This window comes from Macaca mulatta, chromosome 14 (genome assembly GCF_049350105.2).
Source record: "Macaca mulatta isolate MMU2019108-1 chromosome 14, T2T-MMU8v2.0, whole genome shotgun sequence".
Taxonomy (NCBI): Eukaryota; Metazoa; Chordata; class Mammalia; order Primates; family Cercopithecidae; genus Macaca; species Macaca mulatta.
The window spans coordinates 59,358,855-59,501,889 of NC_133419.1; the positions used below are offsets into that span (position 1 = coordinate 59,358,855).

General features: G+C 44.6%; 3 protein-coding genes, 1 long non-coding RNA gene and 1 pseudogene across 9 annotated transcripts; 2 read left to right on the plus strand and 3 right to left on the minus strand.

Moving 5' to 3' along the window:
- Positions 1-7,301: 7,301 nt before the first annotated feature.
- APBB1 (amyloid beta precursor protein binding family B member 1) lies at positions 7,302-31,022 on the plus strand. Of its 4 annotated transcripts, XM_028833767.2 has the most exons (14): positions 7,302-7,384; positions 15,363-16,097; positions 22,300-22,475; positions 22,575-22,631; positions 22,715-22,800; positions 22,911-22,974; positions 23,419-23,568; positions 23,932-24,059; positions 24,450-24,564; positions 24,709-24,793; positions 25,067-25,150; positions 29,940-30,055; positions 30,190-30,366; positions 30,448-31,022. In XM_028833767.2, exons 2-14 carry the CDS (start codon positions 15,377-15,379, stop codon positions 30,613-30,615), a joined length of 2,127 nt encoding a protein of 708 aa, XP_028689600.2. In that variant the 5' UTR covers positions 7,302-7,384; positions 15,363-15,376; the 3' UTR covers positions 30,616-31,022. The 4 variants fall into 4 exon arrangements, with proteins under 4 accessions (XP_028689600.2, XP_077819714.1, XP_014970469.2 ...); XM_077963588.1 differs by lacking the exon at positions 15,363-16,097; XM_015114983.3 differs by lacking the exons at positions 7,302-7,384; positions 15,363-16,097 and adding an exon at positions 20,660-21,377.
- A 127-nt stretch (positions 31,023-31,149) lies between these two features.
- Positions 31,150-35,658, minus strand: SMPD1 (sphingomyelin phosphodiesterase 1). Its single transcript, XM_001110212.5, has 6 exons — positions 35,222-35,658; positions 33,972-34,744; positions 32,754-32,925; positions 32,450-32,526; positions 32,104-32,249; positions 31,150-31,947 (listed from the first exon to the last, which is right to left on the minus strand). The coding sequence occupies exons 1-6, from the start codon at positions 35,531-35,533 to the stop codon at positions 31,538-31,540; spliced, it is 1,890 nt and encodes a 629-aa protein (XP_001110212.1). The 5' UTR covers positions 35,534-35,658; the 3' UTR covers positions 31,150-31,537.
- Positions 35,659-36,919: 1,261 nt separating this feature from the next.
- Positions 36,920-108,698, minus strand: LOC106993347 (uncharacterized). Of its 3 annotated transcripts, XR_013404053.1 has the most exons (6): positions 108,100-108,698; positions 103,767-103,873; positions 103,418-103,560; positions 40,996-48,799; positions 39,124-39,304; positions 36,920-37,502 (listed from the first exon to the last, which is right to left on the minus strand). It is a non-coding gene; the product is annotated as an uncharacterized LOC106993347 (long non-coding RNA). The 3 variants fall into 3 exon arrangements; XR_013404054.1 differs by lacking the exons at positions 36,920-37,502; positions 39,124-39,304; positions 40,996-48,799 and adding an exon at positions 69,157-70,547; XR_013404055.1 differs by lacking the exons at positions 36,920-37,502; positions 39,124-39,304; positions 40,996-48,799; positions 103,418-103,560 and adding an exon at positions 69,157-70,547.
- On the minus strand, positions 58,484-59,790 carry LOC712730 (V-type proton ATPase subunit E 1 pseudogene; annotated as a pseudogene).
- On the plus strand, positions 107,296-108,854 carry CAVIN3 (caveolae associated protein 3). Its single transcript, XM_002808078.4, has 2 exons — positions 107,296-107,704; positions 108,233-108,854. Exons 1-2 carry the CDS (start codon positions 107,321-107,323, stop codon positions 108,638-108,640), a joined length of 792 nt encoding a protein of 263 aa, XP_002808124.3. The 5' UTR covers positions 107,296-107,320; the 3' UTR covers positions 108,641-108,854.
- The last annotated feature ends 34,181 nt before the right edge of the window (positions 108,855-143,035 follow it).

Here is a 143,035-nt window from a genome sequence, read left to right on the forward strand (position 1 = left end):
CACAACCACCTCCACTTTTCGCTAGGCAGGAACCACTGCTGCTGATGGTGCCAGAGGCATTGCCAGAAACAGAAGGGCTTTTTCCTTTCTCTTCCCTTCAGACCTAATTGGAGCCAAGCTGACAAGGGAGTCTGAGAAATGTGTTTTTCAGATTTCCAGCCCTGGCGGTGCGGAGAAGATTATAGAAAATCTTCCGTGGGAATGAGCACCAATAGACAATATCTGCTATGTGTATTCACATGCATTATAACTCTTGGTTGCATGTAATAAAACCCAACTTAGGCCGGGCGCAGTGGCTCATGCCTGTAATCCCTGTACCTTGGGAGGCCAAGGCGGGTGGATCACTTGAGGTCAGGAGTTTGAGACCAACCTGGCCAACATGATGAAACCCTGTCTCTACTAAAAATACAAAAAATTAGCTGGGTGTAGTGCAGGCATCTGTAATCCCAGCTACTTGGGTGACTGAGGCAGGAGAATCAGTTGAACCTAGAAGGCAGAGGTTGCAGTGAGCCTAGATTGCACCACTGCATTCCAGCCTGGCCGACAAGGCGAGACGCTGTAAAAAAAAAAAAAAAAAAAAAAAAAATCCAACTTAAAGTAATGTAAGCAAAAATTGCTCTATTGATTTAAAGAGCTAAAAAAAATCTATGGGCAGATTTCGACTTCATGGAAAAGGTAAATCTACAGGTTAAATTGATATTGTTAGGCACCTGTCTCCATCCCTTGCTTTGCTTTCTTTGAGTTAGCTTCATTCTTAGGAAAGTTCATCCTTCCTTGTGACAAGTTGTCCCTCAGGCTTATGTTCTATCAGCACCTCTTGCCGAATAGTTCCAGGAAAATTCCTGGATCTGATTTTTCACTGGCTCAAATTTTGTCATGTGCCTATCTCTGAATTGATCACTTTAACTTAGATAGGCCAATCCTGGGTTAGGAATGTACCACTGAAGTGGGTTGTGGGACTGCAATGATTCCCATCTGAACCACATGGACAAAGAGTGGGGAGGGGATGGGTCTCCAAAGACAACAGATGTGCTATTACCAGTAAAAGGGGGAAGGGTTACTGGGCAGATAATAATGGCAACAACAGATGTTCATGATGGGATAATACTTACCTTGTGAAGGTTTTCTTGTTCCCCTTCCAACCCTCCTTTTCCTCCTCAGCTAAAGAGTTTAAAAGTATTGATATCAGCCTGGTGTGGTGGCTCACGCCTGTAATCCCAGCACTTTGGGAGGCCAAGGTGGGCGGATCACAAGGTCAGCAGTCTGAGACCAGCCTGATCAACACGGTGAAACCCTGTCTCTACTAAAAATACAAAAATTAGCCAGGCGTGCTGGCAGGCACCTGTAATCCCAGCTACTCAGGAGGCTGACAGGAGAATCGTTTGAACCTGGGAGGCAGAGATTGCAGTGAACCAGGGCTGTGCACTGCACTCCAACCTCGGTGAAAGAGCAAGACTCTGTCTCAAAAAAAAAAAAAAGAGATATCGCTAGGTATTAAATACCTCAACCTCTGCTACTCCCACCTTTTGCCCTACATGCACCCCTATGCTCACCCCCTCCCTTCAGTCTGTGAAGGTAAGGTGTCCAATTCTCCTACGTGAGCCCTTGATCCTACCCTCTCTCATCTCCTCCAGGATCCCCTGATCTCTCATCTTTTTCTTTTTTTTCAAATTCATCATATCTACTGATATCTTTTAGTAGTTTACACCCAATGTTCAAGTCTCTACTATCTTTTTATTAAAAAGACAAAACGGAATATTTTCTTTTACCTGAGAGATTCATTTTACTAGAAAATTTCATTTTATTTTTCAATTTCCTTTTTTTATTATTAATACTATTTTTGATTGGAAATCATAATATATATTTATGGGGTACAATGTGATGTTTTGATATATGTATGCAATGTGGAATGATTAATTAAGCTAATTAACATATCCTTCACCTCACCTACCTACAATATTTTATGGTGAGACATTCGAAATTTATTCTCTTGTTATTTTGAAATATACAATACATTGCTATTGACTTTAGCCTTTTTGTTGTTCAATAGATCTCGAAACTTATTCCTCCTGTCTACCTGGAACATTGTACCCTTTAATCAACAGCTCCCCATTCCCTTCCATCCCTGCCCCTCCCACACCCCCACGCCCCTGGCAACCACCATTCTACTGTCTACTTCTATGAGTTCAACTTCATTAGATTCCACATATAAATGAGATCATGTAGCATTTGTCTTTCTGTGTCTAGATTATTTCATTTAATATAGTGTCCTCCAAGTTTATCCATGTTGTCACAAATACAGGATATCCCCACTTTTAAAGGATGGAATAGTATTCCATTGTGTCTATAATCACATTTTCTTTATCCATTCATCCACTGATGGACACTTAAGTTGATACCATGTCTTGGATATTGTAAATAATGCTACAATAAACACGAGCATGCAGATATCCCTTCAACATACTGATTTCAGTTCCTTTGGATATATACCCACCAGTGGGATTGCTGGATCATATAGTAGCTCTATTTTTAGTTTTTTGAGGAACCTCCACACTGCAAAAACTGAATCTTTTTTTTGTTTCAAGGATTCATGTAGGAGAATCTCACATCCCTTTGCAACTACTGTCTATTCTTTCTTCCAAATTTCTCAAAAGGGGGCTCTGCACTTATTTGTTCTACTTTTTCATTTTCCATTTGCTCAATTCATTGCATTTTGGCTTCTGCCTCCATTTTCTGCTAATACAGATCAAATCATGGGGATCCATAACCTCCATGTTGCCAAATTCAAAGGATACCTTTTTTTTTTTTTTGCCTTGACCTTATTGGAAATATTTTCTGCATTTGATGTTGTTGACCACTTCTTCACCCTTGAAAATCTTTCCTCTCTTGGATTTCTCCCATGACATTACTCTTTCCTGATTCTTCTTTTACCCTTCTGCTAATTCTCAGGTTTCTTTTTGACTGTCTTTTTCTGTGCTGGCTCCTAAACACTGGCATTCCAGAATTCAGTTCTCAGTCCTTTTCTCTTCTCACTCTATACTCTTCTAGGTAGTTGTTGGAATAGTCCTGTTGAACCAGGCTTGGTTGCTCACCCCTGTAATCCCAGCACTTTGTGAGACCACAGTGGGAGGACTGCTTGAGTGCAGGAGTTCCTGACCTGCTGGGGCAACACAGTGAGACCTCCATCTCTTCATAACAAACAAACAAAAGAATAGTTCTGATGAAGAAGGGTATTGGATTGAGAAAATTTTTGCCAGGTCTTGAATTTGACTGAGGAATTCCACTTCATGTAGGATGTGGGAAGACTTTATTCCTTATACATGTTCCAAATGAAAACCACCATCAAGAAGAAAAGAGGTGTGTCAGATCAATCATAAGAAAAATTACAATACCAAAGCAGTATTTATATATAGTGGAGGATAACGCTGCCTTCATTCCAGAAGTGTCTTTACTTTTAATAGAGATGAAAGCTCTATACTTTCATATAGGTGACTTGGGTGCCAACTGTCTAGTAATGCTAATTAGCTAGACTACCAAACCAAATAGCATAAAGCCACTACTCTTGGTAAGTGACTCTAGATGGATTTGCTTATAATTCAATTTTTTCCTGATAGGTCCAAAGTAATAATTTTCAAAACTGCTGCCTCAGAGGAACCCACATTGGTCAGAACTATATGCAGCATCTGAAGTGGCTCACAGGCTATTCATTGGTTGCTCCCACACCATAGAAAGCATCAGAAGAGGGAAGAGATTATAGTAGAGAAAGGATGGGTGAAAGGCACAGGTTGATTCCCCATTGGTCAGGAGACTTTGAAGACCTCAGAGGAGATCAAGAATTCAGTAAGACTGCCTGTGGGTCAAATACATAAGGAAGAAGATGCCCATGTGAACTGCACATGGGCATCCCTAGCTAATTAGACTCCTCCCTTCAACCTCATCATGCAGTCTGTGTCCTTCTTACCTGAAGAGATTTCCCTGAATACTGCAGCCTTCCTGCTCAATGAGATTGGGAAGACAAATATTTTGGCATGCTATCTGTAAACGGGTGATACTTCTGGATTTTTTTTTATTTTATCAAAAATAAATCTGGATATCATTTTTTTCTCTACAATTCCATAGCTAATCAACCAATTGATCACTGATTTCTGGGAATTCTACCTCTTGAATATTTATTAAACCTATGCAATTTTCTCCATCCCTAGTCCCACCACTAGAGTCCAAGCCATCATCATCTTTAACCTGGTCTCTTGCTTCCTAACTGGTCTACATTCCTTCAATTTTGCTTTCCTCCTGTCTATTCTTCCTCAGGAGCTGAAAGCGATCTTCTAAAATGCAAGTGTGAACATGCCCCTCTCCTGCTTCAAACCCTTCCATGATTTTCCATTGCCCTTAAAATAAAGGTCAAACCCTTAGCCCAGCATACAAGGCCCTCCTTGATCTGGTACTTTCCCACCTTCCTATTTCATCTTATGCCATTCTCCACTATCACACCTGCGTTAGGCTGTTCTTGTGTTGCTATAAAGAAATACCTGAGACTGGGTAATTTATAAAGAAAAGAGGTTTTGTGCTCACAGTTCTGCAGGTTATACAGGAAACATGGCACCAGCATCTGCTCGGCTTCCAGGGGAGTTTTTACTCATGGCAGAAAGCAAAGTGGGAACAGGCATCCCACATGGGCTGATCAGAAGCAACAGTGTGTGAGGGTAGAGGTGCCATACACTATTCATTTATTTGAGATGCCCAGACTGGAGTGCAGCGGTGTGATCTCAGTTCACTGTAGCCTCCGCCTCCTGGGTTAAAGTAATTCTCCTGCCTCAGCCTCCCAAGTAGCTGGGACTACAGGTGCCCACCACCATGCCTGGCTAATTTTTTTGTGTTTTTAGTAGAGATGGGGTTTCACCATGTTGACCAGGATGGTCTCGAACTCCTGACCTCAGTTGATCCGCCCTCCTTGGCCTCCCAAAGTTCTGGGATTACAGGCCTGAGCCACCGCGCCTGGACATGCCACACACTTTTAGATAACAGATCTCACAGGAACTCACTCATCATGGGGAAGACAGCACCAAGCCATGAGTGGTCTGCCCCTATGACCCGAACACCACCCACCAGGCCCCACCTCCAGCACTGGGGATTATAATTCAACATGAGATTTGATCAGGGGCAAATATCCAAACTATATCAACACCCATACTGACCTTCCTGTACTTCTCCTGCTACTTGGAATACTTTTCTCTTCTCCTGGCTGACCCTTCATCCCTTTCCCTCACTGAATTGTCACTTCCTATGATAGCCTCCTAAACTTCCCAGGCCAAATTAAACCCACTCACATAGCTCCCTGTACATCTCCTTCAAGATACTCACCACATTCCTAATTACATGTTTAATGTCTCTTTCCCCTGTTAAATTTCAAGCTATATGAGAGACGGAACTATCTTGTTTCTTGACCGGTTGCTAGCACCAAGGACAGTACCTCACACATAGTAATTATTTGCTGGAAGAAAATGAATGAATGAAGACACCTTTGTTTTTCTGGGTAATTCTTCATCTTACAACAACTCAGGTCAGATGTCATCTCCAGGTGAGATGCAGTCAAATCTGATTCGTCTTTGGATCCCTAGCGCCTGGCTTGGGACCTGATACACAGTTCATATATCATAGGCATTTGTCAAATCATTATAAACTATTGGCTGTGAGTTGATAATTGTTGAAACTGAACGATAGGTATATGAGGGTTCATTATATTGTTCTGTCTACTTTAGTATACATTGGAAATTTTCCAGAATAAAAAGTTAAAACATTTATATTTACCTCAAGTAAAATAAAAGTATATTCAAAGATTACTTTGAAGCTTCCGGCTTGGGAAGCCACCAGTAGTTGGTGTCATTCATTGGAATGGATGGAACGGAGCTGTGTCCAGTGTGGGATGTGTGTTGTGTCGTGTGTGTGTGTGTTGAAGAGGGTTCTTTTTCACCCCAGTGAAACTCCTTAGAAGACTAATGAAGGGGGATGAAACAATGAATTCAGGCTAGGTACGGTGTCTGACGCCTGTAAACTCAGCATTTTGGGAGGCCGAGGTGGGAGGATCGCTTGAGCACAGGAGTTCCAGACCAGCCTGGGGAACATAGTGAGACCCCCATCTCTATTAAAATACAAAAAGCCAGGCGCGGTGGCACATGCCTGTGGTCCAGGTACTCTGGGGGCTGAGGTGGGAGGATCACCTGAACCCTGGAGGTTGAGGCTTCAGAGAGCCATGATCTTGCCACTGGGTGATAGAGTGAGACCCTGCCTTGAAAGAAAGAAAAAGAACGAATTCAGATTTGGACATCTTTAGTTTTAGGCACCTTAGAGGGATTAGCATGTAGGGCTTTCTGGATGGTAATATAACCTCTCATTATCCTTGATGGCCTCTGGGTCACTGATCTGACCACTGGGATGTATCCCACTATCCAGGGAGGGCCTGTAGTAAATATAGTACCCCACCATCTTTCCTTACATCTTTACACTTTTCATTCACAATATCCCCTTCCTTGTGAATTTCTACGGGGGAGCAATGTATTCTTGATATTTTCCAGGCCTTGATATCAGCTTTATGTTCAGCAGCAGAGGTATTTCAGTGTCAAGAAACATCGGAGTTACAGTCCAAATTCATCACTAATTGTGACTGCGGGCAAATCGCTTTACCTGTCTTAATCTTAGCATCAGCCTCTGAAAAATGAGGATAATAATTCTGGTGATTTTACAGGGCTGATGTGAAGATTAATGCGCGTCAACGGTTTAACACCGAGACCCCCACGGCGTAAGTGGTCAATAAATACGAGCTATTATTATCAGCAACGCTGTGTCCTCAGAGCCTCCCCACCAGGACGTCGGGTAGCGGTGCAGCAGGAGCGGAGCAGGCTGCCTCCCCGGAATCCCTCCCGGCGCGGCAGCGGCCCCGCACCGCCACCGCCACCGCCATTCGGGCTCCAGCCCAGTCTGCGCGTCTCCCGGCGGGGGTGCGGGGCCAGGGCCCTGCGGGGCGCGCAGGGTGAGTGTGTGGAATCGTAGTGGATGGCGCCGCGCTAGGCGGGGGTCCCAGGAAATCGGCTGCAGGGATGTCTGCTGGAAGGGCTGGAACGCGGGGCTCGCCGAGGTCCTAGGGTCTCCTACAGGGTGAGGCCCCCAGGAAGCTGCGGCAAGTGCCGCGCCCGCCGAGCTCGCTCCCGCGCCCGCCCCAAGATGGCGCCCCTCCCCATCCCCCCGCGCGCGCCTCCGCCGCTCGGGGCGCGGCCCCGCGGCCCGCGCGCTCCTGGGCGGGGGATGTTGTGATGGAGAAGCCGCGGCGGAGCCCGAACCCCGCAGCCTGAGCCACCTTCGTCATCTGGGCCGGGGCCTCGCCGCGCAGGTAGGAGCTGTCCCTGCCCCGGCCCAGCCCGGGTCGCTGCGTCCCCATCCCCAGCGGCCGGCGGATCGTGCAGCCCCTACCCCGCGGCAGCCCGGGTCCCCCGGCCGGCCGCATCCCCCATCCCCCAACCCCCATCCCCCATCCCCGGGCTGCCGTCTCACCGCGCGCCTGCGGAGCGTCCCCTCATACCCACCATCGCAGGGTCCGCTCGGGCCCTCACACTGCCCCCTCCGCTGCCCTTTACCTCCTGCCCCTCAGGGTGACTAGGGGCGGGTATGGAGGATGAGAAACCAGGGGCGGTGGGGATTGGGGGAGGGGAGGCCCAGGGCCGGGAAGGGGACGTGGAGTGGAGTGGGCTGGCAGGCCGCGCCGATTCCAGCAGGGGTCCCGGGCCCTGGATCTGTCAAGCCGCATTCTGTTGCCCTCGGCGACCGAGGGGTGTGCCCTGGGGCGGCTGTGTCCACAGCTCAGCCAGGAGGCCTAGCACTGGCAGGAATACTCAGTAGGAGGAGTTTTCCCACTGCCAATTCCTAACCTGTTTTGTATCCGCCTGTGTATCTCTTGCATTCTGAGCCCCTCCAGCTATAGTCCCAGCTCTCTCCACCCTTCAGAGTCTACGCTTGCTGTCTTCCTTACTTCCCATTCATTCTTAAAATCACTCCACTCTGTGTCCCTGACACCTACTGAAACTGTCCAGGACAAGGTCACCGGAGTCCTCCTTGTGGAGAACTCCAGTAGACACTGTTATCTCATTTACCTTTGAGTAGTATTCGGTGGGATATGTCAACTCACTCTCATTGAAGCGTTTTCCTGCTTTCTGCCCTACAGCATTGTCTGCTCTTCTCAATCTCATTTGCTTCCTCTCCTACTCTCTTTAGATGCTGGTGAGGCTCTTGGCTCTGTCCCGAGCTGTCTTCTCTCATTCTCTGTTCTTTCTCCCCAGATATTTTATTCACTCCCAAAGCTTCAAATTTCATATATATGCTAACGATTCTCAAATTTATATATCCAGCCCAGACTTCTTTCCTGATATCCAGACTCATATATTCAGCTGCTCTCTTGACATCTCCTTGAAAGACAAACAGGAATTCCAAACCTATAGATTCCAAGCTAAATTATCTTCCCTGGTTTTCTCTGTACCCTACTTCCAAATCTGTTCTTTCTTCATATCTCAGAAATGGCTATTTGCCAATGTGGAGTCATGAGCAAGACTTGAGATTAACCCCTCTCTCACCCTCTGCATCTCATTTCACCAAGTTCTGTCACCACTGCCTGAATATTTCTCAAATTCATTCATTTCACTCTTTCCCCACTGCCACCAAAGTTAATCTGGGCCACCACCTTTTTTTTTTCCTTGACTACTTTAATAGCATACCCTCTTGCCTACCTCCCTTTAACTATTCTCAACACAGCACCCAGAGTGATCCTTTAAAAAATGCTTCCACTCACTTATTCATGCAACACATATGATTTGGGCACCTAATATATGCCAGGCACTGTGTTACGTACGTCCTGAAGATACAACTGTGAGCAAAAGAGACTGAGTCCTTGGAGCTGACAATCTAGGAGAAAAATCAAATAAGAATAACATTATGAATGTAATATATACCATGAAGAAAAGCAGTATGGTGCCTTGAGAACGCACAAGAGCAGCAAATAAACTGGTCATGAGGATAAGGAGAGAGGGTCGAGGTCAGCTTCTCTGAGAATGTGACGTTTGAACTAAAATATAGTGGGTGAGTAGAAGTTGATTCAGCTTAGAGAGTAGGAGAAGAGGTCCCAGGCAGCATGGAAATCATGTGCAAACACCTTGTAGAAGGAAAACACATGACGTCTTTCAGGAATCAGAAGAAGGTTACTGAGGCTGCAGAGCAGAGTGACCAAAGCCAGGGGCAGGGAGGAGGAAGGCAGGCGCCAGACTGAGCAGGAAATTTAGGCCATTTAAGAATTTTGTCTTGGCTGGGTGCGGTGGCTCACGCCTGTAATCCCAGCACTTTGGGAGGCCAAGGCGGGCGGATCACAAGGTCAGGAGATCCAGACCACGGTGAAACCCCGTCTCTACTAAAAATACAAAAAATTAGCGGGGTGCGGTGGCGGGCGCCTGTAGTCCCAGCTACTCAGGAGGCTGAGGCAGGAGAATGGCGTGAACCCGCGAGGCGGAGCTTGCAGTGAGCCGAGATCGTGCCACTGCACTCCATCCTGGGGGACAGAGCGAGACTCTGTCTCAAAAAAAAAAAAAAAAAAATAGAATTTTGTCTTAAGGGCCAGGCACGATGGCTCACGCCTGTAATCCCAGCACTTTAGGAGGCCGGGGCGGGCGGATCACCTGAGGTCAGGTTCAAGACCAGCCTGGCCAACATGGCGAAACCCCATCTCTACTAAAAGTACACAAAAATTAGCTGGGCATAGTGGTGTGTGCCTGTAATCCCAGCTACTCAGGAGGCTGAGGCAGGAGAATCGCTTGAACCCGGGAGGCAGAGGTTGCAGTGAACTGAGATCTTGCCACTGCACTATAGCCTAGGTGACACAGCAGGATTCCACCTCAAAAAAAAAAAAAAAGAAGAATTTTGTCTTAAGGTCTTTGTCCTTGGTTGTAGTGGATGTGGAGAGTTGATGCAGTTCAGAAATTTTTCTCAGAGAGGCAATCATCAGTACTTAGGGATGGACTGAACATAGCAAGTGCTGGAGAAGGACATGTCAAGATGTACCCCTACTTCAGATTCACAGAATAGGATGGATTGTATCATTCCATGAGCCAGGATCCTGAAAGAGGACCAGTTAGTGTGTGGGAGTGGGAAACACGAGTGGGTATATTAGCTTGAGACATCCAAGTGGAGATGTTGAGTAGAAAGTTTAATGTACTTGTCTGGAGCTCAGGTGAGGGATCTGAAATGGCGATTTGACTTGGGAAATCATCAGTGTATAACTGAACCTGTGGGCATGAATGAATATTTATACTGATTATAGGATAAGAAAGAGGAAAGGGCATGAGAATAAGCCATAAGAAACTCCAGCATGTTATGGCCAATAGAGGAAGATGAGCCAGCAGAGGAGTCTAGGAACCCAGCAAACAATAACAAGAAGTGTAAAAGATGAGATGAGATGAGGAGTGCGGAGATGAGAGTGTGGAGGCCACGGATAGGGGCTGGATGAGAGATTCATGGGGTCAGATGCTGCTGGGAGGACAACTAAGATGAGGACTGTGTCTGTTGGATTGAATGACACAGGGGTCATGTTGACCTTGGTAGGAGCTGTTTCTGAGTCGTGTTGGGACTGGAAGCAGGTTTGGAAAGGGTTGAGGAGTGAGTGGGAGGTGAGGAAGTAGCAACAGTGAGTAGAGACAACTCTATCAGGAAGTTTGCCTGTATGAGGGAGGAAATAGCAGTGAGTGGCTCTGGAGGAACGTCAGGTCAAGTTGGGAGATAGTGGATCCTATTGAGAAGGAGAGGTTGATTATATAGAGGAGAAAATAGATAAACAGTGGTATAAAATTCCTGGAAAGGTATCATAGGAAGAATCCAAATGATAGGTGAAGCAGTTGGTTTTGGGAAGGAAAGAAAGGGATAGGTGCTGAAGTTTGGTTAGGTTTTTATGTTTGAGGATGTTCCCCAGTTGGATGGCTTCCCTTTCCTCTGTGAATTAGGAGGGGAGATCATCCTCTGAGAGGGGTGGCCCACAGAGAGTTATGTCCTAGTCTCAGGCAGGCCTTCGCTGATGTCTTGGCTATAGCAAGCCCCAGGTTCCTGTAATGCCCTCCTCTTCCTCCTTCGTGATATTCAGTCAACAAATAGGGAATGCTATGGGTGCCAGGCACTGTTCTAGATGTTGCCATTACACTGCGTTGTAACAAGTTGTTCAATGACTGTTTCCCCCTACACTGAGAACTCCTCCAGAGGAAGAACTATTTCTTTTTTATTCATCACTCTCCCCTGTGTCTAGCACAGTGCCTGGCATATGGTAAGCTGTCAGATTGAACAACTTCTGATTTGGAGCAAGACTTAACCCCAACCCCTGTGGTCTGATACCAGGATCTTCAGGCTTAGTGGCTACTTCTTTCAGTTCCTGCCCTGAGGCCCCTGCCCAGCTCCCTGCCTTGAGCCAGAACCCATTTGGCTCTTTGCATCCTTTGGTAACTCCAATGAGAGGGGAGAGATTAGGTTATGTTCCTTCTCTAAAAAAATTGGACTGAGGTCATCTTTTTGACCTCGAGCAGTGGGGTGTTGGTGACCACACCACCTCAGGCTAGATGCTAAAGCTTCAGCACTTAAACAGTTTCCCCGTTCCTCTTCTAATACTTCCTGGCCTGGTGACCAGATTGGCAGGGCTGCCCTGAAGTCAACTTGGCTCTTCACTGTTTCAGCCTTACAGCGCACGCACCCTTTTCAGATCATAACTCCTAATGCCAAGGAGGTCAGTCTCTGCCTGACCTTTGAGAAACCTGGCTCTGTACACCACTGCTTCAGAGAAGAGTTTGCCATCCTTAAGGTCCTCCGAGCATGGCAGAAGTCTTCTACTTCCTGAAACCCATGGAGATGCCACTCTTGAACAGTGTCTGAGCCAAGATGTTGGTTTAAGCTACCTGCCTCACTCCCTTTTCCTAAATCTCAGCCCTCACCTCTCCGGGATTCCTGTCCCATCTTACTTCCCTCTCAGGGACCCTTTGGCATTATCTGACACCCTCCCAAACGCTCCCTTTGCTCCTCTCCAGCCCATTGGGCCCCACAGCCTTTCTAGGTATTTATTCCCAGCCAGTTCTGAGCTTCCTAGATCCTCTCAGCCCCTGTGTCTGTCCCATTCATCCCTTCGTTCCTTCTGCGCGACAGCCCAGTCTGTGGCGGCACACAGCACACACTCTTTGATAATGGGAATGTGAAATAGAATAAGACACCGTCTCAGATATTCTGATCGAATGTGGTCCTGGATGTTGTGAGACACGAAGGAGAGAATAGTCACTTGATGGTGGGGAGAGAACAGGAAAGACTGCTTAGGAGCTGTGACTGCTGAGGTTAGCTTTGAAATACAAGCAGAGATTTTCACAAGGGGAGACAGAATTCCAGGCCGAGGGAGCAGTATAAACAAAGACCCAGGGCTTTAAGAGTGTGCGACATGTTCCAGAATCTGCCACACTGCTTGTGGCTGGAGTATAAGGTATAAAGGAGGTGGGAGGTGGGGAGAGGTCTGACAGGTTATAGAGGTTGGCTCAAGGGGGCTCTTGGGTGTTCTGCTAACGAGTGCAGACATTATCCGAAAGGCAGTGGTGAGCCCTCTAATTTTCTGAACCAGGGAGTGACACAATCTGGTTTCCATTTTTGGAAGATTACTGTGGTTCTGGGAGGAGGCAGAGCTGTCTATTTTTTTCTTCATTTATTCCAGTGGCCATGAGTTTTCTCATTGGCCAGGAGGAGTCACACTGAGCAGATCAACAGCTACACGTGAGGCAGACACATGCACATAAACCTTTTTCATTTTACAGATGTATGGGCAGCATCGCACTAGGGTCTGAGGAACTAGAGACATAGAAAGGTGAGCTGTGGGGCTGGGCTTAGTGTCTCAAGCCTGTAATCCTAGCACTTTGGGAGACTGAGGCGGGTGGATCACTTGAGGTCAGGAGTTCGAGACCAGCCTGGCCAACATGGTGAAACCCTATCTCTACTAAAAAAAAAAAAAAAAAAAAAAAAATACAGAAATTAGCTGGGCGTGGTGGTGGGCACCTGTAATCCCAGCTACCCAGGAGGCTGAGGCAGGAGAATCACTTGAACCCAGGAGGCAGAGGTTGCAGTGAGCTAAGACCATGCCATTGCACTCCAGCCTGGGCGCACTGCGCCTGGAGAGATGGGCAAGCCTTGCTCAGGCAGCTGCAAAGCAACACCTCTGCTCAGTGCTGAGGACACAGAGGGAAGGGAGGTAGTGGGGAGTCGGGGAAAGAAAGAACTCCTTAGTGGAGGAACAGAGAGATAGGGAACTCTCAGATAAGACATCAAGGAGAAAGGTCTGTACAGTGGGAATTAGAAAGAGCGCAGTGCAGTGTTTGTTGGGACAGTCAGTGAGGGAGAATTGTGTGTTGGTGGAAGGGTCGGGTAGGAAGAGAGAATCAGTGAGGCCATCGAAGGAGGAGAGAGTAATGTGGTAGGGGCTGTCTGAAGGACGGCTTGCATGGAGGGATAAGGATGAGAGAGAAGTGGGCAGTGGTTGGTTAGGGAGAAATAACTGAAATCGGGGGCCGGTAAGGTTCCAGGGAAAGAGCACTTTCTTGTGGGGGTCCGGGAAGGAGAGCAGCAGAGCAGCTGGAAGGTCAGGGAGAGTGGGGAGGATGGAATGGGGCCAAGGGTGGGTCCCTGGGTGGCAGGCTGGAAGGATAGTTGGGACTGAAACGGTTGCGAGAAGCTGAGCCACAAAGGGCTGTGAGGAGGCAGAGGGAGGTGTCGGGAGGGGAGCTGGCCTTGTAGAACAGGGCGTCCACTTCCCTGAAAGGCAGGTGGAGTTTGTGTGGGGCACCATGAGGCTCAGTAACATAACCAAAGTGTTTTCTGACACTGGCAGAGGAGAGGCCAAAGCGAAGCCTGGAGGAAATGGGGACTGATTCATACATTCATTCAACAAATATTAATAGAGGTCCTGCTCTGTGCCAAGACTACACTAGGCACTAGGCATACTGTATTTAACCAAAAAGGCAAAATCCTCACCAACACGGAGATTATAAATTGTAGTCTTGAGGAGACAATCATTAGACAAAGTAAATAACAAATTGGCTTGTCAGATGGTGACAGGCGCTGGGGAAGAGTTAGGGATTGCTGAGGAGGGACTGAGGTAGCCTGTGGTTTTAAAATGGGTGTTCAGGGAAGGCTTCACTGAGGCTGTGACATTTGGTCAAAGATCTGAAAGGCTGGGCCGGGCGCAGTGGTGCACGCGTGTAATCCCAGCACTTTGGGAGGCCGAGGTGGGCAGATCATGAGGTCAGAGTTTGAGATCAGCCTGACCAACATGGTGAAACCCCATCTCTACTGAAAATACCAAATTAGCTGGGCGTTGTGGTCGGCACCTGTAATCACAGCTACTCAGGAGGCTGAGGCAGGAGAATCACTTGAACCCGGGAGGCAGAGGTTGCAGTGAGCTGAGATCCTGCCATTGCACTCCAGCCTGGGTGACAAAAGCAAGACTCCATCTCAAAAACAAAAACAAACAAACAAAAACCCCAAAAAGCAAAGATCTGAAAGGCTGAAGGGCCCAGGGGAAAGGCTCCCATAGTGATCCAGGACAGGGCATTATAAGGGCTGGCAGAGGGACCGGTGCCCAAGGGGAGCTACTTCATGGAAATTGTCACCAAGATGTAGCTTCATCTGGCCAGCGGAGCCGTGAATTGCAACCGAGCACCCTCCCTCTGTGACCTGCCTTCCTGTGCCATGCCCTGTAGGGCTGGTTCTGCAGCTTATTTCCTCCTGTCCTCACAGTCCCTAGTATGGGGTGGGCTTGGGGGCTGGTTGAGCTGAGTGACTTATGGGAATAGGAACACAGCCGGAGGAGCTTACAGTGGTGGGGCTTGGGATGGAAGTGCAGCAGGAGAGGGGCAGTCAGTGATCAGTGTCCAAAACACACGAGCCAGTCCCACTCTAGTGGTGTTCCTGGCACAGTAAGCCCCGGGTGGATGAGCTGGGGGGTGGGGAGGCACAGAGAGCCATTGTGTGGAGGCCCTGCTGGTGGGATCGAGGGCGGAGCAGGCACCAGCTGTGCCATCCCAGAAAGCTCAGGGCAGGGGATATAGGGATGGGTTGAGCCTCAGACCTGGGCCTGGCCTGTGATGGGGACGATAGTGCTGGGACAGAAGATGAGCCCAGTCATTCTCATAGGATAGAGAGCCATGGGTGCTAGCCTGCTTAGTGCAGGGAGATGAGGAGGCACAGGGCGTAGCCCTGGGGCAGAAGCAGTGATGCTGCTGTTCTGGACCAGAGGCTCAACAGCATCTCCCTTCCCCACCCCACAGGAGCTGCCAAGGCCATGTCTGTTCCATCATCACTGAGCCAGTCGGCCATTAATGCCAACAGCCACGGAGGCCCCACACTGAGCCTACCCCTGCCTCTGCACGCTGCCCATAACCAGCTACTCAACGCCAAGCTGCAGGCCACAGCTGTGGGACCCAAGGACCTGCGTAGCGCCATGGGGGAGGGTGGTGGGCCTGAACCAGGCCCTGCCAATGCCAAGTGGCTAAAAGAGGGCCAGAACCAACTCCGGCGGGCCGCCACGGCCCACCGTGACCAGAACCGCAATGTGACCTTGACCTTGGCGGAGGAGGCCAGCCAGGAGCCTGAGATGGCACCCTTGGGCCCCAAAGGCCTGATACACCTGTACTCTGAGCTGGAGCTCTCAGCCCACAACGCGGCCAACCGAGGCCTACGAGGACCTGGCCTGATCATCAGCACTCAAGAGCAGGGGCCAGATGAGGGAGAGGAGAAGGCGGCAGGGGAGGCTGAGGAGGAGGAGGAGGAGGATGATGATGAAGAGGAGGAGGAGGACTTATCTTCTCCCCCAGGGCTGCCTGAGACCCTGGAGAGTGTGGAGGCCCCTCCCAGGCCCCAAGCCCTTACAGATGGCCCCCGGGAACACAGCAAGAGTGCCAGCCTGCTGTTTGGCATGCGGAACAGTGCAGCCAGTGACGAGGACTCAAGCTGGGCTACCTTATCCCAGGGCAGCCCCTCCTATGGCTCCCCAGAGGACACAGGTACCTTGTGGAGCTTGACATGGGCATGTGGGAGGGTGTGAGGGCAGAGGTTAGGCCTCTCATATAGAGGCCAGTGCCAGCCTGATGTGAGCTGAAAGCCCATGTCCTGAGGCCACAGCAGGCCATGTCCAGGCTTTCTCGTTCAGAGAGTGCTTGGACATTCTGGTAGATCTGACCATCATGCATGCCTGGATGGATAGATCTGTTCATTATGCATGCCACCATGGTTGGTAAGTGGACTAGTTTGTTTACTGGGCACTGACTAGGTAACTGGCCCTCTACTCAGCATTTTCAGGCTTTATCCTCACAGTAAAGCTGTGAGGTAAATACTATGATTATCCCCATATTACAGATAACAAAAAAGAGACCCAGAGAGGTTTAGTAGCTTTCTCAAGACCACAGACAGGCTGAGATTACAATAGAGCTGAGATCTAGACCAGGTCTGAGTCCAGGTCTGAGCTCTTGGCCCTGTGTTACACTGCCACCACAGCACAGAGCACAGTGCACTTAGGTGCACTTGGGACAGTCTGCCCCGTTTTAACAGGTCACGTCTGTGGGGAGCTGCTGTCAGGAGTAGGATATTGACTAAAAGTTAGAAAAGAAAACGCTTTGGGTAGGGGGAGGAGAGTAGATACTAGGATTCCAGGGCTTAATAATTAAATATGTCCCATTTAAATCAGCTGAGTCTCCACATTTTCTAATGTCATGTAGAGAATACAGGAAAAGCTGAGGAACAAAGGATGGAGATAATGGGCTATAGTCACAACCCTGGAGTTCTGTAGATGGGGGTCTAAGAAAGATTAGGAAAGATCCCCATCTTCACCAGGCAGCGAACACCATACCCATACCCCAAACTGTGCAATCTTTGTAGAGAACATGCAGTTCAAATGAGCCTAGGGCTGCACACCATCCCCGTTCGAAAAACTCATTCTGGACATTTTCAAACATATACAAAAGTAGAGAGAAAAGAATAATGAGCCTGATTTACCCATGACCCAGTTTTACCAATTATCAATACATAACTAATCTTGCTACCTACATGCTGTCTTCCATTCCTAGGCCCAGCGTAGGTTATTCTGAAGCAAATACTTTTATTTATAAATGTTTACAGCTGGGTGCAGTGGCTCACACCTGTAACCCAGCATATTGGAAGGCTAAAATGGTCAGATTGCTTAAGCCCAAGAGTTCAGGACCAACCTGGGCAACATGGCAAAACCCCGCCTCTATAAAAAATACAAAGAAGTTAGCTGGGAGTGGTGGCATCAGCAGCTGTGGTCTCAGCTCCTCAGGTGACTGACCTGAGAGGATCACCCGAGCCCGAGAAAGTCGAGGCTACAGTGAGCCATGGTTGTGCCACTGCACTCCAGCCTGGATGGCAGAGACCCTTTTTCAACAACAACAACAAAGTTTACTTTTGCATTTCTGAAAGATAAAACTCTTAAGAAAAACCCACCATAATATCAGTGTACCTACAGAAATTTAATAATAATCTCTTAGTATCATTAAATATCCAGTTGATATTTATGTTTTTAAAAAGGCTGGATTGAGGCTGGGCACAGTGGCTCACACCTGTAATCCCAGCACTTTGGAAGGCTCAGGTGGGCGGATTGCTTGAGCCCAGGAGTTCACAACCAGCCTGGCCAACATGGTGAAACCCCATCTCTACTAAAAATACAAAATTAGCTGGGCATGGTGGCAGGCGCCTGTAATCCCAGCTACTCGGGAGGCTGAGGCAGGAGAGTCACTTGAACATGGGAGGCGGAGGTCATGGTGAGCCGAGATTGAGCCATTACACTCCAGCCTGGGCAATAAGAGTGAGACTCCATCTCAAAAAAAAAAAAAAAAAAAAAAAAGTAGAGACAGTGTCTCACTATGTTGCCCAGGCTGGTTGTGAGCTCCTGTTCTCAAACAATCCTCCTACCTTGGCTTCCCAAAGCACGAGGCTTACAGGCGTGAGCCACCATGTCTGGCCTGATCCATCTCTTAAAGTTTCGTTTGATCAAGTTCCCCCTGTCTATTTGTTTTTTGCTTGCAGTTTTGCTTTTGTTTTTTAACTGAAGAATCATGTTGTTTGTCCTGGGTTTTCTATGGTCTGGATTTTTCAGACTCTCTCCTGTGGTGGTATTTACCATGCTCCTCTTCCCCTGGATTTCCTGTAAATTGGTAGTTAGTTCTAGAGCCTTGATCAGATTCAGATTTGAGCATTTTTGTGTTTTGCTTTTGCAAGCATATTTCATAGGTGGTATTTTAAATACTTCTACCAAAGGCAAAGTCTGATTGCCTCTCTTTTCATGATGTTAGTGGCCTTTGGCAGTCATTGCCTCAACTCCTTTTAAAAGGAACAGCCCCTCCTGCACTCCAGCTGATTACTTGTGGTATTGGGGTGAGGAAAAATGTAGTCTCAATGCAGCCAGTTAAAGGGAAACTGAAAACTAGATATTGGTGTAAAATAGCCCAATTTCTAAATGTTAACGACAAATTCTATTTTTTAAAAAGCACGGTGCAGGCCACACACAATCTATCTGAGGCTTGCATCAGTCTGCAGGTTGTAGGTTGCAAGTTTGCAAGACTAGGAGGTATGAGTCAGTGACCAGATAGAGGCCTAGTTGCTCAGTTGCCCCTGGGATGGTCACTGTAGTGGCTGCAACTATGAATAACCTATGAAGCTTCTAGGAATAGGAGGATAGTATTGCTGAAGAGCTGGGATGGGTTTGCTGGGCAGTGACCTCAGCAAGGATGTTGGAGGGGTGAGAGGATTCTCAAGGATCTTGCACTGGTGGAGACTTTGTGAATTGAGGATAGAGGTGGGGGCCAGCCCAGGAAAGGGGCCAAGTCACTGATTACTCTTTTATGACTGTGTTGCTATGACCAAGAGGGCTGCAGAGAAGGTTTGTGCTTCTGCAGAAATGAGGCTAGAATTGAGCAAAAATTATTTTCTCCTTCCTATTGTAGGATATTCATAGAGCTATGGATTGAATGCATAAATGCATGAATTCATGAATTAAATGAATGATAAATGAATAAACTTTACTACCTGTGTTGAATTCATACTCTGCTCCAGGCCTTGTCCTAAATGCTGGAAATGTATACTGTGAGGCAAAGATGTTTTTGCCCTCCTGGCCTTCACAGCCTGGTGAGGAGACAAAGAAAGAAACAGGAGGTTATGATCAGTGCGATGAGCTCTCTGGGGCTGGGGAAGTCCAGGAGGGGCCCCTGACCCTGCCTGTGAGAGTGGTGGGGGAGAGGGCAATGGGTCAGTTTTAAAGGGACCTGTATACTGATGTCTGAAGGAGAGGTAGGTGATAGCCAGGTGAAAATCGAGAGAAAGGGAGGTGGGCTGGGAGAGGACAAGGGGCGTGTCCCAAGCCAAGAGAGAGAAGGGGAGTGGCCAGAGGTAAGGCTGAGAGGCAGACAGGGGTTCATGACAACACATAAAACCTGGGGAGGAATTTGGACTTTATCCTGAGGGCAGTGCAAAACAATTAAGAGGATTAAGTTGGAAAATTACTTGATTAGTTTAGCATCTCAGAAGAATCATTTGGGCTGTAGTGTGCAGCTGAGATTGGAGGAGACCAGACAGGAAGAGAAAGACCAGTTAATGATGTTTTTGCAATGATCCAGGTAAAAAAATGCTAGTAGCCTGGGCTATGTTAGTTATGTGGGGTGGAGAGAAGGGGAGAGCATTAAGTCAATCACTGATTCCTGAGCAAGTGAGTACACCTGGCTTTGCCACTAAAGGCATTTGTGGATGAATGAATGAATGAAGGAAGGAATGATATGTGAACATTTAATATATTTTATGTGTAAGTGTCTGCATGAATCGATGCAGGAGTGAAGGTGTACGTTCTGGAATAAATGCATGTATGTGAAAGCAAAGGCCTGGGTGGGCTGTGCTTGAAGGGAGATGTGCCAAGCTCCAGAAGGGCCTCCCAGATGGCCAAGCGGGGAGAAGCTGCCCTTCCAGGACAGATCGGAAGGATGAAGCTCTCTGAAGCAGGAAGGTACAGGCTGTCAGGGATGGCAGATGGATTGGTGTGTGTCACTCAGTCAGGAGATGGTGAACTGGTCCCCAGATTCCAGAAGTGTCCAGCCCTCCTGAAGCAGACTGTGGCTGTGGAGGGCATGGAGGCCTTAGGTGTGGTGTTTCTGGAAGGTTTTAGCAGGAGAGTCCCGAGGCAATGGAGGGTCTCTGGGGAACAGCAGGTATTCCCTGAGCCTCAGTTAAGTTTCAGGTGCCTATTGAAAACCTTATTCCATAGGGTGTCAGTTAGGGGGAAGTGGGGGCGGGGAGAGGCGGTGATGGCTGCCTAGAAGGTGGATGGGCAAGAGCCACTCCTCTTTGGGTGTCTGTGGGCCCACGTCATTTGGAAGCTGAGGATGGTGAAGCACCCTGCCTGAATAACTCATCAGGTGTGCAGCCACCTTGGAGTAACCACGCCCACTTCCAGCCCTGCTGTGTCTGGTTGCCCAGCAGCTGGGGTCTTGGGACTGCCTGTCCCTTAGTGCTGCCTCTTGGACCAGTCAGGATTCCTGGTTTCCCTGGTAACGGGAAGCACGTCAGCAGTCTGGGCGCTCCCAGCCGGTCCTGGTGCTGCGGTTGCCGAGGAGACGCTGCAGCCTAGCTGGGCCCTGGCAGGTGAGGGGTGGGGGGTGGTGCTGGGAAGCCCCAAGCCCAGCCTCAAGCTTGCTGGGGCTCAGGAGCTCAAAGCCCACCCTTGGGTTCAAACGGCTGTGCAGGTTCTGGACAGGGGCAGGATCCCCAAAGGCCTTGAAACCACACCCTATTTATGCTGAGAGCTATAGGCTCTGCAGGGCCCCAGGCAGCTGGGGTATTCCTGAGGGGCCGAGTCTCCTGGTATCCCTAAGACTGGGCTTGGCTTAGGCACTGAGATAACCACTGGAGGGTGGGATGGAGGTTCAGGATTGGGGGAGGGGAGCCAGGGTGAGGAAGAAGAGGTGTGAGCAGGAGGGGCTGGGGTCTCATGAACCTCCCTTTCTCCTCCCTTCCCCACCCCCTCAAGGAGATTCCCTAGCATGGTGGTCCTGGCCCCTCCCTAGCAAGCTTCAAGCGGGGGAGGATCTTGCCTGGCAGACGCTCTGCCCTGGTGAGAAGGGGGCGGGATGAGTTTTTCTCTGCAGCCCAGCACCAGGCTGTGAGCCCCAGCTGGCTGGGCTGGAGGGGCTTTGAGGAGGGAGGGTGGAGGCGGGAGGGGCCGGGAATGAGCGCCACGTTCTCCCAGGACTTTTTCCTGGCCATCATCCTGCAGGACATTAGCCCAGGTGAGGGGCAGCACGAGGTTGGGCATCATGTGGGGTGGGGCTGACAGGGAAAGAAGAGTTAGAGGACGCATGAGCGGGTTACAGGGATGGAGTGGTGTGGCTCTGTCGGCAGACAAGGGTGTATGACACAGATGCGAGGTATGTGTGTATGTGCATGACATGTTTGCTTGCAACTGTGTGCAGCAAGGGTCAGGAAGTGAGCGTCTGTGGTGTCTGCACACATTTGGCAGGGTTTGATGTATGCCGTGTGTCTGAGTGTGGGTCCACCTGTATGTATGGTACCCACACATGTGTTAGGTGCCACTGTGGTATGGTATCTGCACACCTGTGTGGCAGGGGCTCATATGTTTAGCTGCATGTGCATGCCTCTGTGGTGTCTGCATAAGTGTATGGCTAAGGTTGGTGTGTATGTTTGCCCATGCACGTACATGTGCACCTGTGTGTGATACCTGCCATCTGTGCTGGCATTTTCTGTGTTGCATACCCTGGTGTTTGTGGCTGCACAGGTGTGTGGTAGGGCTTGTATGTGTTGTGTGTCTGTGTGTACATGTATGTGTGCAGGAGCTAAAAAGTGTTCCCCTTTGTGTTCACTGAGATAGAGATATGTATGAAAGGAGGTTAATTGGGGTCACCCAACCTTCCTTGCTCCGTTCCTTCCTCCTTCCCTGCCTTCCTCCTTTCCACAGTGTGGCCACATTAGCCACCAACAGGGCCCAGGAGGAGACCTGAGCCATGTCCCCTACTGGTGGCCCCACATGTGGTGACTCCAGACTATAGGCTCTAGGCAGAAGCAGGAATTGTGTTGTGGTATAGCTTTTCCTCCACCCCTTCTCAACCATGGGGTCTCAGAGGGGACCGGGCATAGGCACCAACTGTCTGCTCTTTAGGAAGGCTGACCCTCACCAAGCCTCCCACCTGGCAGATTCCTTCTGGAACCCTAACGCCTTCGAGACGGATTCCGACCTGCCGGCTGGATGGATGAGGGTCCAGGACACCTCAGGGACCTATTACTGGCACATCCCAACAGGGACCACCCAGTGGGAACCCCCCGGCCGGGCCTCCCCCTCACAAGGGAGCAGCCCCCAAGAGGAGTCCCAGGTGAGGCTCACAGGCCTGTTGGTTTTGGGCCAGAGGAGGGAGTATGTGCTGCTGGAGTAGGATAGGACACTCGCTCACTACTCCCTTCCCTCCTCCTAGCTCACCTGGACAGGTTTTGCTCACGGAGAAGGCTTTGAGGATGGAGAGTTTTGGAAGGTGAGTAAGGGGACCTGCTTTACCATGGGATAGCTGGAGGAGGTGCATCACTTTGATCCTGATTCCTCAATCCCCTTCCCAAGGATGAACCCAGTGATGAGGCCCCAATGGAGCTGGGACTGAAGGAACCTGAGGAGGGGACATTGACCTTCCCAGCTCAGAGCCTCAGGTGAGCTGCCAGATGCAGTGGGTTGGCAGTGGGATGGATCTGTCTGGAAGGGGCCTTGGGACAGCTCCATTTATGGGGGCCCTGTGCCAAGTATTACCATCTGCCTCCAGCCCAGAGCCATTGCCCCAAGAGGAGGAGAAGCTACCCCCACGGAATACCAACCCAGGGATAAAGGTTTGTTCAAGACTGACACCCATTCTGAGACCAGGGCCCTCTTGTGTGTAGGACAGCCCCTAATATTGTGCTCTGAGGGGTCTCAGTGCAGTCCCCCAGGTCCTGAGTTAGGAGTTCTTCCAGCCTCAGCAAAGAGCCCTGTGAGTGAGCTGGAGGCACTTCCAATTTTTAAATCAACCAGCCCAACAGACAGGTTGGGGGCCCTCGTAGTCTTGGTTCAGGTGCTTTTTTGTACTAGCCAGGGTCTCATATGACATCTCCCTCACCCTCACCACATCCCCCTCTCCCTAACCACATCCTGTTTGGGGAGCTTCTCCGTCTTAGTTCAGAACACCCTGCCTCCTGCCATACTCTGTATTCAGGAACTCTGCTGTGTCCTGTGCTGAGGGCTCTCCAGTTTTGACTCCGATCCTCTGCCTCCTGCCCCTCTTCTGTGTCTGGCAGTGTTTCGCCGTGCGATCCCTAGGCTGGGTAGAGATGACCGAGGAGGAGCTGGCCCCTGGACGCAGCAGTGTGGCAGTCAACAATTGCATCCGTCAGCTCTCTTACCACAAAAACAACCTGCATGACCCCATGTCTGGGGGCTGGGGGGAAGTAAGGACCTGAGCCAGCAGGGGTGGTACTATGAGAGAGTGTGAAGGGAATTATGAGAGATGGGAGGTCTGACCTGCCCACAAGCAGGCTGGGAAAGGGGCATATTGGCCCTCCGTAAGTGGCAGCCCTGTGGGATGGATGAGTGACCCCAGGCTAGGACCTTGCGAGATGGTAGCCTAACAACAGTGGAGTCGATGTGAGAGATGACACGTGACCTCCACTAGAGTGAGGCCTGCAGGGCGGGTGGTCTGACACCAAAGCAGGGGCCCCAGAGCTGTGGCTAACATCCCCTGAGCTGCAGGATCAGAGATCAGCTACCATCCCGGCTGGAGTCCCACTGAGTGCCTGCTTCTGGGCCTGCAGGGAAAGGATCTGCTACTACAGCTGGAGGACGAGACGCTAAAGCTAGTGGAGCCACAGAGCCAGGCACTGCTGCACGCCCAACCCATCATCAGCATCCGTGTGTGGGGCGTTGGGCGGGACAGTGGAAGGTGGGAACAGGGCCTGGGATTCCAGGGTGGGAGTTCATCCAGCGTCAGAGTCCTCCTCTCTAACTCTGTTCTTTGCCTCTCTTGTGCTGCTGGACCCAGAGAGAGGTACTATGCCTATTTTCCCCCTCCTGCACCTGGACCAGATGCCTGGAAGCACCCAAGCTTCCCTCTTCTGCCTTGCCCCTTCCAACCTGCTATGCTCCACCATTACCTTCCACCTCAGCATGCTTGCCTGTCTACCCTCCCTCCAGAAGACAGCACCTATGGGGAACCAGCTGTGGGCAGAAGCCCTGGAGGAGCTGTGACGGGCAGGGAGGACATGGGTGGGGTGGGGACCAGGCTTGGCACTGGATGGTACTGGGAGACACTGAGGTGCCCCTCCCCCAACAGGGACTTTGCCTACGTAGCTCGTGATAAGCTGACCCAGATGCTCAAGTGCCACGTGTTTCGCTGTGAGGCACCCGCCAAGAACATCGCCACCAGCCTGCATGAGATCTGCTCTAAGGCACGGCCCCCTCCACTCCCTGGACTAGCTGCCACCTTCACTCTACAAGGGTGTGGGTGGGGTTACTGAGTAGGGTGGGGGGGCCCCAGGGCAATGAGGCTCTAATAGATTCTCCCTGGCTCCTCGCCTCCCTTCCTTCCTCAGATCATGGCCGAACGGCGTAATGCCCGCTGCTTGGTGAATGGACTCTCCCTGGACCACTCTAAACTTGTGGATGTCCCTTTCCAAGGTCAGTGTCAAAACCCCTCCAGGTCCAGATCAGATTTGTTGGCAAAGGTGGGCGACTCAAGGAAAGGCATGAGCTCCTGGACAGCGCTGATAGAAAAATGAACACATGAAGACTGAATACTCCAATAAGTGGAGGGACTCCGGTTAAAGGGAGGCAAGGGACGAGATGGAAGTAGGACCTCGGCTGGGCAAGTGTCTAGCTTATGCCCTGCTGGTGGGGACTGGGGGTGAGCAAGGTCTCCCACCATGATCAACCTTCTGTTCTTTCCCATAGTGGAATTCCCAGCGCCTAAGAATGAGTTGGTCCAGAAGTTCCAAGTCTATTACCTGGGGAATGTACCTGTTGCTAAACCTGTTGGTATGTGTGTCCTTCTGTACCCAGGGGCTGCTACCTTGATCCTAAAGCTCTGCCCCTACCCTCTGCCTTCCAATACTTCTTCTACCAGACCTTCCTCATGCTTCATGTCTCCCTACCCTTTAAAATGCATCCCACCTCCCTGTACTTCTGTCCTAGCTATATTCACTGTCCTGCTTATAGCAGCAGTCAGCATGCCTTCGCTGAGCATCAGCCACGTGAGTCGTGCTGAACCAGGCACAGAGGGAAACCCCACTCCTTCATCCCATGGAAAAGCTTTGGTGGGATTGGGAGGCAGCTATTAGATGACTGGAAACACCAGACAGCAGCCTGTAGCTGGGTTAAGTGTTACAGCACGAGCTGTGGGCTGGAAGTATCAGGAGAAGGAAACAGTGAGCATAATTGTCACATATATTATTGTTGCAAATAATTTTTTTTTTTTAAAGACAAGTCTTGCTCTGTCCCCCAGGCTGGAGTGCAGTGGCATGATCTCAGCTCACTGCAACCTCCGCCTCCCGGGTTCAAGCAATTCTCCTGCCTCAGCCTCCTGAGTAGCTGGAATTACAGGCTCCCGCCACCAGGCCTGGTTAATTTTTGTATGTTTAGTGGAGATAGGGTTTCACTGTGTTGGCCAGGGCTGGTCTTGAACTCCTGACCTCAAGTGATCCGCCCACCTCGGCTTCTGAGAGTGCTGGGATTACAGACTTGAGCCACTGTGCCTGGCCTGATCTGGTTAACTCTTATATTTCAGTGCTGTCATAGTATCTGCTATTTATTTGTTCATTCACTTAACAAATACCTTTGAAGCTTACTATGTGGCAGGCCCTGGACTAGGCGCTGGGAGAACAGTGGCCACAGTCCCATTTTCATAGAGGTTATAGAAGGTTGTGGTAGAAAAAAACCAGGAATTAATAAAATAATCACACAAATTGTGAGTTATTCATTGAGAGAAAGTAGCAAGATAGAACAGAGGAATTTCATCTAGTCTGGGGTCATAAAAGACTTCCCTGTGAAAGTGACGTTTGAACTGAAATCCAAAAAATGAATAGAAGTGAATGCAGTCAAGTGGAATGGAGGTGGGGGTAGGATGGGGGAAGATCAGGATCTACAGTGGGTGGCACTTTGGCACTTCCAAGGTACTGAAAGAAAGCCAATGCAAGATGAGGCTGAGAGCCGGGCAGTGGCCAGGCTGCCAGGTCAGGGATCTCAGGGATTATGTTAATGATTTTTTCTTCATCCTAAGAGCAGCAAGGAGTTATTGAAGTCTCCAAGAGTGCACTTGCCTTAATCAGATTTGAATTTTGAAAGCTCACTTTGGCTATTTCATGGAGGGGACTGTTAGGCGGGTGGAGGTGGATGTGAGCAGCTCAGTTAGGAGGCCGTTGCAGTAGTCCTGGCCAATAATGAGGGTATCTTGGACAACAGTGGAGCTGAGGAGGAGTTCGTGGATTCCAGAGCTGTTTAGACAGGTATAGTCAACAGGCCTCGGTGATTGGTTCAGTGTGGGTGAGGGACAGAGGCATTAAGGGTGACTGCTAGGTTCCTGGCTGTTGGACCTTCTGGATAGTGGATTCTTTCTTTCAAGGTGGCAGATGTTAGAAGAGGCCAATTTGAGTGTGGAGATTGTAAGCTAACGTTTGGACATGCTGAGTTTGAGGTGCCTTTGGGGAAACTGAGAGGCAAAGTCAGGTTGGCAGCTAGATTCACAGATCTGGAGCTGAGAGGAGAGGTCTGGGCTGGAGATAGAAGTTTTGGCATTATTGGGTTGTAGAGGTAATCAAAGCCATGGATGTAGAGTAGCTTGACCCTGGAAAGTCGGCATCCTGAAGTGAGAAGGGAAATGAGGCTAGTCATAGCCTTGAGGCCCTCCAACATTCAGTGGATGGGTGGAGGATGAAACTGCCAATGATAGTGACAACAGGAGAGAGGCAGGAAGAAGAAAAGAGACTACTTGAAGAAGTGGTGGCGTATCATGTCAAAAGACACATAGGAGGAACTCAACAGATTTTTGATGAATGAATTTAAAAAATGAATTAATGAATAAATGAGACTAGCTTCAGATTACATGGCCAGGAAAGCTAGACCTAGGAGTCAAACCCCGGTCATCTTTAATTCTCTGCACTTTCCCTCATACCGTGCTGACTTTCATGTCCAAAATCTTACATTGAAAGAGGGGACCCTTCTTAGAAAAGGTGGGGATTGAACTGAGGTTTTGAAGGAAGGCTTGGATTTGCAGAGTGGAGTGGATATTTCATTTGGATTCAGTGGCACTGCCAAAGACTTGGAGCTAGAGTTGAGAAAAGCATGCTGACCCTTATGCCTTTGCTTTCCTCCTTCTCATCCTCAACTTCTAAACCCTTGTTGGCTCTTCCGGTTGTTACCCCCACTCCCATATGTGCTTCTTTGCATCTACCACTTGACTCAGGTCCTCCCTATGCCAGATCAACTGCCTGTGACCCTTGACTGCTCCATCAGCTCCACACTTTTGGACAAGTGGCCTCTAAACTTACTTCCTGCTTTATCTTATGCTCCTTTTTAACCTCCTTTTTTAACATTAGCCCCTCCAGAAGCTGTAGTATTCGTTCATTAATCATTCATTCATTCAACAAGTGGTAATGAGTGCCTGATGTGTGTCAGGCACTATTCTAGCTTCTTGCCATACATTGATGAACAAAAGTGACAAAGATCCCTGCTTTTATTTAGCTTACATTCTAGCAAGGAGAGACAGACAATAAAATGAGTAAACCATGGAGTATATTAGAAGGCAACAACTGATACAAAAAAAAATAAAAGAAAAAAGAAAAGCACACCAGGATAAGGGGGATTGCATGTGGGGCTGGAGGTCAAGGTCACGGTGTAGGTTTTAGTCCTGAGTTGCTATCAAATCTGACCGCCTTCTTCCATACCTTGCTCCACTGCTTTCACTGCTTCCCTGCCAAACCTCCTAAGACTCTGAGGCCGGGCTCCACTTCCCACAGCCCCATCTACTCAGCAGTTTGACTTTGATGTCCCTTTCACACAACTGAACTTTGAGATTTCCAGTTGCCCTGGCCTAAATGTCATAAACATCACACCCCTCTGCCTGGCTTTTGAAGCGCTCTGCAATATGACCTGGCCCATCCACTTCTGTGACACTTGGTTTTACCAGTTTGGGTGCATTTGCTCATGTTGCCTTGAGAGTGACTTGCTCATGCATCTGGAATTTCTTCAGCAGATAAGCGCTGTGTTAGAATTGGGGACAGAGGGATTAATTAAATTCCATTTCTGTTCTTGAGATGGCCAAAGCCCAGTGTGGAAAAAAGTTTGCCAGCAGTTACAAGATGTTGTGGTAAGAGTTGTCTCAGAGTTGTCTTCTCCCTGCCCTGCAGCAGGGATGGCTTCCTAGAGAACACCTAGTCGGAGCCCTGAAGGATGACAGTCTGGAGTTTCTCAGTCCAGCGGGGAAAGGGCAGTCAAGACAGAGGCTTTTCCCTCAGTTGCAGTCTGTGTCCCTCAAGGACATTCTCTTCTCTTGTTTTGTATTCCCCATCTGCCTTACAGGCCATTTGCCAAGATTGGTTGTTAATAATAATGCTACACAAATCATCTGAAGCTGAGGGAGCAGTAAAATATGAGGCTTGACAGCTCTGGAGAGGCCAGTTTTTGGAAGACTCGCATGCTTTTGGGAGCAGTTTGGCCTTGCTCCAGCCAGAAGTAAGATGAGCAAGGCCAAGATGGGAGAAGACATTCAAGGAAGACATTTGTCCTCTGCCCACAAAGAGTCCACATGGTCCGCTCCTAGTGGGAGCTGAGAGGCACTAAAAGGGGCAGAGGGCCTGGGACTGGACCACAGAGGCATATGCCTTTTGCACTGGCATTGTGCAGAGACAGTAGATCACATGGGCAGCTTATAAGTGTGGGGACTAGGACTGATGCCTTCACCACACCATGTGCTCCTGCCTTGGTGCTTTGCTGAGTGCAAGCAAAAGTGGGATCCATGAGGGGAAATGTTTAACAGCAGTTTGAGGTGGAGGAGAACATGCATTATAAGGGAAACCTGATTGATCTAAAAGTCAGGAACCTTGGGTTCCTTGGCCCTTGAGCACATTATAGACATTCTTGAGTAGAACCTAAGATCTTGAAAGCCCTTGTAGTTCTGAAAACTAGTAATATAGAGAAGAGGTAGGAGAAAGGCATGGCTAAGAACCCAGGCTCTGGAATCAGACTGCCTGAGCTCAGGTCTCCATTCCTTGATGTGACCTAAGGCATGTTGCCTATCTCTACTGTTTCCTTATTTGTAAAATGGAAATCTGTTGTGAAGTTGTTGTGCGGGCACAAATGAGGTAATACACTGTGATGACTTAGCACAGTGTGATACAGAGTAATCACTCCTCAAATAGATTATCTTAAAAAATAATTGGGTCTTGGGAGAGGACTGGCCTGTAGGGGCTGACTTGGGAGTTATTGTGGTGTGAAGCAATGTGGTGTCTGAGTGTGATGAGCGCTGAGAGAGCACAATTTGGGGAAGTCAGAACTTTGGGAGGTCAGTCGGTTCACAAGTGTGGAGGAATAGGCAGAGCCAGTGAAAATAACCAGCCTAGGATTCAAGATTTTAAAAAGTAGGAAAATGTCCAGTTACTGAGGCCAGGGGACCCAGGGAAGGGATACTTGGACAGCATTGTCCAAGATGTAGGTTGGCAAAGTGGGGATGGGGCAAAGGCCCTGGGTTTGACTGGGTGGAGCTAGAGTTCTAGGGTAGAGCTGGGGTATCCTCTCTCTACCGTCAATGGTGTCTTGTGTCCATATGTTCTAGGGGTAGATGTGATTAATGGGGCCCTCGAGTCAGTCCTGTCCTCCAGCAGCCGTGAGCAGTGGACCCCAAGTCATGTCAGTGTGGCTCCTGCTACCCTCACCATCTTGCACCAGCAGGTAAAGAGCTGGGGTAGAAGTCGTGGCTTTGCCTTGCTGTGGAGGGGAGACGGGGTGAAGGGAAGAGCTGCTAAGATGGATGTGGAACACAGTGTGGGGTGGTGTTCCTTTTTAACTGAGTTCCTTCCATGCAGACAGAGGCAGTGCTGGGAGAGTGTCGGGTGCGTTTCCTCTCCTTCCTGGCCGTGGGCAGAGATGTCCACACATTTGCATTCATCATGGCTGCCGGCCCAGCCTCCTTCTGCTGCCACATGTTTTGGTGCGAGCCCAATGCTGCTAGCCTCTCAGAGGCTGTGCAGGCTGCGTGCATGGTAAGCCGGTAGGGTGGTGTGGTAGTGGCGTGGCACCATGTGAGGCAGGCTGGAGAGTGACTGCCCTACTTGCCTCCGCAGCTTCGCTACCAGAAGTGTCTGGATGCCCGTTCCCAGGCCTCCACTTCCTGCCTCCCAGCACCCCCTGCTGAGTCCGTGGCACGGCGTGTAGGGTGGACTGTCCGCAGGGGTGTTCAGTCGCTGTGGGGCTCCCTGAAGCCCAAACGGCTGGGGACCCATACCCCATGAAGAAGCCTCTGCCTTCCCTCCACCTGCTTGTGTCGGGCCCCAGGGAACTACAGGGTGTGGGTCAGGTAGGGGTCTAGAGGCTATTCCTAGGCCTTAGGCCTCCCAAATATGCCCCTCCCCAGTAGCTAGGGTTCCCTGCCTAGGAGCTGGGGAGGGAGAGATCTAATCCCTTCAAGGAAGTCATAACACTGGTGTGGTAACAAGAGGAGCAGGAAGCAAGGCCAGCCCTGGCTCTCCATCCCCATGTGTTTCAGGTGGAACAGGAGGAACTGGCCCAGGCCAGGCCTCATACTCCTGGGACCCAGCAGGGGCAGGAGGAAGGGACTGGTCCAGGCATGGGTCCCTTCCCTTTGCTCCGTGGGCACCTCTACTGTATTGATATCACTAATAAAGTCTGTCTGCACTGCTGTGTGCCTTCTATGCCTGTACCACACCATCAACCCCATTACCCTATGCCTCAGTTACGATCTTGCCCCAAAGATCTCCTTGCCCTGCCTGCTTGAAGGAAGAAATTGGTACAGTCACACAGGGGTCTAGAGTCCAAGTCTCTTATCTTTATTTTAACAGACTGGCAGGATCAGGTCGCAGCAGCAGTACAGGGTTCCTGGCTGGGCAGCACAGGCCTGGGGCAACAGCTCCTGTCTTGTCTGCCAGGGCGGTGTCAACTTAGGCCTCTATTCCACGGCTGTGAAAGGACAGCAGCCTCAAGGCAGTTTAGCTCCTGGGCACAGGCAGCCAAACCCCCTCCCATATCCAGCTAAACCAGCTCCAAGAAAGGATAAGGTCCTGTTTCCCCGGCATCCTTGGGGCCCAGGGACTGGTTCTTCCACTGGATGACCTTGCTTGGTTGAACCACAGCAGCATTTGGGCTTTTTCATCCTTTCCTACATCAAGAACTTTCCCAAATGTGGGCCCTGGGGCCCTAGCAAAAAAGTGGCCTTGGCCACAGGCTCTGGGCCTCTGGGAGGCTCCCATCTAGCATCAGGTGGCGGCACAGAGCAGGGCTGTCAGCACGGGCAGAGAGCTGGGCACAAAGAGTAGCCAGACGGCAGGGCGTGCCACAGGGCTCTGAGGGCGGGTGGCCCTTATGGTAGAGAAACCAGAAGGTCTGGAAGAGTTGCATGTCGCCCCGCATGCGATATACCAGGTTGTGCCAAGCGGTAGGCAGTGTGTTGGGCAGCCCATAGGTTTCTCGAGCCTTGTAGAGAAGCTGCCAGTGCGGTATAGCTCCCGGTGTGTTAGCCTGGGTCAGATTCAGGATGTAAGTCTCATGGTCCAAGACTATGTGAGAGCTCCCGGAGTAGTTTCCATCTATTTGGTACACACGGTAACCTGCAAGGAAGCGGGACTGACTGGAGGGGAAAGGAGCAAGGGCAACTCCAGGGAGGGGCCACACATCCTGCCCATGCTTTGCAGGCTCTGGCTCCAACCTCCTTCCTCTATCCCACCAACTCCAGGATAAAGGAGGCTCCCTTCTGCCTCACTCACCAGGATTAAGGCCGATGTAGGTAGTTGCACTGGGTGCTAGGAAGGCTACAGCCAGTGGCCGGCTCAGAGTCTCTTCATCATAGAAGACCTCAAATTCATCCACATGAGTGTGGCCAAAGAACTGAGCAGCCAGGGTGTTCTCATACCTGGCCAGAAAATACTACATTCAGAAGATTCCAGGGAGGGGTAGGAAGAGATCTGGGGAGATAGGATGCCCTTTCTCCAACCTGTTCTAGTGAGGAGTCTCCCCACTCCATGGGACAACAGGGATGGTGAGATGCTCAAGGGAATCTTCAGCCTTCAGACACTCACCCTGTCCCTACTCCCACCCTCATCTCCCTCCTACCTGGCTACAATTCGGTAATAATTCCAGCTCCAGCTCTTCAGACAGTGCCCTGGGGGAATGTGGCCAATTATATGCACCTAGCAGGGAGAGTTAAGGATGGTAATCAGGGCATCCAGGGGTCCAGGCAGCCCTGGCTAGAGAGGGGGACTGAATGAAGGCTTTCAACAGTGACCATGAGCTGAACCCCCAGGGAACACTTGTTGGGAATGCCAGGAAAATCAGACTTCTCTGCCCAGAGGTGCTCCAGCTCGACAGAAGCCTGCTTGTCCCCCAGCACCACTGTGTTCCCACCACTCCCCCTCACTTTGTCTCCTCGATCCTCAGCAGCCTGAAGCTCCCCCACCAGCCACTGGAGCTGTCCTGCAGGATCCGTGGAGTTGATCAAGAGCCAGAAGTTCTCACGGGAACAAAAATTCATATTGAGAGAGATGAGGCGGAGACCGGGGTATGGGGAAAGAGCATAGAACCCCCCAATTCTGAAACAAAGTAAACATGAGAGGTCAACACTTGTTCCAATCCTGTTCCTCCTGTGCTGGGCATTTGGGTGGAGGGTAAAAGCATACATGACATCTTCCCTACCTGCAAAGAGCTCACAGTCTAGCTGGAGACCAAACAGTTCTAATTATTGGGTCTGTGTGACACAAAAGAAAGGCTCCGAGGGCAGAGGACTCCAGGAGTATGGTGGAGGGATAAGAGTGAGCTAGAATGGGAAGCAAGGGCCACACAGAGGGAAGATGACATGAGATGGATAAGGTGAGAAAAATTGCAGCAGTTAAAAAAGGGGAAATCAATTCCAGAGGGCCAACATGAGCAAAAACGCAGCTGAGGCATGGAGAGGTTATGCTGCCAGACCTTTGAAGGAGGGTGGCTAGAGATAAGAGTAGAAAGGGAGGGCTGGAAGGCTGGGTGCGGTGGTTCATGCCTGTAATCCCAGCACTTTGGGAGGCTGAGGTGGGCAGATCACGAGGTCAGGAGATCACAACCATCCTGGCCAACATGGTGAAACCCCATCTACTAAAAATATGAAAATTAGGGCGTGGTGGCATGCACCTGTAGTCTCAGGTACTTGGGAGGCTGAGGCAGGAGAATTGCTTGAACCTGGGAGGTGGAGGCTGTAGTGAGTTGAGATCGTGCCACTGCACTCCAGTGTGGGTGACAGAGCAAGACTCCATCCCTGCTCCCCCCCCAAAAAAAGGAGGGCCGGGAGCAGTAGCTGACGTCTGTAGTCCCAGCACTTTGGGAGGCCGAGGCGGGAGGATTGCTTGAGGTTAGGTGTTTGAGACCAGCCTGGGCAACATAGCAAGATCTTGTCTCTACAAAAACTAAACTATAAAAAAAAAAAAAAAATAGCCTGGTGTGGCAAAAGAGTAGAAAGGGAAGGTGGAGTCAGATTAGGGGAGCTGAGTGAAGAGCACTAAGGACTCATGCTAGAGCAATCAGAGACAATGCCCCAGGTTCCCTTCTCCCTTCACTTTCATTCACCTTTTTTTTCCCTTCCTGGGTTTCCATGGATGATAAGTACCTGAGGGTGCGCAGGGCTTCAGCAGGCAGCCAGGGCTCCCAAGCCTTGGCCATCGCTTCGTAGAGCCAGCGGGAGGAGTGGTTGCCCTCAATGAAGGGGGGAGGGAAGCTATTGACGGGTGTGCTCTCGTGGTTGCCCACAGCAGGGTACACTGGCACTGGCCCCAGGAACTTCCTCACAAGTGCTGTGACAGTGGTCAGGGCCCGCAGCTGGTCCTGACGAGTCTGGTGCCAGACATCATGTGCAGGGATGTCTCCTGTCCAGTACACCATATCAAAAGGGCCGGCTGGGCCCAGCCCACTCAACAGGCTTTCCAGGGTCCTCAGGGGCAGGTCACACTTGCTGTATTCGCCCCAGTATCCAGCACCTGGCCGGGACGCGGGCGGCAGGCCAGAACCCTGGCGGCAACACAGTGGGTCAGCACAGTCAGGGTCCATGCCCTCCAGGTAGTCATGATCCCAGTGCAGGTCAGTGAGGAAGAGGACGCGGCTGACAGGGGCACCTGGGGCTGGGGGGCTAGGGGGTTTGGGGGGCGGCTTCGGCACAGTAGGCAAAGAGATGTTCCAAGATGAGAAAATGTCCCAGTGCCCACAGGTGGAGCCCAGGAGCAGGCCGCAGGCCTCAGATGGGCTCAGCACTGAGCGTCTCCACACCTCCACCATGTCATCCTCAAAGAGCTGGACAATGGATTGGCACACGGCAGGTGGTGCTATCTTCAGCAGATTGCACAGCTTGATGGCCATAGAACCCACGCGAGCCACATTGGGCTCCTTCTGCAGTGGGAGGAGCACATGGTGAGAAATCAGAGGCAGAGCAGAGGAACCAGGCCAACCCCTGGCCAACACCCCTTGGGCTTCCATTTCCAAACTGGGGCTGGGCAGGACTCAGTGCACCATGGTGAAGAAAGCTCAGTGCACACCTTTGCCTTCCAGATATTACCCTCTAACTCAGGCAGCACCAGGCCATCACTTCCTCTTTAGCTCAGCAGCCTGTGGCATGAGGCCTTTGCTTGACAAGCTGACTTTCTCAGGCACTGTCTGCATTATTTTCTTACTTCACAAAGGTCACAATGGGGTGGTGGTGGCATGTAGCCATAGGTGTCCCCAAAGGGGAGCAAACTCAGTGACGGATTGTAGATGCCACCCTCTCCATCAGGGATGCATTCTGACCCCAGGGCACCAGCATCAGCCCCAGCCCCCAGCCCCAGCACTCCCTTCGGCCTCCTCCACTGCAACCCCTTCAGCGCTCACCTTCAGCCCAAGGTTGATGGCGGTGAATAGACCTTTGCAGACTGGGCAGGTGAGGTTCCCCCACCCAAAGACATCTCGGAGACGGGGCACTATGCGATGTAACCTGGCAGGATGGCCTTGGGGAGGAAGAGGATGAGCCTCTGCCGGAGCCCAGAGAACCAGAGAGTCAGACAGAGCCAGAGCCAGAGCCAGCGCCAGCACCAGTACCAGGCCCATCCAAAGGAGTCGGGGGGCTCCGAAGGTCCTGTCTTGTCCCTGCTCCCGGCCGGACCTGGGGCGACTCTGGCGCGGTGATGCTCCGTAGCGGGGCATTGTCAGGCTTCCTACACGGGGCTAGTTCGTTTGTCCCGTCCCCACCGGCCTGGGCCCTAGCTGGCCCTCAGGGCCCCAGGCGGCGCTGAGGACACCCGATTACCCTTCTCTGTAGTCGGCTGACTGCTTCGCGGCCGGCCGCAAAGCAGCTCCGCCCCTTCCTCTTCCTCTGATCTCCAACAGCTGATCTCCCGGCGGCGGGCAGCTGTCAACGCTGCGGAGGCGGAGCGGGCTGGGCGCTCCCGGGACCGCCCCGATTCCGCCCCCTCTCCACGCCCCCCGCCCTGCCCCGGGGCGCAAGGGCGGTGGGGGTGGGGACTCTCCCTGAGGTCACCAGGGGCTCGGCCTTGAGGTCACAGCCGGGGGAGGCCGTGCTTGTGCTTTGGGGCTCCATGTGATGTGGTTGGTGAAAGACGCCTCCTTTGTCCGAATCCGCGCTCAGATTCCCAGAATAGCTGCCAGACCGACCCCGGCATTTAGCTGGGGTAAGGAGGGTAGGAGAGAGCAGGGCCGGCAGGATCCTCCCACTGGGTGTGTTGCCTCTGACAGGAAGGTGCCTTCCCTCGATTTCCCATGCTCTGCCACTGGCACCAGCACCCTTGAGTCACCCTGAGAATCATTCACCTTTGATTCAGATGAGGAAACCAAACCTTAGAGATGGTGAAGAGACTAGGAAGCCGTAAAGACCATATAGCCATGGGGACCAATAACATGAGCTGGAACCCAGTTGGGTCTCCCACCTCCGTGTATCCATGACAGTAAAAGCGAGCATTTATGGAGTTGTTTACATGTGCCAAGCACCAATCCAGGCACTTTATAATTAATAATATTCAATTCTCACAACAGCGCTAAGAAGTACCTATTATATTGGGGCCCAGAAATCCATACCCAAAATATGGTGGTTTGACTTACTAAGTTAAGCCTCAAGGTCTCTCTGACCTTCCTACACCCGCCCCCTTTCTCCCAAAGCCTTTACCTAGCGTCCAGACCCATCAAAAGGAACAATTGTTTTTTTCTTCCCCTCCCTATAAAACCAAAAATATAATCACACCTGAACAGACCCTTTCACATGACCATCTACTAGTTAATGTGTTCCCTGATCCATTCCTTCTCCCTCAGCAGAATTCCTCTTCCCCTCACTCCCATAACCTGCTTTGCCTGGATGGCACATAAGCTTCTGAACTCAGTTGGGAAGTGGGTAGTCACTCTGTGGTTGCCCGTGGACACATTAATAAAATTTGTATGCCTTTTCTTCAATTAATCCGTTTTTTGTGGGTTGATTTTTCAGCAGAATTTCAGAAGGTGAAGGGGAAGTTTCCCTTGGTCACTACTGTAAGGGTAAACTGAGGCTGGAGCCGAATCAGGAACGAAGACACAAGGCAAATGGCAGTGAGAATAGCCTTTATTAGGACTCGTGGGTGAGGTTCCTCGGTCCAAAGGTGCGGGCCGAGGAAGTCACGCTGAGGGAGGAGGGTAGGGGCTTCTTATAACCTGAGAGGTAGGGAAGCTGGTTGTGCAAACAGGGCCTGGGGGGTCTTGAAACTACTAGGGCAGGAGTTGAGTAAGGGTCATGAGGAAGGGGTCTTTGGAAACTGTCAACCGAAATGGCTGTTTACCAACTTGGGGAATGCAGGTGAGCTGCAGGTCATGGAGGAGTGTGACTGCCCAGCCGGAACTCTGACGCATGTAAGTCTGCGGGTGTGTACAAGGGTGAAGGGAGTCTTTAACAAAAGGCCTGCTACACCGGGTAATGCCGCCATGTTGAGTCTAGATTCCTGCCTAACATTCCGACCTCTTTCTAATAAGAAAGTGAGGCGACGTGTTCATCTGGCTGCTTCCTGCTGGTATGGGTCATCGTGGGGTTTTTCGGAGGTCGGAACTCAGGTATAGGGGTGGAGCAGCATCTGATTGAAAGTGACCTGGGAGACTTCTTTCATGTGGTCCTGGATGAAGTGGAGGACACAGGGAGCTATGAGTAGCAAGAAGCCAATGATTAGTAAGGGGCTTAGAAAGGGTAGGACTTAACCGGCCACAGACGACTGCCACCACCTAAGTGAGGGCCTCTTGGGTAAGTTCTGTGGCAGCCGCCAGGGCTTGCAGACAAGGTTGCCAGCCCTGGACTGTGGGATCTAACTGCTTGGAGAGATAGGCCACAGCCTGGTATGTGGATCCAACTGGCTGGGCTAGGAGCCCAGTGGCTACCTTCTGGCACTCCTCGGTGAATAGATGAAAGGGCTGAAGGGGGTTGGGGAGAGAGAGAGCAGGGGCAGAAAGGAGACAATCCTGAAGCTTCTTGAAAGAGTTGGCAACCAAGGAGGGGTCAGACAGTGGTCTGGTGGATGTCTCCCTGGCAGCCTGGTAGAGGGGCTTGGCTAGGATCCCAAAGTTGGGAATCCAATGCCTGAAATACCCTACTAGTCCTAGGAAGGACAAGATCTCTTCCACATCCTGAGGAGGCTGGAGAGTTTTAATGAGGCTTATTCTATCTGCCGTAAGGCTTTTTGTAGTGGGTGTGAGTAGTATGCCTAGGTAGGTGACAGAAGGGGTGCAAAGTTGAGCCTTAGCCGGGGTAACCCGATAAACTCAGTCGCCTAGAAAATTTAGAAGTGTAGCAGTGTCTGCAAGGGAACACTCCCAGGAAGGACTACATAGTAATAGATCATCTATGTATCGTAGAATGGTGCTATGGGTTAGGGGGCCGAGGAGGATGTCCTGTGCCAGTGCCTGTCCGAAAAATTGGGGGCTATCTCGGAACCCTTGAGGCAAGACAGTCCAGGTCAACTGGGAAGAAATATGAGTGTCTGGGTCCTCCCATGTGAAGGCAAACAGAAAGTGGCAGTCTGGGTGTAGAGGGATGTTAAAGAAGGCAGCTTTCAGGTCAAGAACCGTGAAATGAGTGGTGTCAGGGGGAATGCGCGAGAGGAGTGTATATAGATTAGGATCAACTGGAAAGGTAGGGACTACTGCCTCATTGATGAGGCGTAGGTCCTGCATGAGGCGATAGGCCCCAGAGCTTTTCCATACAGGCAGGATAGGAGTATTGCATGGTGAGTTGGTGGGAACTAGAATGTGTTGTCAGAGCAGGCGTGTAATGATAGGTTTTAGTCCCTGTCAGTGTTCAAGGGAGATAGGGAACTGGGGTCTAGAGGGGAACTTGGAAGGGTCTTTTAGCCGGATGTGGACCAGAGTGTGGTGCTGAGCAATGATCGGGGTGGAGGTGTCCTGCGCCTTAGGGTTAATGGGGACTGGAAACGGGAGTGGGGGGTCAGCCTGGCAGGGTTTGTCAGGTGAGAGATGGGGGAAGAGGAACGTGAGGTGTGGGGAGGGGTTGGGTCGGAAGTGAACTGAGGCCCCTAGCTTGGAGAGGAGATCTCGTCCTAACAAGGGGACTGGGCATGAAGGAATGATAAGAAATGAGTGCGAGAAGAGGGAGCCATCCAGGCGGCAAGACAGAGGAGGAGTCTGGCGGTAGGTGGAGGGAGTGCCGTCAATTCCCATGACTGTGACAGTGGAGGGATGGCTGGGGCCACTGAAGGAAGGCAAAACAGAGTAGGTAGCCTCCGTGTCCATAAGGAAGGATATGGACTTACCTGCTACCTGGAGCATAACCCTGGGCTCAGTGAGAGTGCGAGGGGTCCCCGAGTCTGGGCCTCTTCAATCTTCATCGGTGTTGAGAAGCTGGAAGGCGCCTCCAATACCTGGAGGAGGGTTGTCACGTGGAGGCGCAGCGACCGTCCTTAGGTCGGGGCAGTCTGACTTCCAGTGGCCCATCTGCCAACAGTTTGGACAGGGGCGAGTTGGCTCCTTTGGGTTAGGGCACTGCCTGGCCCAGTGGCCATCGTTGCCGCACTTGAAGCAGGCACCAGGTGGCGCTTGGGTAGTACCTCCTTTCTGGGAGCTCCTGGAGCCAGCCGGTCTTAGGGCTGCTACCAAGGCCTGGGTTTGGAGCTGTACCTTCTGTTTTAGCGTGGCCTGTCATTGGGCCTCAGCTGCTTCCTCCCTGGAGTTGTAGACCTTGAAGGCCAGTTTGACTAAGCCCTGGATGGGAGTTTGAGGGCCTTCCTCTGCCTTTAAAAAATTTTTTTTTGGATATCAGGGGCCAACTGAGAAATGAAATATGAGGCCAAGATGGTTCCTCCTGCAGGGGAGGCAGGGTCAAGGTGGGTGTACTGAATAAGTGCCTCAGTCAGCTGGTTAAGAAAAACAGCCGGATTTTCATCTGCACCTTGGACTACCTCCTTTAGTTTTTTAATGTTGACTGATTTGTTAGAGGCTGCCTGCATGCCAGCAAGAAGGCACTGAACCATCATGTCTCAGCGGCAGCATCCTACCTGCCCTACCTGGTAGTCCCAGTTGGGCTCAGCCGAGGGCACTGCCTCGGTGCCGACTGGCATGGCAGGGTCAGTTAAATGAACCTGGTTACCATGCTGCCTGGCTGCCGCTAGGATGCGTTTCTGCTCCTCAGGAGACAGGGTTGAAGTCATAACGACATGAAGGTCGTGCCAGGTGAGATCATATGCCTGGCATAGATACCTAAACTCTTTGATATAATGAGTAGGATTGGCCAAAAAGGAGCCTGCATGCTCCTCAACCTTAGATAAGTCTGCCAATGAAAACGGCACATGGACCAAGACTATTCCTTCGGCGCCTGCCACCTCTCATAAGGGACACAGGAGGTAGGTCCTGGACCGAGTATGGGCTGATACAGGCGAGGAAGAGGAGGAGGTGGAGGTAGGGGAGACAGAATCTGTCGGGTTTGGTAAGGGCACAGGAGGGGGAGAAGGGTGGGGAAGCGTTGACGACGATGGGGATAACAGTGGGTCAGGGTAAGGAGGAGGTTGGGCAGGAGACCAGAGGGGTGGCCGGGATAGGGTGTCAGGAGGCTCAGAAAAAGAGGAGGAATCATCCCTCTCCTTGCTTGAGGGAAGAGACTTTGCGAGCAGAACTTGAGCTAACGAGCACTGGGCGCAGAGATCTGGGCGAGAACACAAGTCCCAAAAGGCCTGAACATAGGGTATCTTGTACCATTTGCCTAGTCTCTTGCAGAAGTTGGTCAGATCTGTGAGAATGTTAAAGTCTAGAGTGCCTTCTGCAGGCCACTGAGACTGATTATCCAATTTATATTGTGGCCATGCTATTGTACAGAAGAAAATGAGCCGCTTTCATTTTATGTCTTGGCTGAGACTTAAAGTCTGGAGATTCGCCAAGAGGCACCCCAGAGGAGATTTTCGGTTTGGTTTGGACTGGGTAGTTCCCATGGTCTCAAGGCGGGCAGTCTGGAGGCAATGGGCACGTCCTCCCACTGCCACGCACAGTGCGGGGTACAGTGGCTTCCGGGGAGGTTGGATGTCTCCTAGTCCCCAGTGCTGAGGTCACAGCTGACCGGAGAGAGCCCCTGACGTGGCCGCGCATTTCGGACAGGGACTCCTGGAGGGAGCCTTCAGGACGGGGGAAAAACTTACCCAGCAGTGATCGGATTGAGTCAAATTTGGTGAGACGGCTCCAGGCTTGAGGAGGGGATCCCGGCTCAGGGAGAGGAGAGCCTGCCCGACCCGGCAGGGGTCCGGGAAGGGGGTCTCCTCCCGGGTTTCAGCACCAAATGTAAAGGTAAACTGAGGCTGGAGCCAAACCGGGAACGAAGACAAAAGGCAAATGGCAGTGAGAATGGCCTTTATTAGGACTCGTGGGCGAGGTTCCCCGGTCCAAAGGTGTGGGCCGAGGAAGTTGCACTGAGGGAGGAGGGTAGGGGCTTCTTATAGCCTGAGAGGTAGGGAAGCTGGTTGTGCAAACAGGGCCTGGGGGGGTCTTGAAACTACTAAGGCAGGAGTTGAGTAAGGGTCATGAGGAAGGGGTCTTTGGAAACTGTCAACCGAAATGGCTGTTTACCAACTTGTGGAATGCAGGTGAGCTGCAGGTCATGGGGGAGTGTGACTGCCCAGCCGGAACTCTGACGCATGTAAGTCTGCGGGTGTGTACAAGGGTGAAGGGAGTCTTTAACAAAAGGCCTGCTACACCAGGTAATGCCGCCATGTTGGGCCTAGATTCCTGCCTAACAACTACAACTACTATTATTACCCCTCCTTACAGATAGGATGAAGCACAAAGAAGTTAAGTGGCAGAACAGCAATTAAACCCTAAGTTGTTTGGCAAGTGCTTCTGAGGGATCCTCAGAGCTATCAAGTCCTGTCAGTTCTTTCCTTTGATAATTTTCTACAAGTGTTTTTTTCCCCCCAGTTTTGGGGACATCATCTCAGATAGAGTACTCACAGTAATCATTACCATGCATTTTGAAGATTATGTACTATGCAAAAAACAAAACAAAACAAAAACCATTTTATCTGAGGAAGATGAGCCCCTTTAAACTATCAGGCCCAGAGACGCATTTAAAATGTAACAACAGTCACTCTCCCTCTTCTTTGAGCTAAGTAATTATCTTTTGAAACCACCTGCTATGCTAAGTAGCCATTAAATGCCATACACCTGATAGTTCAACAATGTATAGCCAAGCACTAACCAATGTATAACCAGTGTTATTTCTGTAAACAATGAGAATTCCTGATGAACAACTTTTGTAATCACTTCCTCTCCTAATTCATCTTTTTATTCTTTACAAATGTGAGCCCCTCTTTTGTTGTCCAGAGCACTCCCCTGAGACAACTTGCAAGTGTGCCCTGGGTTGCAGTCCTCAACCTTGGCCCTTGGCCCAAATAACCCTCTACAGGTACTTTTCTGAGGACTCTGCATTAACTTAATCCCCACAACAAAGTCGGGAGTATAATTATCCCCATTTTACAGAGAAGGAAAGTAGGATTAAGTAAGTGGCTCAAGATCCCACAGCTAGCTAGTAAATGCTGGAACTGGAATTTGAATGTGTCAATCAAAACATGTCTGAGACAGGTCTCAATTTAGAAGTTTATTTTGCCAAGGTTAAGGACATGGCTGGAAGAAATAAATACGGAATCACAGAAACAGTCTGTGGCCTATGGCTTTCTCCAAAGATGATACTGAGGGCTTCAATATTTAAAGGGGAAAAGTGAACTGGAGGGAAAGAGGAAGGGTATGGTAATCCACATGTCTCAAGAGAAAAGGAGCAGGTAGGGAAATACTCAATTATGTATTTGTCTGGCACATTACATAAGATAAAGTAAATATGGTGTGGAGACATTTAGCCTTTTGTTTTTTGTTTTTGTTGTTTTGTTTTGTTTGAGACACAGTTTTCACTGTTGTTGCCCAGGCTGGAGTGCAATGGTGCAATCTCGGCTCACCACAACCTCCGCCTCCCGGGTTCAAGTGGTTCTCCTGACTCAGCCTCCTGAGTAGCTGGGATTACAGGCATGTGCCACCATACCCGGCTAATTTTGTAAATATTTAACTTTTTTTCTGTAGCTATCTGCTTAGGAACAAAAGGAAAGGCAGCTTTTTACATGATTCAGTTTTCAGTTTATTTTTTTCCTTTTGGCATAGTGAACTGGGGTCCTGAGTTTTTATTTTCCTTTCACAAATGCAACATTCTGGCTCTATTCTTTGCTGTGTGGGGATCCATTCAGAACACCAGAGTTGGTATAACAATTATTTTAAGCTGAAGATATTTCAGATTCAATAGATGCAGAAATAAACCTTCTGGGAGCTTTCTTCATCTGATTAAAACTTCTGGGAAATGTCGACCTAAAGGGAAAAATCTAAGGCAAACTTAATGTAAGTGTAGCAGGACAAGCCGCAGACAAAACCCCTCAGACACCGAGTTAAAGAAGGAAGGGCTGTATTCAGCTGGGAACTTTGGCAAGACTCACATCTCCAACAACCAAGCTCCCGGAGTGAGCAATTCCTGTCCCTTTTAAGGGCTCACAACTCTAAAGGGCTCTACTTGAGAGGGTCGTGATCGATTGAGCAAGCAGGGGGTTCGTGACTGGGGGCTGCATGCATTGGTAATTAGAATGGAACAGAACAGGACAGGGATTTTCACAGTGCTTTTCTATGCTATGTCTGTAATCTATAGATAACATAACTGATTAGGTCAGGGGTGATCTTTAACTACCAGGCCCAGGGTGTGGTGCTGGGCTGTCTGCTTGTGGATTTTGTTTCTGCCTTTTAGTTTTTACTTCTTCTTTCTTTGGAGGCAGAAATTGGGCATAAGAGAATATGAGGGGTGGTCTCCTCCCTTATTTGTAGAGAGTTTATTTGGGCCAAGTTTGAAGACTGCACTTGGAAGCGAAGATTCAAGTTGCCCTGAGTATATGCTCCCAATTAGCAGAAGTCACAAGTGGGTTTTTAAAGAAGAGGCAATTCCTAATGAGGACTAACCTCTGATTTTTTCTTATCTTGCCCAAATTCCTATTGAAAGGGTCTGAGTAGTCATGCCCTACAAACCATAAATTCTCATCAGATGGGTTTTATTTGACCCTATATATTGTGACTGACTTTTCAGTCTGACTCTAGCATAAAATTACATGACAAAGAAGAAAATAAAAATATTTACCCCAAAACTTGTTTCTTTGCCATATATATATATATATTTTTTTTTTTTTTTTTTGGTCAGGGGGCGGGATGGAGGTTCACTCTTGTTGCCCAGGCTGGAGTGCAATGGGGTGATCTCGGCTTACTGCAACCTACCCCTCCTGGGTTGAAGGGATTCTCCTGCCTCAGCCTCCCAAATAGCTGGGTTTATAGGCACCCACCACCACGGCCGGCTAAGTTTTGTATTGTTAATAAAGATGGGGTTTTGCCATGTTGGCCAGGCTGGTCTCGAACTACTGACCTCAGGTAATCCGCCTGCCTTGGCCTCCCAAAGTGCTAGGATTACAGGAATGAGCCACCTCCCCTGGCCACTTTGAAATGGCCCTGCAAAGTTGTCCTTAATGGGGGAAAATTTACATCTGTAAAGACTGTCTAATAACACAGATAGATCTTTTTCTTCCAGGCCCTCCCAATCCTGAAGAGATTAACTGAGAGTCTAGCACCTTTTAAAGATCTGAATAGGAAACATTATCAACTGTTGTCTCTAAGGGCAGCCACTGTGAGACTTCAAAGAACCTTGGTCTCCACAATCTTTTATCTTAACCTGAACATTTCCTTTCTATTGATCCCAGGTCTTCAGACAAACTCAACCAATTGTCAACCAGAAAATGTTTAAATTTCCCTATAGCCTGGAAGCCCCCCCTCCCCCACCTCACCACTTCAAATTGTCCCACCTTTCTGGACCAAACCAGTGTATTTCTCAAATTTATTTGATTGATGTGTCTCATACATCCCTAAAATGTATAAAACCAAACTGCACCCTGATCACCTTGGGCACATGTTCTCAGGACCTCCTGTGGGCTGTGTCACGGGCCGTGTTCACTCATTTGCCTCAAAATAAATCTCTTCAAATATTTTACAGAGTTTCACTCTTTTCCTAGACACTAAGTTGTTCACCAAGAATTTACATAAAAATAACATAAGCTATTGATTGACTATACCTTGTTCTTTGTATCACAAATCCCAGGAATGTGAAGATAAAGGGTGAGGCATGTCTGACTAAGAACAAACAATTGCACCCCAATTCTTGGTTTTGTGGTAACAAGCATGGGGGTAAGGGGTGGAGTGTATGACTGAAGTCCCATACTCATGTCTCTCTGGGCCTGATAAATTTTGCATACCTCAAATAGTTCAAAGTGGTCTGAGCTATTTTTCTTTTATCAGAAATGAAGACTGCCATACATGTCCTCTTCAGCAAGGCTTCCACTCTGAGGAGGGAGACCAAGAGTAAACTCAACATAAATACCCTTTCCGGGGGAGTTTAATGACTCTGAAGAAGACAGAAAGACCACTCATGCTGGCATAGACCACAGTAGCACACACTTTCTGGTCTGACGTTTGTTCTTTTAAAAACTCTTTTGTCTTTCCTTAAGAAACCTCTTTCTCCCCTAGAACTTTCTCCCCTTTCCACTTCTCCTACTAAGTTAGATGTGTAAGCCTGCCCGCCCTTCCTTCCTTCCTTCCTTCCTTCCTTCCTTCCTTCCTTCCTTCCTTCCTTCCTTCCTTCCTTCCTTCCTTCCTTCCTTCCTTCCTTTTTGAGACAGAGTTTCACTCTTGTTCAGGTTGGAGTGCAATGGTGTGATCTCAGTTCACTGCAACCTCTGCCTCCTGGGTTCAAGTGATTGTCCTGCCTCAGCCTTCCAAGTAGCTGGGATTACAGGCATAAGCCACTACACCCGGCTAATTTCAACCATTTGATGAGCCAGCTACTTCTTTTGTGGTTCCCCTGTGCATACGAATAAACCCTTTTCTCCTGTAAATTTGTCTTTTGTCAGTTTAATTTACAGGCCCCAGCCACTGAACCTAAAAGGATAGAGGAAAAGGCTTTTCCTTCCTGATAGCTACTTCTTTTTCACAACTGTAGGCTTGGATCTATAATCTTCAAGCATTCGAATTTTGGCAGTAGGAAAAAGAGGGAGGAGGGATGTCATGAACAAAATACAAGGCATGAAAGAGCCTGGTAAATTTGCTATGAAACATAATCTCCCATTTCCCTGTCAGGGATTTCAAGTTGCCTCATTCTCCTTCAATGTTACTGTCCATTCAGGACAGTAGATTCAGGACAGAGATTCACTCTGTCTGTCCTTCCTTATGGAGGACACTGATGACCCCAGGGTCCAAATTTTATTGATCTCCAAGACCTCAGCACATACCCAGTAACAATAACATCTTTCTTGATCACATCCTCTTTTATACAATGTTTTCATACCTGTTGTTTTTGATGGAACCATCACTTGCTGCCATATCACACGCCCTTATCCTTCTGGATAGATGATCAAAAGTCCCTTTTCCCTCAATATGAATGACACTGTTCTCTAGGAATCAGGTTCTAAGACAGAGATTAATGTGAGAGAATTGTATTAGAAAGTGCTCTTGAAATGAACACCTCTGAAAGGAAAGAGAAGAAAGCAGACTTAGGTAAATGGGCAAGTCGATCTGTGATGCTGTCTCAGAGAGGTCTTGTTGGACCCCATAGGAGCACTGAAGTTGGGATGACCCTTCAGAGTTGTCCTGAAATGGGATGAGAGAGTTTGTTTCATTTAGGAAAATCCCTGTAGGGGGCTGATGACTTTCTGTTGAGACCATTCTGAGCAGCTGTAATTGCCCAACAGGTTCTCCTTGTCTGCTGCAGAGACAGAGCCAATCTATCAAGATAAGAATTGCAATAGAGAGAGTAATTAGCCGGCTGTACCAGGAACTGGAGTTTTATTATTACTCAAATCAGTCTCCCCAAGAACTCAGGGATCAGAGTTTTTTAGGATAATTTGGTGGGTAGGGGCTCATGAAGTGGGAAGTGCTGATTCGTCAGGTTGGAGATGAAATCATAGGGTGTCAAAGTGAGTTTTTCTTGTTGTCTTCTATTCCTAGTTGGGATTGCAGAGTTGGCTGAGCCAGGTTACTGGTCTGGGTGGTATCAGCTGGTGCATCAGAATGCAGGATCTGGAAAATATCTCAAGCACTAATCTTAGGTTTTACAACAGTGATATTATTTCCAGGAGCAATTTGGGGAGGGTCAGACTCTTGCAGCTGAACGCTGCCTGGCTCCTAAACTGTAATTTCTAATCTTGTAGCTAATTTGTTAGTCCTACAAAGGCAGTTTGGTTCAGGCAAGAAGGGGCCTTATTTCAGGAAAGGGCTATTACCATCTTTGTTTAAAAGTTAAGCTATAAGGCCTGGTGTGGTGGCTCTCACGCCTATAATCCCAGCACTATATGGGAGGTGGAGGTGGTTGGATCACCTGAAGTCAGGAGTTCAAGACCAGCCTGGCCAACATGGTGAAACCCCTTCTCTACTAAAAATACAAAAATCAGCTGTGTGTGGTGGCAGGTGCCTGTAATCTCAGCTACTCGGGAGGCGGAGGCAGGAGAATCACCTGAACCCGGGAGGTGGAGGTTGCAGAGAGCCAAGATTAAGCTATTGCATTCCACCTTGGGCAAAACTCCATCTGAAAAAAAAAAAAAAGCTATAAACTAAATTCCTTCCCAAGGTTAGTTCGGTTTACGCCCCGGAATGAACAAGGACAGCTTGGAGGTTAGAAGCAAGGTGGAGTCAGTTAGGTCAGATCTCTTTTACTGTCATAATTTCCTCAGCTATAATGTTTGAAAAGGCGGTTTCACAGCTGGATGTTGATGAAAAGAGGCAAACTTTGTAAAATACTTGAAGAGATTTATTCTGAGCCAAAAGTGAGCGACTAATGGCCTGTGATAGAGCCCCAGGAGACCCTGAGAGCACACGCACAGCATGTGCCCAAGGTGGTCAGGTTACAGCTTGGTTTTACATCTTTTAGGGAGATGTAAGAGGCCAATCAACACATGTAAAATGTACATTGGTTTGGTCCAGAAAAGCGAGACAACTGGAAGCAGTGGAGGTTGGGGGAGTCGAGGAGAGGAGCCTCCAGGTCATAGATAGATTCAAAGATTTTCTGATTGGCAGTTGGTTGAAAAGAGTTATTATCTAAAGAGCTGGAATCAATAGAAAGGAATGTCGGCAGGGTATGGCAGCTCACGCCTGTAATCCCAGCACTTTGGGAGGCTGAGGCAGGTGGATCACCTGAGGTCAAGAGTTCGAGACTGGCCTGGCCAACATGGTGAAGCCCCGTCTCTACTAAAAATACAAAAAATTAGCCAGGCATGGTGGCAGGTGCCTGTAATCCCAGCTACTCAGGAGGCTGAGGCAGGGGAATCGCTTGAACCCGGGAGGTGGAGGTTGCAGTGAGCCAAGGTTGGGCCATTGCACTCTAGCCTGGGTGACAAGAGCAAAACTCCATCTCAAAAAAAATAAAAAAATAAAAAATGAAAAGCATGTCTAGGTTAAGATAAGGAGGTGTTGTGGAGACCAAGATTTTTGTTTGTTTGTTTGTTTTTGTTCTGTTTTGTTTTTTGAGACAGAGTCTTGCTCGGTGGAGTGCAGTGGTACGATCTTGGCTTACTGCAACCTCCGCCTCCTGGGTTCAAGCGATTCTCCTGTAGCTGGGATTACAGGCGCCTGCCACCACATCTGGCTAATTTTTGTATTTTTAGTAGAGACGGGGTTTCGCCATGTTGGCCAGGCCAGTCTCCAGCCCCCGACCTCAGGTGATCCACCTACCTCAGCCTCCCAAAGTTCTGGGATTACAGGCATGAGCCACCAAGCCCGACCTGGAGACCAAGATTTTATCTTGCAGATGAAACCTCCATGTAGCAGGCATCAGAGCTGTTATCGGACTTAAACAGGTGTCAGACTCTTAATTTTCTTCTGGATCAGAGGAGAGACCTGGAGAGAAAAAAAAAAAGGATTGTGGACAGAATGTAGGTTTTCCCCATTAAGATCTTTTATTTATTTATTATTTATTATTTTATATTTTATTTTTTGAGATGGAGTCTTGCTCTGTTGCCCAGGCTGGAGTACAGTGGTGTGATCTCGGCTCACTGCAACCTTTGCCTCCCGGGTTCAAGCAATTCTCTGCCTCGGCCTCCCAAGTGGCTGGGATTACAGGCATCTGCCACAACGCCCAGCTAATTTTTGTATTTTTAGTAGAGATGAGGTTTCACCATGTTGGCCAGGCTGGTCTTGAACTCCTGACCTCGTGATCCACCTACCTCGGCCTTCCAAAGTGCTGGGATTACAGGCGTGAGCCACTGCACCTGGCCAGATCTTTTTAAATGTTAATGCTGGTCACTTGTTCCCAATTCTGAAGAGAGGAGAGCATGATGAGGCATGTCCAATCCCCACTTTCGATCATGGCCTGAACTAGGTTTTCTGGTTTAGATTGGAATGTCTTTGGCAGACAGGGGAGTCTATCAGTCGGTCAGGGGGCTTAGATTTTTATTTTTGGTTTACATGGGGGAATAAGCCCTTTGTCCCTGAAGGGAGGTCATGTGGCACATCACAGTGTCTACCACAGACTACCTCTTGTGCCACTTGGATTCATTTCACAGAAGTCTGGAACAGCTCCTCTAGCATGCTAATGAGTCTCTCTTCATGGTGGAAGTTAGAAGAAAGATAGTGGAAAGAATTATAGCTCTCTGAAGCCTCTCTCAGGACAGCAACTGATACTCATCATTTTCTTCTTTTATTCTTTTTAGCTTTCCTTCACCCTTAGTGGGCATCTCTGCTGATTTCAGTGGCTTACCTGATGGTGTGATGCAAACTTTCTCCCTGGGGGGTCTGAGCCCTAGTATCCATGCTGTTCTCAAGCCATGCTGCTGCACTTGTCTTTTTACCATCAAAATAGGGCAGGGACTACCAAGAGGCACCCAAGTGGGCCAGCTGGCTGCCAAGCATATCCCCCATGTCTCCATTTTCTAACAGTTGTATTATCAGGATCAACAATCAGGATCCTGATTGTCAAATCAGGATCAACTCTACAGCCACTATGATCATGCCTCTTCTTGCCTGCTGGCCTCTGCACGCAGGAACCCACAGTTCCTAGGCAACAACCATAACCCATTCCCCTGCTGGATACATTTCCCCATTGGGAATCAGAGCCTCTAAAGCAGCAGAGCCTAGAGTTGTAGGGGCAGAAATCACAAATTTCCCATGTAGATTACTGGGAATGATGGTGAACAGGGCCATACCTGCTTTCTCTCTTTGGTTCTGAACCCTTATGTTTTACCTTTTGGGAACAGAACACCAGGTTGTTGGTTTAAAGTGTATACTGCATGCTAGAAGATGGCACCTCCTCCTCTCTAGGAATTACTTCCATGTTTGTGCTTCAGCTGTGCATCTACCAGCTGATTCTATCACTGTGTTAGGCTGGCAGTTTCTAGGTGGTCTGCTGTAATGTGACCAGTGGATACAATAGTCATATGCCCACTTTACACCTCTTTTGCTGAGAAGTGGTTCCTGGTATGACATGATAGGATTCCATACCTGTTGCTCAGACACTCTGTAAGCCCTTGGATAGTAGTGATGGTTGAGGTCCAGGAGGTGGAAAAATTCATTATGAACAAAGTTTTCTGCAGGGCTGGTAGTGGGAAAGGTGAGACAACGTTTTAGAACTTCTGAAACCTATTGTGGAGGCTTCTAGGCTATTGGATAATGACTAGAACTTGGGGAGGGAAAGGTATTTAAAGATCTAAAGCTTATACAGGCCCTGCCTCTGTGGCGAACTGAGTGCCTGGCTTGGAGAGTGACTGGCAGAGGGAAAAAACGGGCTGCCTGGTTGGGACAGAGAACTTCCTAGTTAATTTGGAGTAATTTAAACAGGCATTCGCTTAGGGTATCTACATTTTGTTGTGTCAGGAAACCTGTACAAATAATCTGTACAAGTGGCCAGCCAATTCTTGAGCTGTGAAACTGCAAATGGAATTCGAAATTCCAGACAGCAGTCTAGCACTGATGGGGAAAGGTCTCCCTCTTGTGGAAATTTTAGGGATTACTGGAAAGCTGGTAATCTATACATTTAAGAGCCGAAATCCGGAAGAAATTTTCTCTTGTCAGGCAATTCCAACGCAGTGTATGTAGAACCCCCAATAGTAGGGGCTGCAATTTATTTGTTTATATTTATTTATTTATTTATTTATTTATTTATTTATTTATCGAGATGGAGTCTCACTCTGTCGCCCAGGCTGGAGTGCAGTGGTGCAATCTCAGCTCACTGCAAGCTCCGCCTCCTGGGTTCACACCATTCTCCTGCCTCAGCCTCCGGAGTAGCTGGGATTACAGGCGTCCACCACCACGCCTGGCTAATTTTTTGTATTCTTAGTAGAGACAGAGTTTCACTGTGTTAGCCAGGTTTGTCTCAAACTCCTGACCTCAGGTGATCCACCTGCCTCAGCCTCCCAAAGTGCTGGGATTACAGGCATGAGACACCACGCCCAGCCAAGGGGCTGCAATTTAAACTCAAGCTATCTGGATTAGAATCCTTGTTCTGCCACTTATTAGTTGTGTGACCTGGACAAAGCACATCAGTTTTTGAGTTTCAATTTCTTTCTGTGTGACATGGAGATAAGAGATAATATAAGGTTGTGAAGATACAATGAGATAGTACTTAGATCAACAGATAAGACAGAAGAAGACTTTTAGTACCTGAGGCAAACTTTTAAAGTTGCATCTTATATTTCATCACCAACTATACAGTATCTACAGCCTTACACTTAGTAGATGCTTTATCTGTACTGACTATCATTGATTTAATGAGGTCTAGCTGATAACTTCCCCAGTCTTCCATGCCTTGTCCACACTGTCTATTGTCAGGAGAGAGGAAATCTATGGTTACAGTGAGGTGGAGGCCGAAGGAAAAGTTAAATTTTAAAAAACTGCCCCTCACCACCCTGCCCTGTGGAAGATGTAGGGAGTATTTACTTAATGACAATAACTTAGCTCTATCTAGAGTCAGGGAATCATCCATTTATTCCCATCCACCCCTGCCAACACACACACTGTTCTGTGTCAGGCTCAGACCAAGAAGCTGGGGATATACCTGTTAGTAGGAAAGGCCCTGCCCTACAGGAGACTCCAGCTCAGGAGAGGATAGGGGCAAGAATAACATACTTGCCTCCCCCCATCAGCCAGCATGAGGAAGCAGCACAGAAGCTGTCCCCTGCAGACCTCCTGTCAACAGTCACATGAACACCCAATGTCACCAGTGTTGACAGATGATCTTCCAGTCATTCCTGGGAGAAGGCTCTCCATCGCAGCTGCCTACATCTTACATAGGATGAAGGTCACCTCTCTGTGTCCTGAGATCTTGCCACACTCCAATCACACTGTCTCATGTGGAAATTCATTTAAAATGACTCAGGATACTTGTAAGCTCCACTGAAGCCATCAGATCTTTGACACACAGGAAGGGGAGTGTAATGTGGAAGGAAATGTCTCAGCCCCGTTCTTGGGTAGGCTGAACAAGGGGGAAATCTAGTCCTGAAAACTAGACAGTTATACATTTTATTTTACCCCATCTCTATTCTGTGAAGAAGCTAATCCTTGGGGGGATATTTTTCAGCTTCCAAATAGAAATTAAACTAGGAAACCAATATATGTGGTTGTGCATGCACATTTGTGTGCACATGAGTGCATGGGTGGTGTGATGGATGGGCACCCCCCCCAATGCAATAGCTCTCTGACTTCATCAATGCATCCAATCTATCCTCCTTTTCTCTCTGTTTACCCACCTGCTCCTGGCTTTCTGCCATTTAAAATAATACTTTGTAATCTAACATTATGGTAATTCCTTCGCAGATACGCTCAGCTCCTGCGTTCCCCTCTCCTCTGTCATTTTCATCTGGCTGAACTTCAATCTCAAATGATCCCAATCACTTTTATTTTCTTCTTCTGAACCAGAATAGCTGAAATTGTTACAGTAAATTCTATAGCTAGAAAAAGTGATATAATGATAAATTCATGATCCCCAGACTCACATGGTTCCTCAGTGCTGCCTGGTAATTTTTCCATGTTTCTCTAGTCAGCTTGCTCTTTTTCTACAATAACTTTTTCATAACTTTGTAGATCTTTTCATATTCTCTGCATCCTCTGCCCTCACACCACCCACTTTCACTTATTGATTTTGCCTTCTATTTTAGAGATAATTTAGAAGCCATCCAGACAGACATTCCCTTGTCTTTGTTACAACAGATTAAAACCCTGCTTGCATCTGTAGCCATCCTCTCCCTTTCCCCTTCTCTTATATCCTAATATTTTACAGATGATGAAATACAGGTGCAGAGAAGTTATATAGCTTGCCTAAGATCACACAGCTGGCAAGTAGTCGAGCCCAGGTCCCAGTTGATGAAACATCCCTCTTACAAAGGGCTGATACATTTATATCCTTCTATCTCTCAGGGATCTGATTATCTTAGTTATTCCCCCTCTCCTAGTTGAATTTTTTTTTTTTTGAGATGGAGTCTCGCTCTGTCACCCGGGCTGGATGGAGTACAGTGCCACAATCTCAGCTCACTGCAACCTCCACCTCTCAGGCTCAAGCGATTCTCTTGCCTCAGCCTTCTGAGAAGCTGGGACTACAGGTGCGCATCACTACACCTGGCTGATTTTTGTATTTTTAGTACAGACGGGGGTTTCACCATGTTGGTCAAGCTGGTCTCAAACTCCTGACCTCAGGTGATCCACCTGCCTCGACCTCCCAAAGTGCTGAGACTGTAGGCGTGAGCCACCTCGCCTGGCCCTCTCCTAGTTAATATTAGGTCATCAGTGACAAAAAACTGAAAATAACAGCAGCTTTAAAGGAGGTCAACATTTATTCCTCCCTCACATAGACACAGCCCATGCAGGACTTGCATGACAACACTGTGATCAGCAGGAAACCAGGCTGCTTTGATCTTGCCCACCATCCCCAAAATGTGGCTTCCACCATCCCCAAAATGTGGCTTCCATCTTGTGGCTCATGCTCCAGCCATCATATCTACACTCTTGCCAGCAGGAAAAAGAGAGCCCTTTCCTTTAAGGACACTTCCTAGAAGTTGCACAAGACATTTCTGCCTTTATTTCCATGGCTAGAACTTGGACACATTATTCTACTGCAAGGGAAGTGAAGAAATGTCATTTTTGTTCTAGGAGGTAATTTACTCTGCTGAAATTCACAGACTCTACTACCATAGAAGATGAGAGAATGGCTATTAGAGGACAAAGACAGTCTTAGCCACACTGTTTCTGACATTTTCAACCTCTCTTGCTCAATTTGAAAATCCCATCAAGATTCTATCATTAAAAGTCAAAATGAGGCAAATCAACACAAAACAAATGCAAGCTTCTTACTAGACCTAACCCAATATCCTTCACTACCAGTGTTTCTCTGCTCTGTTTAACAGAGAGTATCTTGAAAGAATGTCCTGCACATGCTATACCCATTTCCTTGCATTTTGACCACCACCAATCTATTAAAATGGCTAAGGCACCTTATGACTTCCACACAAATATATCTAAGGGGCCCTTTTCAGTCTCTTTCTTCTCGATCTGTCAGCAGAATGGGATGCATTTGATTGTTCTCATCATCTTTGACACTTTCTTCTCTTGGTTTCTCCGACATCTCAGTCTTAGTTTTCAGATTGTTAAAGCAAACTAAATATGGCCTGAGAAAGATTCCATACTTCTATATTTGAATCATCATTGACAAATCGTAACATAGCTTAATAGGCACACAAGATTGAAAACCTAATTTAAGACTATGCATCTGTAATGATAGCTGAGTCTTGGCCAATCCCAGCAGTCATACTTCAACCACTCATAGACTGCTGAGTGTTCAAACTGTGTTCAAATAAGGCAAAGGCCAACCTGTAACCTATCCAGCTGTTTCTGTACCTCATTTCCGATTTTTGTATATTACTTTACTTTTTTTTGTCTATAAATTTGTTCTGACCACGAGGAACCCCTAGAGTCTCTCTGAATCTGCTTGATTCTAGAGGCTGCCTGATTCATGAATCATTCATTGCTCAATTACACTCTTTTAAATTTAATTTGGCTGAAGTTTTTCTTTCAACAACATAAATTTGTCACTAATAAGAGTTTTAATTTTTTTCCAGTTTGATTTTCTGTCTTTTGCATTTTGCTTATGGTAGGTTTTGTAATGTGGATTTTTTTTTTTTTTTTTATACTTTAAGTTCTAGGGTACATGTGCATAACGTGCAGGTTTGTTACATATGTATACTTGTGCCATGTTGGTGTGCTGCACCCATCAACTCGTCAGCACCCATCAACTCGTCATTTACATCAGGTATAACTCCCAGTGCAATCCCTCTCCCCTCCCCCCTTCCCATGATAGGCCCGGGTGTGTGATGTTCCCCTTCCTGAGTCCAAGTGATCTCATTGTTCAGTTCCCACCTATGAGTGAGAACATGTGGTGTTTGGTTTTCTGTTCTTGTGATAGTTTGCTGAGAATGATGGTTTCCAGCTGCATCCATGACCCTACAAAGGACACAAACTCATCCTTTTTGATGGCTGCATAGTATTCCATGGTGTATATGTGCCACATTTTCTTCATCCAGTCTGTCACTGATGGACATTTGGGTTGATTCCAAGTCTTTGCTATTGTGAATAGTGCCGCAATAAACATACATGTGCATGTGTCTTTAAAGCAGCATGATTTATAATCCTTTGGGTATATACCCAGTAATGGGATGGCTGGGTCATATGGTACTTCTAGTTCTAGAACCTTGAGGAATCGCCATACTGTTTTCCATAATGCTTGAACTAGTTTACAATCCCACCAACAGTGTAAAAGTGTTCCTATTTCTCCACATCCTCTCCAGCACCTGTTGTTTCCTGACTTTTTAATGATTGCCATTCTAACTGGTGTGAGATGGTATCTCATTGTGGTTTTGATTTGCATTTCTCTGATGGCCAGTGATGATGAACATTTTTTCACGTGTCTGTTGGCTGTATGAATGTCCTCTTTTGAGAAATGTCTGCTCATATCCTTTGCCCACTTTTTGATGGGGTTGTTTGTTTTTTTCTTGTAAATTTGTTTGAGTTCTTTGTAGGTTCTGGATATTAGCCCTTTGTCTGATGAGTAGATTGCAAAAATTTTCTCCCATTCTGTAGGTTGCCTATTCACTTTGATGGTAGTTTCTTTTGCTGTGCAGAAGCTCTTTAGTTTAATTAGATCCCATTTGTCAATTTTGGCTTTTGTTGCCGTTGCTTTTGGTGTTTTAGACTTGAAGTCCTTGCCCATTCCTATGTCCTGAATGGTATTACCTAGATTTTCTTCTAGGGTTTTTATGGTATTAGGTCTAACATTTAAGTCTCTAGTCCATCTTGAATTAATTTTCGTATAAGGAGTAAGGAAAGGATCCAGTTTCAGCTTCCTACTTATGGCTAGCCAATTTTCCCAGCACCATTTATTAAATAGGGAATCCTTTCCCCATTTCTTGTTTTTCTCAGGTTTATCAAAGATCAGATGGCTGTAGATGTGTGGTATTATTTCTGAGGACTCTGTTCTGTTCCATTGGTCTATATCTCTGTTTTGGTACCAGTACCATGCTGTTTTGGTTACTGTAGCCTTGTAGTATAGTTTGAAGTCAGGTAGCGTGATGCCTCCAGCTTTGTTCTTTTGACTTAGGATTGTCTTGGAGATGTGGGCTCTTTTTTGGTTCCATATGAACTTTAAAGCAGTTTTTTCCAATTCTGTGAAGAAACTCATTGCTAGCTTGATGGGGATGGCATTGAATCTATGTATATTTAGAAAACCCCATTGTCTCAGCCCAAAATCTCCTTAAGCTGATAAGAAACTTCAGCAAAGTCTCAGGATACAAAATTAATGTGCAAAAATCACAAGCATTCTTATACACCAGTAACAGAAAAACAGAGAGCCAAACCATGAATGAACTTCCATTCACAATTGCTTCAAAGAGAATAAAATACCTAGGATCCAACTTACAAGGGATGTAAAGGACCTCTTCAAGGAGAACTACAAACCACTGCTCAGTGAAATAAAAGAGGACATAAACAAATGGAAGAACATACCATGCTCATGGATAGGAAGAATCAATATCGTGAAAATGGCCATATTGTCCAAGGTAATTTATAGATTCAATGTGGAATTTTTATTTTATATTGTCAAAATCCTGACTTTTCCTTTTATGGGTTATGTGTTGTGTCATACCTAGAAAGACCTTCTATGCTCCAAGAGAAAAATCCTGTGCTTTCTTCTTCTACTTCATTTATTTATTTATTTATTTTTTTGAGACAGGGTCTCACTCTGTCACCCAGGCTGGAGTGCAGTGGCATGAACTCGGCTCACTGTAACCTCTGGCTCCCAGGTTCAAGTGATTCTCTTGTCTCAGCCTCCCAAGTAGCTGGGACTACGGGCATGGGTTACCATGTCCTACTAATTTTTGTATTTTTAGTAGAGACAGGGTTTTGCCATGTTGCCAGGCTGGTCTTGAATGCCTAAGCTCAGGCAGTTCGCCCATGTCGGCCTCCCAAAGTGCTAGGATTACGGGCATGAGCCACAGTGTCCAGCCAACTGTGCTTTCTTCTGAAGAAGAAAAAAAATAGAAATTGTGGCTCACATGGATCTTCATTCAGACTTGACGTGTCCCACTGGGAAGCTCTGCTGGCCCCAGCTGGTTCCAAGCATCATTTCTTAGAAAATGTTGCAGATGTCACTCCAGAGCAGGGATCTGCTCAGAGGTGGGGCTGGGCAGAAACCCTGTTTGAAAGGTCTAAGGGCCACACTGGAATGTAGGATTCACTTTTTTTTTTTCTTTTTTTTGAGACAGAGTTATGCTCTTGTTGCCCAGGCTAGAGTGCAATGGCAGGATCTCAGCTCACCACAACATCTGCCTCCCGGGTTCAAGGGATTCTCCTGCCTCAGCCTCCCAAGTAGCTGGGATTACAGGCATGCACCACTGTGCCAGGCTAATTTTGTATTTTTAGTAGAGATGGGGTTTCTCCATGTTGGTCAGGCTGGTCTCGAACTCCCAACCTCAGGTGATCCACCCACCTCGGCCTCCCAAAGTGCTGGGATTACAGGCATAAGCCACCTTGCCTGGCCAGGGATTCACTTTTTTTAAAAAAAAACTTTAAATTATTATTATTGTTTTTTGAGACAGGGTCTGACTCTCTGTTGCCCAAGCTGGAGTGCAGTGGCACCATCTTGGCTCACTGCAACCTCCACCTCCTAGGCTCAAGCCATCCTCCCATCTCAACCTCCCGAGTAGCTGGGATTACAGGCATGTGCCACCATGCCCAGATAATTTTTTTTTTTTTTTTAAATAGAAAGAGGGCTTCACCATGTTGCCCAGGCTGGTCTTGAATTCTGAGTTCAAATGATCTGCCTGCCTTGGCCTCCTAAGGTGCTGGGATTACAGGTGTGAGCTACCACACCCAGCTGCGATTCACTTTTGACCAAGAGAAAAAACTTAAGACGAATCCAGTTGTCCATAAAGTGACAAGGAATATCTGCTGCACATTTGAGGATCTTCTGATCAACTTAATACAGAATCTGGCATCTTTACATCTCCTTAGGGCCAGATGACCATAGCCACTCCCAGCCTCAGATACTTTTTTTTTTTTTTCCATGTAACTCTTTTAATAAATAAAGCATATTCATGGCTTAGATTTTAAATCACATTTACAGATGAGGGAAAACTTCTAGGCCTAAACAGGTAACAGTAAAGTGACTACTGCTGGAAGGAGTGGTGCGCCACACGCACCTTAAGCCTCAACAGTGGGGACTGCAGGGCCAAACACCAAACACATCACCTCTAGGCCAGACGGAGAGTGGAGACCCAGGAAGCCCATGCAACCACCATCTGCCCCTTCCCCTAGTGCTGGAGAACCAACTGGACACTGTGTTACTTTCAGATGAACTGGAGGTGGGTCCTGATCATATTACATGAAGCTTTCCACCACTGTGAACAATTAGGCAAGGCATGAGTGACAAGAGGGGCATCACTGATAACTACAGAGCAATACTGGGGCAGTAAAGAGGAAGCTACAGAGACATTCGTGTTTCTTCAAATATCAGAAGCTTCCACATCATAGCAGGAGAGCTGAGGATGAGCTCCACCTCCTGAAGGCTTAGTCCAAAAACTTCCTGTTGGCATTTGCACCAAACAAGGCTCCCCGGACTTCTGGCATCATCTGCTGGGCTATGAGATCCAGCCGGCTTTCCAGGGTGTTGGAAACCTTTATTTTACGATCCCCATTATAGATCTCAACTCCACCAGCTATGTCTTCAGGCAGGTAGGACTCCTGGTCAATTTGGACATCAACATCGTTTTTGGTGGCAATTTTGTACATAGGGATTGCCTTCTGCACTGCAGCCTTTACCAGAGGGAAATTTTGTTTCCTGCAATGAACAATTGTTCGGGGCTCCAGCAACTGGTACAAACCCTGGAGAACCAGTCCATCCAGCAGCGCTTGGTACCTGGTTGTGTCTTTTACCACCTTGCTGAGTCTCTGTTTTGCTTCATTTAGTAGGTCTGTGATAAGGTCATCTCTCGCTCTGAGGACTTTGAGTCTCGCTTAATTCATCAAATTGGACATCTGAATTTTCTTCTGCTGCTCAATCTGTTTCTCTTTCTTCTCATAATATTCCATAATCTTTAGTCTTTGGGTTTGCACAAGCCAACCTTTCTCTATGTTGAACTCTTCTTCTGCCTTTGCATCTATTTCTTCTGCTTTCTCATTGGCTTCTTGTTCAATGAAAGCCATCATATGCTTTATCTGCTTTTGCACGTCAGCATCGCTGAGAGTCATGGCGAGAGCAATGCTAGGTCGGTGAGCAGCAGGCTCGAGTTTACGTTTAAAGGGTGAGGGGAGATGAATGGGCAAAGGGAAGCCCTGTGCAGATCTCGGTTTCCTTTCTCAGATACTTTTAATATATTGATGAATTTCAGATTTATATTTTCATTTCATGCCTCTCTTCTGAGCTCAGACATCTCTAACTTAGCTATGTCCAAGGAACTTTCGATCTTTCATTCTGATTTTGACACTGCTCCAGTCTTTCCTAACTAGGGATAGGTGCCTTGGCATACCAGACACTTCGAGTCATTACATTTTTTAAAAAAAATTTTTTTAAATTCTTTTTTTTCTTTAAACCATTTTTTCTTTTCTTTTCTTTTTTTTTTTTTTTTTGTTAGGTAGGGTCTTGCTGTCTTTCCCAGACTGGTCTCAAACTCCTGGGCACAAGGGATCCTCCTGCCTCAGCCTCCTGAGTAGCTAGGACTACAGGCACACACCACTGCACCCAGCTCTTGGAGTCATCTTTGATACTTCATCTCCCTTTACCCCTACATTTTATTAATTATCAAGTCAAGTCTGTTTCTTCTCTAAAACCTATCCTAAATCTTACCTCTGATCACCTCTGTAGCTATTGTCTTAGCCTAAGTTACTACCATCTCTATCTTAGATTTCTACAAGTTATCCTAACTGGTTTCCCCTGCTTTCACCATTGCCCCCAACCCCACAGTCGATTTCCCATAGCCCACTCTTCTCTTTTGAAATTGTATATCAGATTGCTTCATTCCCCTGATGAAAATTAATTAATTAATTCTACAAATTAGTATAGAGATCTACAGTGCTCCAGGCACTGTTCCAGGTATTGAGGGATACATTAGTGATGGGGATACATCAACGTTTTGAAACTAAGTATTCAAAAATCCCTGCTGTCATAGAGTTTACAAAACAGCAAACAGTGCCATGAAGGAAAATTAACAATGAAAGGGGTTGGGGAGAGCTGGGGTGGGTGTGCAATTTGAAGCAGGGTGATTATGGGATGTCTCATTAAGAAGACTATATTTGGGTGGCCAGGTGCGGTAGCTCACACCTGTAATCCCAGCACTTTGAGAGGCTGAGGCCGGTGGATCACAAGGTCAGGAGTTCAAGACCAGCCTGGCCAAGATGGTGAAGCCCCGTCTCTACTAAAAATACAAAAAATTACCCGGGTGTGGTGGTGGGTGCTTGTAATCCCAGCTACTTGGGAGCTTGAGGCAGAGGACTTCTTGAACCCAGGAGGCGGAGGTTGCAGTGAGCCGAGATCATGCCACTGTACTCCAGTCTAGGTGACAGAGTGAGACTCCATCTAAAAAAAAGGAAAAGAAGACTATATTTGGGCAAAGATTTGAAGGAGATGAGAAAGTAAGCTTTGTGGATATCTGAGAGAAAATATTCCAGACAGAAGGAACAACATGTGCAAGGTGTTGTGGTGGGAGCACATCTGGGCAGTGCTGAGGAAGAGCAAGGAAATGACAGTGGCCGGAGTGGAGTGGGGAATGGAAGGAGTAGTAAGAACTGAAGTCAGGCAGTCAACGAGAGACTGAAGTCAGGCAGTCAATGAGAAGGCCATTGCTGGGACTGATCTGAAGGCCTTGAGCAGAGAGGTGGCCCTGCCTACCGCACCAACCCCAGCTCCTCTGGTTCCTGCCCTGGTACACGGAATGCATGCTTATTGCTGTTTGAACACACTCAAATATTTCCCTTTTATGGCCTTCACACTTGCTCTTCCCTCTCCCTGGAATTCTCTTCCTCCCAGATCTTTATCCCATGCCTCACCCCTTCACATTATTTATGCTTCTGCTCAATGGATCTTTTCTGACCACAGATTTGAAAATAGCACCCTACCTCCCTTCTGTGTTGATTAGGGTCCTACTAGGAAAACAGGAACTACACTGTGCATTTTCATAAGATAAAGTTTAATACAAAGAACTGGCTACATGGGTGATTGAAAAGGCAGAGACTCCAACCAGGAGAGTGAGGCGACCCAGAGACTAGTAACCAAGACAAGTTGCGACCACCCCTAGGTTGGAGGGACAGAGAAGAGATTTTTTTCCAGGAACAAGGTCACTGTGTAGAAGTGACCTATTCAGCAATGGAGGCTTAAATGAGATGCAGTCACAGTGGAGGCAGAGGACAAGGTGGTGAAAAATCCTGGCAGGCTGCTTGATTCTGACTGCCAATCTCCTACCAGTTGCTCTGAATGGTTAAAGTCCACCAGCTAACAGGAGCCTGGGAAATGCAGCCTGCAGAGATCAGCTCCCCAACAATTCAGAGCCAAGCAGGACGAGCTCTGGAAGCAGACCTGAGGAGCAGGACCTCACCCTGTCCTTACCCAGTTTTATTTTTCTTTAGGTCACTTATCCCTACTCCTATTCCATTCTATTTTGTTCTACTGTAATATGCTCTGTTTAGTTCTTTTCTGTTCTAGTGTTTCTATTCTACTCTCTTCTATTCTATTTTACTGTTTCTATTCATTTGTTCTCTTCTCTTCTATTTTTTACTTGTTTGCTGTCTGTCTCTTCCACTAGGAATGAACTGCACAAAAGTAGAGACTGTTCACCAGTGTAACCCAAGTAGCTAGAACAGTGGTTGGAATATTACAGGTGCCAAATAATTATTTGTTGAGTGAATTAATGAATAAATTTGCTTGCTGTTAAGATTCAAGAGGGCAGGAAATATATATACTGTGTTCATTATGATACACCCAGTGTCTACCACAGTACCTGGTCGGCATGTGTATTAGTTTCCTAGAGCTGTTGTAAAAAATTACCACAAACTTCGTGGCATAAGGCAACATAAATTTATTCTCGTAGTTCTGGAGATCAGAGGTTTGAAATTAAGATGTCAGCAGGGCCACACTCCCTCTGAAGGCTTCAAGGGAGAATCTGCTCTTTCTGCTTCTGATAGTTCCAGGTATTCCTTGGCTTATGGCTGCATCACTGCAATCTCTGCCTCTGTCTTCAGTGGCCTTCTCTTGCGTGTGTTTCTTATAAGGACATTTGCCTTTGGATTTAAGGCCCATCGGATAATCAAGGACCCTGAGATCCTTAACTTGATTACATCTTCAAAATTCTGTTTTCCAAATAAGGTCACATTCACGGGTTCTGGGACGTGGGCATAACTTTTGGGGCGGGAGAAGCAACTATTTAACCTGCTACAGAACTTAAGAAATGCTTGCTGGCTGACTGGCTAGACTGACTAGTTTCCCTGGGTCTACTTTTGCCCCTGCCCAATCCATCTTCCACAATGCCACTAACCTGACCTTTCTAATTAGAAAAAGGCTTCTTTTCTTTTTCGTTTTCTTCTTTTTTTTAAATCATAACTTCCTACTTGGAAGTTTGAAAAAACTTCTGTGTTTTTCCATCCTAGGGGGAAAAAATTCATACTTCTTAGCTCAGCTACAAGATCTTCCATCTGTTGTTCTCTGCGTCCCTATTCAAGTCTCTCTTCTCCCACTCTCCCCACTTTTCACTTTGTGCTCCAACCACATGGGTGACCAGGGTCCTCTGTACGTTTGTGAAGTATATGCAGTTTCTTCTTTCTCAAATAATTTCCTATCCTTTGACTGTTTGGCAAACGCCTATTCATCCTTCAAGTCTCAACCAAAATGTCTCTTCTATGCTGCCATCCCTGCACACTGACCCCACACCCCTATCTAGAATCCTAATATGTAGATGCTCATTTGATATTTGTTTGAATAAGTAAATGAGCCCAAATGGGATGGGGGCTGAGAAGGGTAGGACCTGGATTGGGCTCGGGTCTGGAAGAAAAGGAAAATGGGAAAAGTCACACCTGGTATCTGGGACAGGTGCCAGTGACTGGTGGGATGCTGGGACTGGAAGCATTTGGCCTTTGAGTAATATGGCCTGAGATAGATGTGATGGGAGGCCTGCCTATGGGAGGTGGCGAGATGGCACAGGGGTGTGTGGTCTGGTGTTAGAGGACCAGCAGATGCAAGGCACAGGTGGGCTGTCATGCTATAGAATCTAGTCTTCTCGGGCCACAGTTCCCGGGATGGGATTAATTAACTCAACAGACCACCTTTGTTATGAGACCTGGGCACAGCTGTGGCCATGTCTGAAGGGGGACCCAGGAGCACAGGCAAAACAAAATGCAAAGCCCCGATGACCAGAGGCCTCTCTGGAGACCAGTGGGAGGGGGACGATAAACGGAGGAAACAGATGGGACCTATCCAGCTCTTGGGGATCAAAGAGCCCCCACAAACACCACTCCTTATGTCCACTGAGTAATGGTCTTTAGTTACCTAGGCACAGAGGGTCCTAAAGGAGAGGACTGTAGATCACTGAAGGGACTTGGTCGTGGGCGTCTGAGAGAGGCTCTGGTCTTTGGGAGTCAAGAGCTGTAGGTCCCGGTCATTGAATGACCTGATTGTGAAGCCAAGCCTAAGTGAGCTTGAATGAGGGGTTCTGGTCACTACAGAGCCTTAGAGAGAGGCCCTGGTCACTGTGCGCATGACCTAGGGGCCCTGGTCACTCGGGGGTGGGACTGGGGGCTACATGAGGGGCCCTGATTCCTGAGGAGACTGATCTAGAGGCTGTGGTCACTAAAGGACTTGAGCGGGGGGCTCTGGTGACTGAAGCCTGAATGAGGGGCTCTGGTCAGTGGGGGCTTAAGGGAAAGGCCACTTCTGTTATTTCTGAACTGAGGTGGGGAGGGCTTCTCAGTGCTCCCTGTCAGCCCAGCATTCTCCTGTGCCCTCCCAACCTGACCAGCATGGCTCGCAATAGCCAGAAGATGGCACTGTGGCCTCGCATGATGAGAAGTGGGCAGGCTGCAGGCAGTCCTTGGGGTGAATAAGCTCAGCAGAGACAAGCTCAGGTGCTGCCTCCAGCAGCTTTGGGAGCTGCAAGAATTTGGGAGGGGGTGTGGTAAGACAGACCTTGATCAAACTCTCTGGGGGTGATGGCCCAAAGCAGACCCGCTGGAAGCAGAGAATGCTGTGCCATGGGTTAGAAGGCCTCAGTGTCTTCCATACCTCAGAAGGCAGGACGGGCTTGGTCAATAGCTCCAGAGCTCAGAACAAACTTTAATGCAAATGTGGCCCAACATACCCAGATACACTTTCACTCCAGGATGAATGCAGCTGTCCCTGTCACACCACAGATCCAAGACAAATTAAGATGTACCCTGAACATTAAGCTGTCATTTCCCGGCACTCTCAGTATTCCAGAAGGAATTAAGAGTCTGCACTCTGGCACAGTCAGAACTTGTCATAGCCCAGAACTCAATACCTCACTCATAGGGTGTGGCCACATTCCAGAACCATGTCACAGTCCAGGGTCTTGTCATACCCCAGATATAGACACAGAGTGGGGCTCTGGCATCCCTCAAATAATGGCACGTCCCAGGAACCTCCATGTACAGAACAACCCAGGGCCTGTCCTGTCAATCTTTATATGCTGGCACTTCCCAGGGGCTTGTGACAGCCCCTGCTTGGCCCTGAGCTGTGATAGCATCTGGTATGTGACAGCTTGGATGTGACAGGGCCCTGGGATATGGCAGTATTGAGCATACAACAGAGTCCTGAAATGTCCCTGTATTGAGGGTTGACAGGGCCGTGGGCTGTGACTTTATCCACAGTGTGCAGTAACTGATTCCAAAACTCACACCTGTGGGTCTGGCCGTCATCAACAAGTATTAGTGATCAGAATTCAAAGCAATTATGGTGACAAGCCCCGTGGGGGATACAGAGTGTACAAAGCAGTGATTCTCAAACTATCCATAGTGACAAGACCAATTTTATTCTAAAAATTTGCATTTCAAATCCATTGCAGATTGACATTTTTGTAAAATGCAATTAAATTGCTAGAAAAACAAAATTTGGCCAGCGTGGTGGCTCATGCCTGTAATCCCAGCACTTTGGGAGGCCGAGGCAGGCGGATAACCTGAGGTCAGGAGTTTGAGACCAGCCTGGCCAACATGATGAAACCCCATCTCTACTAAAAATACAAAAATTAGCCAGGTGTGGTGGTGGGCGCCTGTAATCCCAGCTACTCAGGAGGTTGAGGCAGGAGAATCGCTTGAACCCGGGAGGCGGAGGTTGCAGTGAGCCGAGATCGCACCATTGCACTCCAGTTTGGGGGACAAGAGGGAGACTTTGTCTCAAAAAGAAAAAAAAATAAAAGAAAAAAAATTTAAAAAGACACAAAATATGAACCCAGTTTGTAAAAATAAACTTTTTATTTTGCAATAATTTTAGATTTGCAGAAAAGTTGCAGAGAGTGGACAGTTACTGTGTGCCCTTCATTCAATTTCCCCTAATGTTACTATCTTAGATAACTGTGGTACATTTATCAAAACTAATACATTAGCAATGGCATGGTACTATTCACTAAACTACAGACTCTCTTCAGATTTCAGCAGTTTTTCCACTAATGTCCTTTTTCGGTTTCAGAATCTAATTCAGGATACCATATGGCATTAGGTGTACTTTTTGTTATTAGATTAAATGATAAATAATTATTCTGTCAAATTGCTATAAACATTTCAAATGCTTACTCTCCATTTCTGAACTTAATTTCTCATGGGAACAAATAACTTGTAGGTGGATACTGGCCTGTAGGCCACACCTTGAGTAGTGCTGGTATAAAATGGCTACCTGTCATATATACGGTGGTGTGGCAGGGAAGTGAGGGGTGGGAAGCAACTGGCATTTACAACTAGAGCACAGGGGTGCGGAGGAAGCAAAGGTGGTGGTCATGTGGATGGGTCTTGGCCATGGAACACAGTAATGGAAATGGGAAGCTTTTGGAATGCAGTCCCAAAAGATACCTAGTAAGATGGTGATCCTGCAAGTGTGCATTTGTGTGCATTTTTTGAAGTTTTGTTGTAAATACCTGCAACAACCAGCAGGTCCTGATGATTATTTATGAGCTCATTGAGCTACAAATGTGGGTAGAGAACTTATAATTTTTTTTCTTTTTCTTTTCTTCTTATTTTTAGAGAGGAGGAGAAATACCACACACACGGATCAGATGCCTCCAAGCTGAAGAAGGTGAGGCATAGAGATCTCTTACCACGAGGGAACATATCTGAGCCAGTCAGCACCAAATATGTTAGCAGTGGCAGGTATCTGAGTTACTGGCAGCGAATCTGTACCCGTCTGCAGCAACCTCAATTCTTGCCTCCGTAGAAGAAAGAATTCAGCCAGGCACGGTGGCTCACGCCTGTAATCCCAACACTTTGGGAGACTGAGGTGGGAGGACCATGTGAGGTCAGGAGTTTGAGACCAGCCTGATCAAAATGGAGATGCCCCATCTCTACTAAAAATACAAAATTAGCCGGGCATGGTAGCGCATGCCTATAATCCCAGCTACTCAGGAGGCCGAGGCAGGAGAATCGCTTGAACCCAGGAGGCAGAGGTTGAGGTGAGCTGAGACTGCGCCATTGCACTCCAGCCTGGGCAACAAGAGGCGTAACTGTATCTAAAAAAAGAAAGAAAGAAAGAAAGAAAGAAAGAAAGAAAGAAAGAAAGAAAGAAGAAAGAATTCGACTGAGGAGCATAAGGCAGAATAAAGGACCAACGCAAATTTCAGAGCAGCAGTGGAAGTGTATTAAAAAGCTTTAAGCTGATAAGCAACTTCAGCAAAGTCTCAGGATACAAAATTAATGTGCAAAAATCACAAGCATTCTTATACACCAGTAACAGACAAACAGAGAGCCAAATCAGGAATGAACTTCCATTCACAATTGCTTCAAAGAGAATAAAATACCTAGGAATCCAACTTACAAGGGATGTAAAGGACCTCTTCAAGGAGAACTACAAACCACTGCTCAGTGAAATCAAAGAGGACACAAACAAATGGAAGAACATACCATGCTCATGGATAGGAAGAATCAATATTGTGAAAATGGCCATACTGCCCAAGGTAATTTATAGATTCAATGCCATCCCCATCAAGCTACCAATGAGTTTCTTCACAGAATTGGAAAAAACTGCTTTAAAGTTCATATGGAACCAAAAAAGAGCCCGCATCTCCAAGACAATCCTAAGTCAAAAGAACAAAGCTGGAGGCATCACGCTACCTGACTTCAAACTATACTACAAGGCTACAGTAACCAAAACAGCATGGTACTGGTACCAAAACAGAGATATAGACCAATGGAACAGAACAGAGTCCTCAGAAATAATACCACACATCTACAGCCATTTGATCTTTGACAAACCTGAGAGAAACAAGAAATGGGGAAAGGATTCCCTATTTAATAAATGGTGCTGGGAAAATTGGCTAGCCATAAGTAGAAAGCTGAAACTGGACCCTTTCCTTACTCCTTATACGAAAATTAATTCAAGATGGATTAGAGACTTAAATGTTAGACCTAATACCATAAAAATCCTAGAGGAAAACCTAGGTAGTACCATTCAGGACATAGGCATGGGCAAAGATTTCATGTCTAAAACACCAAAAGCAACGGCAGCAAAAGCCAAAATTGACAAATGGGATCTCATTAAACTAAAGAGCTTCTGCACAGCAAAAGACACTACCATCAGAGTGAACAGGCAACCTACAGAATGGGAGAAAATTTTTGCAATCTACTCATCTGACAAAGGGCTAATATCCAGAACCTACAAAGAACTCAAACAAATTTACAAGAAAAAAACAAACAACCCCATCAAAAAGTGGGCAAAGGACATGAACAGACATTTCTCAAAAGAAGACATTCATACAGCCAACAGACACATGAAAAAATGCTCATCATCACTGGCCATCAGAGAAATGCAAATCAAAACCACAATGAGATACCATCTCACACCAGTTAGAATGGCAATCATTAAAAAGTCAGGAAACAACAGGTGCTGGAGAGGATGTGGAGAAATAGGAACACTTTTACACTGTTGGTGGGATTGTAAACTAGTTCAACCATTATGGAAAACAGTATGGCGATTCCTCAAGGATCTAGAACTAGATGTACCATATGACCCAGCCATCCCATTACTGGGTATATACCCAAAGGATTATAAATTATGCTGCTATAAAGACACATGCACACTTATGTTTATTGCAGCACTATTCACAATAGCAAAGACTTGGAATCAACCCAAATGTCCATCAGTGACAGATTGGATTAAGAAAATGTGGCACATATACACCATGGAATACTATGCAGCCATAAAAAAGGATGAGTTTGAGTCCTTTGTAGGGACTTGGATGCAGCTGGAATCCATCATTCTTAGCAAACTATCACAAGAACAGAAAACCAAACACCGCATGTTCTCACTCATAGATGGGAACTGAACAATGAGATCACTCGGACTCAGGAAGGGGAACATCACACACCGGGGCCTATCATGGGGAGGGGGGAGGGGGGAGGGATTGCATTGGGAGTTATACCTGATGTAAATGACGAGTTGATGGGTGCAGCACAGCAACATGGCACAGGTATACATATGTAACAAACCTGCACGTTATGCACATGTACCCTACAACTTAAAGTATAATAATAATAAATAAATTTAAAAAAAAAAAAAAAAAAAAAAAGCTTTAGAATAGTAAGGAAAGAAAAGTAGGGAAGTACACTTGGAAGAGGGCCAAGTGGGTGACCTCAGAAACCAGGTGCCGAGAACTTATAATTTGAAAAAACAAAGTTGGCTCTGGAGATTCCACAGTCTGACCTAGGCCCCTGCCAGTCCAATGACTCTGGTGAGTCAACGTTGTCTTTTAGACTTACGTCTAAGATTGCACGACATGAGATCCGGAAGCACAAAGGTTCAGGGATAGCAAACTCCCCCCGAGGAGGGAGGAAGGGAACAGGACAAGGTGGATGTGTTCATGCTTCAGGGCTTCATCCTGCCCACGTTATGATTTGGGACTCCAGCAAACGGAGAAGGTAAACACACTGGTCTTAGTCTCCCAGTGACTGTACGGTGGAGTAAATAAAGTAACCCCAAGGAGGATTCTGAGGATGAACTGAGAGTTATATGCAAGTGTTGGCATGATGTCTGGCATGAAGTAGGAGCTCCCCCTTTCTGCTCAGGACAGTCCTTGTGGGGTGATCAGTTTTCTTATCTTTAACTGCTTCTTTTCCTCCAGGTTCCATTGGTTTCATAAAGCTGTAATCAAGGTCCTAGTAGGAGGTGCCTGGCCTAGGTCTCATCACATCCTGGATTCTGTCAGCTTCCTTCTCTTTGCATTAGTGCCACTCATCCTTCAGGTGTCAGATGGAAGCCTTCAGTGGGTTTCACAACACTTCCCTCCCATCACCTCTAAGATGCGTTTGCTGCTAAACACTTTCTGTAGTCTATCATTATTGCTATTTGATTATGAGTATAGTAACAGCAAAAACCATGCATGTCTTATTTTCCACTCTATTTCCAGCACCTAGCCAGTGTCTGGCCCAAAGTCAACATTCAGTAAACCGTTGTTGGATGAATAATTGGAAGTAAAGTATGTGATTTTTTCTTTAAAATATTTTGAGTGTAGTTAACAGACAGTAATAAACAATGCACAGTCAGGTGTCAAATAATCTTTTCTTGGAGCTGAATAGGTTGCCTGGAAAAAAGATAGATCTGATATATATGAATTCAATATACCATAAAAATGGAATAAAAAGTCCTTGGGGGACAGGTGCAGTGGCTCACGCCTGTAATCCCAATGCTTTGGGAGGCCAAGGTGGGAGGATCGCTTGAGTCCACGAGTTTGAGATCAGCCTGGGCAACACAGGGAGATCCCTATCTCTACAAAAAAAAAAAAAATATTAGCTGGGTGTGGGGGTGTGCTCTTGTGGTCCCAGCTACATGGGAGGATTACTTCAGTTCGAGGAGGCTGAGGCTGCAATGAATGGTGTTTGTGCCACTCCTCTCTACCCTGGGTGACAGAGCAAGATCCTGTCAAAAAAAAAAAAAAAAAAAGTCATTGGAAAAGAATAACATTTTTTTTGAAATGGAGTTTCGCTCTTGTTGCCCATGCTGGAGTGCCATGGTGTGACCTCGGCTCGCCGCAACCTCTGCCTCCCGGGTTCAAGCAATTCTCCTGCCTCAGCCTCTGAAATAGCTGGGATTACAGGCACTTGCCACCACGCCTGGCTAATTTTTTGTATTTTTAGTAGAGACTGGGTTTCACCATGTTGGCCAGGCTCATCTTGAATTCCTGACCTCAGGTGATCTGTCCACTTCAGACTCCCAAAGTGCTGGGATTAGAGGTGTGAACCACCGCACCCGGCCAAGAAATTTATTCAATATAAAGTTCTGGGAAAACTGGTTACCATCAGATCAGCCTAGATCCTCTTCTCACATTGTATACCAAGTACTTTCCAGATGAACTAAAGAGCTTTAAAAAAAAAATTCCCAGAAACACCAAAATATTTATCAAATCTCTGGAAGGAAGTAATGTTTCCATCTTAGAAGCAGTAGAAGTGATCACAAAGGAAAAGATTAACTGACTTGGCTATGGAAGTATTTTAAACTTTAGCACGTCAAAAAATAAAAGTTAAGCAAAATAAAAAAGGCAAACTAGGGAAATATTTGCAGTCAGCTGCATCAAGAACTCCCATAAACTGACTTCAAAAGAATACACTGAGGCAGTGAATAGCAGGAAAAATACATGATCAGATGATTTTCCAAAAGAAGAAAGACATAAAATGGTGCTTAATCTTCATAATTAAAGAACTCCAGGAAGGAGAGGTCAGTGGTGGCCAAAGAGTCAGGGAGAATTTTGCAGGGGAGATAGAGTGTAGGCTTGTTCTTGAAGACAGACTTTAAAGAGACGGAGGCTAGAGATGCTCACATTAGTGGGGCCTCCCCTGCCTACTGACCTCTCCTGTGTTCCCTGACTTTACAGAGCTTCTGAGGCCTAGAACTGGATTCTAAGTGTCTCCTGGGCCACCATAATCTCTCAGTAATGGAAGCAGCTTTACTCATAGAAGCATACCACTGTGGAACTTAGGGAAGTCTGGCAGAGGGGAGTTCTGGAAGGAGGATTCTGCAGCAGTGGGGAGCAGGGCAAGGGCCTTGAGCTTCCCATCCCTATCCCCACCTCTTTCCCCAGCAGTCTGAGAGTTTTCTGACTTCAAAACTAACTGCTTGCCCAGCCTTGTCCCCAACCTCTAATTGGAGTTGGGCTGTTCCTTTTTAACAGCTTTCCCAGGAATGTGAACAAAACTTTGATTCCTCTGAACAGTTTGAACTGGCATTTTCATTTTAGGGTCTTTTCTTTATACTGTATTACTGTGAATCTATAGCTTTAAAAAATTAAACAAGCAATACATAGTTAATGAAGAAAGTACTGATATAGATGGCATTTTATGAAAGTTTTTCTGAAGAACAGAGGAAGAGAAAACATAAGATATAAATAGCTCACCTACGTCAAATTTCCAAAGCACAGGATTCGGATCACACAATAAGGAGACCCTGGCACTGGGCTTTCTGGTGCCTCTCCACTAGGTTCCAGGCCTGGCTAGATCAGGACATCTCACTGGGAGGCCACATTGGAGAGATGTCTTGACGTCGTTATTGCCTCAGGGCCAAAAGCCCCGATTCACTCTTGCAACTTTCTCCTGCCAGGCCTCCCACTCAGCTCCCTTTCTGGTCTAAAGATTGTGACTCATCCTCAGCCGTGCATGGCGGCCATTCTCAATCTTTTCTCCACCACCCACACACAATGGATGACATCCATATTCATACACACTCTCAAAGGTTAAACCCAATTTTATCGAAACCCTGGAAGAATTTTGGCAGGAAATCAAAGCCAATGGCAAAAATAACTATTACATTTCAATGCAATACAATGACTTGAAAATGACATGACAATTGGTGTGTTAGCAATCTTCCCACCGCTGCTGGGTGCATGTGTAGCACAGGTTTTGGAGAAGCAATTCCTGAGAGCTGGTTGTGGTGCCACTCCCTCTTCTCCCCAGTGAGGGGGACATTATTATAGGGGTAACTTAGTAGTGTGTCACTGTTAAGCCTCATGCATCTATTTTTAATTGCAGTTATTGGGGCTTATTGTGTATCTGTTTACACGTCTGTTTTTTTTTTTTTTTTTTGAGATGGGGTCTTGCTCTGTTGCCCAGGCTGGAGTGCAGTGGCGCAATCTCGGCTCACTGCAAGCTCCGTCTCCCGGGTTCACGCCATTCTCCTGCCTCAGCCTCCCAAGTAGCTGGGACTATAGGCACCTGCCACCACACCCGGCTAATTTTTTTTTTTTTTGTAATTTTTAGTAGAGACGGGGTTTCACCGTGTTAACCAGGATGGTCTCAATCTCCTGACCTCATGATCCGCCTGCCTCAGCCTCCCAAAGTGCTGGGATTACAGGCGTGAGCCACTGTGCCCTGCCTATGTCTGTTTTCACAAATAAACTTTTCTGTTAATTACTGTCTCTTTAGTGTCCAGCACAGTGCCTGACATTAATCAAGAGGTTAAACAAATGACATTAATCAATGATTAAACAAATGAGGGAACAAGCCCACTTTGCCGTGAAGCTTGTATGCCCCTTGCTCTGACTCTAAGAAATTCTGCCTTTCCTGTCTTCTAATCTCTGGCCAGCCCACCAGCAGCACTCTGCAACATTTTCTAAACACAGTTTGCCTTCTTGTTTGAACTGTTTGTGCTAGTCCAATATGTCAACCCTGACACCTTGGCCCTGTTTTCTGGACGTCTTTACTCAACACTTTTGTCTTTTCCAGTCCTTAAGAGTCTTTGAGATAGTCTCAAGAACTGGAGACTGAGAGGTTTCTCTTAACTCTCCCTTCCCTAGCAGGAGCTCTGGGTTGGCTCTCCACGTCGATTTTGAATATTTGACAGTAGATTTATGCCTTATCCACTTATTTTATAGCACCCAGAGCATGTAGTGCAGGCCTAGACAAATAATAAGTCCATCTCCTTTGTAGTATATATCACATTTTCTTTCTTCTTTTCTCTCTCTCTCTCTCTCTCTCTTTTTTGACACAGTCTTGTTCCATAGCCCAGGCTACAGTGGAGTGTAGTGGCACAATCTTGGCTCACCGCAACCTCCGCCTCCGGGATTCAAGCAACTCTCCTGTCTTAAGTCTCCTGAGTAACTGGGACTATAGGCACATGCCACCATGCCTAGCTAATTTTTTTTTTTTTTTTGTATTTTTAGTAGAGATGGGGTTTCACCTTGTTGGTCAGGCTGGTCTCAAACTCCTGACTTCAGGTGATCCATCCGCCTCGGCCTCCCAAAGTGCTGGGATTATAGGCATGAGCCACCGCATCTGGCTATGTATCATATTTTCTATTAAATAAATAATCATACAGTTTGTCTAACAGCTGTGTCTCCTAATTGGAGGTGAGTTTCACAAGGACATGAATTCTATTTTTTTTAGACAGAGTCTCACTCTGTCGCCCAAGCTTGAGTGCAGTGGCATGATCTCGGCTCACTGCAACCTCTGCTTCCTGGGTTCAAGCAATTCTCTGCCTCATCCTCCCAAGTAGCTGGGGTTACAGGCGTTCACCACCACGCCTGGCCAACTTTTTGCATTTTTAGTAGAGACGGGGTTTCACCATGTTGGCCAGGCTGGTCTTGAACTGCTGACCCCGTGAGCTACCCACCCTGGCCTCACAAAGTGATGAATTCTATTTTATACACTGTTGTTTCCCCAACACTTTGCATAAGGCTCAATACACAGCGGAGGTCAATAAAGTTGTGTGGTAAGAGTGAATGAATGAATGAATGAATGAACGCATCGACTGAATGGCTGACTTGTTATACTTTTGATAAATGGGAGAGTTTTGTTTTTTTTTCTGAAAAAAGGCCTTAATGCTGAAGGTTCTGTTTGTAGAGGGAAAAACAGGCCTTAGGGGCAGTTGGTAAACAGGAATAGTGGTTAATGTTTAAAGGAACTCCATGGGCAGCTCCATCAAGTGCAGGGAGCCCAGCATGAGTCAAAACAAAGAGGAAAAAATGGCTCTGGGAATGGGGGGAACAGGAATAGGGATGGTGAATCACAGTTTCCTATATCTGGCCCACCAAGTTTTCCTGTAATTTGTATTTACCTTAGACCCTGTACTAAGTTCCCAGAGGATGTGGAGTAAAAGTGGAAGCTGGTTTGTTTATGTTACACTGTTCATGTGGATTACTGCGTGGCAGAAACATTTTGGAGGGTTATTGCTAATCACCCCAATGAATGTGGGCTGGGGCTGGGGTGGTCAAAGCCGGCCTTTTGGGGAACAACCCTGGGATTGCATCAATTAGCCCAGTAGGGCCCACATCTCCTCATGAGACCCGGGCGCAGCTGTGGCCCCTCTCTGGACAAAGGGCATAGGGATGGAGCAGAAGGCAGAGCCTTGGAGATGAGAGGCTCCAACAGCTTCTCAGGGGAGCAGAGGGAAGCAGAAGACAGTTGCGTGGCCTGAGGGAACCTGCCCAGTTCTTGTTATGCTCACTAGACCTTAATTAAAGACCTTTGGTCATGCAGCTCTTAGCTCTTAGGTCAGGGTCCCTGAGGAATGAGGCTGATCAAGACTGTTAAAGGTCTAAGCACATTAAAGATTATGCTTGGTTTCTACATGTTATTCAAAACAAAATGGTATAAGCCATAAAATAAGTACAAAGACAGTTAATAAAATGTATCCTACGATGGTCATATTGATGGTCTTTTGCAAATACTGAATTCTTTTTTTTTTTTTTGAGACGAAGTCTCGCTCTGTCGCCCAGGCTGGAGTGCAGTGGCATGATCCTGGCTCACTGTAACCTCTGCCTCCCGGGTTCACACCTTTCTCCTGCCTCAGCCTCCCGAGTAGCTGGGACCACAAGCGCGTGCCACCATGCCTGGCTAATATTTTGTATTTTTAGTAGAGATGGGGTTTCACCATGTTAGCCAGGATGGTCATGATCTCCTGACCTTGTGATCTGCCCGCCTCAGCCTCCCAAAGTGCTGGGATTACAAGGGTGAGCCACCGTGCCCAGCTGCAAATCCTGAATTCTTAAAGAACTTTTTTTCCTGTTTTGTGGTTTCTGCTTTCGTAATGTCATAGCTCTTTCTTATCAGCTTATTGAAGAATCCGTCCCTGATGAGGGGTCTGAGGGAGGATTCCTGTCAATGAAACTTGAATGAAAACTAGAGAAACATGTCCTTAGCTCACGGAGAAGCAGAGTGAGGACCCCGATCATTGATGGGCTCAGTGAGGACCCTGGTTACGAGGGGACTGAGCGAGGGTCCCTGGGAGGCCTGTGAAGGAGACCCCTGGTCACTGAGGGGGCTGAGCTGGGGCACCTTTGTTGAGGTGTCTCAGAGAAGGTCCCTAGTTACTGACTGGGGTGAGGGTGAGCTTTGGTCCCCGAGGAGCCTAAACAAGATGCTCTGGTCATTGGGGACCTGTGGAAAAGTACCTGATCACTGAGGGGTCTGAGTCAAGGGCCCTACTTGCTAAGGGCCTGGGTGGAGGCATCTGGTCACTAAAGCCTGAAGGAGAGGGTCCTGATCAGTGGTTCCTGAGTGACAGACTCTATTACTGAGAAGGCCAAGGAGGACGTTTGTGTCACTGAGTTAGGGTGACCAACTCCTGACAAAACTGAGGGTGGGGGCCCTGGCTCTCAGAGGGTTAAAGAAAGGGCTCTGGACACTGAGACGACTGAGGGTGTTCAGTCAACGGGAAGTATAAATGAGGTGCTTTCCCCAGCAAGTATGGGCTCACATAGGTGGGACAAACTGCCCAATGTGGGATCTGGTAGCTGAGATTTCATGGCCGGGTTAAACCACAGTGGTCCTTAATTCTTCCTTCCTCTTCCTCCTTCGGTCTGACCTGCAGGTCTTCTAGATACCAGTAGATGGCACTGCAACCTCACATGTGGAGGGGGCAGCTGGCTTAGGTCCCAAGAAGGGGCCCAGGTGCAAGCAGGTGAGACGTCAGAGAGAGAGGAAATTAGTTGCCCCTCTGACCAGATTCCCTGGAGAACCAGGCTTGGTGGCTTAGATCCCCTAAGCACAGCCACCTAGAGGCCAAGTCCTGATATCACAGACCAACTAGTTCCAAATACACTCTTACTTTTTATGTTGGATTCATTCATATGTTTTTTGTTTTTTTTTTCAGCAAGTGTACATCCAATATATGATAGAATTTGAGTTAGGTGCTGAGGATACAAGGGTGATTAAGCAAGGTCACTATTTTTAGAAGCTCATGGTGTCGGAGGTGAAAATTAATATACATAAAATAATTACAATAAATGTGATAAGGACTGAAGAACAAGGATATGCACAATGCTTTGGAGGCCCAGCGAAGGTCTGAATATGCAATTTGAGGAGGTTGTGAACGTGTGAGGAGGAAGAGGTAACATTGAAACAGGGTCTCAAAGCATGAACAGGGATTTTGTTTGTGAGGCACACATGAGGGGAAGTATCTGGGGCAGGAGCAAAGGTGTGAGTAAGGATGTGAGGTGTGTGAGAGAGCCTGGGGTGTCAAGGGATCTCCATGCAATCCAAAGCATCTGGGAAATAGGGAACACTATAGAGGTGGGCTGGGAGGATGGTGAGGAAGAGGAATGACATATAGATATGGGGGAAGATCATTAAGAATCTTATACCCATATTTAGGGCTTTGGTCATAGTCCTTAAACAGATGAAGAATCAGGAGAATTTTCAACAGGCAGCTGAACTATTCTGGTTTCTGTTTAATTACTTTGGTAGCCAAGTCGTAATTAGAGGAGGGATAGACTGCAGGCAGAAACCCAACTAGGCAACCAAGTTAGAATTTATGAGAGTTAAATAAAGAAGGATGTTACGGAAAAGAAAACAGATCTGAGGGGTGTTTAGGAGGAAGGATGAGCAGAATTTTGTGTCAAAGTAGATGTGAAAAGTAAGGGAGAACGAGGAATGTAGAAAAATAATAAATATTAACGTTTACTAAACATTTAACATTTGTAATACTTTATCTCAATAATCGTAACAGCACTCTCTAAGGTAGGAATTATTACCCCTGTTTTCAGATGAGGCAACTGGAGCTCAGAGAGGCTACGTGATTTGTCTAAGGCCACACAGCTAGTTCTGTCCCCTGCCTGGTTTTCCTATGTTAAGCCTTTTCTGTCTCCAGCTTCCCCTCCAGAGTGAGATTTAGGAAATCCTTCCTTAAAATCCTCCAGTGGCCCCCTATTGTGTACTTCACAGTTGCATCAACCTTTCTCCACCTCATTCTAAAAATCAGGCAGGCAGGACTGCTGGCAACTCCCCAAAGGGCTAACTTTTCCTGCCTGTGTGCACTTTTATATGTGGTACACTGCTGACAACTCCCCGAGGGGCTAACCTTTCTCGTCTGTGTGCACTTGTATACGTGCTGCACCGCTGACAACTCCCCAAAGGGCTAATCTTTCTTGCCTGTGTGCACTTGTATGTGTACTGCCCTGCTGATGCACATTCCAACTGACACCTTCACACATGCTGGCTCCTTCTGCCTCATCTGCACCTCCCTCCTACCCACTGACCTTATTAACTTATACTTGTCTTTCGAATGTCGTTTCCTTAGGGTAGATTTTATGACTCACCCTCAAGTCCTTGAGGTTAGGTCTATGTATAACGTACTGTCACAGCATTTAGTACTTTTCTTTCATAGCATAGATCACAATTATAATTAAGTCACTATTTTCATAATTACTAGCTTAACGTCAATTTCTTCCACTGGATTATATACGTTTTTTGAGGTGACGGAGGGGCTACTTGAGGGGTATTCATAGCAGTTTTGTTGTAGCAACAAAAATACCATGAATTAGTTCATAAAATGTGATTAAATATTCCTTATAATGGAATATTATGCAGCCACTAAAATGAATGAGAGCTCATGCCACCCTCTCTCAATTTCCAGCCAGGCCCTGTTGACAGAAGAGAAGACTCAAGCCTGATGTGCAGACAGCTCTGCATGGGACACAGCCACCAGATAGAAATGGCCAGAGGGAAGGGGAGCCCAACTTCCATACTGCCTGGAATAACACATATCCTGGGGACAGGTTTACACTGATTTCTGGGTGGTGTCTGGTGATTTTGTCAGACTGCGAAGAGCTAATGCAAGGCATATATTGGAGTTAATCACTTTTGTGAGCAACTGAGCTCTATCTGTTGGATCTTCTGAGAATAAGTGTAAGATGTTCCATTTATTTATTTATTTATTTATTTATTTATTTATTTATTTAGACAAAGTCCTCCTGCTCTGTCGCCTAGGCTGGAGTGCAGTGACCATAGCTCACTGTAATTTTGAATTACCAGACTTAAGTGATCCTCCTACCTCTGCCTCCCAAAGTCCTGGGATTATAGGCACAGCCACCATGCCTGGCCTGCATTTGTGTATCTCCTGGCCTTACCCCTCCTTAGTCAAGGGTTACCTCTGGGGTGTTAGCTGCCTCACATTTTGAGGTTGTGTATGCAGTAGTGTGCCCTAGGCAAAAGGTGAAGCTGAGTCCAACTGCTGACAGATTCCCTCTACAGGAAGTTAGTTGCCATCCTGCTTCCTGATCAACTAGCTGGAGAAAAAGATAAGCCAAAATGTGGGTTGGGACCAAAGGACGCATCTGATACATCAATCAAGTCTTCTTCCCTAACCTTCCCAGTTTTTGCCCAATGGATTAATGAATAAACTGGCAGTGAGATTAGGGATGTTAACTAGGTTTTGGCTCATAATAGAATTCTCTTGGCTGTGTCTTATTTGGATACTGACACAGCCAAATACGCAAATTGCCAATTAACAGTGACAAACTCTTAATCCATATTATGAGACCATAATTTAATGGGATCAGCCAGCTAATGGTACCAGCTAGATTGTTTTTAGACATGTTTCATTACATAGGTGACAGACATTTGTCCTCATTGGAATAGACACTTTTTCTGAATTTGGGTGTTTCTTCTCCCTTTGTCACACTCCTGCCAGCACTGACATCTGTGAACTTACTGAAAGTCTTATGTATTGTCATGGAATCATGTATACTTTTATATCCTGTTATCAGTTATTTAATGCTGCATAATAAACCATCCCAAAACATAGTGGCTTAAAACAGTAACCATATATTATTGCTCATGAATCTGTGGGTCACCAGGTTGATCAGCTGCAGGTTGACTGGTCTAGGATGACCTCATTCACATGTCTGGTGGTTGGCTGGCTGATGGCTGGGTGACATGGGAGACTGGGACATGTGTCTTATCAAGTATCAAGCTACCCTGACCTTATTTACATGGCAGGGTCAGGGCTCCAAAAGAGAGACCAGAAGTTTGAAGCTTACATTTAGAACTAGCATGATGACACTTCTGCTGCATTCTATTGGCCAAAGCAAACCATAAGACCAGTCTAGATTCAGTGTGTGAGGAAATAGACTTTCTTGATGGAAGGATTGAAAAGTCACATTTCAAAGAGTATGGATACAGGGGAGGCAGGGGAAGCATAGGATCTTTTATTTTATTTTATTTTATTTTTTGAGACTGAGTCTCACTCTGTTGCCCAGGATGGAGTGCAGTGGTGCAAGCTCTGCTCACTGCAAGCTCCGCCTCCCGGGTTCACGCCATTCTCCTGCCTCAGCCTCCTGAGCAGCTGGGACTACAGGTGCCCACCACCACGCCCAGCTAATTTTTTTTTTATTTTTAGTAGAGACGGGGTTTCACCATGTTAGCCAGGATGGTCTCGATCTCCTGATCTTGTGATCCACCCACCTCAGCCTCCCAAAGTGCTGGGATTACAGGTGTGAGCCGCTGCACTCAGCCAGGGCCCATTGTTGTAATTAATGTATCACAGCTCTGTCAAGAAATTTTTCATAGAAAAAGAAGACAAAGAACCAATGTCCATGCCATTCATTGATTTCATTATGGGACCTACAGTGGGTTGAATTGTGTTCTGCAAAAAGATATGTTGAAGTCCTAACCCTGGTACCTTTGAAGAGGACCTTATTTAAAAATAGGGTCTTTGCAGGTGTAATCAAATTAAGATAAGGTCAGACTGGATTACAGACACCTAAACTCAATGATTGGTGTCTCTATAAAGAGAGAAAGATTTGAAAACTCTCAGATACAGAGGAAAGAAGGACCTGTGAAGATGAGGACAGAGATTGAAGTGGTGCAGTTACATGCCAAGGAATGACAAGGATTGCTGGGAGCTATCAGAGGTAAAGAATAATTCTCTCCCAAGCCTTTGGAGAGAGTGCCTTGCTGAGACCTTGGGCTTCTAGCTTCTAGAACCATGATATAACAAATGAATATGTTTCTGTTGTTTTAAGTCACTAATTTTGTGGCACTTTCTTATGGCAGCCCTAGGAAGCTAATATAGACCCCATCAGACAGAAGTTGCTGGCATTACAGAGAAATGACTGTTCAGCTTTGACTCCAGCTGGGGGACAATTTCTTGTGAGTTAGGCATCTTGTCTTGCTGTTGATGATTTATGCTCTCTGCCAGATTCATATATTCATGTCTCCAAGTCAGAATAAAAAGGCCCAGGGATTAAGAGTTGGAGATGGGAGCATCACCACTCATAATTATACTTCAATAATCATTCTCAAAATGCTGTCTTTCTCTAACCAAGGTTCTTTTACTACCAAAGTATTTAGCACCTTAGGGTTCAAAGTGAAACAAAAACAGAAACAAAACAAAACAAAACAAAACAACAAAACCAAAGCAAGGTGAGAGATAGTTTCACTAGGGGTCTGTAATAATGATCCCATTATATTGGAAATTGGAATCTGGTCATTTCACATTTCTCATGCCACATGCAGAAATGGAAAAAAGATGTCCTGCTGTTATCTAGGATAATTAATCTTTTTAAAAAATTAATTTTTAAGTTGACTAATATAAATTGTATAGATTTTTTAGTGTACAACATGTTTTGATACATGAATATACTGTAGAATGGTTAAATTGAGCTAATTAATATATCAATTAACTCAAGTACTTACATTTTTTCTGTGGTGAGAAAGCATAATCTACTCTCTTAGCAATTTTCAAATGTATAATATGTTGTCACTAACTATGGCCATCATATTGTACAATAAATCTTCTGAGCTGATTCTTCCTGTTTAACTGGAGGAAACTTTTGTGCCTTTTGATCAGTGTCTCCCCAATATCTCTACTCGCCCATCGCCCCAACTCCCAGCCCCAGCCACTGGTAACTTCTATTCTACTCTCTGCTTCCATAAGTTTGACTTTTTAAAGGTTCTACATATTTCTGAAATCATGCAGTATTTGTCTTTCTGGCTGGTTTTACTTCACATGATGTTTTCCAGGTTTCTCCATATTGTCACAAATGAAAGGATTTCCTTCTTTATAAGGGCTGAATATATCCCACATTTTCTTTATCCATTAGGATGGTTAATTTTGACTACAACTGGAGAAAAGTGCTTTTCTTCTCTCAATTGTTCATTTCATGTGGAGGGAGCTCTTTAGAGTAACAATGCTAGCCTCCCTCTCCAGAAGAGAAGTCAATGACTTAGCTAACTGATACATTTGGGAAGAACAAGCTTCAGCTTTCCCAACTGTCTCTTTGGGATCCAGGTTGACCTCGAAAGCATGCACTTCGAAGGACATTCTAAAGGGGCTTGCCCCATTGGTAGACCTCAGTTTTCCAGTATGATCTACAGCCGTGTAGGCAAACCTCTCTTTATTTCTGGGATTCACTATTAGATAGTTATCTTATCCAGTGACATAAACCCTCTTTCTAGTATTAACTTTGTCAGTCATAGAAATGATTATTGGCTTCTACCTTTTAACTGGTGTTGAACTCAGGAGAGGGAAAGATGTGCCGTTTATTGAGGATCCACACAACTTCAACATCTCATTCACTGGACCAGGAGCCTTAAAAAATAAACAGGGAGTGAAATTTGGAGACCCAGCTAATACGTTAAGAGGCTTTTGGTGAAGTCAGTTTTGGGTTTGGACTTGAGCAAGCATACATTTGTGATTGCAGTGGTTTTGTGGAAGCTTTTAGTAAGCCAGAAGGCTCTTTTAATGGATGTAATTGGTTTTTATCAGTTGTAGCTGGGCAGGAAGTTTCAGGTTTTCATTGCTGGCCAGGGGGGAACTTTTTTTTTTTTTTTTGTGATGGAGTCTGGCTCTGTCGCCCAGGCTGGAGGGCAGTGGCACGATCTTGGCTCACTGCAACCTCCACCTCCTGGGTTCAAGCAATTCTCCTGCCTCAGCCTCCCAAGTAGCTGGGACTACAGGTGTGTGCCATCACGCCTGACTAATTTTTGTATTTTTAATAGAGACAGGGTTTCACCATATTGGTCAGGTTGGTCTCGAACTCCTGACCTCAAGTGATCCACCCTCCTCGGCCTCCCAAAGTGCTGGGATTACAGGTATGAGTCACCATGCCTGACCTCAGGTGGGACTTTCACCTTGGTGGGACCTCACAAGTCTTGGAACTTTATCCACAGGTGAGGATCTGTTTTTAATATGAGCCAGGCTCTGGGCTGAACTTAGGGGAGCAGTAGATGGGTCTTGTCTGCCTTCAGCCAAAATGTCTCTGTCAAGGTGCATGTGGGTGTCCTTAATATTCAAAAGGGTAGGCCTTAGCCAGATGCCACTGTGGGCAGGGTTTGAGGATGGCTCTGTAAAGGCACAATTATAGCAAAAGTGAGAGCTTTGGGTGTAATGTGCTGTAGATTATTCTTGAACTACAAAGGTATCAGAGCTAGGATATGTGCATGAGCCACGTGAGGGCTATGAAGATGCTGGTGAGCTGCAGTGCCTTAGTAAGCAGGGACAGCTGAAGTAATGCTTCAATCAAGGAGAAGAGAGAGAAGAGAAACAAAGAGAAAGGAGAGTCCTGTATCTGTAAAAGACACCCTGAATCTTTTAGATGTGGGCAGGATGCAGAACAATTATTTATCAGTTGTGGTATTCACCATTGTAAGTAGGCTGCTCCAAATCTGACCCACTAAGATGTTTTGAAATGACTTTATCCAAGAAAGGGAACTATGGAGAGACTATCCTGGAATTCTTATGGCTTATCTCAGGCTCAAGTGCTACTCTCATTATATCTTGAGAAGACTAAGATACATGAATAAAAAAGGAAAAGGAGATGCAACTAGATGTAATTGCTCTTAAAGAGAGTATCAGAAAATATAAGCTGATGGAATTATTATTAGCTCAGAAACAGTCATTAGGTCCTAAGTAAATCTAACAAGATAAAAAAAGTGTAGATTTCAGTGCTGGCTGAAATTACTCCTTCAAAAAGGATCTAGGTATAGAAAACTATTAAGGTGCAGCATCTCAAAATTGGGGTGGAGAGAGAGACAGAGAAAGGGAGGGAGGGAGGGAGAGCATGAGGGAAATCATAGCATGAGCAAATAGGGACGTCTTCCTTAAAGATGGGGACAGATACACAAGCTAGTTACAGAAACACTTAATGGGGTTGAGGGGAAGACCAGAAAGATTATTGTAAAGTACTAAATGCATCACTAGGAGTTTCCAGATAACAGCTTATTGTATGTCATATCTCTGCTATGTGGAGGTTTAAGTACTCCCTGTGTCCTGAGAAAATATGTCTGAAATATTTATAAATCAGGGACCTAAGCACAGCAGAGATAAGAAGTATTAATGTGGGACTAGGAAGAAAAATGATGCATTGGGTCTAGGTTTAGGTTGGATGCTGGTCTGTTGAGAGAACACCTTCTGTGTGGGATTATCCAACTCTGGATGGGCACTTTCGAAGAGTGAGGGCTTTGGCATAACCAGAACCCATTGATTTTATGTCTTAATTACTAGCCATGAAATAAAATCTAGAGAAATAGGGTAGTAAAACAAGTGTCCAGTAGCAGAAAGAGCTGCTACTCAAGTCTTAGACTATTCAACAGTCAAGAAAAGACAGTATCTTAAGGAAGCCCATGGCTGAATTATTGACTGGTATTTATTAGGCCTGAGGTGGATGACCAACCATCCTGGTTTTTCTGGTTTTAGCATTGAAAATCCCGCATTTAAGGTAAACCAGGATAGTTGGTCACCCTATTAATAGGGGTCCGAGTTTCCAAAGTGTCAACAGCATTTTCAGTTCAGGAATCTGGTGATGGTCATTCTCTAGTGGGAACAAATGCAGAGATAGAGAGAAATTTCTCTAGGAAGCAGGTTTCTTGGGTTGAAGACATTATTTAACAGGATGCAGTGGTAGCAGCTACATAGGTAACAGGACTGAAAAATGCTGCCTACTGCCATCCCAACGCATCAGAGCGCTATAGTCTTGGAAGCTACAACACAACAGGCATACCACCGGGGTACACTGGGATGCCAGAACTTGGGGCTCAATCAGTGTGTTGAACTGTATAGGAAAATTTGAGCAGGCTGGATGGGAATTAAAAATCCCTTCAACAAGGCCTAATGACTGAAGTGGCATCATTGCAAATTTCTACACTTTGCAGAAAGAAAAGAATGTTTCTGATATCTCTCTCTCAGAGCATTGGGGGAAGATATAAGTGCACGATTGGATTTACTCCCAAAAGTTATTAAATGCAGAGTACTTAAATAGAAGAGACAATGGTATAAAGATTCACGTACCCATTACCCACTTTAACAATAATCAACTCAGGGTCAATATTGATTCCTCTACATAAACCAAGGGGGAAGCTGTAATTTTTGTATACCATCTGTGAGTGGTTGGGTTAGTCTCCCTAATTCTGGTATTCAGCATCAAGCGACCCATTTGCTAAATGATATAGCCACATTCGTCAATATGAATTTTATCAGTAACATTGTGGTTTTGATCTCTTATTACCTTATTCTTTTTTTTTTTTTTTTTTGAGACAAGTCTTGCTCTGTTGCCCAGGCTGGAGTGCAATGGCGTGATCCTGGCTCATTGCAACCTCCACTGTGCCTGGCCTCTTATTACCTTATTCTTTTACTTTATTTCTCAGTTGGTTGAGAACTAGAACAAGAAATTGGGGTATTATTTATCAGTGCCCTTAAATCCTCCCACAACCACTGAGAATAAATAGGCTTGCTACTTTCATTAGACAAACTTCTGCACCTACCTGGACCACAGATCCTGTAAGAGTGGACTATACCTACCACTTTCATCTCAGTCCATTACCCCTGGGCAATAGCTTATTAGATCTGACCCAAGGCTACCAGTTAGATGTTCCCTGTCTTTATTGATCAAGGAATTAAACTATGAGGCCAGGTATGGTGGCTCACACCTGTAATCCCAGCACTTTGGGAGGCTGAGGCAGGTGGATCACCTGAGGTCAGGAGTTCGAGTCCGGCCTGGCCAACATGGTGAAAATTTCTTTCTTTTTAAAAATAATTCGCTTTTTTCTCACTTTATTTCTTCTTTTGTCTTTAGAGGCAGGGTCTCACTCTGCCACTTAAGCTGGAGTGTAGTGGCGTGATCATGCCTCACTGCAGCCTCGACCTCCCAGTCTCAGGGCATCCTCCCCCTCAGTCTCTCAAGTAGCTGGAACTACAGGTTCATGCCAGTACACCCAGCTAACTTTTAAAATTTTCTGTAGAGATGAGGTCTGGCTACGTTGCCTAGGCTGGTCTTGAACTCCTGGGTTCAAGCGATCCTCCTGCCTTGGCCTCCCAAACTATTGGGATTACAGGCATGAGCCACCATGCCCAGCCAGGGATTTATTTATGTGCAGCTCTTACACAGCAAGGCAGGGGAAGGTTAGAATAATACTTGTAAGTTTTATGGCTTGCTTTGTGGGAGAGTGGTTCTGGTTTCTATAACCCACCTTGGAGAAGAAGGATCATATTTTTTTTTGTTTTGTTTCGTTTTTTTGAGACAGAGTCTTTCTCTGTTTCCCAGGCTGGAGTGCAGTGGCACTATCTTGGCTCATTACAACCTCCGCCTCCCGGGTTTCAAGCGATTCTCCTGCCTCAGCCTCCCAAGTAGCTGGGATTACAGATGCCTGCCACACCTGGCTGAATTTTGTACTTTTAGTAGAGATGGGGTTTCACCATGTTGCGAAAGGATAATGGCCTCCAGTTCCATCCATGTCCCTGCAAAGGACATCATCTTGTTCTTTTTTATGGCTGCATAGTATTCCATGGTGTATATACCTTTTAATGTAGATTACCTTGATTACAGGAACAATATTGTTACAGATTTTATCATTTTTGAGAAAGTATAATGAAAATTGTGTCTAACAAAGTAATAAGATTCCTTTCTGTCTATACGGTGAAAATGCTCAGGATGTTCACTACAGCCTGCCTCACCCTGGAAAAGGGATGTGAGGATAATGAGAAAGATGAGTATGTTCAGTGTGGAGCATGCAAATTTGCATGAAAAGTAAATGTAACCTTGTGCCTAACTATGACTGGTTCCCAGAGATATTTTAGTTCTCAGTTTTAATAACGTATCTAGCACAGAAAAGCCTAGAACATAAAAGGGTCCAATACAAATTTACTGATTTAAGAAAAAATAATGTTTGTTTTGCTAAGAAAGGTAAAGCACCAATAAGAAATGAATCATACTTGCAGTGAGATAGATAGATAGATAGATAGATAGAAAAAATAAGTTAAATTTAAAGTCAAATAAAAATCCAATGTCAATTGGATAAGAAATTGATGTTTAAGTCTAAAAAGTAAAGCTTGTCTTTATTTTGTCCATATTTTATTTAATTTTATTTGTGATAGGGTCTTGCTTGCTCTGGAATCCAGATAGGAGTACAATGGTGCTACCATGTCTCACTGTAGCCTCAACCACCTGGGTTCAAGTGATTCTCCTGCCTCACCCTTCCAAGTAATTAGAATCACAGGCATGTGCCACTATGCCCAACTAGTTTTTAAATTTTTTTTTTTACTTTTTTAAAATTTTTTATTATACTTTAAGTTCTAGGGTACATGTGCATAACGTGCAGGTTTGTTACATATGTATACTTGTGCCATGTTGGTGTGCTGCACCCATCAACTCGTCAGCACCCATCAACTCGTCATTTACATCAGGTATAACTCCCAATGCAATCCCTCCCCCCTCCCCCCTCCCCATGATAGGCCCCGGTGTGTGATGTTCCCCTTCCCGAGTCCAAGTGATCTCATTGTTCAGTTCCCACCTATGAGTGAGAACATGCGGTGTTTGGTTTTCTGTTCTTGTGATAGTTTGCTAAGAATGATGGTTTCCAGCTGCATCCATGTCCCTACAAAGGACCCAAACTCATCCTTTTTTATGGCTGCATAGTATTCCATGGTGTATATGTGCCACATTTTCTTCATCCAGTCTGTCACTGATGGACATTTGGGTTCATTCCAAGTCTTTGCTATTGTGAATAGTGCCGCAATAAACATACGTGTGCATGTGTCTTTATAGCAGCATGTTTTTTTTGTAGAGATGTGGCCTCTCCATGTTAGTCAACTTAAAAATTAATTTTTTAAAAGGATTAATTATCCTAGATAACAGCAGGACATCTTTTTTCCATTTCTGCATGTGGTTCTATGCAGGTTTCTTCACTAAAGAGGCAATTTCTGAAGAGTGATTCTACGTCAAAGAGGAAATAATAAAACACTCCTTAGACTTTCTCTTTACTTCTCAAAGAGATGTTACCTGCAGGTCCAGATCCTTCACAAGCTCTCTGGCCTTTAGATGCACAACTTTTCCTTCTCCATGGGCCTCCTTTTAAAATTTTATTTATTAGGAACTCCATCGATTTGGTTGGGAAAACCCCACACCTATCCACAAGGAGGGATCTCACTTCTTGGCTCTTTCTTTCTCTCCAAATTTACCATTCTTACCTTACCAAAGTGTCTTGGTCTGAGTGTGCAAATTAGAGGTAGGGTCCCCAGGACTTTAACCAGATAAAAATGATGCCTACTTTTATCCAAGCCTTGCAAAATTCTGTGTATAGAAGTGGGCTGGGGGTGGGGAAGGAAGAAAAGACTCTAAGATTGCAGTTTGTTGTGGATTTAGATCTTCCTGGCTGAATTTCCTTTTCAGTATTCCCACATGTGTGAGGAGGAACTATGTCAGTTCATTTGATCAATAGAATTGTTATATTAGCTTATGCACTGCTCCCAGGAACAAACATTAATTTTTAAAGAGTACAATCTAGACTCATATTGAAAAAGGATATATTTCCTCAATTAGAAGGTATCTTACCTTTTCCCCAGAGTTAGTAGGCGCCATTATTGTTCAGAAAAGAGGTCTGGTTTCTTTCCTGCTTTGCCTGGGAAGCTATTGAAATAATAAATAAGCTGTATTATCCTTTAATGGATCCTCCCTTTTGTTAATTCAGGAAAGGCTCCAGACTCAATAAATTGTTTCAACAGTCTACTTTGGGAGCTGGGGTGGCCGCCAATTCTCTTACAATAAACCCTCCTTCACTTAAGTTACCTGAGATAATTTCTATTCTTTGCAACCAACTGATCTCTGTCTAGAAAATAAATGGATTTTGAGAAGTAGGTTTGCAAGCAATAGAGCCTCAAAAGAATGTGGCTACAGTCCTCAGCATTTTGGCATGGTCCAGAGTGGTGAAGATTCTCTCATCCCAGGAAGGCCTAGCTAGCTTGACTAGACTTTTTTTCATTGCAAAAAAGTGGCACCTGACCAAGGTCCATTATGATAGGGGCCTGGGGGAATATAATTAGAAAGTGAGAGAGCTGGTGGCATGACTTCTTATACTGCCATGCCTGGTGGCAAAGGCTAATTAAAACATTGACACCATTCTAGGCTAATTCATGAAGGGTTCAGACTCTTTGGGTATGAATGAAAGTTTGAGTCAGTTCACTTGGTAAAGAAACTGTAACCAGTGTAGATACTGGTTAAAAGCATAAACAGGCTGGGCGCTGTGGCCCATGCCTGTAATCCCAGCACTTTGGGAGGCCGAGGAGGGCGGATCACCTGAAGTCAGGAGTTCGAGACCAGCCTGGCCAACATGGTGAAACCCTGTCTCTACTAAAAATGCAAAAATTACCCACGCATGGTGGCACACACCTGTAATCCCAGCTACTTGGGAGGCTGAGGTAGGACAATCACTTGAACCTGGGAGGTGGAGGTTGCAGTGAGCCCTGATTGTGCCACTGCACTCCAGCCTGGGAGACACAGTGAGACTCCATCTCAGAAAAAAAAAAAAAAAGCATAAACAACATGAAATGGATTAAAAGAGAAAGACAGGCAAGGTGAGATGGCTCACGCCTGTAGTCCCAGAACTTTGGGAGGCAGAAGCAGGAAGGTCACTTGAGCCCAGGGCAACATGGAGAGGCCACATCTCTACAAAAAAAATTTAAAAATTAGTTGGGCATAGTGGCACATGCCTGTGATTCTAGTTACTTGGAAGGGTGAGGCAGGAGAATCACTTGAACCCAGGTGGTTGAGGCTACAGTGAGACATGGTAGCACCATTGTACTCCTATCTGGATTCCAGAGCAAGCAAGACCCTATCACAAATAAAATTAAATAAAATGTGGACAAAATAAAGACAAGCTTTACTTTTTAGACTTAAACATCAATTTCTTATCCAATTGACATTGGATTTTTATTTGACTTTAAATTTAACTTATTTTTTCTATCTATCTATCTATCTATCTATCTCACTGCAAGTATGATTCATTTCTTATTGGTGCTTTACCTTTCTTAGCAAAACAAACATTATTTTTTCTTAAATCAGTAAATTTGTATTGGACCCTTTTATGTTCTAGGCTTTTCTGTGCTAGATACGTTATTAAAACTGAGAACTAAAATATCTCTGGGAACCAGTCATAGTTAGGCACAAGGTTACATTTACTTTTCATGCAAATTTGCATGCTCCACACTGAACATACTCATCTTTCTCATTATCCTCACATCCCTTTTCCAGGGTGAGGCAGGCTGTAGTGAACATCCTGAGCATTTTCACCGTATAGACAGAAAGGAATCTTATTACTTTGTTAGACACAATTTTCATTATACTTTCTCAAAAATGATAAAATCTGTAACAATATTGTTCCTGTAATCAAGGTAATCTACATTAAAAGGTATATACACCATGGAATACTATGCAGCCATAAAAAAGAACAAGATGATGTCCTTTGCAGGGACATGGATGGAACTGGAGGCCATTATCCTTTCGCATCCTAAGGATATAAAAAACCAAATACTGCATGTTCTAAGTGGGTGCTAAATGATAAGAACACATGAACACCTAGAGGGGAACAGCAGACACTGGGGCCTTTCAGAAAGTGGAAGGTGGGAGAAGGGAGAAGATTAGGAAAAATAACTAATGGTTACTAGGCTTAATACCTGGGTAATGAAATAATCTGTACAACAAACCCCCCAGACACAAATTTACCTTTGTCACAAACCTGCACTTGTATCCCTGAACTTAAAATAAAAGTTAAAAAAAAAGTATATATTTTTGAAAGTCCTGATCCAGGTCCTAAAACATGGGGCTGTTTCAGAAACTAGTCTTCTATATCCTTTTGTATCGACTTTAAATGGTCCAAATGCTGATGGAAGAGATCACTTCTCCATTAATTGCCTTGTAACTTTATTTATATTGATCTTTTCTTGTCAAGACATGGCTTTTTGGCTAAATGAAAGATTTCCTTATTTCTTTCTTCTCATCTCTCAGAGAAGCCTGTGTATTTATACTTGGCATCTTGGAAGTTTGGGAAGGAGTTTGGGGACCACACGCACCCTGTGGGATTGTACTGAGGAGAGGGATGCATCCAATATTGTAGCCACTTGCCACATATGTCTGCTAAGCACTTGAAATACGGATAATGTAGCTGAGGATTAAGTTTTACATTTTATGGCCGGGCGCGGTGGCTCAAGCCTGTAATCCCAGCACTTTGGGAGGCCGAGGCGGGCGGATCACAAGGTCAGGAGATCGAGACCACAGTGAAACCCCGTCTCTACTAAAAATACAAAAAAAAATTAGCCGGGCGCGGTGGCGGGCGCCTGTAGTCCTAGCTACTCAGGAGGCTGAGGCAGGAGAATGGCGTGAACCCAGGAGGCGGAGCTTGCAGTGAGCCGAGATCGCGCCACTGCACTCCAGCCTGGGCAACAGCGTGAGACTCCGTCTCAAAAAAAAAAAAAAAAAAAAAAAAAAAAAAAGTTTTACATTTTATTTAATTCTAATTAATGAAAATTTAAAACTAAACAGCCACATGTGGCTAGTGGCTATCATATTGGACAGTGTAGGGCTGGAGAAACCCTTAGACAAATTTAGGAAAATGGCTTTTGGGTTACACTGCTTGTTTCAGGTGGCTGGATTGTGTTTTTCAATGTGATAATATAATAGCTTGCACTTTGTTGTGGATTTAGATCTTCCTGGCTGAATTTCCTTTTCAATATTCCTACATGTGTTAGTAGGAATTATGTCAGTTCATTTGATTAATAGACTTGTTATATTAGCTCATGCATTGCTCCCAGGAACAAACATTAATTTTTAGAGAGTACAATCTAAAAGCATGCTTGGGCTGGGTGCGGTGGCTCACCCTTGTAATCTCAGCACTTTGGGAGGCCAAGGTGGGAGGATTGTTTGAGCCCAGGAGTTAGAGACCAGACTAGGCAACATAGTAAGATCCTGTCTGTACGAAAAACTGAAAAATTAGCCAGGCATGGTGGCATGTGAGTCCTAGCTACTTGGGAGACTGAGGTGGGAGGACCACTTGAGTCTGGGAGGTTGAGGCTGCAGTGAGCTGTGATTGCACCACTGCACTCCAGTTGAGCAACAGGGCAAGACCCTGTTGCAAAACAAAACCAACCAACCAAACAACCAAAGCATATATCTGCATGCTTGTCTGAGGGACTGCGGATGAGCGGGTGGATAGACAGCTTACCCCTCTTGAACTTACACTCTCCTCTTGAGCATCAGTGGTGGGAGTTCCACAAAGGTACTGCAGCTGGGCTGAGGCTAGATGAAGACACCATCTTAGTAAAAGGCTGTGGGGTATCCTGACCAGATGGGGAGAATTTGGGGAAATATTTTCAGCTGCTATTCAAAGAATGGCAGCAATACCCCACTCTGCAAGTCTCCCTCCTCTTTGAGGTCCCATTTTTCTGCTACATAGTCATAAGACCTATTTATGCTCTGGCAGCATTTTGCTAAGTTCTCTCTTACCCACCATCTCTTTGGGGAGGAAATGAGGTAGGCCTGAAGATCAGAGAGGATAAATGAAGTGGCTAAGGTTACCCAACAAGTAAATGGTGAGTGGCAGAAACAGGATTCACAGCCAGTTCTCTGCGTGTGCTCAGGACTTGTTGCTCCTTATCAAAACCATCCTAGTTCCTCTTTGCTGCCAGTCATGCATGATCGTTGAAAACACTCAGCACTCAGAAAACATTAAAAAATTATTTTTAAAAATTTCATTTCACTCTTGTAAGGGCATAATGCTTACTCTAAACCAGGATCAAAAATAATAGAGTTCAATAAAGAAAGAATATAGATGGGAAAGAAAAACATATTGATAATTCATTGAGGGACATCAGTGTGATGAATGTCACTATTAACTTTTTGTTTATCTGTTTTATAAAAGCAGCAAGGTTTAAATTAAGTGAATTATCCAGAGTGTATACAACCATGCAGGGTACAGCCAGGATTTGAACATAGGGGTGCCGATAGAAGCCCTGGTATCCTACAGAACCTGGAGGGGCAGAAAGCTTACCCCTCTGCTATTCTGCCCCTTCCCCAAGGTTGTTGTGGGCATCAAAACAGACCAAGTACCTACAAGTCAGCTCCTACTGGACCCTCAAATTCACACAGTGCCTCTTTTCAGCTCACCTTCTGTTTCACTTATCTCCTTAATTCTCCTTTTGTTTTTCTACAGTGTCTGCTGAGGTCATGGGTTGGATTGACACGTAAAATACAGGATGCCCCATTAAAATTAAATTTAACATGAATAATGAATAGCATTTCTAGTATATTGCATGGGACACACTAATACTAGAAAAGGTATTCGTTGCTTATCTTACACTAAAATTTAACTGGACACCCTATATTTTTATTTGTTAAATCTGGTACCTCTAGTCACCTGCAAATCCCCTGTCATGAGCATTAGTGTGGTCAAGGTCCCAGGCTTCTTCTAGTTGAGGAGCCGAGTAGCATCTAGTCATTCAGTCCAGAGATAGGACATAATACATGTTTAGCTTCAACTTCGTGCAAAATACTCTATTGGCCCTCTGGAGGGATGAAACTGTAACTTGTTTGGCCCCCCCTGTCCTCCATTTCTTCCTATGGGAAATGGAGATGAAGTTTAATTTGGACCAGGCTCAAACCCTGATGCTGCCACTTAGAGTTATGGTCTTTGTGCACGTTCCTCTTCCTTTCTGATCCTCCTGATTCCTTCACTGGGTAGCAAGTGAAAGAAATAAATTCAAAGAGTATGTGAAGCTATATGCAAATAGTTATGTGGTAGTGAATGTTTTTTTTTCAACAATTCCAAATTCACTGGATTCAGATTGCTTCTCTAGCTGCTGTGATATTTTTGGTAACATGGTTTGTTTGCCTAAGGAGCAGATGCCAGGGTTGGATTCCAGCCCTGCTATTTATCAGTAGTGTGATCTTGGCAAGTAATCTAATCTCTTTGTTTCCCCATTTCCTCACTGTGAAGTGGGATAGTAATATTGCCTATCTCAGATGGTCATTGTGAGGATTAATTTAATTAATACTCGTGAAAGGCTTACAATTGCCTAACAAAAATCAATTCTGTTAGAAATCACTAGAGCAGCTACCCTCCAGGGCCAGCGTGAGAAGGAGGTGGAAGGCAGTAGATTTTTTAAATAGAGTTCAGGAATTAGCAAATATCTCCAGGATTATTTATTTATTTATTTATTGACAGGGTCCTGCTTTGTCACCCAGGCTAGAGTGCAGTGGCGTGATCTTGGCTCACTCTTGGCTGTTCTCCTGGAGAAGTAGAGCAGCTTCTACCTGTCCTGGAGAACTTTAGATTTTCAAAGGCAATAGAATTGGTAGGGTCCAAACTTAGATTTCTAGGGAACAAAGGGAGACCTAGGTAATACTTGGGTTATAAGTCGAAAAAACAGAAAATTATACTAAAATTATATATATATGTATGTAATTCTATATATATATAAAATTTTAGTGTATATATATAAAATTTTCTCTCTCTATATAGAATTATATATAAAGAGTCAATTTTCATTATCTGATGTAGTTATAATCTATAAAATTGCTGAGAACACCAAATTAGTGACCACTGAACCCTTTCTTTTGGGGAAAATGCGGAGTTAGGTTCCTGTAAGCCATAGTCACAACAGTTTCATCAACCAATCAATACATAACCTTGTTTTATGTGTGTTTCTGTTTAAAAACACCTTATTTAATATATATTACTGGGTTTTTAACATTGAACTCCGAGCTGACAGCATCATAGCTCATGTCTGCACAAAGCCTACCTAACCCATGTATTTTCTCTGTTAAGACACCACAGCCTGTGCTCAGGCGCAACAGACAGTACTTCAACACTACTCTTGGGGGCCACTGTAAACAGTGAAATTACCAACAAAAAGCACAAAAATTGAAAACATAGCACTACATAGATCGTGAAAAAAAATGTATTAATATTTACCGTACCAGTGCTGAAACAAGAAGGGTTTGTTGCCTTACTGGACGTCATTTGGGAATGTTCCCTGTTGAGCAACTCATATTTTTGTCCCCTTTGTGTATGTCTGCAAATGACCACAAAAACTCCTGAGTGTTGATTTTGGGGTTACAAATACATTTTTGTAAGTAGGCAAATTTGCAAATACTGAATCCATGAATAATGAGGATCGACTGCATATATAAAAAGGTGGAATCAGCAAATAGGTGGCACAGAGGAGGGTGAAAGGATCTAGAGGTCCAGAAAGCTAGGCTGGATGGTGAGGGGAGTGACTGCAGGGTCACGTTTTATCTCCTCCCCACCTTCAAGAACTGATTAGCAACTGGTTCAAGCTCTGTGATGTGAGTTGGTGACTCTAGACCAGAGAGCACTTTCTCAGTGCCCAGCTGCCTGAGGCAGCAATGTGCTCAGTTTGATGGAGCACTATCTCTTTTTTCTAAAGAAATTTAGAGGCTTGGGACATTAATTCCACCTTTTCTTTTTTTTTGTTTTCTTTTCTATTTTTTTTTTTTTTTTGAGATGGTGTCTTACTTTGTTGCCCAGGCTGGAGTGCAATGGTATGATCTCTGCTCACTGCAACCTCTGTCTCCTGGGTTCAGGTGATTTTCCCACCTCAGCCTCCTGAGGAGCTGGGATTACAGGCACTTGCTATCATGACCAGTTAACTTTTGTGTTTTTGTAGAGACAGGGTTTCACCATGTTGACCAGGCTGGTCTTGAACTCCTGACCTTAGGTGATCCACCTTCCTTGGCTTCCCGAAGTACTGGGATTATAGGCATGAGACACCGTGCCGGCTTCCACCTTTTATATCTATGTGGGATTGGGCTCCTCCTCTGTCACTCTACTATCTACACGGGAGTCAATTTTTACCAAAATAAGAAAATACAAACATCAGTCAAATAAGGGAAACTTAGGCCCAGATTCCTGCAGAGATTAACTCTTGATTTTCTCTCTCATCCCATATCCCACATAATTCAATTTTAATTAGTTTAAATTTAAATTTAAAAACGTATACTTGATTCAGTTATTGGAAACTTTTAAGTATATTGGAACAACTTGGGTATGTAAATCTACTTTTTCATTTTATGAAGTTGTTAAGCAAACTAAATATGGCCTGAGAAGGACTCTGTACTTCTATATTTGAGTCTTTGTAGATGAACTGTAACCTAGCTTAATAGTCAGATAAAATTGAAAACCTAACTTAGTGGTGTGCACCTGTAACAATAGCTGAGTGTTGGCTAATCGCAGGGGCCATACTTCAACCACTCATAGACTACTGAATATTCAAATAGCATTAAAATAAGGCAAATGTCGAGCTGTAACCAATCTCACTGGTTCTGTACCTCACTTCTGATTCCTGTATGTCACTTTACCCTTTTTGTGTATAAGTTTTTTTCTGACCACGAGGCACCCCTAGAGTCTCTGTGAATCTGCTGTGATTCTGGCACCTGCCTAATTTGCAAATCATTCATTGCTCAATTAAACTCCTTTAAACTTAATTTGGCTGAAGTTTTTCTTTTATCAAAGTCTAAACAGAGAGCCATCATTTCTAATGAACATTGAATATGCAAATTGAGATGTTCTATAAATATAAAATATACATCAGATTTCAGAGACCTAAAAGAATGTAAAATGTGTAATTAATACTTAAAAATATGATTACATATTAAAATGGCAATATGATGGATATATTGAGTTAAATGAAATATTTTTTAAAAGTTAATTTCATTAAAAATTTTTTTTAATATGGCTACTGGAAAATTTTAACTTACACACATTATATTTATAGTGAATAGTACTGAACTAGGATCTTATTTGCCCCTGCTCACATTGTTTATGATTATGGCACCAGGCAGTAGAAACACAGGTGTCTACTCATGAGTCATGGACCTGACCTGCTGAGATTCCACAGGCCTTCTCCAATGCTCTTAGCCACTGAATATGACCAGTCTTTTTTCTGGATCCCATTTGTTCTTCTAACCTTGCAAAGATCCAAGCTTCCTTTTTTTTTGATAGGTCCTCCAGGCTTCACCAGGTAGTCCTCTAATCTGATTTCCTGAGGAAACTTCAAATCCCAACAAGTTCAAGAGTAATTTCTATTTTTCCTTTGAGGATTCACGTTTCAGCCTTTGAAAGTACAGTACAATCCAAACACCATGATTTTCTGTCTCCTAAATTTTCCCATTATAGATGGAGCTGTATAAGTATATGGTCGCCTCAATATATTTTATAAGTTTTCGTGTGGAAGTATATATGAGTAATTTTCTTTCTTTCTTTTCTTTTTCTTCTCTTTTCTGTCTCTCCTTCCTCTCCTTGCTCACCTCCCTCCCTTCCTTCCTTTCTTCCTTCTCTTTCTTTCTTCGTTGTCTAAATCATCTTTAGCCCACATCAATTACATGGTTTCAGCTACTTACAGCACTCCTCCTCCTACATTAGCTTCCCAACCAAATCAATCTCTGACTGATCTACGTGGTTGGAGACCTGACTCCAAGGTCAGTTCTTCCCTTCTAGTCTCTTTTGCCAGGTCCAGGCACTACAGCAGTCTTCTGCATTCTTTACGGGCAGGAATGCCTTGCTTACTGCTCTTTAGCCCATTCATTATGTGACTTAAATGCCACTTGGTGACAAAAAGAGTATCTTAAACCCTAATCCTACCTATGACAATTAATATTTCCTTCATCCAAATCCACACAATAAAAAGGAGTCGTGATTAAGCTGCAGTTCCTACAGACAGGCAAGTTGAATAGCAGGCAGTATATTGATTTTGCACAGTATACTATCTCTGGGCGACTCAATGGATTATTGTGATATGATCACACTTAACCAGATGGGGGTCTCAATGCCAAAAAGTTGAAGTACCATTCTTAAGAACAAGTCTACTAGTCTCAGGAATCATTCTCACCTTTCGATTAAGTGAGTAAGCTTTTAGACCTATTAAAACATTTTAACTCTTTCTTCTCTACTGCCCTCCCTGGCTGGCTTAGTAAATGGATTGTTGTACATATGGTCTGGTTCTGAGCAGTTTTCTGTCCTGCTTCTAAAATCCACGGAATCCAAAGAAGATGAGAAATATTCGGTAGGGTAAATTGTGTTGTGCGATAGTGCTAAACCATGTCAATTGCCCTAAAGTGGCATGGGGTGGAAGAGAAAATGCTGTTCTTTGCCTAGGGTAGACTCACTTCTTTCCCTTCCTTTGTTGAATTGATTAGCAACTATCTATTCTTTAGACAGTAAACAAATGATAGTTATTCTTCAAACAAAATCTCATAGTAAATACCATTTAACTAATATAGTGCCTAAATCTTATAAAAATTAAATTATTTCCCAGTTGTGGTAGATACTGGATGGCTAAAAATGACTTCTTTTTCCTTGGATTCAGCACCAAATACAAAGGGGGATGTCTGTGCTAAGATAAAAGTAATTGCAGGGCTCTAGTTATATACAATAGTCTGCAAGTGACTACCCATCTGGAATTACTGACCATGGAATTATGGCCAAGCCCCTCCTCAGTGGTTTATTCTATCTCTCTCAATCCAGGTGAGAGGTAGGGCACATCATCCCCCAACGATCTGCCCTGTCCTTTATCATATGGGTGGTAAAATATATTCCTGGATTAGAGGCTTTAGTTGAGAAATACCATATTAGCTCAAGGTGGAGGGCTGCAGTCCTTTGATGGTGGCTTCTCAGTGATTTGCCTAAGAAAGCAAACTCAAACCCAGGCAAGGCTTCCCTGCTGGCAGAGCCCATTGAATTCCTCAGATTACAGAAAGAGATTCAATAGAGTCTATTTAGTAGTTCCAGACTTTTTTTTTTTTTTTTTTTTTTTTTTTTTTTTTTTTTTTTTTTTTTTGCGTCTTGGAATGTCCCAGGGCATTTTTGCTGAAGGAGCCCAAACTCCTACATCCTGACAATTGGCTCCAGCAGTAATTACATATTCAAAATGTGAACTTCAGCCAACCTAGTTCTCATCTCAGGTGTCTAGTGCTCTGATGCACCCAGTGTGCCTTGGCCAAAACAAACATCCATGACATATTGATGGATTTACTTGCTTTTAAATTGTTTTTTCTATCCCTAATCTTTTTGGTAGGTGTCTATATATGTTCTAGTTTTCTAGGTCTGCCATAACAAGTTACCACAAATTAAATGGTTTAAAACAACAGAAGTGTATTTTGTCAAAGCCCAAGAAGGCAGAAGTACAATATCAGTATGGTAGAGCCACTCACTCTGGAAGGTTCTGAGGGAGAATCCACTCTATGCCTCTCTCTTCGTTTCTGACCCTTGGTATTCCTTGGCTTGTGGCTGCCCTCCAATCTCTTCCTTCATTTTCATAGTATTATCTTTTTTGTGTCTCTGTGGCTTCTCCTCTACTTATAAGTACACCAGGCATTTGATTTAGAATGCTCTCATCTCAAGATCCTTAACTTAATTATATCTGCAAAGATATAGTTATATCTGCAAAGGTCATATTCACAGGTACTAGGGGTTAGGGCTTAGACATATCTTTTGGGGGGACACTATTTGCTATTGTTTAAATGTGTCCACCAAATTTCATGTGGTGGAAACTTAATCTCCAAATTCATATGTTGATTGGAAGTGGGGCCTTTGGGAGGTACTTAGGATTAGATAAAGTCAACACGGTGGGGTTCCCAAAATAGGACTGGTGGCTTTATAAGAAGAAGAGGCCTGAGCTGACATGCACACTCCTGTCCTCTCGCCATATGATGCCTTCACCATGCTATGATGAAGCAAAAAGGCTTTCACCAGATGCCAGCACCAAGCTGTCAGACTTCCCAGCCTCCAGAACCATGAGCTAAATAAATCTCTGTTCTTCATAAATTACCCAGCCCATGGTATTCAGTTTATAGCAACAGAAAATGGACTAAGACACTATTCAACACACTAAAATATGAGATACAAAAATAGTAATTTGAGTGAATAATGTGCCTGATTCTTGCTATAAAAGGCATCCCTAAGCCTACTGGTCATAATATACCATTCCAAGATCTTCCATCCATTTGGATATTTTAATTTCTGGAGTCAGTACAAATTCACTTCCTGATGCCTCAAACTTATAGCTATTGTAACTGCCAGTGACACAGAGCTCCCTCATTGTGTGGAATAACCTTACCTCTTCCGTAGACAGGATGTCTATGACAAAGGGTGGAAGGTGGTGCCTGTCTACTGAGGCCCACTGCCTGTTAAATGAGTGGTTCTATCTGTGCCTCACATTGTTACTTTTGATTTAAAGGTTAGTGCCCAGAGGATGCATCAGTTTTTCCGGGCAAATGAAAGTGAGGGTCCTGGTCAGGGATGTGTCTTTTATAATGAGCTCACATAGATATCCTCTCATCCTTTCTTAGATTTTGATTTTTCTATTTAATAATCAAAGACTGTTAAGTTACATTGCTATGTGAGACAAAGGGTTCCAACTCACAAAACCACTCACCGACCTCTGTTGAGTCTCTTCACTAGCACTGTTACTCCCCTCCAGTAATCAGCCAGCAATTGTTTTTCAAAAGCAGTGTAATTCTCAGCTGCTAAAAGCATTCCTTAGTCAAACATCCTAAATACTTATGCTATATTTTCCCTTATAGGATCTGCCCCCCTCCCTCCTTGATGAATCATCTTGGTGGAAGAGGTAGAAATCACAGAGACTCCATGGTCTCATTTTTCTTTCTGAATCATAGGACCCAAAGGCTAGAATTGACCATACTGTGGCTTCTTGCCAGTGTTAGTCACCGAGGCTCCTCTCAATCCTATTGAAAGTATGCAGCCTTTTGGATGACCCAAGATACAGAGTGTGTGAAAATTCCAAGGTGAAACATTTGCTGACTGTAACACCTCCCTCTTCTTTGTTGCAGCAGGAGGTGTTACACGTGTTTCACTACCTGTCGTGAGTGAGTTTAAGCACTACTATTCTAGGTAATCCCTGTGTGCTGGATTTCTGGTGGATGCTCTCTGAACCCAGTGGCACAGACTCATCCTCTTGGGTATGATGTTAAGAACGGTAGTGCCTTTGTCACTTTTGTTTTTAGGGGATCTTGGCAACTTCATATAGTGGGGCACCAGGCAACTGAAAGAAGAACGAAAACAAAGATGCAGAATGATACCATCTAAGACACTACAATCTGATCTGTCTTTTTCAGAGATTTCCTTAAAGTAAAAGGAGCACCAAGTTGTTCTTGAATAGGTAGAGACAGAGGGCCACCCTTAAGCAGATGTTTGTTAGGTAGATATATTTCAGGCAGCCCCAGGTCTAATGAAAGGTGTAGTGGATTTTTTTCTCCTTAGTACAGCCAACTCTTCGTCATAGTATGCTGTGCTCTGGGGACGGGGTGGGCCAGTATATAAATGGAACCCTTGACAAGCAGTATGGGTAATACCTTTTAGTTTTTTAAAGCAGTTGTTAGCTCAACTGCCATAGTATTCCACTAATTGTTGCAAGATATCTGGCCAACTACTGGTTTAATTGTCTATGTTCTACTGGGAGTGTTCAGGTTTTATTAACATTTCCTACAGAGAATCTAATACTTTCACATAATTGGAGAAGTCATTTGCAGGGGCATCCTGGGTAATGAGATACTGTAATACTGATGTTGATTAATCAAAGTTGTTATTAGTTTTCCAGAGCTACCAAAACAAAAAAAGTCACAAACCAGGTGGCTTAAAACAACAGAAATTTGCCAGGTGCGGTGGCTTATACCTGTAATCCTAGCATTTTGGGAGGCTGAGGCAGGTGGATCACTGGAGGTCAGGAGTTTGAGATCAGCCTGGTCAACATGGTGAAACCCCATCTCGTCTTTACTACAAATACAAAAACTAGCTGGGTGTGGTAGTGAGCACCTGTAGTCCCAGCTCTTCAGGAGGCTGAGGCAGGAGAATCACTCAAACTCAGGAGGTGGAGGTTGCAGTGAGCCGAGATCATGCCATTGCACTGCAGTCTGGGTGACAAGAGTGAGACTCTGTCTCAAACACCACCACCACCACCACCACCACCACCAAAAACCCCAGAAACTTATTCTATCATGGTTTTGGAGGGCAGAAGCCTGAAATCAAGGTGTTGGCAGGCACATGTTCCTTCTGAAGCTCCTAGGGAAGGATCCTCCCTTGCCTCTTTTGGTTTCTGGGACATTCCTTGGTTTGTGGCAGCATAACTCTCATCTCTGCCTCTGTCGTCACATGGTGTTCTCCCTGTATATCTCTTCCCTCTCTTATAAGGACACCAGTCGCATTGGATTAAGGGCCTATTCTACTTCATTATGGCCTCATCTTAATTATATTTGCAAGACTCTATTTCGAAGTTAAGGTCATATTCATAGGCACCAGGGGTTAGGACTTAAATATATCTTTTTGGGGACACAAGCAACCTGTGACAATAAGCTTCTGCTTTTCATGTCCATACCATGGGGTATGAGAGAGTAGATGCCACCAGCCATACCTCTAGTTTACAGAATAGAATTTTTTTTTTTTTTTTTTTTTGAGGCAGCATTTCACTCTTTTGCCCAGGTTGGAGTGCAATGGTGAAATCTTGGCTCACCACAACCTCTACCTCCCAGGTTCAAGCAATTCTCCCACCTCAGCCTCCCGAGTAGCTGGGATTGCAGGCATGTGCCACCATCTCTGGCTAATTTTGTATTTTTAGTAGAGACGGGGTTTCTCCATGTTGGTCAGGCTGGTCTCAAACTCCTGACCTCAGGTGATCCGCCTGCCCTGGCCTCCCAAAGTGCTGGGATGACAGGTGAGAGCCACTGCACCTGGCTGAGAATAGAAATTTTTAAGACAACTGCCTTAGAGTTGTTAAAACGATTTTCAATTGGGAGGCCCTCAGGCTGAGATGGCTCCACCACATTTGATTCCTACATAAGCAAACCAAAGCCCAATGTAAAAAGTAAAAGAAAACTAGGGACCTTACCAATCAGAAACCACCAGCTAACCTCTAACTAAGGAATTTCCGTATTAATGAATCAAATATATTTTCTTTGTCTTACTTCCATGTTCAGCCTATAAAAGCTCACTGCCCACATTGCTACAGCTGAGCTCTCTAAACTTCTTTTGGCCTCGAGTGCTGCCTAATTTATGAATTGTTCTTAGCTCAAATAAACCCTTTAAAATTTTAAGGTTCCTAAATTTATTTTTGAACAGAGGGCATCATTCTACATCTTTGTTTTCTTCTTTTCTTACCCTTTTTGGAAACTGTAATACAGCTCTTCCTTTGATACTCTATAATCAAGGTCACTCTACTACAATTTCTATCAATCTCTGCTTTATTGACTCAGGCATTCTTCTAGCTGGCCCCAAGTTATTTTTACTTACCTCATGGGCTTCCATTTTCCACTATCAGCCAGTTCATATGGCTTTTAAACTTGGGGCTTTGGGGAGACCGGTAGAACCATCATTGGTTCTATTGTTAAGTTTAAGGTCGTCCTTGTTCCATATACCCAGAGAGGGAGTTAGTGCTACAGGAGATGGAAAAAAATTATTTAGGCAGATAGTGAGGGTAAAAGAGTCCTCAGCAGAATTTCCCTTTTAACAAAAAACAGCCCCCAAATCATTTATTTTTCTAACAAAGAACAGCCTGAAAAATCAAGCTGCAAACATAGATAAGCAAGTTGGAAGCTTGCAGGAGTGAATGCCGGCACCTGTATCAATAGAAAAGGGTTACCTGGGGGCCAGGTATGTTCAACATGGAGGCTCATCTTCCCTTTTCTTTGTCACCACATGTACAGAAAAGAAACAGGCAACATGGTACTGGCCAGGTAGAGAACCCATCTGCAAAATAAAAGATTAGGGTGGGGATGGTCATCTTTTTGTGCCCTATACAAATGGCATACCTAGCCCTAACCAGTTTTTCGTGCTCTATGCAAATGGCACACCTGGTCCAACCAATCTTTTGTGCCCTATATAAATGACACACTGCCTCCTTAAAGTCACCTATAAAATCCCTTGCATTCCACTGCGGAACCAGTAACCCATTTCTCTGGGACCCATCTCTGCTGCAGAGAGCTCTTCTTTTTCTTTTGTCTGTTCAACTTCTGCGCTGAACCTCACTCTTTGTGTGTCCATGTCCTACTTTTCCATAGCTGTGAGACAACAAATCTCGGGTATTTACTCCAGACAACAATGCCACTTCGTTACCAGGTTTTAAAAAAATATCTATCTACGCTGAGTGTGGTGGCTTACACCTGTAATCCCAGCACTTTGGGAGGCCGAGATGGGTGGATCACGGGGTCAGGAATTCAAGATGAGCCTGACCAACATGGTGAAATCCCGTCTCTACTAAAAATACACAAATTAGTTGGGCCTGGTCACACGTGCCTGTAATCCCAGCTACTCAGGAGGCTGAGGCAGGGGAATTGCTTGAACCCGGGAGGTGGAGGTTGCAGTGATCCAAGATCGCACCTTTGCACTCCAGCCTGGGCGGCAGAGCGAGACTTGGTCTCAAAACAAACAAACAAACAAACACTATCCAAATCTATCCAAGTATCTATCCAAGTACTTCTTACTTCCAAATGCACTGAACTTCCTTAGCCCCACTCATCAAGGCTGGTGATTCTTTCATAGGCTTCCTGTAATTTAATATCCATTCCTAGTAGTACCCAGATTTTTGTACAGATACCCACTTTTCCTTCCATACCACCCTAATACTCCTGGAAAAGCTGAATCTACTCTACTTCAGAATTGATCTAACTTGTCAAAAGGCAATTATTAGATTTCTTGTCAGAGATTGGTTAGGGAACATACATCTAAACCTATCAATGCATGTCATTTTTGTAGCCATAGAATATGGATTTGGAAAAGCCATGTAACCCAATGGAAGGCAAGTGTAAAAATTCTGGGAGGCTTCTGGAAAATAAATGTCCTAATATTTAAGATAGTCCCCTTTTTCTTTTAGATCTTGTGCAGAGTTGTGAGGCCTGGAATGAAGCTGACACCTGTGTGTATGTGGGCACATACACAGGGGTAGGGGGTGTGTGGGGGACATAGGGGAGTGTGAGAGGTGCGGGATGGGGCTCATAGTTGAGCAGTTGAGAGAACTGCAGAGAACCAGATTTGGAGCTGTGAATGACTCACACTTAATCACCACTCTACCAATGGTCTTTTTCAGTTATATTTGAATTGAGTTTCCTGTTACTAAGTACTGTTTGAAATGAGTTTTTGTTCCCTCAGTCTGAAAGCATTTTAACTGGTACATCCCTGATGGATCTCTCTGGGTAAATGTAGTTTCACTGGAAGAGATGGTGATTGGTGATTCCCATCAGATTCCCAAGAGAGTTTATTTTCTCTTGTATTAAGCCGGGCGGGGGTGGGGGGGCACTTAGGCTTACGGCCTGGTAGAAGCCAGCCATCAACTTAGCATCACCAGATTTCTGGCGTTAGCTGCCCACTGTCTGTGGCACTTTAGGCCCATGTAACTATTTCCAGAGTGACACAAGTTTCTTCCACAGTTGTTATCAAGTGGCCCTCACAGGTTCAGTGAGAAGAGGAAGAGGGAGAGAGATCATTAGGATTAATGGATTACTTGCATTTGTGAGACGGTTTGCCAAGTATTGCTACAAACAAGGCATGGGATTTTCTTTTCTTTTTTCTTTCTTTTTTTCCTTTTTTTTTGAGATGGAGTCTTGCTCTGTTCTCCAGGCTGTAGAGCAGTGGAGCGATCTCGGCTCACTGCAACCTCTGCCTCCCAGGTTCAAACGATTCTCCTGCCTCAGCCCTCCTGAGTAGCTGGGATTACAGGCATGTGTCACAACGCCCTGCTAATTTCTGTATTTTTAGTAGAGACGGGGTTTTGCCATGTTGCCTAGGCTGGTCTCGAACTCCTTGCCTCACGTGATCCTCACCCCTCGCCCTCCCAAAATGCTGGAATTACAGGCGTGAGCCACGGCGTCCGGCTAAGGCATGGGATTTTTCGAACTACTGACATTAGAAATTCACAATCCACATCATTAACTGGATCCTCCACGCCCACCCTCTCCCTCTCTGTAGCAGCAATTTTTTTTTTTTTTTTTTTTTTTTGAGATGGAGTCTCGCTCTGTCGCCCAGGCTGGAGTGCAGTGGCCGGATCTCAGCTCACTGCAAGCTCCGCCTCCCGGGTTCACGCCATTCTCCTGCCTCAGCCTCCCGAGTAGCTGGGACTGCAGGCGCCCGCCACCTCGCCCGGCTAGTTTTTTTTTTTAGTAGAGATGGGGTTTCACCATGTTAGCCAGGATGGTCTCGATCGCCTGACCTCGTGATCCGCCCGTCTCAGCCTCCCAAAGTGCTGGGATTACAGGCTTGAGCCACCGCGCCCGGCTGTAGCAGCGATTTATCTTTACTCTCCGCATTCCACAGAACACAAGAAACAAACCAAAAAAAAAAAAAGAAAGTCAGGCAGGAGCCCAAGTAACTTCTATCAAAGCAAAGACCAGTGCTCACTCTAACCCTTTTAAGGGTTTTAAAAGAAGAGGTGAGGAGGTGTCCTGCTTATCCCCCAAGCTTGGGTGCTGGAGCGAGGGGCGGCTGAGATTTAAAGAAGGAGAGGGCAGAGGGCTAGAGAAAAGAAACAGGATAATTCTACCCAAGAGGACGAAATAGAGAAGCAGGAAACGAAGCCTGCGGCTAAACCCTGGTGATGACTATTAGGGAAACACCAGAGGATGCCCCGCCCGCCAGCCCACAATGAGCAGCCTGTCCAGTCACAAAGCGGGGCCTCGGGCCTTGACAGTTCGCGATCTGTAAGCAGAATGTTCCAGGGCCTCCCTGTCGCCTGTGTCAGCCTGGGAGCCACGAAAATACAATCTTCAGCGGTGTGGGAGGCCGAAAGTGGACGGCGACTGAGGCCCCTCTTGCCGTGCCAACATAGTTTCTGCGCCCACTAGAAACTATGCATGAAATAAAAATTTCCGTAACTCGCCCTTTGCAGTGGAGAGACCAGAAACAGGCACACCAGGGAACTGGAGCGGAGGAGGGTAACTCAAACTCACAGTGAGAGGGTTTGCAGGGGGCCGATTTGGGGCCAACATGCTTCCCAGTACCCCGGGGCGGGGCAGCGGAAGGCGAAACGCTTTCAAGAGACCCCGCTGCCGACATCCCCACGCCCTTGCGCCCTCCCGCTGCCCCAGAAGGCCAACTCCGCCTGCCTGAGTCACAGCTGGAGCTGGGGAGGAGCCAGGGAAAGGCAGCCCCAGACTGTAGTGCAGCCAGCGGTTTCAGGCAGACGGAGCTGAGCGGTCAGGGATCATGAGGGAGAGTGCGTTGGAGCCGGGGCCTGTGCCCGAGGCGCCGGCTGGGGGTCCCGTGCACGCCGTGACGGTGGTGACCCTGCTGGAGAAGCTGGCCTCCATGCTGGAGACGCTGCGGGAGCGGCAGGGAGGCCTGGCTCGAAGGCAGGGAGGCCTGGCAGGGTCCGTGCGCCGCATCCAGAGCGGCCTGGGCGCTTTGAGTCGCAGCCACGACACCACCAGCAACACCTTGGCGCAGCTGCTGGCCAAGGCGGAGCGCGTAAGCTCTCACGCCAACGCCGCCCAAGAGCGCGCGGTGCGCCGCGCAGCCCAGGTGCAGCGGCTGGAGGCCAACCATGGGCTGCTGGTGGCGCGCGGGAAGCTCCACGTTCTGCTCTTCAAGGTCAGTGACCTCAAATGGTCCCCAGTCCGGGGCCTTTGCCGGCCTTTGGGCCACCAGCTGGGGGCTCCCCGCTTCCATCCACCTACCACACCCACATTCCTGACCCCTCTCGCCGTCTGTTGCTGTGGAACAGACTCGCAGAGCCGCACCCATTTCCCAAGACCCAGCCCCATCCCTCCCTCTCACGCCTGAGCCCCGCCTGGCCAATCCAAGCCCGCCCAGCTCTAGCTCAGGCCACGTCCGCAGAATTTGGTCTAAGTCCCAGTCAATCCCTAAAATAACGGTGGTTGAAAGGGCATTCCGTGACTGTGGGCACCATCCTCCTCTCGCCCCTCACCAGGCCTCACCTACTTTACAAAGTTTTGCAGTTCGCACGCAGCTTTCCCTCCCCTTACCTTCCCACGCCTGCCTTTACCCCCAGACTCTGGCTGCAGAGTTAAAAGGTTTCCCTTGTGTAATTAAGGCGTGAGTTTCGGGTTGCTGGGGGTAAGGAGCTGCCAGGATCAGTGCTGTGTCCGTCATATGCAGGAGGAGGGTGAAGTCCCAGCCAGCGCTTTCCAGAAGGCACCAGAGCCCTTGGGCCCGGAGGACCAGTCCGAGCTGGGCCCAGAGCAGCTGGAGGCCGAAGTTGGAGAGAGCTCGGACGAGGAGCCGGTGGAGTCCAGGGCCCAGCGGCTGCGGCGCACCGGATTGCAGAAGGTACAGAGCCTCCGAAGGGCCCTTTCGGGCCGGAAAGGCCCTGCAGCGCCACCGCCCACCCCGGTCAAGCCGCCTCGCCTTGGGCCTGGCCGGAGCGCTGAAGCCCAGCTGGAAGCCCAGCCTGAGCTGGAGCCCATGCTGGTGCTGGAGCCAGAGCCTCCGCAGGACACCGAGGAAGATCCCAGGAGACCTGGGGATGCCAAAGAAGTTCCGCTCCAAATAGAGAGTGCAGCCTGAGGGCTGGTGTTGCCTGTCTCCCCTGTGCTTGTGCCTTGTCCTAAAATAAATCCTTTCAGAATGTAGCACTCACGCCCTAATAAGGAGCGAATCCTGCATCCACCAAGGCGGGCGCTCTGGCCCTCCCTTCCTTAAGCCCAGTCCTGTGTCCTCTGAAAGAGGTGCAGCCACTCACACCTGCTTGCCCTCACCATCAATAAAAGTAATTTCACCCGAACCAGACTCCGTGAGAAGGGATGGGGAAGCAGTTGGATGTGGGAAGGCAGTTACAAGGAATAAGACAAATGTTAGAACCTGGAATCATTGTACGATTTCTCCAGTTTCCACGGAGTCCTGGGTTCTAGACTCTAGTGACATATAGAAATATCCTTCTGACCACTTGCTCTTTAAACTTTCCTCATGGGAACACACAGTTGCAATTTTTTTTTTTAAAGCATCGAGTACAGTCCTTTCTGTAGTTGCTTACTAAGTGTCAACTAATGGTTTTCCTCTTAGTCTTTTCTTCCTTTAGCACCTCCTAAAACTTGGGTTTTCCAGTATTCCTTTCTTGGCCCTTTTTTTACTCTGGGTACTTTTCGGCTGACATTCATGCCTAGGCCTCCCCTACCAGCTGCATACACCTCATACCCCTGTCTTGAGCTGCAGTTGAAAAGTACTTCAAAAGTAGCAAGTATCTTCTACCTTTTAAATTCCATTTCATTCAATAGCCATTTACTGAACACCTACTATGTGGCAGGCCCTACTAGGTATGGTTCAGAATATTTCCCCCTCTTGTGTTTTCTTTACCGATGAATGGTACCGTCATCCACAGAGAAACTTGGGAGTCCTTGTTGGCTCAAGGACTTTCTCTCATCCCCCTCCCACATGGAAACAGCTATTCTATTGATTTTACCTCTGCAATCTGTCCACTTTTCTAATACAGCGGCTGCCTTATTTCAGGACTTTCACTTGACCAGTGTTTGAACTGCCAATCTCATCACATCATTGTCTTGATTCAAATATTTCAGTGCTTCCCCATTATCTTCAGAATAAAGACCCTTTGTGGTCTGGTCCCTGCCTATTTTTGTAGCCTCATCTCTCACCACTTCCCCTCATGCTACCATTGAGTCACACTGCGCTCTGTGCTCTCACTCTCATCCCTGCTGTCCTGCCAAACTTAGAGAAGCACACCTGTTTCAGGGCCAGGTGTTTCTCTTCCTTCTCTCAAAGCACCACTTGCACACTTCCAGTGCTAACTGCACTGATTGTGAGGGTTTGTGGTTATGCCCCCACTCCACTCTACTAGATTGTGGCTCCCTTGCAGTAGGGACAGTTTTATTCATTTCTGTATTTCCCACACTAAGTACTGTGTCTGGCACAGGGTAGACCTTCTTGAGGGGCTGAGGAGAGTTCCCTGCAGCAGTAAAGCAAGAATATCACAGAAGGGGCTGGGCGCGGTGGCTCATGCCTGTAATCTTAGCACTTTGGGAGGCCAAGGTGGGTGGAGGACTTGACCTCTGGAGCTCGAATCCACCCTTGGCAAGTTGATGAAACCCCATTTCTACATAAAATACAAAATTTAGCTGGATGTGGTGACTTGTGCTCGTAGTCCCAGCTACTTGGGGGGCTGAGGTGGGAGGATCACTCGAGCCCAGGAGGCAGAGGTTGCAGGTAAGCCATTGCACTCCAGCCTGGGCTACAGAGCGAGACCATGTTTAAAAAAAAAAAAAAAAAAAAAAAAAAGAAGGAAAAAAATAAAAAGCTAGAAGTGGGACTGGGGTGGTTAAGGATGAGGAGCACGGTCATATACTCCTTCATTCAGTCACTATCTTATAACAACATTTTTAATACCTACTTTGTTCAAGGCCCTATGCTAGGTCTCATGAACACCTCAGGGAGCTCAGGATTTAGAGGGAGATACCATCACCAATTGTAATGAATGATAGTTACATGTAAGCTATTTTGAGAGCAAATGGGGAAGGGGCATGACCCAACCTGAAGGAGGAAAAGTGGGAGATATATAAGGAATTGTTCTTGGAAATGGTAAATAGTGAGATGGAAATCAGGAATGGTGAGGGACAGTAGAGCTCAGTGGTGGGTAGTTTGGGTTCTCTGTTCTATTATCTATCAAATGAGATAATTATAGCCCCCTACTTGGGCTGTTGCAAAGATTAAGTGACATAAATCAAGTGCATAGCAGTGCTGAGGTATCATTTTTGCTCCATAAGCTTCAGGTATATAATTCATTTGTCCACTCATTCAACAAGTACTTACTGAACTCTTAGGGTCTTCCAGGTACTATTTTAAATCTAAGGATACTACCAGGCGTGATGGCTCACATCTGTAATCCCAGCACTCTGGGAGACTGAGACCGGCAGATTGCCTAAGTCCAGGAGTTTGAGACCAGCCTGGTCAACATGGCGAAACTCCGTCTGTACTGAAAATACACAAGTAGTTAGCCAGGTGTGGTGGTGCACACCTGTAGTCTCAGCTACTTGGTAGGCTGAGGCATGAGAATTAAGTCTGGGGGGCAGAGTCTGCAGATTGCACCACTGCACTCCACCCTGGGCAAGAGGGTGACAGTCTGTCTCAGAAAATAAAATAAATAATAAACAAATAAAGTAAATAAAATAAAATCTGAGGATACAGTGACACATAAAAAAGACAAGATCCATACCTCTATAGAGTCAAATTCCAGTAGGAAGAGACAGGTAATAAATAAGTAAACATGTAAACCAGATAAAAACAAGTAAACACATGAACCACAAGGGCGTTCTGGTTTTGAGCTCTGAAGAAAAAGAAAACAGACTAAGGATACAGATAAGGGTTTGTGGGGGTGTTCTTTAGATAAGGACATTGGGGATTAATATTGGGACCAGGGTTACATGTATGAGTTACTCCTTGACACTTGAGTTCAAGTGGTGTCACATTTTTATTTTCATGGATTCAATAAGAAGAGTTTAAGCCCCCACCTGCCTGCCATGCTGTTGGGAAGTTGATTATTAGTAATTTTAGTTGTCTTCCCATTTTCGAGATTGTGCAGTACTATGGGGCTCACACCATCTCTCAGCCTTTGCATATCTCTGCTGCCCTTGCTCCTTATGACCACACGATGTCAGTGTCGGGGAACCAGTGTCCTAGTTGGTGCCTCGTCTAATTACCCCAAGGTCAGCCTGTCCAGCAATATGTTGGGGACAGTTAGGGGTAGAGAAGGTGTGGGGGGCAGGGGTCCTTCCATGGAGGGTGGCTCTGCAGTAGCTCCCTTTGGTCTGGGGAAATTTAGCACTTCTCCTGCAGGCTCCCAAACCTGGTGCTCAAGACTGTGCCCCTTTCAAGGTGTGGCCGTCTCAGTGGGACTGGTATGAGCAGGCTCAGTTCTCTGTCCCCAAGGAAAAATAAATCCTTTTTTTTCAAAATTCCTGGAAGTCTACTCGATTTTCCCTGTTCAACCCACAATCAGAATTAAGAACCTAAATGTGCATTTTCCATATAAAACATCTTGACCCCTAGAAACCCAAAGGCTTGACTAATTTCGCAAGGGAAGGGAATATTACTTTTTATTTCTTCCTGAGTTGTCTATAGCAGCAAATAATAAAATCAAGTTAAAACAAAATTAGTTAAATTTCTTAATAGCTCATTTTGTTATATTGTGTTCTCCATTATCACTGCTGGTTATTATTATTAATATTGTTAAAAATAAATGGCCAGGTGCAGTGACTTATGCCTGTAATCCTAGCCTTTTGGGAGGCTGAGGTAGGTGGATAGCTTTAGGCCAGGAGTTCAAGACAATACTGGGTAACATGGTGAAACCCTGTCTCTACAGAAAACTTAAAAAAAAAAACTAGCTGGGCTTGGGGGCACACCTGTAGTTCTAGCTACTTGGGAGGCTGAGGTGGGAAGATTGCTTGAGCCCAGGATTTTAAGGTTGCAGTGAGTTATGATTGTGGCACTATACTCCAGCCTGGGTGACAGAATGAGACCTTGCCTTTAAAAAAGTAAAATAAAGGAAGTAGAGACAATGATACAGAATACCAACTTGTCATCCAGCATGTGTGGCATTTAGGCAGCTGTTTAAGCAGGCAGAAGGCACATTAGTGGATCATTAAAATTCACTTTGGCTCTCAACTCTTCAGGCCAGAAACACAAATTTATCATGCATTCCAGCAAGATTAGACTGATCTGCAATAACTGCACTCAGAAAACACTGATTAATTTGATTTCTGGATTCATTAATTTCTGTAAGAAATCTAATGGCCAAGTGACTGGAATAGTCTAGCTAGCTATTCAAAACATTTGTCATCCTTCAACAAAGTCTACATGGGAAGCCAAAGTAAGATCTTAAACTATGTATAATGCAATAGAATAGTAGAAACTGGATAAAAGTAATGGGCAGGATAATCTAATCTAATATGCCCACCTTTTGCTGTGACATGCCTCTTACATGGGCAAAAATATATACATTCCTGGTAGAAACTTCTTCCCTAGTTAAGGACTAGAGGTCCTTTTGATTTTCCTTTATTGTGAGCAGAGGACTCATACAACCTCAGCATTGAATAGAACTTGAATGCTGTCTATTCCACAAGCATTTCCAACACTAAAGTGTTCTGTACTGTCTTGACATCTATCCTTGTGGTTTCAGATGTATCTTAGTTTCATCAGAGACAGACAGAGTTTGCATTTATGATCCTCTTTTCTGTTTTAGAATTATTTTTAACATGATGGTGGAAAACACAGTCTTTATTCAGTCATTTTGAAACAAGAGTCCAACAATCTTCCCCTACCCCCAGTCCTATGAGATTGAGCTTAATTATTCTGATAGCTATTTTATTTAATCCATCACCTGTGTCTTAAGCATGGATATTTTGTTAGGAAGTCTGGTTTATTAGAGAAGATAGGTTTGAGATGATCCCATATTATGAGTCATATTGTTTCTAGACCTCTATAGATCTTCCTCTCTCCAACACAGAATGAAGACAGCAGTCCAACCCAATTTAAACAACTCCTTTTATTTCTCAGAGACTCAAGGACTAGACCATTCTAAAGTAATGTGGATTATTTTAAATGTAGCATTAATTTTATGATATCATTATTACTTCTTGTATTATTTATGTATTTACATGCGTGTTTTATTCTTTATTTCTTTACCCACTTTACCAAACAGTCTACCTGTTTTGCCCTAATTTTTAGATATCTCTAAATCTGGCTAGTCAAAATGTATTTTAATACTCTTGAACTGAAAAGATTATAAATGTACCCTTCTTATGTTTGCTTACCATTTGAAATTGTTAACATCTGTGTTGACCAATGCTCTGAATGTTTGATTCAGGTAACTTGATCATTATTTCATAATTTTATAAAGCTAATTTGAAAGATACATATCTTACTTTTTAGTATGTTTTCCCTTCTTCCACCTCTCATTTTTAGAATAGTTATGAATTTATGGCTCTTTTTAAAGACTCAATTGGTATCAATTGCTGGCTGGTAGGTTTTCTCCTTATGCTTACCTGTCACTTCTTGGTATATGGGAGCTCCTTTCAACGTGGTTTTTTTTTTTTTTTTGACAAATGGAAAGGAAGACTTTCTAGAAGAAAATGATGTTTATTTGGGAATAGGCATTACAATGGGAATATGTATGTTTGCCACAGTAAATTATGTGTATATTCAGGGATATAAAGGAAGACAAAGGTTTTTAAAGGAAAAATGAGGAGGATTATATAAGTGTTTTGAGATAATTATTCTTGACTACAAGGATTAATAACAAAGGTGGTGCCAGCCCAAGATTGGACAGAGAGTCGCTAGGCAGATATCCTCCCAGAAGCATTATTATTATTATTATTATTATCATTATTTTGAGATGGAGTTTCGCCCTTTTGCCCAGACTGGAGTGCAATGGTGCGATCTTAGCTCATGCAACCTCCACCTCCCGGGTTCAAGCAATTCTTCTGCCTCAGCCTCCTGAGTAGCTGGGATTACAGGCATGCACCACCATGCCCAGTTAATTTTGTATTTTTAGTAAGGATGGGATTTCTCCATGTTGGTCAGGCTGGTCTTGAACTCCTGACCTCAGGTGATCCGCTCGCCTCGGCCTCCCAAAGCGCTGGGATTACAGGCATGAGCCACTGTGCCTGGCCAGAAGCATTTTTTTTTTTTTTTTTTAATGTGTAAGGTTGTGATGGCTTTTGTGCAGGCTGTGGTTTTGCAAAGTCTTTTGTGATATCAAGAATTCATGCACAAGAATCCCTCCTTCATAGCCTTCCTCAGCTCTCTTTGTCAGGGTTTTTAACACAAGTGACTCCATTTTGATTTTGACAATTTTCACAGTCCTCATGAATGGATTTGCTGCTATAAAAAGTGCTTGTGGGAGTGGGTTGACCCCTTTCTGCCTTCCATCATGTGGGGACATAACAAGAAGGTCCTCAATAGATGCCAGAACCTTGATCTTGGACTTTCTAGACTCCAGAACTGTGAGAAATAAATTTCTGTTCTTTATAAAGTACTGAATCTCAGGTATTCTGTTATAGCAGCACAAAACAGACTAAGCTTTTTTGTCTGTTTTTTTCTTAAATACTTGAATCATCTGTGAAGGTATTCTTTTTTTCTTGTTACAACAGTCTATTCCAGTCTTGCCTTGATTTTCTAATATTTGGCCCAACTTATCTGGTGATACCTTCTGTGACAAACCAGTATAAGAGACCCAAGTCTGATTATCGAGTAGATTGTTTCCCATGCTTCCCTTGCAGGCAGGGTGACATCAACAGCTGCTTGAAATGTTCTTATGACAATCAGAGTCTATTAGAGTCATGAGTTTATTCTGATTTTTTTTTTCTTTTTAATTGAGACAGAGTCTCACTCTGTCACCCAGGCTGGAGTGGAGTGGTGCGATCTCGGCTCATTGCAACCTCCGCCTCCCAGGTTCAAGCGGTTCTCCTGCCTCAGCCTCCCAAGTAGCTGGGATTACAGTTGCCTACCAGGACACCCTGCTAGTTTTTTTTATTTTTAGTAGAGACTAAGTTTTTACATATTGACTGGTCTTGAACTCCTGCCCTCAAGAGATCTGCCTGCTTAGGCCTCCCAAAGTGTTGGGATTACAGGTGTGAGCCACCGCATCCAGCCTTATTCTGATGTTTTTATTTAACTTCAAATTCTTACTTACTTTAACTCTTTCAAGTTATTTTTCTTTTGTCAAAGCAACTATTGTTTACTTTAGTACAACATCCTTTCACAATCTTTGATAAGCCAATATTAGATATTCTCAGATCAAACCATTTGCTTATTGTATTCTTGTTTAAAACATTAGAAACTTGTTATTTCATTTTTAAAAACATAATTTTACTTTATCCAAGTATATTATAAAAGGACATCCATTTTGGGCTTTAGGGAGAACTGATATATTCTATAACATGGTAAAAATGCATAAGAATGCATGGGTATAGCAAATATTGTGTGTAGTATAATAAATATGTATCATTTTCTCTCCTCCTATTGTTTAAGAAACTTAAAATTGATTTTATAGAATATAGATCCAAACAGGGTTTCAGCATCATCTGAGCATAACAAAAATCTCTCTGAAAATTAAAGGAAAATATAACCTCATCCTTTGCATAGGTTAAAATATGACCTTCCCATATTCCCCAAATGCATTTTTTGTAATAATTTGCATGATTATATAAGCCAGAGATAAAACATGTGGCCATCTTTAAAAATTAAGGTCCAGACACAGCTTATTTCACCAGTAAACATTTTTCTATTTTAATTAGCAGCATCTAATAAGGAAATGTCCAAACTGAGAGATATTATGTTTTTTACTATATTATATCATATTATATTACATTATATACTTTTACTGCTATATTTTTGTATTTGAAACAAAACATTTAGTATAAAAGTTGCCAAACTTAAAATTATACAGATTAACTTAAGAAATCTCATGCAGAAACTTTACTAAAATGGGAACTGTGATAGATTCTTCCCCTTCTTGATTCTGAAGCATTGTCTCAAGGCAGAACTGGCTCAAAAGACTCCCTCTATGCTCATTTCTCCCACTAGAAACAATATGTGATATAGTTCATTTTAGGTATCTTTTTTCCCTTCTTGATATGTTGCTTAATTCAGCCTGTCAAGATCTTACTTATCCCTGAAAGTGAAGTTTCTTGGAAAATCCATTCTGGAAAAATAAATAAATAAATAAAAAGCCGTGGCTTTAGACATGTTTTAACTCATGGTGGTAGTTTACTTTCCTCAAATAGAGTCCTTCTTACTTCAGTATACTTGAAAACCACAGATCATTCTGGAGTAAACAAAGTTCATAGTTTTTTTTTTTAATATCTTCACAGACAAATCACACATTTAACCAGAAGCTGATAAGATTTATAATTTTTCAACTTCTTACAGGTGTAATTCACGTATTTATTCTGGTCAAAACACGCTCTTCAAAAAATAAGTTTCACAATGCGATCCCACCTTACTCCTGCAAGAGTGGCCATAATAAAAATATCAAAAAATAATAGATGTTGGTGTGGATACAGTGAACAGGGAACACATGTATATTACTGGTGGGAATGTAAACTAGTACGTACAACCACTATGGAAAACAGTGTGGTGATTCCTTAAAGAACCACCATTTGATTCATCAATTCCACTACTAGGTATCTACCCAGAGGAAAAGAAGTCATTATACAAAAAAGATACTTCCACATGCATGTTTATAGCAGCACAATTTGCAATTGCAAAAACGTGGCACCAACCCAAATGCCCATCAATCAACAAGTGGATAAAGAAACTGTGTGATATATATATATATATACACACACATATATATATATATATATATGTGTCACACACACATATATACATATACATATACATATACATATACATGATGGAATACTGCTCAGCCATAAAAATGAATGAGTTAATGGCATTTGCAGAGATCTGGATGAGATTGGAGACTATTATTCTAAGTGAGGTAACTCAGGAATGGAAAATCAAACATCGTATTTCTCACTTATAAGTGGAAGGTAAGCTATGAGGATGCAAGGCCTAAGAATGACACAATGATCTTTGGGAACTCAGAGGGACAGGGAGGGAAGGGAACGAGGGAAAAAAGACTACAAATAGGTTGCAGTTTATACTACTTGGGTGATGGGTGCACCAAAATCTCACAAATCACTGCTAAAGAACTTACTCATGTAACAAAACACCACTGGTGCCCCAATAATCTATGGAAATAAGCAAAAATAAGTTTCAAAAATAAGTTTCTTATGCTTATGAATGGAAATTTCATGTCCCCAATTGAGTATTTTATAACATTTGCTTAGAGGACATCTGTTCAAGCAAATATATTTTGGAAACACTGTCACATAATTTTGAGGTCAGAATACATCTCCTGTCCCCTTACTCCCCACTTCTGGAAGACATTCTTTTCCACCATGGATGGAAAGATTAAACATTTACATTTCAAACAGAATATCATAGTTCAAATTATCAATTTACAACCAGCAAAGGAATAAATACTTACAATTTCAATGTTTTGACTTGTTTCCAGTCTTTTATTTGCCATTCCTTTAGAGATGGTTGGTGAATTTGGAGAATATACCTATCTCCATTGTCACCCTCTTTCATGTCCAAAATCTTGTCTTCTATCCAATTTCTTTGCTAAATTAAGATTCCTCATTATTTCAGATCTTCTCCATTTTAAAGTTGACATTTTACATGCCAACTTTATGTAAAATGTGCAGGAAGATTTTACATAAAGTAGAAACTATTACTTCTTTAATTTGATAGAATTTGTTTTTAAAATTTATAGAACATGACGGATGTGGTAGCTCACACCTATAATCCCAGCACTTTGGGAGGCCGAGGCGAGTGGATCACCTGATGTCAGGAGTTTGAGACCAGCCTGGCCAATATGGTGAAACTCTGTCTCTACTAAAAATATATTTCAAAAAATTAGCTTGGCATGGTTGTGCCTGCCTGTAGTCTCAGCTCCTCTGGAGGCTGAGGCAGGAGAATCCCATGAACCTGGGAGGTGGAGGTTGCAGTGAGCAGAGGTTGCACCATTGCACTCCAGCCTGAGCAACAAGAGCGAAGCTCTGTCTCAAAAAAAAAAAAAAATTATGTCTTTTTTTCTTTGTATCATTTTGGTTTTCATTCTTTCATTTTTCTCTTTTTGCTATGTATAGACACATGCATAGCCCAGGAAATTTTTACCGCAAAGAGTTAGGCAATCAGCATAGGAGCTAATATCATAAAGAAAAATACAACATCTGCAATAATAAAATTTCATGCAGCTATCAAAAATGATTTAAACTAATTTTAATAATGTGAGAAAATTCTAATAATATAATGGTTACAAATACCAGAAAACAAAATAATTTACATAGTATGATTCCAACTATGTTTTAAAATTAAAATGTACATAAGAGGGAAAAGACTGGATCAAAATGGTAATAGTGGTGAGAGGTTAGGTCACATACTCTCTTCTTTATATTTTTTCTTAACTTCCAAATCAAGTTATGTTTACAATGAGTACATATTCCTTTTATAAACAGTGAAGAGGAAACATCAAAAATGTTCAGCAACATTGAAAAATAGACCCAAGCAAATAAAAGCTGTCAGAAGCGAAAATGAAATTTATGAGCATAAAGTAGTAGCGAAAGGAAGATTGAAGCAATTCTATGCTGACATACGGAGAATTCAGAGAAGAGTTGAAGAGACTCAATTTAGTAAAAATCCTTCATTTGATTTATAGAGAATCGTGTCTTGAGACTGTAAATTTTATCCTTCCAGCATCCACATCAGGACTGTGCTGAGAAGCAAGGAAAAAAAAAAAAAAAAGAAAGAAAGAAAGAAAGAGAGAGAGAGACAGTTCCCGAGTTGCTGCAGTCAATCATTCCTCCCCTGACAGAGCTTCGTAATGGCGTACTCCTCCATTCCAGCTGAGCTGGCTCATCCCAATTACATCAGCGCCAACACATGCAGGAAAATAAAACCGTAGGCGTTTGAGTTACTCATAGGGAGCTAAGGCTAAATAAAGAGGTGACAGGGTATAGGCGGTGGTGATGGCATGAATCCTAAGCACTGGCTTTCAAGGCATACATACTTATGCTTCTCAGAGTATCTTTAAACCAGGGGTGTGACTGTGAACAGACAGAATCAAAAGACAGGAGTCCTAACAAGGGGAAAATAAGGTGAGGTGACAACACTCTATGTAATCACCAACTTCTTATGCATGCAGTGTACCAGTCTATATAATCACCAGCCTCTTGTATATTCGGTGTCTTGTATTTACAGCAGCATCTCAAAAACAAGCTTGCCATCTTCCATCTGATTTCCCTTTTTCTTCCTTACTTCAGCTAACCGTATCTCCATTGCCCCAATTCCCAGTGCTTCCTTTCTCCCCATCTCAATTATCTCCCATATGCAATTAGTCAACCAATCTTGAAGATACTAGGTATACATTTCACAAATCCATTCTTTCATTTCTGTTTCATTGCCACTATCCTAGCATAGAATCTCATTGACTCTCATATGGGCTCCTGAAATTATCTCTTAAATGTTTATACTTGAATCTATTTTATATGCTCAGTTGGTCAGAATGCTATTCCTGATTTTTAAAAACATATGAACTTCTCTTTCTTTTAGTCAAAGTGGCATTCTTGTATGACTTTTTTATTATATACTGTGTTTGTGCAATTGTTCCATTCTTCACTGTATTGTAAGCTCCCTGAGGGTAAGGACGTATTGAGTTTATCTTTCAGAACTTCACAATGCTGCATGTATATTCAGAAGTCATAAAATGCTTGTTCCATTTCATAATGGGCCCTTGGTATATAACATAGCATCCCTTCTCCTCTTCTCTGAGTAAGAAGAAGCTCCTTCCAAAAGTATGCCTTAGGTAAAAGAAATGGAATTGATGTGTCCTCTTTGAACCATAAAATCTACCTCTGTAGCCTCTGTTTCTCCCCAAATCACCAATTAGTGATGGAAATACATTAATTCCCAGTCCATCCAAAACAGGCTGAGCTTATCATCCTTCTTTCATAATTGCCTGTTTGCTGGTAGGTGTTAGTACCTCCATTTTTGTTGGGAATTTGTGCCTAAGAACTGTTTTCTACTAGGCACAAGTAGATGTCCCTCATGTACTTTGATAGATGCAAGTTCCTGACTGCACCCAACTCTGAGACGACTGCTGTCACACTGTCACTGCCACCCAGAATGCTCTGCTTACTTTCCTGGAAGCAATTTGCTCTGTCACTAGGAGTCTGTGTTCTTCAAGCTTTCTCCCATTCTACCATTGCCAGTGCTTTGATATTCTGCTACAGAGTGCGGCCTCTCTGCCCTTGCTCCAACTAGGTTTGGGGATGAATGCAAGATTTCAAAGGGGAAATCTTGCTGATCTCACAATGTCTCTGAAAGCTCTCAGCTCTTTCAAGCAGTCTATCTCAGAAGAAATTTCTCATGTTTTAGGATTTCTCTTCTGAGTTTCTCAAACTCGGCTTGCAACATTTCTCTCAAGGGAAAGGCTGAAATCTTGATCTTTTCTCTAGGTCAGTAGGTTGGGGTATCTAAAAGAATACTTCAAGCAGACTCATTTTGACATTTAAGCATTAATTACCCAGCCAGACTGTTAAATACAGTGAACTTTATGATGGTGAGGGGTTTGTTCTTCTAATCCTTTTCGACTAGCTGCTAACTTGGCTGCAGACTTCCAAGGTTTATAAACAAGTAAGCCTCAAATATACAGTCATGACTATCCACCTTTTATTGCTTCCTGAAATACAGACATAATAAAACTCACACATTTTACCTAGCAAATTTCAGGTTATACTAACGAGAGGGAGCTAAATAGAAAAAAACAACATTCTAACTCAGATTGGACAAAAATCAACTTAAAGCTTACTTGAAGATGGCAGAATACTAAAACTGTGAGGATAATGGAATACCTAAAACAGGGGAAAAACTTCAAAAACAAATAAGAAATAACTACAGACAAAAATTAAAAATAAATATAATAAATTAAAAAGCTTAATAGCATGCTTTAGTCTGTTGTGGCTACTATAAGAAAATACAATAAACTGAGTAGCATATAAACAACAGAAATTTATTTCTTATAGTTCTGGAGACTGGGAAGTCCAAAATCAAGATGCTGGCAGATCCAGCATCTGGTAAGGGTCTGCCCTCTGGTTCACAGATGATGCTTTTTCTGTCTGTCTTCACATGGTAGAAGGGCTGCAGACTCTCTCTTAGGCCTCTCTTATAAGGACATTAATCCCTTTAATTCTCATGATCTAATCTCTAGTCACCTCCCAAAGGTGCCACCTTGTAATATCATCACCTTGTCTGTTAAGATTTCAACATATGAGTTTTAGGGCAACACAAACAATCAGACCATAGCACGACTTCAACAAAGAGCAAAGCTACAAAAGCCAAACCCTAGAGGGAATCTCCACAGTGTAGTGAACACTCAGCAGATTGACTTTTCAGCACTGCTTGAAGGAGCAGCCACATAGATTCAAATAGAATTATGCTGTACTTTACTAATCCTTGCTCCTTGATTCACAGCTAACTGACCCAGCATTATGCACTCCATCTAAACTAGGTCAATTGCCGTCTTTTCTCTAGACCAATTGTTCTCAACTGCAGGCATCCCCTCCACCACCCACCCCAGGGGGGACATTTACCAATGTCTGGAGACACTTTTTAGCGTCACAACTGGCACCTAGTAGATGGACATCAGGGATGCTATTAATCATCTTACAATGCACATGATAGTACCTTACAACAAATAATTAGCCTATCCAAAATGTGAATATTGCCGAGGTTGGTAAACCTCAACATTTGATTGATCCCTGATGTGATCGTTAAACAGATTATTTCTTACTTGGGTATCTATAGTTAAGAATTGGTGAAAGATATTCTCCTAGCATGTGATGAAGGGTGAGATGGGGAAGCTTTAAGTTTTATCACTTGTTTTTCTTTCTTTCTTTTTTTTAAGTTTTACTTATTTTTTAAGTTAGAGAGAAGATATTGCCTAGAATTCGTAAAAGCACTGCAATGATACAGGTTGTAATTCCAGGTAAATTGTTTGGTAAAGAGAAAGTTGGGTTTCTTATTTTTTTCTTAGTAATAATTATTTATTTCTTAGTTAGTAATAAACTTATTCTATGCCTTTTTCTCTACAGTACTCAATATAAGAGACTGTGTTGAAGCATTAATGTAACAATATTGTTAGTCAAGATGAATCCCTCAATCTGGAGTCCTGTAATATAGAACAAGCTATTTCTGTTGTGAAGACTCTACAATTCATGCTTCTTCATATGGTGCATAATGGAAAAAGATGCAAAGTTAATTTAGGATGACCTTCTACCTTGCCAATGATACTACATCAGACAAACTCTAGGAATGTGTAGAAATATTTTCACAGGGATGTGGTGAAATTTTGTTTTTTGTTTTATTTTCCAAAATACCAGTACTCATTATCAGAACATCTTTCTGTGTCTGTGGTAGAACAGGGTTCTGGAGTGTTCCCCCAAAAAGGCACCAGTGAACATACACCATCAGAGCCACCAGTAAAGCAAAATAAAGGGGAGTGAAAGCATATAAGATTATTTGCAAAAAGTAATTTTTCGGGTAAGATACAAAAGGGTAAGAGTATACATATTTTTCAGAGATATCTTAAAAATTAGTTTTTTAGAGGGTTTTTAATTTTTAAAAACAATTATAAAAATTGTGTCATTTGTAAATTATTTACATATACATGCTGCTATCAAATGTACTTTTCACCTGTGGAGGAACAACTGATACCAACACGAAGTTAGTAGCAATAGTAAGCGAAAATAGAAAATTGTCACATGGTAGTGTTATTAAGGGGTCTCACCATAACACCATGTCATTAATTTTAATATGGATTTTAATATTTAATATGCATACAAATTAGCTTTAACTATGATTTTCTGCTTTTGATTTAGGTGTGATTAAACAGAAAGGGGGAAGAAACATAGTGTGGATCCAGTGTAGATACACATCATCACCACAGCGGAAAGTTAAAAAGGGGTTTAATGATGTAGAAAAGGGCATTCAGGTCAGTGCATGCTGACCGGGCTTGTCAGCAGTTTGTCTGAAAGTAACAAGGAGGATTTAAAGTCCCGGAGACTCACGTCCACTTAAGAGTCATGCCTGTCAAGAACATCATTGTTATGGAAAGGGCACCTGTACAGCCAAGTCGCAGTCCATAGTGCCTGGTTTGGTGATTTGTTCAGCTCAGGCAGGACAAAGTGGAGGGGGCAGAGAAGGCTTCTGTGACAGGAAAAAGGACTAAAATGCTTAGGAGAAGCTGGGTGGTACCTGGGGCCTCTTAAGAATGATTTGAGGAGGTAGATATACCTCTGGGACAGATTAAGCACTGGCAAATGCTTATAGATCATTAGGGCTATTGAATATTTCCATAAATTTTGTTTCTGTTTAATTTAATACCCCAGAAGGTGGTCAAGAGGGGATATTCAGAGACTCCTGAAAAAACCAGAAGCAAGTCTTGAATATTTTGTTCAACTCGAATGGGTTGGAGAAGAGCCAAACAAATCACTATTCTCATGGTATGGATGGCAGTTGAGTTGTATATAGGAACTTTCCCAGTGTACATTTCAAACATTACAGTAATTCAGAGCTTATTGCAGACATGTTATCAAAGTTAACAAGAACTATTAGAAAGAATAGAGGTAGGCTGGGCACGGTGGCTCATGCTTGTAAATCCAGCATTTTGGGAGGCTGAGGTGGGCGGATCACCTGAGATCAGGGGTTTGAGACAAGTCTGGCCAACATGGTGAAACCACATCTCTACTAAAAATACAAAAATTAGCTGGGCAAGGTGGTGGGCACCTGTAATCCCAGCTACTTGGGAGACTGAGGCAGGAGAGCCGCTTGAACCTGGGAGGCAGAGGTTGCAGTGAGCCGAGATTATGCCACTGCACTCCAGCCTGGGTGCTAGAGCAAGACTCCATCTCAAAAAAGAAAAAGAAAAAAAACGAAGAAAGAATAGAGTTAAACAGAGGACAAAGAAAGCATTTTTCTGGTCAGGTAATGGGTATCAACATGTCATGTCCTGTGGACTTCGATTATGCGAGGTCAGGGTTTGGGGATAGAGGTGGCTAACACGATCTACAGTGGGAAGCTGTTGGGCATATGAGCAAAACCTTAAACAGCTACCTCATGGACTTTTTAATCTTCCCTGAAGCTTACAAAAGCTAAGGCTTTTCTGGGAAATAAGGGGAGACTCCTCACATCTTTTAATATGGCTCTGAGCCAACATTATGTGGGTCCTGCGCCAGCTCTCAAAACAACAACCCTGAGCAGGTAAGGAAAATGAAACACAAGACGCTGTGTTTTATTTCACTCTTTCAGTATGTTATGCTGCCATTCATCCTTATGGCCCTATATAAGTTTTAATTTTTACCAGAAAGAGAGCTGCCTCTATCACCCCTCTAATGAAGCCTCCTCTCCATCCAAATACTGTGCTATTTGGCCCGCAGTTGAGGGGTTATCTAGCAGGCCATGCCTTCCAGGGAGGCAAGGGTCTGTCAGGAGCTACTTCCTAGATGGCTTTGCAGTGATCAAAGGAACCAGGGCTGCCTTTGAGTTCAGTGGTTGTTCTCCTCCATCCCCCTCTGGCTGTAAGAGACTACAACCCTGCAAAACAAACCACCTTTGAGCAACATTGCAATGGAACTCAGATCAGATCTCGCCATGTGGAAAGCCTCAGGTTTCTAGTATATTGCTCATTGCTTATTTGGGTAGCACAGTTGCAAAAAAGAACAAAAATGGTCAGGAAGCGACATCCCCGAATATGGGTCTTTTCTATGTGTACAACTTAACTATTGCCTCTGAAATGACAAGAAGCAGCACATGGATTTTTGCTTTTGTGGGGATGGTTTTACAAGTAATTCCAGTAGGTTACTCTGCTACAGTGCTTGACAGCAGCACCCTGGAGGGCCATACCCCTTCCTCCGTGCTTCCCTGAATATTTGAGATGTGCACAGCCTGCCGAGCAGGTGTGAAGACTCATTCTCAGGCGGTACTTGTCAGCAGAAGGACTTTTTAGACCTATCAAAAGGATATCTTGTAGTGGCTCTTAGTGGTATTCTGTTTCCAAAAAGAAGGGTGATGGAATGGGGGTACATCTGTTGAGCCAACAGTTATAATTAGTCATGGTAAATTTTAAAAAGAGCTATATATTTAGAATTCACATTTATGATATGGTTTCTCTTGTTCTGGCAAGATACATTGAGAATGATGTAAAGGATTCTGAGATTCTGCATGTGTTGAACATGGAAAAGCATTGTTCAATTACATTCTTATCATGGGCCCTGTTCATTACACATCCACAATCACCATGTCCACAGTGTCCATGGAAATTGGGTTTTCACATAATTTTCCACAGCTGTTTTCTAATTTGATATCCTGTAAGTGACACTGTAACTCCCTGTATGATGACTGCCAGAAGCAAAAGCCCCCAGCCAATTTTCCACAGAAACACTGATAATAAATATTGAGGTGTTAGACAGCATCTAACTGTTCCCTAAATGGGAACAGTTAGATGTTATCTCTGTTCCCTAATAAAGTTGGAATAGAAGTATGTGGCAACAGTAGAATTCCCAATCCTGAACTCCTCTGGTATTAGAGATTTGCCAAGTTATAGTCTGACCTGAAAAACCAGAGTCAAGCAGGCATCAGCACTACCGCTCTGTAGATAGGAAGATTCCCAGAGGGAGAGAAAGAGGGCAGGAGGACAGGGCTGGGCCACACACACCCAGTTCCCCTTTCAAGTCAGGTAACTCACTTGAGAGGCATAAGACCTAGGGTCAGAGGATTTAGGGAAAAATCCTTCTCATGAAAACAATATGTACTGCAAAGGAGCCTTCCTTTACTAACACTGGATTTTCTCAATTTTCCAGAAATTTCTTTTCCCTAGCTCAAAATAGCTTTGTCCTAAATTAGATGATCCAGAAACAAAGGACTGAGTCATGACAGGCTATATATCAAACCGTTAACAATGACACACTTGTGGTAAAACTTTTTGATTTGTTTTGTTCTTTTTTTTTTTTTTTTGGAGTCAGAGTCTTGCTCTGTCACCTAGGCTGGAGTGCAGTGGCCAATCTCAGCTCACTGAAACCTCCGCCTCCTGGGTTCAAGTGATTCTGGAGCCTCAGCCTCCCGAGTAGCTGGGATTACAGGTAAGTGCCACCAGGCCTGGCTAATTTTTTTGTATTTTTAATAGAGATGGGGTATTGCCATGTTGGCCAGGGTGTTCTCGAACTCCTGACCTCAGATGATCTGCCCGTCTCAGCCTCCCAAAGTGCTGGGTTTACAGGCGTGAGCCACCTCGCCTGGCTTGTTTTGTTCTTGTTACTTACTTTGACTCACCTGTCACGGAAGTCCTCTGCTAAACAAAGATGTTCGTGGATGTTTCTTCCCTGAGCAATAATTAAACAAAGTTTTTCAAATTGTCAAAATCATTCCAGCATTCTGGGGAATGCCCTTAACCTTGATGATGGACTTTCCAGCTACTAACTTGGGGCTTTATGACTCAGAAACTTGACATATTCCCAAGGTAGCATTAACTTCTGGGTTTGTTTATTAACTGTCCTAAGCAAAGGTCTCACTCTCGGCTGTTAGGAATACATGTTTTAATAATGACGATGGTCCTACACACATTCAAGCAAGCCATAAAGACCCAGGAGGGTATATGCTGTGGTGAAAGAGGCAGGCTTTTTTCCTGAACTGGGCAAGTATCCTCAGCATTTTTCCAGCAAGCCATTATCATACCATCATCTATGCATTGACAATAGCATATATTAGCCATCTCTAAAGTGGGGTGCACAATCTCAGGGGCTACTCAGGACAGCCTTTTGAAATTTCCATTTTGATGATGAGATACCAGGTACAACTTCTCAGCACATTACAATGTCTGCCAAAAAAGTGTCAGGACACTTCAGTCAATAGAACAGAAAAAACAGCAAGTGCTTCTGAACAGGGCTGTCATCAGAAAGCTTCTAGAAAGTTTCTGCACTAGGTTGCTGGGAAGGTCGCCAGATTGGGCTGCCTGAGAAGTCTCTGATGCTTTGTCTTAAAGTCTCTAGGCCTCTGTGGCTAAAGCAAAGATGGGGACAAGCCATTAAATGATAATTTAGTTCTAAGTAGGTATTAAAAGATAATTTTCATAAACAGGTAAGATCAGTACTCTTCTATAGATATGAGAATAAACATGAGTTAAAGGTTTTATTTAACGCATTCACGAGGAAACCAGTGAAGTATTACAACCAGGTGAAAGGATAATTCCAAGGACAGACACATTTATAGATCAGGAATATTAAAATGACTGTGCAAATAGAGCCAGATGGGTTTTTTTGTTGTTGTTGCTTTTTCACTGGACAGAATCCATTTGCGTGTCTATGGACAAGAATGATTTAGCATTGCTGCCAGTTATCTACACTTTATAGAGCTGCAAAACAACTCCCGCAGAACTGGAATAGGACAAGTCAGGAGTGCTCTGGAATGACAACACACAATTTTCAATTTAAGCACAATTTTTTCCTTATAGTCTTTCCACTTTTTATTACAAAGAACCTCAAAGACTTCTGATGACAAAATGAGTATGGTCTTATTAGATTTGGCCTGGTTCTTTAAACAGGTGCAGCAAGAATGTTAACCATATGAGCCTTTGGGCCTTCTTTAAGTTTGTTCCGCTGGAAGTTCTCTAAGAAATTTCAGCTTGATCTTTTACAAGCTTCTATTCATTTGCTATCCTGAAGCTAAGAAAGTAAGTCCAAGGAAATTTCTCCATAAGATTTCATCTGTAGTATCTATACATTTTGGCCTAATTTCTTTTTTCTTGGATCTCTTTCTTTCTTTCTTTCTTTCTTTCTTTCTTTCTTTCTTTCTTTCTTTCTTTCTTTCTTTCTTTCTTTCTTTCTTTCTTTCTTTCTTTCTTTCTTTCTTTTTCTTTCTTTCTTTCTTTCTTTCTTTCTTTCTTTCTTTCTTTCTTTCTTTCTTTCTTTCTTTCTTTCTTTCTCTCTCTCTCTTTCTTCCTTCCTTCCTTCCTTTCTATCTCTCTTCCTCCCTCCCTCCCTCCCTTCCTTCCTTCCTTTCTATCTCTCTTCCTCTCTCTCTCCCTCCCTCCCTCCCTTCCATCCTTCCTTCCTTCCTTCCTTCCTTCCTTCCTTCCTTCCTTCCTTCCTTCCTTCCTTCCTTCCTTCCTTCCTTCCTTCCTTCTTTCTTTCTTTCCCTTTTCTCTTTCTCTCTTTTTCTCTTTCTTTCTGTTTCTGATATGGAGTCTTGCTCTGTCACCCAGGCTGGAGTGTAGTAGTGTGATCTCAGCTCACTGAAACCTCCACCTCCCGACTTCAAGCGATTCTCCTGTCTCAGTCTCCCGAGTAGCAGGGATTACAGGTGCTCGCCACCAAGCCCAGATAATTTTTGTATTTTTAGTAGAGATGGGGTTTCGCCATGTTGGCTAGGCTGGTCTCTAACTCTTGACCTCAGGTGATCCACCCACTTTGGCCACCCAAAGTGCTGGGATTATCGGCCTGAGCCACTGCGGATGACCTCTTCTTGAATTTTTCAAAACCTCTCAAGGATCTTGGCCTGCCACGAAAGTGACCTCCCTTACCACCACCAAGTCTGGATCCTGGATAAATCCAGGTACCAGGATACTTTTCCTTGGAGAGCTTTGCCAGCACTGGCTCCATCAAATCAACCTTAGTTCCCTAAAAAGGGCTGATCATGTGCAGGCTATGGCTTCCCTGGGCTGGCAGGAAGCTCCTCTGCAGTCGCTGTTCACAGAGCTGTAGCCTGGTGGCCACTGATGCCAAAGACTGGGGACTTGGAACCGCTGGTGTGTTTGTCAGCAGAGGGTGCGCTCCCTGCCACCTGGGCAGAGAGGACTGGGGAGGATGACGTGGGGTGAGGTTGGCGGGCACGGCTTTTACTACCTTAATGCTAACTCTCACAACTGTTTGGAGATGAGCCCACCACTACCTGCCCCTGCTTATCTCAAATCTTTTCCAAAAAGGACAAAAGAGGCTCACCCGTTGCTCCTCGTGTTCCTGGTAACAAATTATTTGGTAAAGTTTACCCCAGAGATTGTCTTTAGAAAAGTTTCAAAAATCATTTAGCAAGAATATGAAGCACAAACAGAAGGACCTGTAAACCACCATGTCAGGCTTCAAGACATAAGAATTTTGAATCTGAGCCATTTTTACCTGTACTCTGATTTCCAGGTATGAGCCATCATATGACTGATTACTGCTTTTATGTTATGTTTAAGAAATCTTTGCCCACTCCAAGGAAATCTTCTTGTCAAATCATTAGAAGAAGCTTTAGGTCACCAACAAAAATGTGGGACTGTGACTCAGTCTCAAAATCAGGAAATTAAAGCAGTCAAAAGAAAGAAAGAGAGAGAGAGAAGGAAGGAAAGAAAAAAGAAAGAAGGAAGGAAAGAAAAAAGAAAGAAGGAAAGAAAGAAAAAAAACAAAGAAGAAAAAAAGAAAGAATGAAAGAAAAAAAAGAAAGAAGGAAAGAAAGAAAAAAGTAATTTAAACAGGAGGAGAATATTGCCAGTTGCAGTGGTATTTGGACCAGTGAAAAATAAGGCATAGCAGGAGAAAAGGTGAATTGTGGTGCAGAGGTTGCCCCCTAGTGTTCCTGGGCAAATTTGTAGTCTAACTGTAGGGAATGAATGCATTATCATTCCTGACCTTTATGAACTATTCCTCTCAAGAGGAAACGAGTGGTGAAAAAACTCTGGTGAAACAAGTTCTCTCTGAACACACCATTCTTTCTGATAGAGAAGGTGTACCCGTTGGTGATCCTGGTGCTGGTCTGGAATTAAGCTGGATGGATCCTATGCATTGCCATCTCTCTACCTACATCTTTTTGAAGAGCGGCCATTTCATGATATTTTACATAGTATGGTAGCAGCATATTTGTTACAGGCCTGATGATAGTTATGTCCAAGGATGCATGTCATTGTGGTAATGCTCATTCTCAATTTGGAAGAGACCAATACCTTCATTACATTTGCAAAGGTCTCATAAATAAGCCATGCTAGTTGGTCTTCTGTGTGGATCACAGCAACATGTTAAGATATTTTGCAACATTTGAAGTATTCTCTGAAGGCAATTTCTTCAAACTGTTTCTTCAAGTCTTATGGCCTTACACCAGACACATACTTAATAGATAGGATCTTCACACTGTATCATAAATCACTACTCTACTTGATCTGTTCTATCCAGTCTGAGATGTTTTGCAGAGACAGGAAGAAATTTTTATTTAGAACTGGACTAGGAACGCTTCATCTGTATGAAGATAGTTTCCTACAGATGGACTTGATTCATATTGCACAGTTTCTAACTAAACTGGCAGAGGCTATCACATCAGAAAAGCTGTTTAGCTGTATTGCAGTCACCTGGACACAGAAGAGTACCAAGAAATGTACCTTGGTCATTGTGTCTGTAATGAAGCATATTAAAAAAGGAGATAAGGAAATTTTTTAAATGCAGCATATTTAAAGTATTAGAAGTTCAAATCCATTATTTTCTGGGAATTTTAAGAATCTTCTTTTTATGTAAGTGCTTATTTATCTCTATCAGCCAATCAGAAAAGAGCCTCTTTAAAAAGAGATTGATAATCTAATTCATTAGTATTATCTAGAGGTAGGAAAATTTCACATACCTACGCAGTGAAAGGTAAAGATCTTTCTAAATTATGGACACACAGACAAACAGAGACAAATAAAGAAAGCTTATACTTCTATTAAAAATTCCATCATGGGTTAATGGTAATACAGAAACCCCAAAACTCACCAGTCTCAGTATGAAAGATTTGTTCTCCTTCCTAGTGAGCCCAGGATTCTTAATTCATTTGGGCTCAAAGTAGACAAATAGACAAACAAAAAGAGCTAATAATCCAGATTCTCCATTTTCTCCCACACAAAAGAGAATATATCTCTCTAAGTCATTCATCTATTTATAGAGATCACCAAATGGTCAGACTATGAAACCCAATTCTCAATCATTGCTGCTGCTAATGATTATTGGCTACAAATGAACCAAAACCAAAACACAAAATTAGTAAAGAGAAAAATTAAAATTACAAAAATAGCAAAGATACATGTGTAAATTGAATCCAGACTCGTTTTTATTTGGAGGTGGGCTGGGTTAGGGAGGTAAGAGGGAATAGTGTTTTGCATTGCTGTTATTTACAGCCTAGAGTTGTAAACGAGTTCCCATAGAAACAGATAATAGGAAGGGTGGGCTATTGACAATGCATGGCTTTATTGAAGCTTAAAATCTACTCTACATAAGGTTATCATTAAGGTTGGGATGCTGATGCCATTTTCAGTGTTAGAAAGATATGGTCCTAACTGGGCCTGCCTGTAATCTAGTCACTTCCAAGCCCCAGTACACTACTCTAGGATTCTGTTTACAACTCTTCTCCAACCCCAACCAGCCCCACGACTTTCATCCAATCAGGACAGGCACCCTTTCCTAGCACTCACAATATCACCAGTCAGGCCACACAAAATGGGGAAAAAAATCAACCCTCTTTCCATGTTTTTAAAATCCAGATGTGAAGAACTAAAAATAATTTTTTAAAACATGAATTTGTTTAAAATCTCCCTAAGTTTAGTTTCCAATGTAAAAAGCAAAGCAAAGCAAAGCAAAACAAAACAAAAAAGCCACTCACATATCTAAAGGGATTTTCTTGAACTGTTTCTACAAGAAAAACAGCAGGCTTCTACTTCTCTGCAGTTCCTAAATAAAATTTTTTTTCTGACTCAGAGTCACGGTGAATTGTTCAACTTTATTTCTCAATGTAAAAAAAGGAAAAGAGAAATCATCATAAAAATACTGTAATAAACTGTTAATAAGGACAGAAAGAAAAAAAGAAGGCAGTCTATCATTCACATGTCTAAAATAGTGCTTGGAAAAGGTGGAGATGCTCCCTTCTCTGAGAGCTTTAAAATGAACCTTTATGGGTGCAATGTGGAGCTATAGAAAGTATGACATGACATTAAAATGAGTTCTGTCTGTCTTAGATGCAGCTGAAGCCCAGAAGCAAAGTAAATAACGAAGGTGGCAAGTCCCCTACTTCAAGGTGGAGTGTTGGACCACCAACGCAGGATCAGCAAAGGTTTTGTGAGCTACGGGTCAACATCCATTCCTCAATCCCTCATGGTTTGAGGTTGAAGAACTGATGAAGTGGCCAGGCACGGTGGCTCATGCTTGTAATCGCAGCACTTTGGGAGGCCTAGGCGGGCGAATCACTTGAGGTCAAGAGTTTGAGATGAGCCTGGCCAACATGGTGAAACCCTGACTCTACTAATTAAAATACAAAAATTAGCGGCGGGTCATGGCAGGCGCCTATAATCCCACTACTCAGGAGGCTGAGGTAGGAGAATTGCTTGAACCTGGGAAGCAGAGGTTGCAATGAGCTGAGGTTGTGCCATTGCACTCCAGTCTGGGCAACAGAGCAAGATTCCGTCCAAAAAAAAAAAAAAAAAAAAAAAAAAAAAAAGAACTCCGGAAGAGAGACTCTGGATAAAAAAAGTTGAGGCACTGTGGCACTTTTTCCTCCACCTCCTCACCTTGTGGTAGACTGGAGGTGGTGAGATCCTCCTCACCCTGAGTCTCATGAGATGGGGCTTTAAAAGATCAGCTGGAAAAGCTGGAAAACAATGTCTGTAGAACTGACAGGGCCAAAGTGACTGGTCTTTGACCCATGCTGGAGAAAATTAAAGGCAAAGGCAAAGATTAAAAGTAGGGCTGGAGAGTGTATTTCTTGTGAACCAGAAGGGGAAGGGAAAAAATAAACGTGAAGGTTGTTTTCCAGCAGATCTCACTTTAGTAAGTCGGCTTCCTCCTAAAGGGTGCTAGGCAGCAGGTGGTTAGAATCAAACGCAGAAACCTATGGAACAGGTGGCCAGCAGGAGGGGCTGTTACAGACCAATGTGTTCAGTGGAGCCATCTGCAAGGGCTGCACATAAGTGCCTGGTGTGAGGAGTCCACACTAAGCATCCGTGAAGATCATGGAACACGACCACCAAGTACTACTGTTCCCCTGAACTAAGGTCTTTTCTCCTTTCTCGCTGTTGCCTTCTCCCGCCTCTACCCCAAACCCTGTCAGATCCATACCCTAGAGAGAGTAGGGGAGGAGAAGCAGAAGGATTAGGTTGGAAAATAAAGAAGCTAGCTGTGCCAATGCCTACCCACACCCCCACCCCTGCCCCTGGCCCTGCCTCCGTCTCTTCAGTTCAGGCTTCCTGAATGAACCTTTGAGTGAATTCAGCTTCCAGCCTGAATTGGCTTGGGCTGGGGAAGGAGAGAAAGAAGAAAAATGTGTCTTAAATAAAGTTCAGAGTTTTGACTATTATATGAGACTGGACATTTCAGCTACTGAAATGAGACCGTTTCATGACTAAAAATGACTGGAGGACTTTTTAATTTTTCTGAGTGTCTGGAGAAGCTACAGGAACCCACCTACCTGAGGTTTACTAAGAGGCAAGGAAGAAACTAGCCCATGAGCAGAGGGAGCAGGTTAAAAAATAAAGTTGCCTTATGATTGCATCCTATCAAATGCCACCTGTTTTAGTCTTTTTTGTGCTGCTATAACAGAATATCACAGACTGGGTAAATTATAATGAAGAGAAATTTATTGGCTCAGAGTTTGGGAGGCTGGAAAGTCCAAGATCGAGGGGCCAGCTTCTGGTGAGGGCCTTCTTGCTGTGTTAACCCATGTTGGAAGGGCAAAGACAGGGTGAGAGAGAGAGAGAGCAAATGAGGGCCAACTAAGGAACCCACTCCTGCAACAACAGCGTTAATCTACCTTTAAGAGAAGAACTTTTATGGCCTAATCATCTCTTGAAGATTCCACCGCTTAATCTATCACAATGGTGATTAAGTTTCCTTCATACGCTTTTGGGAGCCACACTCAGACCATAGCACTACCCTTTTAACATAATATGGCTATACAAGTTTGCTCCAAAGAGAACGGTCTCCCTTTCCTAACCTCTAGTGAACAAACTACTATACCTCTTAGGTCACTAAACAGGACTTGAGAAACTTTTATCCTGAGGATATTTGAATCAGAAAAATACCCTGCAGTCTCTGAGAAATTTGTCAACTACAAAGGACAAAACAATCAAGCTGCAAAATAACTTTCTGACTTGAGCTTTCTAACATTGGCTTCATTTTTTTTTTTTTTTTTTTTTGATGTGAAGTCTCACTCTGTCTCCCAGGCTGGAATGCAATGGAGCAAGCTTAGCTCCCTGCAACAACTGCCTCCTGGGTTCAAGCAATTCTCTCATCTCAGCCTCCTGAGTAGCTGGGATTATAAGCACGTGCTGCCACACCTGGCTAGTTTTTGTATTTTTAGTAGAGATGGGTTTCACCATATTGGCCAGGCTGATCTTGAGCTCCTGACCTCAAGTGATCTGCCCACCTTGGCCTCTCAAAGTGCTGGGATTACAGGCATTGGCTTCAAATTTTTACTACATCATGGGATTTATCAGACAGAAAGTTCTGGAGATAAGGGCTTTTTAGAGGAGAAAAACAATACCCCAATGCTGGCTCATTCAGCTGGTCAAAACCATAGAGAAAGCAAACTAGACAGAGGAAACAATGAATTCTAAAACCTTACAAGGCAGGTCTTTGTATTTTCTGAGAGTTATGTCCTAGGAAGCACGCCAAAGGACCTCTGAGTGAATTCTAGAGGCTTTGCACCTTAGAGTGGCAGGTAGACACCAGCTAGAGCCCTTTTCCACCTCTCTGCTGAGAGTGGTACTGTCCTTACCAATCTTTGATATAAGTTATGAGCTGATGAAAGAATTATGTTTAAGGACCATGTGCATATATGATTTCAGTGTAAGCTTTGCTCTTTATTTCTAAGTACAGTGAGTGTTTGTGTGCATTTGCTAACAAGCAGGTGCATAATAATCAATTCCTTCTGTATAATATATTAAGATATCTTTTTTTTTTTCTGACATGGAGTCTTGTTCTGTCACCAGGCTGGAGTGCAGAGGCACAATCTTGGCTCACTGCAACCTCTGCCTCCCGGGTTCAAGCGATTCCCCTGCCTCAGCCTCCTGACTAACTGGGACTACAGGCATGTGCCACTACTCCTGGCTAACTTTTTGTATTTTAGTAGAGACTGGGTTTTATCATGTTGGCCAGGATGGTCTTGATTTCCTGACCTTATGATTTGCCCGTCTTGGCCTCCCAAAGTGCTGGGATTACAGGAATGAGCCACTGCACCCAGCTGAAATATCTTAAAACACACCTGAAGAAGAGGGTATTATGTAGTTACTGGTGCAGATGATAGCAACATTCCTTCAAAATGAACAGACATAATGCTGCCCAAATGGATTCCCTGCAGCACTACTGTGGTAGACCCAATAGGCTGACTAGCTGATTAGCCAAGGAGTCCTTACTGGCAGTGAAGACCATAGGCCAAAGGCAGGGAAATGGAGCCGTGAGGCTAAAAATGAACTTAAACATGAATAACTGGGGTGGGAGAATCCAAAAATTCTGTCCTATATATCAGTACTTTTCAAACTGTAATCTGTACGGGAATGATCTAGGGGTGTTGTTAAAGTACAGACTCTGATTGAGAAGGTCTGGGATGGGCTTGAGAGCCTTCATTTCTCACAACTTCCCAGGGGATCACCCTGCTAAATAATCTTTTTAAGAAGGAAATAAATTGAGGAAAAGATTTAAAAAAAAAAAAGAGGGGAATGAAGGTGGAATTGAGCAATGTAAGCTCCAGTGCTCTCCCCCAGGGCCATGCTCTGGGACCACTTCCAGGGGAATACCTTTAGATTCTTCAGCCACCAAATCTCCTTGGAGGAGTCTATTGCAGAATTCCCTTACAGTAACTGCACCACCTTGTTTATTTTGAATCTCTGTGGTATAGAGTTGGGGGGAGGAGGGGTGTTCCCTCTGCATTTGGAGGAAAACTTCACAGCTCTAGAGTAGTGAAACCCTGGTGGTAGTGACAGCAGTGTCCCAGGGCAGTTGAAGTACTCCAAGGAATGGAACAGAGATCTTGCTGAGACTGCATACAAGGGAGCGCATACAAGGGATCTCATGGAAGGCATACAGAGACATCACTGAAGATTCCTACAAATATATTTCTGGTGGGAGGTATTATAAAGGGGCATGAGAAGAATTAGGCAAATACCTGACCTCCAAATAACCACATATATGCTCCAGAAGTGCCAGCATCTGGACACCTGCCTCGCAGAGGCCATCACGCCAGTCTGTGTTAGCCAGAGAAGCAGTAACCACCCACAGAGAAGGGAGCACAGCATCACCTGGCCAAGAAAGGGGACACTGCCTTTCTCTTTTCCTTCTTCCCCAACACTAGTTGGAGGAACTGTAGGAGGAAAGTGATGGGAGTATCTGAGAGTCAGACTATACTCCATCTCTTCTTTTTACTTTGATAATAACATTACAATTTTTAAACATATTTCTTTCTGTGAATTTGCATGTTTATAATGTTTGCTCATTTTCCTATTGTGCTTGTATTTTCTTATTGATTTATAAGAACTCTTTATATACATAAGTATATATACATATGCATTATATGTATATGTATTATATGTGTATATATATAAAGATACACAGATTTATATATATATATAATGAGAACTTTCTCATATATATGTACATTGAATCTTAGAGATTGCCAGTTATTAACAACAATAATAATGGCAGCTAATCTTTATTAATAATTTTCCAGGTACTCTGTTAGATGTTTCACATAGATTTTCTCATAATCCTCCGAATAACCCTACGAGGCAACTGCTATTACCTCAGAAAACTGAGATTTAAACAGTATAGACAACTTATCCAGTGTAACACAGCTAGTGAATATTAACACCAGGATTTGAACCCAGGCACACACTCTAGAGAAGAAGACAGGAAACTCGAGAGGCTCTTGAGAATTCAGAGGGTCCTGAGAAGGGGGTATGCCGAGGCTGTGGGCTAAGAGTTATTAAGGTCACAATTTCCTCCTTCCTCTCTCTTTAAAACAAATATTAATGGTGCGAGTGGGCTCTGGGCTAGGTACCAAGTAGAGGGTGGTGAAGGACACAGATAGGTCCCAGAGTTTACTGTGTGAAAAGAGAGAGCCACAAACAAAAATAAGCATGTAATCTTAAATATTTGTACATGCTCTGATGAAAAATTAGAAGGATGTAACAGGTAACAGGTGGAGGACAGTTTAGACTAAAGGAGAAGGAAAGGCTTCTTTCAGTAAGAAATATTTAAACAGAGACCTGAAAAAGGAGTATAATAAATTAGTCAAATGAAGAGGAGGGGAAAAGAAGAAATTGCTAATGAAAAGAGAGAAATCATTCCTGATGTAGGAATTGTAAAAGGAAAGTAAATCTCGGGACCCCCAAATCACTAAGCCAAAGGGAAAAGTCAAGCTGGGAACTGCATTGGGAAAACCTGCCACCCGTTCTATTTTTTCCTTCCACAGAACAAACAGGACTTTTGAACAAGTGCAAGATGCTGGATCAGTAGGCAGGGGTTAGAGCAGGCAGAGAAGTGTTGAAAGTTTTGGGAGGGGACTTACAGGGTCCCTACTACTGGAATGAATTAGCAGAGGATTTTGGCATTTTGAAGCTAAAGTCTCAGAATTTGTTGGTCAGTTATGCAGTCAGAAAGTGACCCTTGAAAGTGTGGGGCTTGGGGTTCCTGAGGCAGGAACTGACCTTGGGCTTCGCCTGTCTCAGGGCCTCCTGGTCTCAGTAGATTTTTCAGGGTCCACGTTCTCTTCTCACCCACCCCTTCTCTCCTGCAATTTGGTCAGACCTCTGCAACGAATTTTCAAACTGTCCACTCATTTCCACCTGGCCCTTTTCTACCTCTCCATCCACTTAGCATAGCATTTTCTCTTCGGGTGTGGAAGAAATAGTTCATTTATTTTTTTGTTTTTACTCAAACCAGCTCTGTCATTTTCTACCTTTCTTCCTTTGCTCAGAGCTCCTTGTCATTCCTGGAATTTGACTCTCTTTTCATATTCACCTGGAAAGAATTTTAGAGCTGTAGAGAGCAGTCTGGCTCAGAAGGTAGTTCCTCCACAAAGCTTTCTCAGACCCCCACAGTCAAAACCTCTATTTTGCTCATTATTGCCCATACAAGGAGATCATAGTTGGCTTGACTTAAAATTTTATTTCCTGTACATCTGTGCCTTCCAAAAGTGAGTGAACCTGTCTAGGTATGGACCATGTTACATTCATCTTCCCAGATCTAGCCCCTTGCCTGCAGTTTCTCCTCTCCTTTCCTATAGTGGGGAATATTTGTTCACTCAGATTGATCAGTGGTGTGACCAACTTTGTAATCCTCACCTCCTAACCGTATTCCCAATATTCCACAAAGGTAAGAGTCACTTGGATGTTTGTTAAAAAGTCAGATTCCTGGGCTTTGCCTTAAACCTAATGAATCAGATTCTTCAGAGAAGAGAATCAGAAAGTGTATTACTAACAAGTCCCTCAGTTAATTCTTACCATAATAAAAATTTCTAAAGTACTGCTGAGTACATTTTAAGTCAGGGAATTATCAGGTGTACTCTAAGCTAGGTATTTGTTCATTGACTTTTTTTTCCCATGCTGTGGCTGAGCAGTTGTTATTGCAATAAAACTGCTTTTGCTGAAGCTTCCTGCCCTTTGTACTGGAAGGAAATATGTGGTAGATATGTAGGTATTTCAAGATGACTGTTTGGAACTGAGAAGAAACCTGGCCTGGAGACCTAGACTGGACTGTAAATTTGCACAAATCAAAAACCTGTTAGGGAAAGAATCTGCATAGATCAAGAGTACCTAAATTATAGTAGGAACTATTAGGTGCTTTATATAAAACTCGATACAAATTTAATCCTCACAATTGTGCTCATAAAGTAGGTATTGTTTTTGCATTTTGCAGATTAGGAGATTGAGTTTCAAAGAGGTCAAGTGATACGAGTTTTAGGGCAAGTAAGCAGAAAAGTTCCCAAATGCAGTGCGATTCTTTATTCACTCAACAAATAGAGTCCCTCTCACATGTTACATACCTCTATTTAAACATAATTTATATTTTTTCCCTAGCAGCTTTTAAGTTTTTCTCTTTTTCTTTGGTTTTCTTTATTTTCACTATGATGGCTCTATGTGTGCATTTCTTTTGTATTTGCTGGAATTCATAGTGTTACAGAAAAGGGGTCCTGATTCAGACCCCAAGAGAAGGTCCTTGGATCTCGCACAAGAAATAATTCAGGGTGAGTCCACAGAGTAAAGTGAAAGCAAGTTTATTAAGAAAACAGAAGAATAAAAGAATGACTACTCCATAGAAAGAGAAGCCCCGAGGGCTGCTGGTTGCCCATTTTTATGGTTATTTCTTGATGATATGCTAAACAAGGGGTGGATTATTCATGACTTCCCTTTTTAGACCATATAGCATAACTTCCTCATGTTGCCATGGCATTTGTAAACTGTCATTGGTGCTGGTGGGAGTGTAGCAGTGAGGATGACCAGAGATCACTCACTATCTTGCTTTTGGTGTAGCAGTGAGGATGACCAGAGATCACTCACTATCTTGCTTTTGGTGGGTTTTAGCTGGCTTCTTTACTGCAATCTGTTTTATCAGCAACGTCTTTATGACCTGTATTTTGTGCTAACCTCCTAACTCATCCTGTGACTTAGAATGCCTTAACTGCCTGGGAATGCAGTCTAGTAGGTCTCAGCCTTATTTTACCCAGCTCCTATTCAAGATGGAGTTGCTCTGGTTCACATGCCTCTGACATGTCCCTCTTCCCTTTTATAAATGAACCCTTAATCCTAAGGTTGCAGAGGGATGATGATCCATCTTTTGTAACTTCTTCACCTGAATAGGGGTGATGATATTCCTGCCTCGCTATTACAGCCTCTTGTGTTTAGGGTAGAGAGGAGCTCAATCAGAAAGCACTGGTATGGCGAGGGCCAATCATAACTTTGAGTTCTGAGAAAAGGTGATATCTCACAGATTAATAAGTATTTAGTTTAAGAAAATGTTCAGTAAGCTTATCCTACGTTCCTACACAAAGAGTAAAACAGCAAGATATTCCACAACAGTAAAGCAAAATAGTAAAACTATCCTAAGTAAACTAAATTAGAAGGCTTTCTATGAATTGCGCAACTTTTGGAACCAAGCTAATATAGAATTGCTAGATGGTTCCAGTACATGCCCAGAATTAGAATACTGATTCAGATTTTCACATTACCCATCCCTTTTGTTTCTTCTGAGCAACAGTCAGAGATTATTGGTTGGTTCACAGGAATAAGCAGGGTTAGCCTAAACTGCAGAAACAAACTTAAAAACAACTGATGAGACTAGAATTTAATAACCAGTGTACCATAGTTCCTGAAACATAATTTCTCTCTCCAGTTTCCCATTTTTATGAAAGATAAATTATGGTAAGACCAATTTGCTTTGTTGTGCTTGGCCTGATTACTTGTATAAAGTGCAGCAAAAATAATTAGTTTTTTACATAAGCTATTTTTGCACTGGCTTTGATGGAACTCTGTTCCATAGAAGGAATCTTACATAAGACTTTTATAGAGCCGAGCCCTTCCATGGGTTCGTACCCTCAAATACCTATGAGTTGAGTAAATTCCTCTCCTCTTGGGGTCGCAAGATAACCTGGTGCTTCTGGACCTGTTAGAAAGTGACATTCTTTACTTACCACAGGTCAGAAACCCTGTATGGGGACTGTTGTAGGCAAGGTCTGAGGCGAATTCCCCAAGGGGCGTTTATTGGCTTTACAAGTCAGGTCTGATTCCTTAAAGAAAAGCACACCATTTCAGTCAAAGTGTTGGTAAAATAACAAATTTCTCCAATTGTGTCCTGTTGCAAAAGTAAACATTCTTATTGCACTTATGCAAATACATATATTGCCATAACTTAAGAATATTCACAACTAGTTTTCAAATTTTGCAGAAATCAGGTAGAGAGAAACAAATATGCTCCAAATTTTGTTCAGAGGAGTATACTTTACTCAATTGCTAAAAGCTGTAAATAGCTCAAAAGAAAAGTTTTCTTGACTCTGAAAAACAAAACAAAGGATTAGCAATGTTTTAAGCAAAAAGTTTAGAAGATACTTCAGACTAATTTAGTCTATGCAGTTAACTTTTTTTTGATATTCATGAACATTTCAGCTCTCTATGAGAGTTCTGAAAGTTTTTTCCCTCTGTTCTGATGTCACAATCTCCGAAGTTATCAGAAAACCTACATTTAAGAACACCTGTATAGCTCTATAGCTGATTGTAAACCACTTTCTTAAGAGGAACAAAACAAGAATACAATTATTTTGTGGATGACAAAAAGTTTTAGGACAGCCACTATTAAAGCCAAAATTGACTAGGAAATTTTGATTACCTTTGTGGCACACAATGATTTTATGTAACAATCATACGCTAAGTCCTATCAGAATTACAGGAGTTTTAAAATAATTTTGGAACACATACCAATAACACATTTATACAAATACGGCCCAAAGAAAGCCAAACACTATTTTATATTTAACAATGCTTCCTGTATGATTTTTATGCCAAAAAGGTCAAATGTCACCGCTGCATTAGGGCATTATTGATGTCAAACCCAGTTCTTAATAAAACCTTACAGACAAATCTACCAATTTTTAATGTTTGGCCATAAAGTAAGATTCTCATAAACCTTTACTAACCCTTAAAAATTTTTGTTAAAGAGCAGATTATAAGCAGGTTTTTGCTTTAAGAAAAACCTGTTGTGCTTTTGTTCCAATGTTCAGTTTACAGAAAAACTGAATAATGCCACTTTAACTTTAGCCAACAAGTCTACACACAGAATTTATTTTACAATTAATTCTTTACAAACTTTCCATAACTTCTTCAAACCGTTAGCTTTATTCTATTTAACTTAAAACAATCCTTTGACCCTTTAAATTTAGGCCAAAAATCCACATTCCTATGCCTTCTTATAATCTTTTACCAAAAACACCTTTTACTTTTTTTTTTACATGCCTTGCATGTAGAACTGTTTCCTCAGTAGTCTCAATTACACGTTATAGTGTTAACTCTCGGCAACTTTTATTTTTGGTGAAAACCTTGGTAAGTTTGGGATTTTAATGATGTACTAGGTGTGGAGCCTAGCCTAGGACACACTAGGCAGAAGTGCAGCTAAGAGCTGACCCTCCAGTATAGCTAGGGGACATGGCTAACTCTACATGTGTTCAGGCCTTACCTAGAATCTAATGTCTCCAAGGTAGGTAAATTGAACAATTATTATTATTATTATTATTATTATTATTATTATTATACTTTAAGTTCTAGGGTACATGTGCACAACGTGCAGGTTTGTTACATACGTATAC

Coding starts and splice junctions, on each gene's coding strand:
- APBB1 (XM_028833767.2), top strand. CDS start 15,377: ATGTCTGTTCCATCATCACTGAGCCAGTCGGCCATTAATGCCAACAGC. Junction 22,801..22,910: donor TTCCCAGCTCAGAGCCTCAG/GTGAGCTGCCAG, acceptor ATCTGCCTCCAG/CCCAGAGCCATTGCCCCAAG. Junction 30,056..30,189: donor TCACCATCTTGCACCAGCAG/GTAAAGAGCTGG, acceptor CCTTCCATGCAG/ACAGAGGCAGTGCTGGGAGA.
- SMPD1 (XM_001110212.5), bottom strand. CDS start 35,533: ATGCCCCGCTACGGAGCATCACCGCGCCAGAGTCGCCCCAGGTCCGGC. Junction 34,745..35,221: donor CCATCAACCTTGGGCTGAAG/GTGAGCGCTGAA, acceptor CTCCCACTGCAG/AAGGAGCCCAATGTGGCTCG. Junction 32,527..32,753: donor CTGAGGATCGAGGAGACAAA/GTGAGGGGGAGT, acceptor TCTCCCTGCTAG/GTGCATATAATTGGCCACAT.
- CAVIN3 (XM_002808078.4), top strand. CDS start 107,321: ATGAGGGAGAGTGCGTTGGAGCCGGGGCCTGTGCCCGAGGCGCCGGCT. Junction 107,705..108,232: donor TCCACGTTCTGCTCTTCAAG/GTCAGTGACCTC, acceptor CGTCATATGCAG/GAGGAGGGTGAAGTCCCAGC.